At 37.3% G+C, this 121,896-nt stretch overlaps 2 protein-coding genes and 1 pseudogene across 6 annotated transcripts; 2 read left to right on the top strand and 1 right to left on the bottom strand.

Annotated features, from left to right (window-relative positions):
- The first annotated feature begins 8,978 nt into the window (after positions 1 to 8,978).
- Positions 8,979 to 56,401, top strand: RAP1B (RAP1B, member of RAS oncogene family). Of its 4 annotated transcripts, XM_068560286.1 has the most exons (9): positions 8,979 to 9,146; positions 16,738 to 16,906; positions 46,294 to 46,375; positions 47,456 to 47,524; positions 49,000 to 49,056; positions 49,989 to 50,129; positions 51,956 to 52,099; positions 52,791 to 52,907; positions 55,159 to 56,401. In XM_068560286.1, exons 3-8 carry the CDS (start codon positions 46,319 to 46,321, stop codon positions 52,875 to 52,877), a joined length of 555 nt encoding a protein of 184 aa, XP_068416387.1. In that variant the 5' UTR covers positions 8,979 to 9,146; positions 16,738 to 16,906; positions 46,294 to 46,318; the 3' UTR covers positions 52,878 to 52,907; positions 55,159 to 56,401. The 4 variants fall into 4 exon arrangements, with proteins under 4 accessions (XP_068416387.1, XP_068416388.1, XP_068416389.1 ...); XM_068560287.1 differs by lacking the exon at positions 16,738 to 16,906 and having other exon boundaries at positions 8,979 to 9,155; XM_068560288.1 differs by lacking the exons at positions 16,738 to 16,906; positions 55,159 to 56,401 and adding an exon at positions 54,881 to 55,149.
- Positions 42,759 to 43,142, bottom strand: LOC137775363 (small ribosomal subunit protein uS8-like; annotated as a pseudogene).
- A 21,864-nt stretch (positions 56,402 to 78,265) lies between the features above and the next one.
- On the top strand, positions 78,266 to 120,878 carry NUP107 (nucleoporin 107). Of its 2 annotated transcripts, none has more exons than XM_068561597.1 (28): positions 78,266 to 78,356; positions 80,095 to 80,186; positions 80,708 to 80,794; positions 81,457 to 81,575; positions 84,739 to 84,883; positions 89,071 to 89,174; positions 91,567 to 91,694; positions 92,393 to 92,441; positions 95,089 to 95,160; positions 95,561 to 95,649; positions 97,701 to 97,779; positions 99,535 to 99,648; positions 103,212 to 103,302; positions 103,451 to 103,527; positions 105,418 to 105,477; positions 106,531 to 106,676; positions 106,804 to 106,852; positions 109,469 to 109,538; positions 109,859 to 109,977; positions 110,691 to 110,729; positions 111,032 to 111,182; positions 111,941 to 112,053; positions 112,970 to 113,072; positions 113,531 to 113,691; positions 114,351 to 114,476; positions 114,864 to 114,977; positions 120,047 to 120,214; positions 120,583 to 120,878. In XM_068561597.1, the coding sequence occupies exons 1-28, from the start codon at positions 78,349 to 78,351 to the stop codon at positions 120,688 to 120,690; spliced, it is 2,781 nt and encodes a 926-aa protein (XP_068417698.1). In that variant the 5' UTR covers positions 78,266 to 78,348; the 3' UTR covers positions 120,691 to 120,878. The 2 variants fall into 2 exon arrangements, with proteins under 2 accessions (XP_068417698.1, XP_068417699.1); XM_068561598.1 differs by having other exon boundaries at positions 81,460 to 81,575.
- The last annotated feature ends 1,018 nt before the right edge of the window (positions 120,879 to 121,896 follow it).

Here is a 121,896-nt window from a genome sequence, read left to right on the forward strand (position 1 = left end):
ATGTGGAAATAGTGTGGATTCTCACAGCTAAGAAGTGATGGAGTCAGAATTTGAACCCAGGCTTTCTTACACAGAGCCCAGGTTCTTAACCAATTTTTTAAATTGTGGTAAAATATAGGTAACCTAAAATCTACCAATTTAACCATCTTTACGTGTACAGTTTTGTGGCATTAAGTACATTTACGTTGTTCTGCAACCATCACCACCATCCATCTCCAGAATATTTTCACCTTCCCAAACTGAAACTCTGTACCCATTATACACTAACTCCCCATTCTCCCCAGTCCCTGACAACCACCATGCTACTTTCTGTCTCTATGAATTTGACTACTCTAGGGACCTCATATAAGTGGAATCATGCAAATTTGTCTTGTGGTGGCTGGTTTATTTCACTTAGCATAATAATGTCTTCAGGGTTCATCTATGTTGTAGCATTGATCAGAATTTCCTTCCTTTTTAAGGCTGAATAATATTCCATTGTATGTATACACCACATTTTGTTTCTCCATTTATCCATCAGTGGACACTTGGGTTGCTTCTACCTTTTGCCTATTGTGAGCAATGCTGCTATGAACAAAGTAATCTACTCTCCCTGACATTTCAATTTTGGGGGGAATATATCCATTAACCAAGACATTTAAAATACTTTCCTTCTCTTTGCTATTGGTCAGTTACTCTTTGCTTTTTGTTTGTTGTTTGTGGATGTCTCCATGTATGAATCAGTTATAAACATGTAATTAGCTAGGGAGATTCTTGTGTTATCTTAACCTAGTAGCATGAAGAACAGCAGGAGGAGGCTGGGCTAACTCACAGCTGGGGTAGATGTAGGCACATGCAGGCAGACTGGTGAAACAGAACTTTTCAGGCCAACTATATCTTAAAAATAATTTCTCTCCCTTGGCTAACATGGTCTTTTGACAAGCTTTTTTAGGCATTAAGGACATGACAAGCCACTGAAGAATTTAGATATAGTTAGGAGAGGAAAGGGATCCTAGTGAAAAGAAGTTGTGGTTCTGAGGCCTACAGCGAAGCAGGAAGGAAATGTATAAGCACATTAGTGATGTTAAAGTCCGTCTTAAAAAGGCAAAAGCATGTAATTTAAAAAGAAAAAAGAAATGGACAGAATCAGATAGAGCAGGAGGGCACTCAGAGATAAATGCCCTTAGAAGGCTGCTTCTGCCACTGTTCAACTTTCATCAGACTTTTACCAATTTTTATCAGAATCCCACTGAGTAATTATTTTCTCAAATATATTATTATCTCAAATATATTCACCTTACACCAAAATAATCTACTCCCCCTGACATAGACTCGGGTTTTTTGGTTTTTTGTTTTTTTTTAATTTTTATCTCGGTAAAGCATCTACCAGAATTGTCTTTTGGTAGTTTTCCCCCTATTTAAACCATCCTTCATTACTTCATTACTTTATTACTACAGCAGCATGACTGGATGAAGAGACCATGAGTCCCTGGGAAAAAGAGTCCAGGGCTTCAATTCTGGCCTGGCCCTGTCTCAGACTGACACCATAGCCCCGTATTTTTTACTTAGCCTCTCTCAATGTGTTTCTTAACCTGAAGACAGGGATAAAAAACTCAAAGGATTTTTTAAAGGATCAAGTGAGGTAAGTTCTTAGTATGTAGTATATGCACTTCTTATCTGGATTTTGATATGAATAAATAGTTTTCAATCCATCTTCCATATTTTCTTCACATAACATAAATATATGAAAGGGAGGTCCTTACTTACTCAATCTAGCATTTGTAGATAAAGATGTGTAATGTCAAGGCTATAGGATTTTTGCCACAGATATCCACCAAAAGTGATATCATTTATAGAGAAGCTGAAAGATAAGGAAAGGCACATCACAAAAGCAGAATACAAATGGTCATCCACTCAGCAAATGGAGGAGGGGCTATTAGAGATTGAAAGGGATTTAAGAGGCATAACAATTAAATATCATGTTTGGACTTTTTTGGATGACAAACTGAACAAACCAGCAGTAAGGAGCCATCTTTGATACAATCAGGAAATTTTAAATTTGGACCGGGTATTATATTTCGTTAAGGAAACTTTAAAAATTTTGTTAGGTATGATAACGGCATTGTGGTTATATTTTTTAAATGTTCGTATCTGTGGGAAATGCATACTAAATTATTTACAGGATTTTCTTTAAACTATTCCAACTAGGAAAAAAAAGGGAGGGGACAGATGAAACAAGAGTAGCAAAAATTAGGATAAATGTTGAGACTGAGAGATGTGTACATAGGGGCTCCTCTATGTGTAACTGAAATTTTCCATTATAAAAAGCTTCTTTAAAAAATTAAGACCACTTTTAGACAACGGATGGGAAGAAGGGCAAAAGTACATAAACCAATCAGACAATGAAAATGGAGAAAAGTGGTCATATTTTAGTGATTTGGGAAGTACAGTTGACCCTTGAACAACATGAGTTTGAGCTGCACGGAGCCACTTATTATGAGGATATTTTTCCAATAGTAAATACTACAGTTCTACACTATCTGAGGTTGGGTGAATCTGCCGATGAGGAACTGAGGATCTGGAGGACCCCCCTCATAAGGAGGTCCAACTACAAATTATACTCAGATTTTCGACTGGGTGGAGGGTCAGTGGCCCTAACCCCCCGTATTGTTCAAGGGTCAACTGTAGAATCAACAGGATTTGGTGAAGAATTTGATATGTGGAATAAGGCAGAGGGAAGTGATAGTTCTCTGTCTTAGGGAGCTGGTCCCATTTATTGAATGGAGGATTCCTGGAGGAAGAGCATATTTGGAGAGGTCAACCAAGGAAAGCTTTCCAGGAGGCAATTGGCCCTATGCAACTGGAGCTTGGCAAAGAAGTCTGAACTGCAGATATAGATCTATGAGCCACTGGCATTTAAATGGCATATAAAGCCATGGGAAAGACTAGAAATGCCTAGAAGAAAGTATCCAAGAAGAAAAGGACCCAGAATCAAGCTCTGGGGACTCCGACCCTTAAAAGTCAGGAGGAAGAAGGGATAGCGTAAAGAGGGGGAGATGAAAAAGCTAGAGAGAAAAGAACAAAACCTCAAGAATAAGGTGCCATGAAAACTAAGGGAACAGTGTTATAAATGCTGATTAGTAGCAGTTGAAATAGTACCTTTGGAACTGTGTTTTTAGTGTCAATGGATTAAAACAGGTTTTTTTCAGCTTTCTTAATAATCAGGTAATATTTTAAGGTACCCACACCATAAACTTTATAGCATTGTTTCCATTGCATAAGTATTTTCAAGTTACAAACTACTGACATAAAGAAACTTTAGAACACAACCAATCCTTCACTGAGGACTGTCATAAGCAAAGCAAAAGGAAAGTTTAACAAGCATCTGTTGAACTCTTACCATGTTTGTACAAAGTTTTATTGTGCCAGAGGATGTAGTAGGAACCAATATTTATTGAGAATCTTTTCATGATGACGTACCTAACATTTACAGAGTGCTTACTTTGTGGTGGGCACTATTCTATTTGTATTGTTAACTCTTTTAATCCTCCCAATAATACCATAATGTAGGTTCTATTGTTGTATTCATTTTACAAATGAGAAAACAGGCACCAGAAGTAAATTCCCTAAGATGAATGGAGCCTCCATTTGAATTTGCAATCTGACTCCAGAGCCAATCCACTTAACTGTTACCCTGTATTACTTCCGTTTTTATACCTGGTCCCTTATTTTTAAAAAAATTAAAACCCTACACTTTAGATACTTTTATGTACATTTTTAAAGATTACTAATAAGAAACTCTGAAAGGTTAAATAACTGCCAGAGGTCACAAATCCACTATGATCAGCTTGGAGAATCAAACCAAGATTAGCAAGACCCCCCAGACTACATTTTATTTATAATATGTGATGCCAGGCAGTATGGTAAATACAAAGAAGTGTAAGATATGCTTTTGGTTCTCAAGGATCTCAGGATAGAGAGAAGACAAAAGCAATTTAAGTAAGGCAATGTCTGATAAGTACCAAATGAGTGGTACAAACAATAATTATTAGGGAGATTCAGAGAAGCAAGAAACCACTAGATCTAGAACAATGACTAAGATTTAGATAAATACAAAAGAGACAGGAGAGATTTTCTGGCTGAAAGAACAGCATTAACAAAGGAATAATAGCACAGCATGGTGCCAAAGGAAGGCAGGCAAACTATAAGATATAAATTTCAACTCTGCCCACATATTTATATATAGCCTTGGTCACTTAGCCTTCCTAAGCTTTAGGCTTCTCATCTGTATAATGGATCATTCAAACCAACCTCCTGAAATTTGGTCCTCATTATTGAGGTATGTGATTCATACACAAGACTTGGGAGTGACTGGGAGTAGAAGCCAGGACTATCATGATGGTAAGTTCTAAGGGGATGCCTAACTCTTGAGCATCTTTGGCATGATTTTATTAGCTGTTTGATTTGGAGACAGCCCAGATTCTGAAAGTATTTATATGCGGTTTTTGAAGATTTTCTTAATTTAAATTTCTTTTGAAAATTTCATGACAGGGGGAATTTCATGAGGCTGGTTCTTCCAGTGGTTTTCTACTTCAACATTCATTTACATGATGGCTCTGGGAATGTCATTTTCATTTGTATGGTTTTTCTCAGCTACAGCTTAAGAAAGGGGGAAATTTTAAGTATAATCTGTTCCTTACACCATAGACATTATCAATGACAAAATTACAGAACTGTTAGAGTTATTTAATGTGGTGTAGGCAGGTTTGGTGGTCAAGCCTACAACTGCTGAAAGAGAGTACAGACAGAATTTAAAATATGTCTTGAGACAAATAAGCAGTTATTATAGCTATTACACAGAGTAGAAAACATGCCAAACTGCCTCATTTTTCTTATATATAAGTACATGGTTTCCCCAAAACAGAAATCTTAGAGAAACACTAACTACCCTAGGAGAGTATGAGTCCTGAGTTGTTTTCCTATAATAGCAATGATCTAATATGCTCTTACCTGGTCTCTCACGTGATTAAGTGCTAGAATTTCTAAAATGACTGCATAGTGTTTGAAACAATCTTGGACCAAGAAAACAGAACAAAACTAACTTGGGATTTAAGTCATTGTTTTTCCTCTTTTGTATCAACAAGCAGCCCTCTTATCCTTCTCAACCTCCAACCCCAGCTATGCAAGGTGTTGCAAAGAAATAGAACTACATTTATATAATCATATACTATACACATACACACACACACACACACACACACTTACACAACAGAGGGAAAAACCGGTACCAAAGTGCCTTGAAGGATCAAATTTCAATATTGTTCATTTGTGAATGAAATAACATAATAATATTTAGGGTTAATGACTCTCAATGCTACTGATAACCATGCTTAATTGGAAGTTAAACAGCATGACTCTTGTTAATGCAAATAATCATTAACTGTTAATTAGGAAAATTGTAAATGTGAAGGTTTTTTAAAATCTAATTTTGCATTTGCAATAAGACCTTTACTTATGTGGACTTTTTAAATGAAACTAATGAGATATAAATGGTATTTGAAGTAAAACTTCTAAGGAGGCAAATACATGGAAAATCAGATATACCATATCAGGTTAAATACAGCAAGAGTTATGGGTGAGCACACTATTAATTCACTTCCCCTAAAAACTAATTTTGAGCTTCTTCTAGTCTCAGGGACTAAGACATGGCTATGTTCTCTACTTTCTCTTACAACAGTTCTGTAAGGCAGAGGTTATATATCCCCATGTTGCAGATGAGAAAACTATGCCTCGACACGATTAAGGAATTTGTGCAAGACTATGCAGCTAATAAGCAGTGGAGCTGAACTCTGACTCTCGTGTTCTCCACTATTCCACAGTACCTTAGGAACAGAAAATTCAACAATGCCTATTATATGAAAACCACCATACCAAACATGAGAAATATATATCCTTATCTTATGGACTTTATCTCCTAGTACCAGTAGGACCCGCTACATAATTTGAGGGACCTAGGGCAAAATGAAAATGCAGACCTCTTGTTCAAAAATCATTAAAAATTTCAAGATGGGACTTCCCTGGTGGCGCAGTGGTTGGGAATCCGCCTACCAATTCAGGAGACGTGGGTTCGAGCCCTGGTCCTGGAGGATCCCACATGCTGCGGAGCAACTGAGCCCGTGAGCCGCAACCACTGAGCCTGCGCTCTAGAGCCCGCGAGAGGGAGCCCGTGTGCAGCAACGAAGACCAAACGCGGCCAAAAATAAATAAATTAAAACAAACAAACAAACAAAAAATTCAAGATGGTGCCACCAGAGCATTAAAAGGATCATGGGGACTTTCTAAGCACAGGTCCCTGTCACATGCCCACGAAGCTGGCCCTGAGTACAAAAGGGCACACAATGACAGCCCACTGCCTGTTTTTGTTACAGACATGAGCTAGGATAGTTTTCACATGTTTAATGATTTCTTTAAAAAGAAGATTTGTGACACATGAAAATTACATGAAATTCAAATTAGTGTCAATAAATAAAGTTTTATTAGAATACAGCCACACTCATTCTTTATGTATCCTGTGGTTGTTTTTGCACAACAAAGGATTGAGTAGTTGTACCAAAGACCATCTGGCCCACAAAGCCTTAAATATTTACTATCTGGCTTTACAGAAAAAGTTTGCAAGCCCTTGTTCTAGTAGGAAGGTAGAAAACAAGTGACAAAAAAAGAGCAATAGTGTTATGGGGATTCAATAGAGGAGAGACCACATTAAATTGGAAATATCAGAAAAGGTGCTCTTTCTTGGAGAAAGTAAATGGACCTTGAATAACGGGCAGAGGTGGGAAAGGGCATTCCAGGCAGAGGAAATCACGTCTGCACACCAGAGAAGTGGGAAAGCACTATGTCTGGGCAAGATGAGAAGTCTGCCTGACCGTAAGGCATTTTTTAAGTGAAGGAAAAATAAGATACAAGCATTTTTAACTTCAGTAGGGCAGGGGAGTAACTGAATGCTCTTTGACGAAGAGAGTGACTTGCTCAGTATGCTTTAAGATAATTCATCTGGCAACAATGTGTGAGTGGATCACAGCAGGAACGGACAGGAGGCCACAGGCAAGGTAGGAAGGTGCACCTGAAGTCCAGGAGTTGAGAAGTAATGCCAACCCAAACAAGTGTGGTCTCAATAGAAATGAATTGCTATCTAATAGATGTGCCAGTTGACTGATGGTTTCAGGAAAGGCAGAAAAAGGAGTATCAGGATTGAAGACTGGGTAATTTAAAAGATGGCGATATGATTAACAAAAGGAGAAGAAACTGGTTTGGTGACAAAGGAGATGAGTTCAGTTTGCACACATGACCTGTTCAAGTTGCCAGTGGAATATCCTGGTGAAGTTTTCAAGGGGATAGGAACGAGGAGCTCAAACCCAAAAGTGAGTTCAGTGCTTAAGAGATGTACAGTCTGGCATTCTCTGCATAGAGATAATAGCTTAATACTAGTGAAACGATTTCCAGTGTAATAGAAGAAAACAAATGTATTTTTAATTTAACTATTTTACATATTCTCTCAAATTCTAAATAATCCTAGCTCCAATCTTCTGAAACTGACTCTTTCTGGGGAAAAAAGAAAATCAATTGCACAAAGGTCAAAGAGTTAAAAAGAGAGAGAGAAAAGAAAAAACAGTATACCCAGGTAACATTTTCTCCCATGAACTCAGTTTCAGGCTTTCAGACTTCTCAAAGTTTCATGCAATAAATGAAAAGTTAGTAATGTCAAATTTATTTGAAATTCATTCATTCGGAATTTACAGTATTTCCTACAGACTGCTCTGACACTTGCCTTTGAAATTCCCATCAAAAAATGGTTTTTCTAAGGAAACAGAAATTACCAAAATATTCAACATATTCAGTTAACCTAAATCGTGAAACACCTAGAAAGCACTTATACAGAAAACTTAGGATAATTATAGTTCATTCTTATCTATTCCTTTAGTTTTCAATTACTAGTATTCTTAACAGGAGTGAAATTAATCATATTTTTTGCTAATCTTCCAAATTTATAAAAGTTCATAAAAATTTATTTCAAGAATGCCTTATAACACAGGGCCTAGTTAAACTCTGAACTAAGCAAAAATTAGCCTTTAATGACCCCCCAACCCCTACTTTTCCTTGCATATTTGCCCATCTTTGAATATTTCTGCTCTCTTTGAATATTTTTGCCCATCAAAACCCAGTTTTCATTAAAAAGCTAATATCTTGTATAAAGGGTAGTCGTATTTTAGTCTTTTCTCTAATAATGGTAAATTCCACTGTTAAGTTCCCACCCTTTTTGAAACAAGGCATTTTGGAACAGAAAGTCCTTTCTGTTGCCCAGCAGTCACATCATAAACCACCTATGGGTAACCCTTTAAAGTACTCGAGTCACGCATTTAAACGTGCAATTTATTTTACTCATATAAATAGTTGATTTAGGTAAAAAGTTGTTTGGAATCTTGGATTAATTAACTGAGTTTGACAGGATAATTTGCAAAGAGTTGTCCTGGGTGAAGACGCTTGACAATTCAAGAGAAACCACTTCAAGAATGAAAAAGACTGTGCCCTAGCCAAGGCACCCTCACGGGAGCTCTACGTGTGGAAATTGAGCGCTGTTACTTCTCCAGCCACTTTCCCCAGCACAAAGGAGTACGGGAGCACCAAATGTTTGGTGGCGTTGGTGACTGAATTACAGTTTGCATGAAAGGCACGTTTTTAATTCGTACGGTTTTTAAGCTCTTCGCACCGTTGTAACCCGCTAGGATCTGGGAAGCCGAGGGGAGGCCGAAGAGGCAGTAAAAGAGAGAGAAAAACACCGCGCAGGAAACGCCGCGAAGGGCGCCGCGCGCTCCCGGTTTGCGCTGCGGGGACGCGGAAGGCCCCGCCCCTCGGCTCCCTTCGCCCCTCCCCTCGGCCCCGCCCCTTCCCGGGCCGCGCACCCGCGCGCCCCGCCCGCGGGCGGAAGCGAGAGCGAGGCTGAACGCTTGACGTCAAGGCGACACCGCCAAACCTCGCCCAGAGTCAGGCGTGTAAGCCAGCCGGAGCGGCGGCGGCGGCGGTAGCGGCAGGACAGCCGTGGCGCCGGTAGCAGCGACCCGGAGGGAGCGCGAGGCGACGCTGGCTGCGGGGACCCGGTGACAGCGCGAGAGGTTCGCAGAGTGCGTGCGTGGCCGCTGAGGGGAGCGGCGGCGGTGGCCGCACGGGGCGGGGGCCGGGCGCCGGCAGAGGGGAGCGGGTGGGGTGCGGCGCGGGCCGGGCGAGGCGCGCGCGCGGCGGTCAGGGGGCCGGGGAGGCGGCGGCGGCGGCGACGGCGGCCTCGGAGCGCGGCAGGTGGTGCGAGGGCCCGGGCCCGGCTGGCCAGTGCGCTGCCTCCCAGGCCGGCGGGCATGAGCCGCCGCCGCCGCGGGGGAACAGCGCGCTTTGCGGAAGGGGTCAAATGTCTGAAATATGGCGGAGGAAGTGAGAGCCCGAGGACCCCCCCCCCCCACCCTCCTGCTCGCGGCCGCCGCAGCCTCTCCCGCTGCCCGCGGTCCCCCGCCGGCTCCCCGTAAGACTCGTCCCCTCGCCCCAGACCCCCCTCGCCGGCCGCCTCTGTTCCTCCCGGGTGTGAGTGGAAGTTAGAACGGAAACCAGAAAGTTATCCTTTGCGTAGACCCAGCTTCCCCCAGTCCCGAGGTGGGGCGAGGAGCGTTCGGGGGAAACCACTCCCCGGCGCCCTGCGGGCTCGAGCCTGACAGGGAAAAAGTTTGCCTGAAACGGGGCTGGTTTGCTCCATTTGTTGCGGGAAGTGGCAGGAGGAAGGCAGCGGAGGGAGCCCCACCTAGTCTGGCAGCGGCCACCGCGTAGAGAAAAACTGTTAAAGGGGCCTTTCCCTTCGTCAGCAAGAGAAAATCTCTTTCTCTTACAGAGGGAGAGAAAATCCAGGAAGTTTGTCTTCTCTTTTTCGCCATCTCGATGTGTGTAATCCTAACATTGACTGTCAGCGCCGTGAATCTTATTTAAAACTACCCCCAGTGAATCGGCCCATCCGAATATTTCTTGTGAAAAAAAAGACAAACAAACTGATGGCTTTTGGAGAAAAGATCATCCTTGCTGAGTTTAAGCAGACGATTTTCTTCCCCTTCTCCTGATCCCCCACCCCCTTTTATTAGTTCAGAACAACATTTTTGCCCTGCAGCTCTTGTGTGAGCATAAGCAGTTCTGTGTTGCAAAAACGGGGAATCACATTTTAACGGGTTAGAAAGTTAACGCTAAATGAAGATTGTGATTTTAATATTTTAAAATTAATTCAGACTGATTGGATTTTTGTTTTGCTAGTAGCATAGCATCTAATATATAAATATCTAAAATATAATTTATCATGCTTATAAAACTTAAAGCTTCCAACTCGTAAATTCATTTTTTAATCCTCTTTTTTTGTAATTAGAATGCTATTTGGACTTGTTCAACAAAACCTTAGCTTAGCAAGAAGTAACATAAAAAGGGTAGACGTTCATTTAACTTAAAGCTGGTATCACTCCTAAAAGCTGATCCTTGAATTGTGTTTGAGTCATAATGGAGTCATGGGACTTTTTAAGGGCCGGAAAGGGCTATTTAGATCATCCAGTCCCACCCTCTGATTTCACGGAGGAGGAAACTGAGGCCTGGAAAAGATAAGATAACTAGTCAGTGGTCCTGCTGACTTGTAGGACAGTAACCTATCCATAATAGAGAACCTGGAGGAAAATATACGACATTTTTATAGTGAATTACATTTTACAGAGGATAGTCGTCCCATCATACCCCACAAAAGGTGAGTACGTTAGTCAAACAGTGTAGAACCATTTGGGTAGTTTCATTACCAGGTTTTAAGAGAGGAAGTTGATACTCAGAATGGTGAATTAACTTTAAGGACACAGAGCCCTGAATGATAGTCTTATCTGAGCCCATCCATGCTTTTGATCTCTGCACTACAGGAAAGTGGTTTCACTTGCATTTTCTTTTTGTCATTCATAATAAATTGTGAAGCTCCCTTATCTGAAGAAGCCGGAAAGTAAGTCTTTGAAACACGTGTATCCAGTTTGGTTTTAATATGCCAAGTATGGGAATACAACTGAAGAACCCAGTAATAAACAGGCTTAATTTTAAACTGTGGTATGGGTTCATGAAAATGATTGCTCTTTCTGTCCCCTGCCACCCTCCCCCACCCTATGAAAGTCATCTCTCTTCCTTTCTGTGACAAGTATCACTTCCTACCTCCTGTTATCGTTGTATGTGTTTTTCGTTATCCCACTAAATTATAAACTCCATGGACAGGATGTGTTCTTTGCGCAGAGACAATACCAGTTTGTTAAATGTAAACACCATGAGGGTAGGGACTTGGTCCATTTTATTCTCTACTGTATCTTAGTTACTAGAACCTTGCCTGTGCACACAGTAAGTGTTTTAGCACTTAGATTTAGGGATTAATTGTAATAAACATTTAAAGAGATGATATTTGAAGAGAACTTTGTATTCCTTCAAAAAGAAGCATTTCCACATTGGTTTTGGAATCATTTTAACTTTACAAATTGATTTTTATTTTATCCTCAAAACAGTCCTTTACTGTGGAATTTCAGTATTTTCTCTTAGCTGTATAAAGGGGAAGTGAGCCCCCATGGTTAGGAGCCACCATGTAAGGAGGGTCTAGCGGGGTGTAATAGGGAATTCATCATAAAAAACTTTGACCCATGTACAGTTGGATCTTACAAGTGTATCTTCCAGTATAATTCAAGATTGGTAGAAGACCTGTGCAGAGATTGATAACATAGTTAACTAATTATACATGTTGTTTTAAATATAAAGTCTAAGATTTGAATGAGAAACTGTCCATGTTCAATTTTCTTTGACTTCTGTTGTAGGTATTTGATCAATATTTATTAAGGCAGTGAAATTAAATAGGGAAACTGGATCTCATACAAATAGGATTTGACTGATTTTGCAAAGGTGTCGTTTATTTTTCTTCCAAAAGTGTAAGTAGGCAGTTTTATCATTGAATATCAAGGTCTTAACTGCTATGCATGTGTCGTCATTTTCCCAAAGGCTTAAAATAATGTGTTTCTGTGTTATGTATTGGTAAAGAAGGGGTGGGTATTGATCTGTAGTTTTAGATTTGATTGGCACCAGGAAGAGTTTAGTATTTATGAACTGAATATTCAAAAGCTGTCTTTTCTATTATGGCAATAATGTCACATGTTCAGTCTATAGAAAATCTTGATGAAGATTGATCTTAAACTTTGTAAGACCATATAGGGTTTTGACTAAATTTATGCCTTGATTTTTCTTCCCCCTCCTATCATTTTTTTTTTTAATCTATTTATTTATTTTTGGCTGTGTTGGGTCTTTGTCGCTGTACGCGGGCTTTCTCTAGTTGCGGCGAGCAGGGGCTACTCTTTATTGCGTTGCGCGGGCTTCTCATTGCGGTGGCTTCTTTTGTTGCAGAGCACGGGCTTCAGTAGTTGTGGCTCGTGGGCTCTAGAGCGCAGGCTCAGTAGTTGTGGTGCACGGGCTTAGTTGCTCCTGGGCATGTGGGATCTTCCTGGACCAGGGCTCGAACCCGTGTTCCCTGCCTTGGCAGGCGGATTCTTAACCACTGGCCACCAGGGAAGTCCCCCCCTCCTATCATTTTTGAGACCCTTAGAGTCAGAGATTAGGCTGAAGTTTTTACAGTTACCCTTTTCAAATTGGATTTCTTTTAGAAAAAGTTAAGAAACAGATATTTTGGCTGATGCAATGATTCATTGTTAACACTGGACAGATTTTTCAGCACACAGGAGGTCTGTACCGTGGCTTACCCTTGTGCTGAAAGCCTGATGTTTTTCAGTGTTAAGATATTTTGCAATAGTACTTAAAGGTACTAATTACCATTTGAGAACTTAAGTCTTTTCATTTATTAGTCCTTTGGAAATGTTATGAACGCAATGGAAACATTAGGTGCAAGGAATAGGATGAATTTATCTATTTGCAGTAACGACTGGCTTGCTGTATAATCTCTTGTACTTTGTTTGAACCTAGTTGATCACTGGATTCTAAGACCAATCCCTTTAGTCATAGAATTTGTATTTTAGAGAAGAAAGGTTATCAGGAACTTTTGTGCTGCCTTTAAAAAATTAAAATCACTTCTTAAAATACACCACTAACAAAAAGAAATACCACTTCTCCATACTTCCTAACACTGGTGTGTTTATTCCCAATGTTAGTCAAATTAAGGCTACAACATCAACTGATTATTATTTCAGTAGTGATTTATGAAGAATTTTTCTTTGCATCAATAGTGGATCAAAATTTTTAAACAGTTTCCAAGGAACCTTAAAACTTATAAAAGAAAGAAATGAATATTTGGAGAATTCCCTGGTGGTGCAGTGGTTAGGACTCCACACTTTCACCGCAGAGGGCCCGGGGTTCAACCCCTGGTCAGAAAACTAAGATCCCACAAGCCACGCGGCGGCCAAAAAAAAAAAAAAAAAAAAAAAAAATTACAACATAAATTGCAGAATTTCCATTTGGTTTTTACTATACAGAACAATATTCTGGAGTATTACCGCACTTAAAATTATATATGAGGTGCTCGAGTACTAGAAATGTGTTCACTTTTAAATTAATAATCTTAGTCTAACTATACAGAATAATTATCTAACGTTCTGATTTTGAATTTTATATTGGGCTGGTTCCTAACGCTTAACTTTTGTAGTTATGCTGTTTTGTAGTTGTACGTGCATGCGTATTTATTTATTTATTTATTTATTTCAGTGAGACCTTTTAAATGTAAACTGGATTCTGATCCCATGAGATAACTTGCTAGGTAATCTTTTCCAGTGGTGGGGATAGAACGTTTTTAACTGTTGTACAGGCAGACTAAAGATGTTAAAGGAAGAGAGCACCCATTAAAAGCAGTTACACGTAATTTTGAACACTTTCAATTATTGACTTCTTGGAATCGTCACTTTTGCTACATCACGGAGCTTCTTGCTGAGTGTTTCAGTAGTTGCCTTGAATATTTATTTCAGTAAATATGTACTTTTAATAAAATAGTTTTCTCTCTTCTATTTAAAACTTAGCATTTTGTTAAGTAACTTTATTCTGAAAATATACAGTGAACTAATTGCCCCATTGGTGGATCACCTTTACCTGTTGCTTTCCTCTTCTTTGCCTTGTGGGAAGGGCACAAAGATGAAAGAAAATCTGTTTGTCCATTTTTTTTTTAACCTTTTTTTAAAAAAATTAATTAATTTATTTATTTTTGGCTGTGTTGGGTCTTCGTTTCTGTGCGAGGGCTTTCTCTAGTTGCGGCAAGTGGGGGCCACTCTTCATCGCGGTGCGCGGGCCTCTCACTTTCGCGGCCTCTCTTGTTGTGGAGCACAGGCTACAGACGCGCAGGCTCAGTAGTTGTGGCTCACGGGCCCAGCTGCTCCGCGGCACGTGGGATCTTCCCAGACCAGGGCTCGAACACGTGTCCCCTGCATTGGCAGGCAGATTCTTAACCACTGCGCCACCAGGGAAGCCCTGTTTGTCCATTTAATAGCAGTTTTTGGCAAAAGCTTCTAGAAAGGAAATCGAAAATGTTATGCAAAATTCTAATTATCTGAGTTTTCTATAATTTATCCTTCTTACTAGAATATATTTTTCAAGTCACTGTACTCTAAAAAAGGGGGTGGGAGTTTCTAAAAGTTCTTAGTTACTGGGAATGAAGACTATGAATATAAGCTCTTTTTGTTTAATTAATAGTTTGTAGGTGTCAAAGTGGTGTGCATATCGCATCCAACTGTTACCTACGTCTTGTAAGATTGCAGTGAGACTACATTATGCTAACATAGTTATAGCTGCTGCTTCTCAGATTTATAAGTTATCATTAAGCTCCTCAGTAACTATAGCAAAACTTGGGAATCCCTCAGGAATCTTGAATTCTGTACTGTACAGATAATAACAAGGGATAGTAATGAGGTATATAAACATGTGCATCTGTTATTCTGCTGCTCTTGAAATTGTTGAACTTGAGATTTTGCACTAAAGTGTTTTGAATACAGAAAAGTATAATGAAGAAAATTAGTATTGCTTGTAATCATACCAGTGCAATGAGTTTTTAGGCAGAGTTTGTAAGCTTTCCGAACCTCTTTGCTTCCTCAGTGGGAAAGATGACATATAAAGCTTCTGTTTACCTGTAGCATCGCTAGTGCCAATTGAAGTTGATTAGATTGCTTAATTTTTAAGATTCCTATTAAGGTATGAATGAGAAGTAAGGAAGAATAATTGTGATTGTGAACAAATAAATTGTGTAGCTCAGTGGTTTTTAAAGTATGGTCCAAGGAATCCTGGGGATTGCCTAGACCTTTTGAGGGAGTCTACAAGTACAAAACTGTTTACAATAATACTGAGATGTCCTTTGCCTTTTCACTGTGTTGACATCTTGTACCAATGTACAAAAGCAAAGGTGGGTAAAACTTTTGACATCTGAGAACAAATCAGGTGAGAGTACCTCCCTGTATTAGAAGTCATGGTACATATCCTTCAGTGCCATGCACTCACAGTTTAAAAAAAAAAAGAAAGTCTAAATGCACTTGATGAAGAAGTAAAAAATTATCAGATCTCAACTTTGTACATATCATTTTAATGTACTGTGACAAAATAGGAAGTATGCTTAAAACACTTTTTCTGCTGTCATACTGAAATATGGTTGCCTCTAGGGAAAGCATTTGTGTGATTTTTGAGTTGCAAGCTGAATTAGCCACTTTTTTCATGAACACCATTTTTACTTGAAAAAATGCTTGACAAACTGAAGAAATTTTTCAGAATTGGGTATTAGACTGACATTTTCTCAAAAAGCGAACCTGGATCTTTAAAAGGAAAAGATTGACAGTATTTACGGGCAATGATAAAGTTCTAGTTTTCAAGTGAAAATTAGAATTTTGGAAGATTTTTCCGATGATATTAGTGATGTTGATGGACATGGTTTTTAAAATGATGTATAATGAAATATGTCAATATTTGAAGATCTACATGACTCTGTAAGCCAATGTTTTCCAAGTCACCAGTGCATGATATTATAAGATCATGCAAGGATAAGAAACAAAATTCTAGCTAGACCAATGGGTCATTTTTTTTTTTTAATTTTATTTTTGGCTGTGTTGGGTCTCCGTTGCTGCGCACGGGCTTCCTTTAGTTGCAGCGAGTGGGGGCTACTCTTCATTGCGGTATGTGAGCTTCCCATTGCGGTGGCTTCTCTCTTGTTGCAGAGCAGAGGCTCTAGGCGCGTGGGCTTCAGTAGTTGTGGCACACGGGCTTAGTTGCTCCGCGGCATGTGGGATCTTCCCGGACCAGGACTCGAACTTGTGTCGCCTGCATTGGCAGGTGGATTCTTAACCACTTCACCACCAAGGAAGCCCCCAAGACCAATGGGTCTTAATATTATAGAGAACATAAAGTTTATTGATAAGGTTACCGATTCCAATATATTTCAGCCAATTGAGTTTTGGTATAGTATCAAAGGAGAATAGCCACATTTATCTGAAAGGCCATTAAAATATTCCCAAATGTCCGTTTGGTTATTGTTTACTTTTTTTGTGTGTATTACTCATTTTTCCATGCTTTGCAATATATTGAACATATTTTTGTTGGAGGAGTAGAGAAGAATAGGAACCATAGATAAATATGAGGCAGTGTTTTCATGTGCTTTATCTTGGAATCTCTTATTAATATATAATCATTTTAAGTTTAATTTCTTTGCAGTTTTTTCAATTGAGCAGTCCATTCAACTTGCCGCGCTGCGTGGCTTGTGGGATCTCAGTTCCCCAACCAGGGATTGAACCCAGGCCCTGGCAGTGAAAGCACCAAGTTCTAACCGCTGGACCGCCAGGGAATTCCCCCCATTCAACTTTGGATTGCAGTAGGAAATTAGGTAATTGTTATTTTTTAAGTCAATTTTTGGTTTTAATACTTGTTTTGTACATCTGATTACTCAACCATAGATAGGTTGCATATATGGTCAAGTTTTGATATAACCCTAAACAGATTTTTAATAGTTAACTTTCACAATCTTAGGAGATGTAGTGGCTTTCATGTAGTAAAGCTATGTACTTTCTCCCACTTCTAGTTTTAATAATGTGTCCTTGACCTGAGAATTTGATGTGTTGTCTAGATACTTTTCCAAAACAAATGAGAATGTTTTTACCTTCTGGGAGAAAGTTGTTTCTTTTTCATGTTTATTTAAGAATAATTGTAGCAATCCTTGTTAAACAACTATTTTCATAAAAGTCATGGCTTAGGACCATTCCAAATTTTAAAGGATTTTTAGGACAACCTGCATTTGGTTCAAGTAACGAGTTTCAGGTTATGAAAGAAGTAGTAAGATACATAAGTTGTAGTTTGTACTGCACCCAGTTTCTTGGAAATTTAGTGCCAGTTATTTCCCTAGAAATAATATAAAATGGGTGTGAATACGGAGAGTATTGAGTCTGAACACCACTGTTTGAAAGAACAGGGTTGGCATCAGAGAAAGAAAGAGATTCCGAGTGGTTTAGAGAAGAAATAAGTGTAAAAAACTAGCTTCAGGATAGCTTCAGGGAGTAAGCACTATAGAATTCCTGCCCCCATGAGCTAATCCCACAGTAGGGGGCGTTCATTTAATAGGAAGCTTTAGTTCTCCCTATATTAAATAATTAGCTGGTCAGCTGTTCTGAATTAGGGAACATACTGAGATCATATTTTATGTCCTTGACATCCAAATTAGTCACAAAGTTGCCACTCACTATTGCTTATATAGTTTAAGTTGCTAGCTGAAAAATGTTTGAAATTCCCTGTATTTTAGGTTTTTTATACTTAAGCTTTTTTTTCCTCCAAGAGCCCTGTCATCTTACTTGATCTTTGTTGAACAAAGAGAACATAGGATTTGCAAGCTTTTAAGGGCGGAAGAACATTTATAAAAGTTTTCTATTGTTTACATGAAAGTGATGATGGTGATAATAGTCAGTGAAGAGGTGGAACGGCAGGAAGTAGAACAGAAAGGAGAGTGAAGATGGTGATTAAGAGGTTCTCTTTCTAATGAGCAGGGCTGCTGTTACTGCTATTCACTTTAGAGTTCTGGTTGAGCAAAAATGATAAAGTCTACTTTGAAAAGCACTTGTGGTGCTTTAGTGATTGATACGTCTTGTCCACCAGTGGGTCCTATGTAGAGGATAAATCGATATTATCTGTCAGAGATGATGGTATTAGAGTAGAAGTTTCATAATTATGCAGTGTGAGTTGAGAGTACTTTTGCTGTTTTTACTCCCAACAGCCCTTATGCACTTTTCTCTGAACCTTCAGGTGCTCGGATTGGACACTTACTTATTTCACTTTTTCTCATAAGTTTTAACTGATTCCATTGAGCATGAGGGCTAACTCTGAGAAATAATGTGCTAGTTTTGCATTTTTTGTTTGGTTTTTTTTTTTTAGAATATGCTTTATTTATTTTTTGATGTGGACCACTTTTAAAGTCTTTATTGAATTTGTTATAATATTGCTTCTGTTTTATGTTTTGGTTTTTTGGCCCCGAGGCATGTGGGATCTTAGCTCCCCCACCAGGGATCGAACCCGCACCCCCTGCATTGGAAGGCAAAGTCTTAACCACTGGACCGCCAGGGAAGTCCTGATGTGCTAGTTTTGAGTAGTTTGATTCTATGCTATTTAAGTAGCATGGTTTAATAGTGGTAACTTTGACCTGGGTGATCTAGGCTTCAGTTCCCTCTGGCACTGGCCATGAAGCCTAGAACAAATTAACTCCTCTCTTAGAACTTACCTTTATGTAGACAAAGTTTGATTAATTGTTGTTAAGGTATTTTTGAGCTCTAAAATCCTGCGTTGCTGTGATATCACCCTTGTTTAAAGCCGCAGTCATCTCTTGCCTGGACTGCTACAGGAACTTCCTAACTTGTTGCCATTCCTCAGTCTTCACCCAGAAGACAAAGTCATCTTTTAAAAATGTAAACCAGATCATGTAATACTCTCCAGTCCCAATTTCCTACCCCAGTGGCTTAAAATAAAAACCAGTCTGTCTGTCATGCTCTTTCTTCAGTTGTCTGCAGTTCTGCCTTAGTCTGAACCTTACATCTCAGTTCAGATGTCTCATCTGCAGAGAAGTTTTTCCTGATCACCTTATATAAAGGTTTATTACCTTCACAGTTCTTACCAAATAATTATATTTATTTATTCATCTATCCTCTCTTCCCCTCTAAAATGTTTGTTTCAAGAGGGAAGGAACACCATGTCACTTTTCCAACACAGTCTCAAATGGTAATTGGCACACATAGTAAGTGCTCAAATTTGTTTTATTTTAATTGAAAGAATACATGAAAACTTCAGTGCTTTGTCCTTATCAATTCCCATCATAGGCTACTTCTTACACTAATTTTTTTAAGTGTTACATTTATTTCCAACTATAATCTCTCATTACTTAGGGCATCTGTCTCGAGGAGTCGTTCATCTGACTGCCTATAATTGGAGCTGGTTGATCTCAGTTGCTGTATGTTATGGTTAAATTGAGTAGTTATGCACAAAAGGTTCTTAGCAAAGACATGAAAATTTAATCATCATGAAATGTAAATAGTTCAAAATAATAGTAATACCCAAATGAGTGATATAGATGAGTGCTTATAGAATCAAAGGAAGAAGTGAAAACCTTTAGGCTTTTGTAGTCCAAGAAGACATTAAAAATGAGGTGGGATCTGTACATGATATTAAAAGGGTACGTAAGTTTTAGACTAACAGTGAATCAGAGTAGACAGTTTAGAAATTGAAAAGTGCAGAGTATGTTTAAGGGAGTATTTTACTCTAGTAGATGTTTGTGAAATGGATTATAGGTCCGTAATACCTTACCTATAACCCTTGGTGCCAGGTATTTTGGAATTCAGAACTTTTTGGAAAGATTTATTTTGAATTTTAGTAAGAGTAATCAAGCACTTAATATTTCTAAAGTGAAATGTGAATAGTTACACTTAATGGGATAAATAAAAACTATAAATAGCCGCACATCAGTGCTTGGGTGAAGTTTTGCTGTGTAAAAAATTTATGTTAGGTCAGGTTTTGCCGCTAAATTAAAATTGCAGATTTCAGAGATTTTCTGATTTCAGAATTTCTGTGAGAAATGGGTCTGAAATAGTTGGAAAGGCTTTACTCTTTATTATTTTGTGTCTTTGGGGAGGATATCAGGGTCTGAAAATGTTAGTTTGAGGCAATTAGCTTAGAAACAGTTTCTGCCAAGGAATTCTTTTTGACAGACTCAGGGTGGAAGGCACTACTGAGGGCGATGAGTCTTTACAGGTATGGGAGAACCACCTAATTCCTTAGAGTCCAGTTAAATGTTTGGAAGTAGTGGAGATTCATCAGTGTATATAGGTGCCTGGAAAATAGTAAATGTTAAAAAAAAGTGTAATGCTTGAGAGCTCATATTTTAGATGCGATTTCTTCTTTAAAGTCTTAAACCCTGCAGTTTGTCTCCCAATTGATAGATTTGTAAGAATTATATAATACATTTAATTGTGAGGTAAGAGCGCAAGAGAAGGTTAGAATAGGAATATTGTAGGATTAATGTAATCTGTTTTAACATCCTTGATGGAATCACTTGGTATTGACAAGGAAAGAAGTAACTATCTGAAGATGCTACTTTGAAACTCAGGATTGATTATAAGAAGTGCCTGCTCACTTTCTGTGTTTTCCCCATGTGCTCTCCTTATTCTTGCAACCTAATTAACACCCAGATTGAGTCCTCATTGTCTTTATCCATTCATTTGGTGTATATTAATGTCCAAGAATGAAGACATGTGTGTGCTATTTTTGTATATTGACTTGTATCTTATCGAATTGCCAAGATAGGCATGTTTCAAAGCTACTTTATAAAAAATAAAAGTGCTTACTGACCTAATAATTATGCAAGTAAGTGGAATAATGTATGGAAAAGCCAAATGTAAGCATTATTTATGGCTTACAAAGTGTAGCGTGCCTTTTATTTTTCTAAGTGGTCTTTATTATACTGGGTACTAAGTGCCTCTTTGAATAAACTGAAGAGGCTAGAGTATAAAAGGAAGAACTGTTACATTAGTCTAAAACAACTTTATAAGACAACTAGCTGCACAAGCCAGTGTGGGCATTAGCTAACATAAACTGCTGCTTAGATTAAGACGTTAAAATTATTAGAGAAAACTATGGGAAGTACCTGTGCTTCCACTGTTTTTTGTTAGTTGGTTAATTTTTCTCCTCTGAACTTGTGGCACATTTACTAGGGGATTTTCCATTAGGAATGTCCTGGTCTTGAAATTTCATTTAGAATGTCATGCAGATTATAAACCCACAATCTGAAATTATGGCATTCTTATTATGGTTTCAAATGCATTTGGGGGCAGTCATATTAAGCTTTGTCTTAATCTTAGGAAGGTAACAGTAAAATGAAATTAAAAAATTTTTGTAGTCATTTGTTCCTTCTCTCATGAAAGACTAATTCTGTTTATTTCTGAATTCAACCTTGTGTTGAAATAGACTGTAAAATTGTTTTAAAAATGTTCCCCCATCCTTGTGGAGGGTGGTGTATTATAAAATCTGAGTATCTATATTAAAAGAAATATTTGTGGCATTCTTCCAGTCATAAAAGTGGGTGTGGTTTGTTCTGGAGTCCTTACCCTTAACTTGAATTCTGGTCTGTCTGCTGGTAGTAAAGAGCCTCACTTCTGATTTCTTAAAATGCATGAAAGCACATATTTTCCCTAACTAATGGGGATATCTCTGTGGTTGATGTAATCATCTCATTCTGCAACCTATTCAGCAAACATTATTGAGCACCTTCGGTGTAAGTGTTAAATTCTGGAATCACAAATTCAGGAGACTTGGAGAAAATGTGGCTTCACTAGGAACATAGTAAAACATCTGGTTAACCTTCTTATCCGTATGCAGTGGTGGTGTCTCTTTTTTTCTGTGACATGTGGGAGCTAAGATGTTAAGAGTGGATTATTTAAATGACTGAGGATTATTTAAAATACTGATTTCTGGAGACCTGAGGAACACAGAGACCTTCCTTTTCTGTGCTAAATTAGGGGACACTTACTTGGAATCAAAGAAGACAAATAATATGGGCTCTGATAGACCCTGATCTTTCTTTGCTAGGGATATAGGTCTTAGGGTCTTAAGGAGGAAGGGAGGTGTTAAGAGTCTTCCAGAGGTGCTTTTTAAAACTTACACACACACACACACACACACACACACACACACACACACACACACACACACACACACACACACACACACTCCCTATGATAATCAGAGAAACCACTGCTCTAATGTCACTTAATTTCTCCCAGGCTTCTGGGTCTTCAGATTTAAATTTGATCTGACCTTGAGACGTCCCCTCCCACCATTCCCATCAGTGACTTTGTTTTGCCACCTCCTCAAATACCCTATGCATGGCTCTATAACTTCCTAGCATGCCAGGGTGTGACCCACATGGGCCAGGCTACATCTAACAGAAACATAATATCTGATGAAAAATGTCTTATAATATGGACATACATATGTGTGTGTTTACATTTATCTTTAGAGAGACTCATCAGTGTCTGAAAAGACACAGACCTAAATGAGTCTTGGTGTATAACCTTGCTTTATAGAAAATGAAAATGGTAGGTTTTTCAGCTCCCTTGGTAGCTAGGGTGCAAGTACTTGACATAGGACCAAGAAACAAAGGATTTTTCTAAAACAAATCTGAAAGGAAACTTTGCAGAGCCCTAGTGGCATGAATGCTTTAATGTTAAGCTGTTTATTATGTTAACTACTTCCAAAATCAAAGTGAGCAGATTTAATAGATCAGATTTAGCTCCAAATGTAAAAATGTGCTTTACCCAAGATGCCCTTTTCAGTTTTATCTGTAAAACTTGATGGAGTTTTGGGATATGTTGGGGTCTTACATTAGGTTCCCCTAATAACACTGTTTTATCATCCTCACAAATGGCCTTGACAGCTGAATCTGTTGACTAAGTGTATAAGGCGCCTGTTGAATGTTGTAAAATAGAGCAACATCAACTATGCCAGAACCAAAATTGTTTTTGATACAGTCTTAAGCATTCAGGTGGACCATCCTCAGTGATTCCTTTCAAGGTTTTTGTTGTTGTTGTTGAAGTTTTTGCATATTATTTTGCAGCTAACTAATTCATCTTTGTAAAACTATCAGACAACATGCTAGCTATGTGAAATATTCTACAGCAGAAATTTTCAAATGTTTTTTAGTTACAGTCCTGTTTCTCCTTTCCCTAAACCATAGTAGACATTGATAATTGAGAACTGTACTCTTTCCCTTTGAGTCCAGAATCGTTATTAACACTGCACTCCAGGTAGCCATTAATATTTTGAGTTGCTGTTTGAGCTAAAACCCATTTGCCACCAGTGAATTAATGGACAAGATCTATCCTTATCTCTTCCAGGGCATATCAGCAAACTTTCTGTAAAGGGCCAGTTAATAAATATTTTAGGCTTTGTGGACCACGTATTCTCTGTCACAACCACTCAACTCTGCTGTGTTCGTAGGAGTAACCATAGACAGTATGCAGTTGTATGGCTGTGTTCCAACAAAACATTATTTACAAAAAACAGACATGGTGAAGTTTAGCCTGTGGGCTGGAATTAGCCAACCCCTGCTCTAGGGCAAGAAACTGGTTTTGATTCATTCAACAAATAATTGCCTTCTGTATTCCAGGCACTGTGTTAAGTGTTGGTTATGCAGCAATTAACATTGTACATAGATCTCTGGCCATGAAATATTTAAGCCTTAACGGAGTATTTTTTATGCTTTAGGCATATCCAAAGCAGCTTTTTGAGGAAAAATATGGCCTGGCCCATACATCTGCCTCATTTGTCAGTACAAGTGAGATCTTAGGCAAATACCCTAAGTGCCATGTTCTGTGGTAGTGGTGTTAAGTAAAAGTAATCTCAGTATGCTTTAGATATCAGATGCTGTGGTATCAAAGTTAACGTCCTGTTATTAAAAGGGGGGGGCTTAAGATGTGTGGATCTAGTATCTGTACTGCCTGCACATAGTAGGTACTTAGTGTTCATATGGCGTTGTGGGATAAAACAAATTACCAGTTGTCTTAACTATCTTCTGCCAGTCTCTTGCAACTTCTTTCCTCTATGCAGCATATTGTTTCTGACCTCTTAATTTTGGTTTTCATTTTGTTATAGGTTTTTCTTGCAAATCAATCCATGCATTTTAAAAGTAGGCCACATATTAATCATATTTAATAAAAATGCTTAACTTTTCTAGATGTATTGTCCAGATTTCTGTTAGAACTCCTTTTATTTAAAAAGTAGCTTTAGTTTTTCTCAATATTGGTATGTTTTTCTTCAAAATATCCAGTACTGTTGATTACAAAATGAGTCAAATCTCTTGCCTAATACTCAGAGATCTTCATTATCTTAACTGTAGACTCTCTTGCTATTTTTTTTTTCCTGTCCCTTTGTACCTTGAGGTCCACTCAGACCATGCTTTCTATTGTAGTCTAATCATATTCCTATATTTCGCTGCCTTCTGTGCCTTTACTCTCACTTCTCTTTTCCCTGGTATGTTTTCTTTCATGCTGTAACTTTTAGTCATTTGCCATCTTCTTCATAAATCTGTTCCTGACCTTTTTCTGAATTTCCATAGTATTTTTGTTTTTCTCATGATATTTTCCATGATTTTTGTCTCACCTTTCTTACAAAATTGTAAGCTTCTTGAGAGCAAGTATGTTTTGTTCATCTTTGTAACCCTTGTGATCACTTGTATTTAATGCATATTCAGATACTAATACTATGAAAGCTATACTTTTCTAATTAAGCAAGGGACGGTGTTCCTTCATGACAGATTCCTTGGATTTTTATCCAAATGAGAAAAGTTGTGTCAAAATACATTGTAAATTGTAAAGGCTATACAAATATTGTTTGTTACCATACACACTCAAACTTTGCTCTTATACTAAGTGATGTACACAGTTTGGTTTTTAATGTCCATGTTTTATTTCAGAGAAGAGTATGATCACGTTGTGAAAAAAGATAAGCTTGTAGTACATTTGCAAGATGTTTTCTTTTTTTTTTTTTTTAATTGATTGCTGGGAAGATTATTTATTTATTTGGTTGTGCTGGGTCTTAGTTGAGGCAGGCAGGCTCCTTAGTTGAGGCTCGCTGGCTCCTTAGTTGTGGCAGGCGGGCTCCTTAGGTGTGGCATGTGAACTCTTAGTTGCGGCATGCATGTGGGATCTAGTTCCCTGGGCAGGGATCGAACCCCAGGCCCCCCACACTGGGAGCGTGGAGTCTTAACTGCTGCACCACCAGGGAAGTCCCTGCAAGATGTTTTCTAAGCCTTCACAGTTCCACATCATTAAAATTATGAAACATGAGAGGAAGCAAATTCCTATCAATATGTATTCCACAAAAGACGACCAGCCACCTTGTTTTTCTCAGGACTGAGGATTTCTTGGGACATAAGACTGAATGCTAAAATCAGGACTGTTGGTCACCCTGATTTCACTTTGATGTGGCTATCTTTTTTGCTTATCACTGTGTTAGCACAGTTTAATAAATGCCTGGTAACTAGACAGTTGGCTTAGTGGCAGAGGGGTGGTGGGACACTTGGGCTTTTATTTCTTAAGTTTCTGAATATTATTTATTTTGGATAGACGTTCTTTAATATTCAAATGAAAATACAAAAGTGCATTTGATTAATTAGGAATATATTTGTGTGTGACATCATGGTGTCCTTATCAGAAGGTGGTGCTACTAAATTTCTTAATTAAAAATTGTATCATCTGTCAGATGATTAATGCTTTATTTAAATGTACTTTATTAGATATAGCAAAGTCCTAGGCAGCTTGAAATTTTCCTCTTAACGCGGTTTAAGCTTTGATCACAGATTAACAGAGACGGTGTTTGTAAGGAAACATCTAGGGTAGTGTGTGCCTAGTCATTCCTGTGCTGCAGTTAGCTTTTGTACGTGTTTGTGTTACGTAAATCAGAGAACACCATGGCTGAGATCTCTCTAATAGCAGGTATATAACTTAAAGTGGCTACTAAAAATCCTTACAAATTTGGTCTGCAGTTGAGCCATTGTGGGACATAAACTATTCTGAGACATGCACTGTGCCTGGTAGTATTGATGAAAAGCAGCCATTAAAAATATTGATACTTATACCAAAAAGATGTCCTTAATTTGATTAATCTGTTGGCTAAAATAGGCTCTTCTGGGATGGTTTGCTTGGTTGTTATCCTTTCATTATTTTTCTTTTTTTTTTTCTTTTTTTAAGTTAATTAATTAATTTATTTATGGCTGTGTTGGGTCTTCATTTCTGTGCGAGGGCTTTCTCTAGTTGCGGCGAGTGGGGGCCACTCTTCATTGCGGTGTGCGGGCCTCTCACTGTCGTGGCCTCTCTTGTTGCGGAGCACAGGCTCCAGACGCGCAGGCTCAGTAGTTGTGGCTCACGGGCCTAGTTGCTCCGCGGCATGTGGGATCTTCCCAGACCAGGGCTCGAACCCGTGTCCCCTGCATTGGCAGGCAGATTCTCAACCAGTGCGCCACCAGGGAAACCCTCATTATTTTTCTTGTTTTAAGAATGTGAATAGAGTCCTTTTGTTATTTTAGCTTTTTATGGTTCTTTTTGCCACCTTGTGAGACTTGCCAGCTTATATCGTGGACCACATTGTTGTAGAAAAATTACTTGAGCCTTTAAAGCAAATGTATCCAACATTATATTCCTGTATAGAAATGTAAAGGTCAGATTTGGGTTATGAAAAGACTTGAGAACACAAGAAAATGGGAACATTTAGATTGAAGTCGAAAAAGAATGGTGTCCTTTTCACAAGAGAAGGAGGAAATCTGCATTTCTTTGCTTGTAGTAGTTTTTGTTGATTTTTAATAGATACGTTTTATTTTTAGACTAGACCTTAAAAGAATGTTGAGTAAACACTGGCAGTGGTGTCACCATAGCCGTAGTACCTACTTACTCCTAGAGAAATCAGAAATAGGATGTAAGGTGCTTACTTCTGCCCTGTTTACAGAAGGCTTAAGATAAAGCGGAAAAGGACCAAGGACCAAGTCCAAAGACACAGTCTAGCCAAGTGATTTTTATATGTTATGGTTTATTGTACATACAATACAAGCTAGTCACTGAATATTTTACACTGAGAAGCTCATTAAGCCTAGAAAGATTTTTGGTTTTGTACAGTGCTCATTTTTTCTGTTCATGTTTCTTTTTCTCATAAACTGGCAAAAGACTCCATCAAAGTTCATTTGATAAAAGCTTACAACTAAAATTATAAAACCTTAAATTGAGATTTGTAATCGTCTAAATAAATTGTATATTTCAAATTAATACACCAGAAATATTGAGTGAAACAAATTACACATGGTGCATTTATAATCTTCCTAAACAAATCAGTGTCCGTTCTGTACCTGAAGCCTTTTGAACACAGGCATTGAGCATCTTCTTTCTAATCGCTTTAAGAATAAAAGATGCTACTGCCGTGTCCATACTATTGTCAGTTTTTCCTCCACTGTCTTTGAGAACTATTCCAAAAGATAAAAGATACCTACTAAACCAAGTGTGTTCCTCTTAGGTTCCCTATCTGGTTTAATGGTGTCACTATCCATCTGTTTGATCATGCTGCATCTCATCTTCTTTTCCTCACCCAGTGTTGTCTGTCCCCATGTTCTCTTGATTCTGACTTAGAAATTTCTCAACTATCCTTTCTCTTTATTCCTTCTGCCACTACCCTGACTTAGGTCACCATCTCTTACCTGTGGTAAACTCCTACTGAATTCCCAGAGTTCAGGAAACTAATACTCTGCTTCTGTATTCTTTCTAAAACACAGATATGTTCATATCATTTCCCAACTTGCAAACTTTGTTTCTCAGTTTCTTATAGAATGCAGGTCAAGGCTCCCCTTCCTCTTGTACCTAACCCCCTTCCCCATGCACTCATGATGTAATGAATTCTCTCATGCTAGTCCTTTTTCCCGGAATGCCCTTACCTCTCAGTGAACCTCCCTATTCCCTTAAAATATCCACTGGTCTGGCTTAAATATCCACTTAGTGAAACCTTGCCTGATATATCCTTACAGGCAGACAGTTCTCTTCTCTGCACCCATAGCATTTTGTTGTGTAAACTTGTCTTGATTGCGAGCTAACACAGTACAAACACTATAAACATTTTAAAGTTCCATACTTACAAAGCATCTTCTGGGATGTAAAAGCCACTGAAATATAGCTGTCATATTTGTTTTTTTCTCAAATTTCTGGAATGCCCTACCTCTTTGTCTTCACAGTTAAAACTAACATCTCTAATCTGTTCATGGATATTCAAGTGTATAATAAATTAACATTTTCCCTTCATATTTGCATCCTGTATCCCCCTTTTTTCCACATGAAAAATGAGAGCTCTTATGAGGTAATGGAGTGGAGAGAATGGAATTGATTTCAGGGTAGAATGTATCAGACTTGGTAATGGGGTGGAGAAGAGAGACAAATGACAACTCAGGGTATACAGTTTTCTGTAGTATAGTATAGTATAGTATGCTTTTGAAGTCTTTTAGGTGCTTCAAGTTTTAAGCACTGTAGACAGCTAGATAGGATAAAAAAAATTTTCAAGTACCATTTACTGACTGCTTATTATGTGTTACTCATTGTGTTAAGCATTTTGCATGGAATAATTTATTTTATTTGAAATTTTTTTAATTTTAAGAAGTACTGTTTTTTCCCATTTTCAAATGAGGAAATGAGGCACAGAGAGGTTAAAATAACATGACCAAGGTCACTAAGCTAATATGTGTTAGAACCGGCATTCTGATCCAGGAAATCAGATCTAAAGACTATGCTCTTTTTTTCTTTTTAATGTATTTATTTTTGGCTGCGTTGGGTCTTTGTTGCTGCGTGCTGGCTTTCTCTAGTTGCAGCGAGCGGGGGCTACTCTTCATTGCACTGCGCAGGCTTCTCATTGTGGTGGCTTCTCGTTGAGGAGCATGGGCTCTAGGCGCGCGGGCTTCAGTAGTTGTGGCATGTGGGCTCAGTAGTTGTGGCACACGGGCGTAGTTGCTCTGTGGCATGTGGGATCTTCCCAGACCAGGGCTCGAACCCGTGTCCCCTGCGTTGGCAGGTGGATTCTTAACCACTGCGCCACCAGGGAAGTCCTGTGCTCTTAACTGTTGTTATATTTTCCTATTTTACCATTTGTTTGTTTGTTTTTTCAATTTAAAATACAGTTAACTAAGGCCTCCGTGTGAGTGAGTGTGTGTGTGTGTGTGTGTGTATCAGATTCTAAGATATATAGCAAACAATAAAGTTAATGTCCATACTTGGGTTACCTAAATTCAGTTCAGAAGATACAGCAGATTTTGAGTTATTATGTATGCCTATAGAATTTACAGCTAGATCTGACAAGAGGAGAAAAACTGACAGGTTAATTTTTAGGACATGTCCAAAGAGCTGGGGAGCAGGGGAGAGGAATCTGTCAGATCCCTCCAAATCCACCCTGTTTGCAGGGATCTGGTAGAAACTAATATGGTGATCTTGAGCCCCCATTATTTCTTCTTGCCTGATTTTGAAACATTTTTGGGATCTCCATTTTTTTGTCACTTAACTACCTTGCTCATGTATTGTTGACAGAGAAATCTATTAAGATTTCTTTATATGGTTCTTCTGCAGTTGTCAGATTACTGATAAATTTTTATACTGTAGTTAATATATTCTCTCAGAGGTGTGATCAAGTACTGAACTTTGAAAGGTAACTACAGTGAAAAGTCCAATAATAAAACTGGAAACATGACTTTAAATTGCATGTCATAGTATATGTTGGAATAAGCTTCATTTACTGGCAATATTAGTCCATGAAAAGGGCAAAGGAAGAATTTTTTTCCTCCATGAGGTGTTATAAATATGGTCAGAATAGAGAAAATGCTGTAAAACAGTTTGACAGTCTACAAATTCTATGCTCAACTAGATTTAGAAATCTAGTTCACAGAGAAGACCTTTCTTGGCAGAATTTAAATTAGTAAGATTGGAAACATTTTTAAAAGAGGGTGTGAGGTAATGTTTGGACCTCTTAATTTTTCCTCCAAAAAATAATTTTTTAATCTGCTCAGAAGTTTTGAACACTGTCATTGTGTCCAAAAGATTAGTCCAGTTTCTTTTAACATTTGAATTAGTTAATTTTATTTAGGAGTGAGAAGAGAGCACAGTAATCCTCTTTAGCTGCTAAAATACTACTTCGGGAGTTGGAGGCGGAAAGGAGAAATCAAGGATCATCTCCTCAGAAAGTGTTCAGTGGGAGAAGTAGTGTCACTTGACTTCAGGAACCAGTAGTTAAGTGTTTTTACTTAGCCCTTTATTTATAATTTAAGATCACAGAATTTCAAACTGGGGGGGATGAAAGGGGGGTCGTAGCTAAACAACTTGAGGATAGGAAAATTGCTAGAGTTACCAATGTTTTGGGAGAATCTTAATTTGTAGCTATTTAGAGAATTTTAATGGAAAGGAATTATGAAATGTCGCTGATCACTTTTTTTAAGTATTGATTCTTATTATCTATTTTTTACATTTATTAATGAGACTGATTTAAAGAATAAGTTAGATTAAAAATAATAATAAAGAATAAGTCGGATTATGGGGTTGAGAGTAGGTGTCTCTGGAACCCAAAAGTTGTTGGTTTTAATACTATTCCTGCTGTAGAGCCTTTTTTTTTTTTTTTTTTTTTTTTAAATTCCTGGCTGCTTTGGGTCTTCGTTGCTGCGCACGGGCTCTCCCTAGCTGCGGCGAGCGGGGGCCACTCTTTGATTGCGATACGCAGGCCTCTCATCGCGGTGGCCTCTCCTGTTGCGGAGCACGGGCTGTAGGCCCCGGGCTTCAGCTGCTCCGCGTCATGTGGGATCCTCCCGGACCAGGGCTCGAACCCGTGTCCCCCCGCACTGGCAGGCAGACTCCCAACCACTGCACCACCAGGGAAGCCCAGAGCATTTTCTTTTCTACTGAAATTACAATTCCTACAGGGCAAATATAAGAAACTAACATTAAAAAAGAAATTTTTTTTATATGCCCAAAGCATCTCATATATTCTTTCTTCTCCTCCCCTCCTCTCTTTTCCTTTTCTTTTTTTCTTTATTTATTTTTTTGGCCAAGTTGCACTGCATGCGGGATCTTCGTTCCCCAACCAGGGATCAAACCCATGCCCCCTGCAGTGGAAGTGTGGAGTCTTAACCACTGGAACTCCAGGGAAGTCCCCTCATTTTTTTTTTTTTTTAAGTCTTCTCTTTTTTATTATTATTTATTTATTTATTTTATTATTTGTGTCTGCATCGGGTCTTCGTTGCTACACTCAGGCTTTCTCTAGTTGTGGCTAACGGGGGCTACTCTTTGTTGCAGAGCGCGGGCTTCTCATTGTGGTGGCTTCTCTTGTTGCAGAGCACGGGCTCTAGGCGCGTGGACTTTGGTAGTGGTGGCTCGGGGGCTCAGTAGTTGTGGCTCGCGGGCTCTGGAGCGCAGGCTCAGCAGTGGTGGCACACGGGCTTAGTTGCTCTGCAGCATGTGGGATCTTCCTGGACCAGGGCTCAAACCCGTGTCCCCTGCATTAGCAGGCGGATTCTTAACCACTGTGCCTCGAGTGAAGTCCCCCTCATTTTTTTTTTTTTTAATTTTTTTTAATTTTATTTATTTATTTATTTTTGGCTGCGTTGGGTCTTCGTTTCTGTGCGAGAGCTTTCTCTAGTTGCGGCAAGCAGGGGCCACTCTTCATCGCAGTGCGCGGGCCTCTCACTATCGTGGCCTCTCTTGTTGCGGAGCACGGGCTCCAGACGCGCAGGCTCAGTAATTGTGGCTCACGGGCCCAGTTGCTCCGCGGCATGTGGGATCTTCCCAGACCAGGGCTCGAACCCGTGTCCCCTGCATTAGCAGGCAGATTCTCAACCACTGCGCCACCAGGGAAGCCCCCCTCATTTTTTTTTAATGTCAAGAATTCCATTGGAATTCATGACATCTGTCAATAACTGATGAACTTAAATGGCAATTTACCTAAAAAAGTAACTTGTTAGTGGTCTTTTAAAAATCTAAGTAGTTCTTTCCTTTGCTGGAAATGAATTATTAGTCTTTAGATAGTCATTCTTTTATTCAACAAACATTTCTAGACCAAGTAGGGAACACCAAAATAAATAAATAATGGCCACTCTGCATCTAGTTGATGATGGTAATGACTAACACTTAAGGCTTTTATAGATAATATATGTTCTTATTTAATCTGCCCATCAACTCTGTGAAATTGGTATTATCATTGTCCATATTTTACACATAAAAACACAAGCCTAGAAATAAGTGACAGGTCACTTGTAAATTGCATAGGTGGCCAGTTCTAGGTCTTCTTATTTCTAGAATCCATGTTTTACCACCCTGGACTACAAAGGTAGTATAATTTTTACTTTTATGGTATAAGGAAAAACTAAGTTTGGTCCTTAAACTTAGCCAAATGGCTTCTTTATTTATTGATAATGAATTAGCCACACTTGGTTAAGGAACGTCTCTAAAAATATCAGTTGATTATTTGTTTTGCTTAAAATATAGGATTGCTTTGTGTTGTTGAAACATAGGTCCATCATTTAAAAAAAAAAGAATCATTGTATTTGCTTTTCAAGATAATCTTGATTTCAAGCATTTTCAAGGTAACCTTGTGGATACAAATTTTGTTACTGGATTAATATAACCAAAGTTTCCTTAATTCCTTTGGTTTGATGGTGTATTATATTTTGTCCTGGATAGAATTAAAGCAGTCTTTAATTAGAATCTATTATTCAGTGTTTTATGGGTCAGCCTTGTGACATTTGGTCCCCACTCCACATTTTTTGCATATTTTGTATATAGACTTTTCCTTTACAACCACTTTTTACTTTTTATATTTTACTTCCCAGTCTTAATCCCCATAATCAATATGTATAATCCCCTATACAACCAATCTCTTCATTTGGGGTGATAGTTGAAGAGAAGTATATTTCCTGAGGGAGAATCTCATGCCCATGCCCTAATCTTAAATTACTTTGAAAGAAAGCTTAACTGCACAAAGCATCTTGGACTAGCATGCCAGAAGGAAGAAGAAAATGTAGAAGGCGTTTTATCTTGCCTTGGTTGAATGCCCAGTAGTTGTTGACGGATTTTCCCATAGGACAGCCTATGAGTAGGGAGATCGTCCTTATTGTTTCCAGTCTTTTTATTTAGTTTTATCTATATTATATTTGAAAGATGATAATTCTAAAATGTCTATATAATATTAAACCTGCATTATGAAGTTAGGAAAAGAATAGTTACATTATCATTAAATTTTATTACAAACATAGAATTTTACAGTTGACCCTTGAACAACACGAGGGTTAGGTGGACCGATCCACATGCAGTCGAAAATTCAGGTATAACTTTACAGTCAGCCCTGAGCATCCAAGGAGTCAACCAACCTCCAATTGTGTAGCACGTATTTATTTTTAAAAATTCATGTATAAGTGGATCCCACATGGTTCAAACCCATGTTGTTCGAGGGTCAACTGTGTATCGTTTTTTATATTAAGAAGAGGGAATATAACATTAGGATACTTCAAAAATTATATCTGTGTATAATTCTTCAAAACTTGATGTAACAATACATTTTGGAATTGAAAGGGACCTTAGAGTTCATCCAGTCCAGAAGTAAAAAACTGGTGTCCAAATCTCCGTAACTCAAATAGATTTGTTGGTTTTCACAATATTCACAGTTTTTAGAATTTGAAAGACTTTAGCTGTATAAGCATTCACTCTATTTGGCTGCAATCCACACCATCCCCTAATATTAACACCTTGCTGCTTGAGGCATTTACATGCCTACCGGGCTGAGTAAGGCACCTCTGCTCAATACTTCACTTTCCCTTATTTTCTCATTTTACAGACAAAGGAACCTGGAAATTGAGAATAAAGTTATTTATCTCAAATTATTTAACTTCTAAAATAGAGCCAAGCCTCTTAAATAACAAGATAATGTTGCTTTCTACAGCTTTTTTTCTCCTCTTAGAAGACAAGATAGTGTATAATTAAGTCCTAAAGTATTTGGTGCAGCCTGTCAGAAAGAGGAATGATCACTGTGGGCTGAGATAGTGCGAGGAATACTTCAAAGATGTTTCCTTGACACTACCCTCCTAAGGACTGCATCCTGAGTATTTGTGAGTCAGGAGCATTCTATTCTATCCTGATCTATGTGTTATTCTTTCTACACAATGGGGGGAATCATGAATATCCTCCTGTCCAGAGCTGGCAAAGGAAATCACCGAGGGGCATTGTGTACATGTTGAATAATGGTACCTCATGAGACCAGCTAATGTTTAGATTCCTCCAGAAATCCCATTTATACCCCTATTAGCAAAAGAAGAAGGGGCATTGAAGCCATGAGCTCTCTCGTGGATCCTAGACAAATCTCTGTGACTCTCCCAAATCAGAATTTAACTTCAGCCACAAATTAGTTGGAACATTACCCCACCAAAAATATTGATTTAAAAATACTGAACAGAACAAAGCCTAATGGTAGAGTGTTTTGTTAAAAATAGGATTTAATATCAATTTGTTGAAATGACTGGGTACTGAGCTATATAATCTCTCCATTCCCACACTATCTCCCTTAACTTGTTTTATACGTTTTTCTCCATAGTGCTTGTCAAATTAACATATTTTATATTGATTTTATTTGTTTCCCCCCCGGGGCAGTAAATTACTGGGGCAGTGTCTTTTATTCACTGCTTTATTCCCTTTGCCTGGAACAGAGCCTAACATACAGAAGGCACTCACATATGAATGTTGAATATTGAATGGTATAATACAGTAATCTTGATTAGAAGGTGTCATGTCTTAGATTTTCTTTTTTAATCCTGAGGTTCTAGCACAATTCTGGGTTCAGAGTAGGTCTTCAGTAAATGTCAACATGAAGTAAATAGCCAAGAGGTTTTTTTAGTACATCTGTTTATCATTTTGTAATGCTTTTTAAAATTCCCCCGATGATATTTAGATTTACTCTTATAGTTTTTAATTGGGGACAGTAATATCTGAACTTGGGTGTGCCCTAGGTCTTGTTAATGAAAAATATGCAATATAGAATGGTAGATAATTGAATCAGTTGTTTGCTTTTTGATACGTACTTTTATATAGTGAATACATTTAGACTAAAACTTTACTGAATTTTTATTTTCTTTGACTCATAAATGTCTTCAGAATTTTCTGCTCAGAATCTTTATAGCATCCATTATTGTTTTGTATTTTTGTAAAAATGCCAGTCATTTCTGATTGATGAAATATTATCTTAGATAAACTTAACTGAACTTTATGTAGAATATGATTGTGTCGTCTTTTCTCAACTTTCATTTCAAGCAATTACAAAGCAGCCACTGAAACTTGACTTGAGAAGGAACCCTAGGGGTTTTATTTTCTTGTCATTACATGTCTTTGCTATGATTTTCTCTGAGACTAGAATTAAACACTTGCTTAAACTGATAAAAAGAACCAATGAAAGCAAAGATAAGTCTCTAATGTATCACTTACTTCGATTCATCCAGGAGTTGGTTGTAGTCATACAGATTTTAGGGGATCTATATAAGTAACTAAAATAAGGAATCTTTAAATGCAAATGACATATAATACCAAAAATTACCCCCCAAATTTTTTTATTCAAAGATAAGTAGCAGAAATATTCACACATTTGAAAAATTAGTGTAGAAAATGCTTCCAGTTGTAACCATAGTGGAATTTTCCGTGTTTTGATAGTTCTTTACAAATTTAATTGATTTTCTTCATCTGGAATGTTAGATGGTTGGAGAAGCTGTGTGAATCATGCTTCATATTTATAACTGGATAAATGTCTACTTGTATATATGCACTTTCTCGCTGATGAAGAAGTATAAATGAGAAATGGCACTATTGATAAATTCATTTTGCACGTATTCTATGTTCTTGCCTGTTTAGCCACCCCCAAAAAAATGGGGATTTGAGATTCCCTCATTAACTAATGAGTTAATATAATTGGTGAGTTCATAGATTAAAGCTTGATTCAAATAATTCTGGAATTTCAGATTAACATATAAACAGGTTATTGTTAATTTATAATTCATTACAGATAACTTCCAAACCTGCATTCAGATTTTTTGGATAAATGCCATTACGTACAAGAAATGCCATAAAAGGGAGCGTATATAAACCAACAAAATCAAATCCCATCGCCTACAATGGAAATCAAACTAGAATGTTTTACAGTTGACCAATAGCACCATAATTCTTGGCAAAATGTTTAGCCGAGATATCCACCATTGCTGACATCTTCATCTAACACTTTTTGATGGTGTTGCCCTTAACTTGAAGGTTGTTAAAGTCTCTTTCAGGGTCAGTTTTTCTGTTGATTATAAAATAGTTTTAATTGTTCTTCCCATCTCTTTAAATGGCAGTCCACTGCAATAATACATAATAGTCAAAACTCTGTTAATTTTTTTTACTGAAGTGTAACTCACAATGTTATATTAGTTTCAAGTGATTCAACGTTTATATACATTATGAAAGTTAGGAGATGATCACCATGATGTCTGGTTACCATCTGTCAGTAATTTCTAATATACTTCTAATAATTTCTAAGATACTTTGTATCTCTTTGTGTGTCTTAATCCTTATTTCCTACTTATGTACAAGAAGACACAACAGATCAGCAGGCTTCTCAGAATACAATCCAAGTACTTAGAACTTAAATCCTTTGCTACCCTATTTATCTTTTCTTTCTAGATTTTTTAGCATGATAATTAATAAAAAAGACAAATACTGCTTCGACATAAGAGAGGAAAATGTTTAAAATGTCAATATTTACGTTGTATAGAGTATTTCTTTTTCTATAAAGCACTTAAAATAATAAGTTTAATTTTGTAATGTTTAATAGTCAACTCTTAGCCCTTTTTGAGAAGAGGCATACTAGTTATTAAGGTTTAAAAATAGAATTGAAAGAATTTTAATTGGTTCTTCTTTTAAGCTTGTCTGTTTTCTTTAAACATACGTCACAATCAGCATGTTATTTATCTGAAAAATCCTTTTTTTGCCAACGTCAGTATTTTATAATTATAATTCATTGTGAGTTGATTGACAGGCTAAACTTGGCATTTTTGATTTTCTAATGGCCACTTTGTTTTCGTGGTTTTATTGAGATAAAATTGACGTACAAGCGCTGTATAAGCTTAACGTGTACAGCATAATGAATTGACTTAGTTACATCATGAAATGATACCACAATAAGTTAGTGAACATCTATCATCTCGTATAGATACAAAATTAAAGAAATAGAAAATAATATTTCCCTTGTAATGAGAACTCCTAAGATTTATTACTCTATTAGCAACTTTTGTATAACATAAGCAGTGTTATATGTATCATGTACATTACATCCCTAGTATGCACTTATAACTGGAAGTTTATACCTTTTGACTGCCTTCATCCAGTCCCCCCCTTTTTTTAAATACCAATAGTTACCAATATTTTTAAGTTACAATTAAAATGGAGTAATTACAAGACAACTCCACAATTCCTCTTTCACCTTTCAGTTTTAATTTTCATTTGTGTATTTTAAAATTTTACTGTTTATTGGTAATAAAACTGTCAGAAAAAACATAAGCAAAAGAAGAAAGACAATCCACCACCATATATTTACATAAATAAAGTTCAAGGAATTAAAATTCATTTTACATTACAAGCTCAAGATTTTCTCACTACTCCTAAAGTAGTAATACTGAAATTCTTCCCAGGTCGTCAGAATTACAGTCTGCATAACTTGAAGTACAATAAAGTATATTGACTCATGTAATTAATATTAAGGGTCAGGGAAAACACCAATAGTAAAGGATTTTTGCATAGTAATGTTTTTTAAAGACTTACAGGAGAGTAATTTCCCAGTCTTTCTCCCTAAACTACATTTTAAAATGATTCAAAATACTGATATATAATTAGCTTTTTGTATTGACACGGGAGTTTGCTATAAGTTACATTCAAGTTTCATAGATGTTAAAATGTATTCTAAAAGTGCCTCTTAGATGATACTTAAATAGTAAGTATAGCTAAAGAATTATAATATAGTTCAGTTGATTTTAACATGTTCCAAACTGGTTGTAGTGACAGGAGGACTAAATTAAGGATAGAAACCCACATATGATTGGAAAATAGTTTTAGGCTATGCGTTGTATCTCTTTGCCTAACTAGAGGAAACTTTCTAAATTAGACAAAAGCTGGATAGCAGCCCTCCTCCTGCATTCTTAATGTTATTAAGCTAGTAGGTAAAAGGGGAGAGCAGTGATTCTCAACTGAGGGAACATCAGTTCTACACTGTACTGAGCAGTAGCCCAGACCATTGCTGTTATAATTATTTTAAAAGCTATCTTTTATTGATTATTACTATGTGTACGTGGTCTTGAGAGAAATCACTATATTTCATTCTCGAATTAGTTGAGCAAATACTATATGTCAGTCACTGTTTGAGGTTCGGGGATGTTATAAAACAGACAAAAATTGTTGTTTTTGTGGAGTTTATGCTCTTGTGTATCCATCTCACAACTTTACCATGTAGGCATTACTGTCTCCATTTTCCCTGTAAGGAAAGTGAAGCTCTGAAAGGTTTCATGACTTGCCCAAGGTTATACAGAACGAGGATTTAAAACTTAGGTGCTGTGAACCACTATGCTATGCTGTCAGAGTTGTCCCTCTTTTGGAGTTCAGTGAAAGAGAACAATTGTTCTCAATGTCTCAAACAGCAGTTATCACAAATCCCTTTGAAATTCTGATATAACTCTACCCATCTTAAAATTGTGCATGAAATTTTAAAAACAGAAGTAATGGTCATTGCCAGCCAATCAGAGTTGGCATTCATAATGAAATCCACTTTTTATCCCAGGCTTAGAATATGTAAACAGTTTTTCAAAGCTGGTGTAGTAGAAGGCACAGATTTGAAAAACAGGTATTAGTTCAAATCTTGGCTTTCATACTGCTAGACTTTTTTTTTTTTTTTTAAGGAAAATAATATCCGTAGTATTGGTATTTATTAGGATTTAAATAAAAATATTTTGGTTGTTTGTCCATATAAGGAAATATTGGCCAAAAAATTAATGAAAGAGAATGACTGTTCATTTGTGGTTCTTACTTATCAGTGTTCCTTGTTAGAAAGCTGCTTATTGGTAAGTTAGATGTGTTTTGTCACTATGTTTTTAAATTTGAAAGTCTATTGATGACTTTCGTATTTCCTACTTCAAAATTCGAAATGTTTTCAATTTTCTGTGATCTTAGAGATCTGCAGTAAAAATTCTTGGTTGAGTTACTAAAATTAAAACAAATTGATAAGCGTTATTTATAATATCCACAAGCTGGAAACAAACCAAATGTCCATGAGCAGGTGAATGGATAAAGAAAATGTTATCTATATCCATACAGTGGATCTGCTTTTTATCAATAATAAGAGATAGAAGGAACAAATTACTGATAGAAGCAATAATATGGATGAACCTGACTCATTCTAGCAACAAGTAATACTCATTTATGGATAAATGAAGCAACTGGGAAGTAGGACCCCAGGCATTGCATTAAGAAATGCAGTTCCTCATAGGCAGAACACTCTATGACATACATCACAGCAAGATTCTTTTTGACCCAGCTCCCAGAGAAATGGAAATAAGAACACAAATAAACAAATGGGACCTAATGAAACTTAAAAGCTTTTGCACAGCAAAGGAAACCATAAACAAGACCAAAAGACAACCATCAGAATGGGAGAAAATATTTGCAAATGAAGCAACTGACAAAGGATTAATCTCCAAGATTTACAAGCAGCTCATGCAGCTCAATAACAAAAAAACGAACAACCCAATCCAAAAATGGGCAGAAGACCTAAATAGACATTTCTCCAAAGAAGATATACAGATTGCCAACAGACACATGAAAGAATGCTCAACATCATTAATCATTAGAGAAATGCAAATCAAAACTACAATGAGATATCATCTCACACCGGTCAGAATGGCCATCATCAAAAAATCTACAAACAATAAATGCTGGAGAGGGTGTGGAGGAAAGGGAACACTCTTGCACTGTTGGTGGGAATGTAAATTGATACAGCCACTATGGAGAACAGTATGGAGGTTCCTTAAAAAACTACAAATAGAACTACCATACGACCCAGCAATCCCACTACTGGGCATATACCCTGAGAAAACCATAGTTCAAAAAGAGTCATGTACCAAAATGTTCATTGCAGCTCTATTTACAATAGCCAGGACATGGAAGCAACCTAAATGTCCATCGACAGATGAATGGATAAAGAAGATGTGGCACATATATACAATGGAATATTACTCAGCCATAAAAAGAAATGAAATGGAGGTATTTGTAATGAGGTGGATGGAGTTAAGAGTCTGTCATACAGAGTGAAGTAAGAAAGAGAAAAACAAATACAGTATGCTAACACATATATACGGAATCTAAGGAAAAAAAAAAAAAAGGCCATGAAGAACCTAGTGGCAAGACGGGAATAAAGACACAGACCTACTAGAGAATGGACTTGAGGATATGGGGAGGGGGTGGGGTGAGATGTGACAGGGTGAGAGAGTGTCATGGACATATATACACTACCAAATGTAAAATAGATAGCTAGTGGGAAGCAGCCGCATAGCACAGGGAGATCAGCTCAGTGCTTTGTGACCACCTAGAGGGGTGGGATGGGGAGGGTGGGAGGGAGGGAGATGCAAGAGGGAAGAGATATGGGAACATATTGTATATGTATAACTGATTAACATTGTTATAAAGCAGAAGCTAACACACCATTGTAAGGCAATTATACTTCAATAAAGATGTTTAAAAAAAAAAAAAAGAAATGCAGTTCCCATAAATGTTTACTTTTTATAGTCAGTATGCACAAGTTTCCTCACCCATAGGCCCCCATTTCTTAGAAAACAAAGACCTTTTGGTTTAATTTTTCTTTCTAGCTTGTTTACTTTGTGAGGATCTCTGAAAATGCTCAACTATTGCAGATTTTCTAATTTTCCATTTTCAGTTTCCTATTCAGGTCTGAGCCCATTTACAGAAAGAAGGGACATGTCTCCCTTTAAAATTTCCTGAAGTCAATTTTTATTTTGTTTCCTATCAAGTAGTGTTCATTTTGTTTACAATATTAAATGTTGACCAATCTACCCCTTAAATAGTGTATTTCCTAAATAGGTTCTTGTTCTCTCAAGGCCAATTTTTTTTTAACAGGCTGGGCTGTTTGAATCTGGTCTTTACTATCCTGCTGCTTTTAACCTTTTTCCTCTATGATGAAATTAAGTAATTACTAAGTAAGTTGGGATTCTGCAACAAATTTCTGTCAGTCTACCTGAGATTTAGAAAAATCTTTAAACATAACTCCCAACTAAATTCTAGACCAGTCTTTAAATTCAGTTTCTATAGCTCTGACTTCTACTCCAGCAATTTAGAGAGGCTGTTGTATAGTATAATTTTTCCTTTGCTGAGAAACCCTCAGGAAAGGTAGTTCATTTCAGAGGTATGGGTAAGGAGCAGATGGAATAGAAGGGTATTGTGCATAGTATAAGGAGACAATGATTCGGGGAGGGTAGGTTTCCAAAGGTTTGAGCAGGGGAGTAAAGAGAGACAATCTTAGTCATTTTATTTTGAGGCTTCAGAATACCAATTAGAGAAGTTGATTATTGAATGTTATTTTTGTCTCATAATTTTTCTATATTTATAATTCCTCTTAAAGTATTAATTTTGACATTGTAAAAGTTGGCCGTAAGTCCTGTTGTTATGTTGCAGTTGTCAAAGTCACCATTTTTGTAATTTACCAATGTAAGTGCAAGAGTCAAGATTATATTGGAAGTTTATAAAAGACACAGAAGTTTTCCCTAGAAAAGGTATGGCCTTGGCAAGTAAGAGATCACTAGAGTGAAGAAAACGGTGTTGGGGTAATTAAGTGGGAAGAGGCACATTGGGAAACTGGGTAATGGAAGTGTTTTAAATCTTTTTCTAATATAAATTTTCAAATATTTATTTATTTATTTATTTATTTATTTTGCTGTGTCGGGTCTTAGTTGCGGCACACGGGATCCTTCGTTACAGCGTGCAGGCTTCTCTCTAGTTGTGGCGCGCGGTCTCAGTAGTTGCGGCGCACAGGCTCAGTTGCCCCATGGCATGTGGGATCTTAGTTCCCCGACCAGGGATGGAACCCGCATCCCCTGCATTGGAAGGCAGATTCTTAACCGGTGGACCACCAGGGAAGTCCCTGGAAGTGTTTTAAATCTGAATGAGGGCTGTGTTTGTGGTTGTGAGGGTATTAGCATATGCCAAAACTCATTTAACTGTATGCTTAAGATCTGCTTGTTTTACTGGATGTAAATTATTCCTAAATAAAAATGACTTAAAGAGTGCTTTAAATTTTTTTTTCCATTGGGGCTTTTTTTTTTTTTTTTTTTCCGGCTGTGTCAGGTCTTAGTTGAGGCACGTGGGATCTTTGTTGCCGTGCGCAGGCTTCTCTCTAGTTGTGGCGCATGGGCTCCAGAGGGTGGGCTCCAGAGGATGCGGGCTTAGTTGCACTGGGGCATGTGGGATCTTAGTACACCAACCAGGGATCGAATCTGCATCCCCTGCGTTGGAAGGCGGATTCTTAACCACTGGACCACCAGGGAAGTCCCCATTGAGGCATTTTATTTGCATGTTTGTATTACAGCCCTAGAAAAAGAATCCCAGGATTTTCTCTCCTGTGTTTTATCTTGCTTCTTCATGGTCCGTGATGCCATCTGAAGTTGTCAGCTCAGTGAAACCAAACTGATAGGACAGTAGCAGGTTTTTCTGCCATTTTTCTAGGTCTTTGAGTTGCACATCAAATCTAGGGACTGATCACTTCACACTTGTTTGACCTGCCTGTGAGGTTCACAGTAGTTTTCCCAGCCCTGTGACCATTGATTTCAAATTCGCTAATGTAACCATGCTTCATTATCACAGAAACTGGATGATGACTTGGGAGCACAGCCTAATAAGAACCTGGCACTTGCCTCTCCTTTCAGCATTCTTGATGCTCTTGAGAGCATCAGCTAGGACTTTCATGTGCACCATTATATCAGCACAGAAAGATGGCAGAAAGTTAAAAATTTTTTTTAACAAATGTGTCCTTACAAACAGATTCTCAGGTTCCCTGATTAGGCAGAAGTTAGGAAGGTGCCACATAATAAACCCCTTGGTTATTGACCTTGTAATGCTGTCATGAAAGTTTAAGTGACCCGAGGTGAAGTTTGGCCCATCACTCAACTTTGCCTGAATTGCTCACTGTTTTTACTCATCTTCAGTGCTTGGGGCCAGTTTGAATTGCATTGGAGGCTATCAGGCTTATGCGTCCATCCATTCCACACGGAGCACTCCCTTATTCAGTGAATGGAAACAAGACAGTACAGGACAAAACAAAACATGTGAGACAAAATTTTGAGCAAGTAGATGAACAAAAGCAAAGCAAGTAGCTGAAGAATTGTAAACTAATGGCAAAAATATTTATCAAATAATACACTCCAAGCCAAAGCCAAAAGGCCTAATTGCCTTATACAAAAACCTACTTGGTACAAATCCTAGGGTAACAAAGTTAGCAGTGTGAGCTCAAGACACTGATTGGAGCACCCGTCATTGTTGAGATTGACTCATCTGATAGGAAAATCAAAGAACAAACAAGTTGGACACAGGCAGCCCATTCAGTACACTTGTTTGTCTAAGAGCGTCATTTGGAATGATGCCAAATGAGGGTCTTAGGTTGACTGTCAAAGAATGAGAGACACCATTCAATATCTAAACAAAAACACAAAGCTGAAATCATTGATTACTTAAGGAAAAGCTATCCTGGTCTGATACTGCCTCCCCTGAGCAGAGCAGGCCGCTAGTCTTACAGGGTTTTTAGGGAACTTCAGAGTCCAAAGATTCACAGACTTTCAAAGGCAGGAGTGAGTTAATGTCAACAGTAAGAGCAGTGTCACTCAAGTGAGGCAATTGCTGATTGGTTGGCATTTTGCTGCGTGTTCACTGAAGTGAGTCTTTTTTTCTTTTTTTTTTTTTAAGTTAATGATAAACAATGACAAAGAAGGCATCAAAAAGTGACACAGCCCAGCTACCTAAAGGATAAAAGATGCAGGGAGATGAGTCTAATTTTATTTGTGTTAAAGTTAGTTGGTTTGCTCTTTGGGATGTTTAGGAAATTCTTGTCCCCAAAGTTACCATATTCCCTCTAGATGGGTTCAGAAACAGAAATTTATTTGAAGGCGTCTTTCATGAGAATCCTAAGTTTATTTTTAAATATTTCTCAAATATTAGTGTAGGTCCATGTGGTTGGCTAATGTGTGCATGGAACTGAATAGAATTATCACCTAAGTAATCCTATTTTTAAAGGATTTTTTACATTAAAAGAAATAAACCTGACTTGAGTTACATGTTTACAAAGGAAGATTTATTTGTCCCAAATTAAATGCACACTACCATGTGGAATATTCTTAAAGCTGGAAGTTGATTCAACTTTTATTTCATATCCTTTTTCCTAAAATCATACCTGGTAAGAACCATGCAGTTCACAAAAGTTATGGAGACAGTGTTCCGGAACTGGAGAAAAGTCTATGGAAATAATGAGTTCAGTAAGTTTCGAAATAAAATGTAGGGACTAGTAAGTGGGAATGTCAGCAGCCGACTTCTTTGGTGGTTTTTATATTTGGTTCCCTGCCCCCCCTCACCCCACCCCCCCCATTAAGGAATGAAGAAAGCACAGGAAATAATCCATGTATTTAAAGGTGGAAGTGAAGGAGAAATTTTTGAAAAGAAGTCCTTGGTATTAGACATGGCGTCCTGAGGAGAAATAAAGGGATGGCATATAGAGATAGGTAAAACAAATGCTGTCTTCTAAGAGCATGGACTGGAAGGAAAGAACATATAAAGAGATTTAACACAAAGAAATATTACGCCAAAGTGAGTCCATTCTTAACTGACTGACTTTCAGAAATAAGGGGCTATCAATAATAGGCTGGTTTGCAGAAGCATATTCACTGAAGCAAATGGTTATTGGTTGGTTAAATGTGTTTAAACCAGTCCTGGTATTGTGTTACTATGACTAAAGAACTGTCATTTCTTGATTAAGAAGGTTTAAAACCTGTTCTGGTGGCTACTTTTGCACCATGGCCACTGGCCAATTATTTTTCTCTAAGAATGTGGGAGCTTTGTATTCTCATGTTATTCCCTGCCCTGAAACTTTCGGGATCTTCTTTCTTTCTCCTTAGTGTACTGAAATTTTCTAATGATGAGCCTTGGTATGGATTGTTTCTTTTTGGTTTTGTTTTGATTTCCACCATTTCAGCATACTGAACACTCAGTAGACTTTTTCAGGCTGGGCTTTCATGTTCTTGAGATCTGCTTCTGATTCCTGACCATTTCAGTTTCTTTGTACCACCCCATCCATCCCCCAACCCCACACCCCACACCCCACACCCCACACACACTTCAGGAATAGATATTTGGTCTGCTTTCTCTGCTAACTCACTTACCATTTATGTATCTCAGAGGCCAGCTAGTTTTTTCTATAAATGCCACATAGTAAATATTTTAGGCTTTGTGAACCAGATGGCCTCTGTTGTAATGACTTAGCTCTGCCATTACAAGATAGCAGCCATGGGCAATACACAAAAGAATGGGTGTGGCTGTATTTCAATAAAACTTTATGTACAAAAACAGGTAGTGAATTGGATTTGTTTGCAGACCCCTCCCCTATCATGTTCATCTTTACCAGAATGTTAGCTCAGTTGAGGGCAGGAATTTTTTTGTTGTTCATTGGGTATATCCTTGTACTTAGTAGGCACTTAACTACTTGTGACTCAGGGTTGCAGATGGTTCAGAAAAGGGGGATAGCATGTCTATCACTGCCATCTTATAGCTAACAGAATGCCCCTTAATGCTGTTTTTCAGCCTTCCTCCATTTTTTTCTTGATGGAGTAAATATTTTATTGTAATTGAATTTAGGATAGGGCTAAAAGTCACATCTATAATTCTGCAGTTATCTTTCTTCCTCTGATGTTTTATAAAGGGCACTACCAGTAGCATCCTTTAGTAAGTCTGTTTATGAAATGCTCCATATTAATATGGTATAGTAGTCATTTTAAGTACATGCTTGAATGTCTTGTTTATATAAGAAGGACATGAATACAAAGATAGTACTTAAGAATTCTTTTTTTTTTTTTTCTTTTATAAGGTACTAGATTTTACAAGTTTGCACCATGCGTGAGTATAAGCTAGTCGTTCTTGGCTCCGGAGGAGTTGGAAAATCTGCTCTGGTAAGACATTCTCACTGTACCCAAGCTATTTACTCCAAGACATGTTCTTTTTCTGTTGAGTTTTAGGTTTTGCTTATTTGTCTTTATTTATTTGTTAGGGTGAAATCTCATAATGATTTTAGAAGTAATATAATATTTTTCTTGTAATTTAGTCAGCTTTTAGTTGTATCTGGGTAGATCATATTCTCTCTGGAACATGGGTCCCAGACCAGAATACAGTTTGGACTAAGCACAGAAGGGAAAGAACATATAAAGAGATTTAGCACAAAGAAATATTATGCCAAAGTGAGTCCATTCTTAACTGACTGACTTTCAGCGCATATAAATGGGTGTCTGCATTTCAGAGCCAGACAGGAATAAATTTTGGTCCATCTCATTGTGAGTTGGCTTACAATACAAATTTTATGTTACAAAAATTAAATACACCTTATTTTAAAAACTTTTTCAAAGATTACCTTTGACTGTCCCACCATGTTTTCTGTATCAAGAAATAGTAAAGCAAGAAAGAAGACACAACTTGACAGTGGTGGGTGGGGAAGGGGAGAGACTTAGGGGAAATAACTTGGTGAACAGTTCAGAGTTTAGCAAAGCCCCACAGTAAGATAGATTGACCATTACTTCGCCACTTAAAATAAACACCTAGCACAGAATTTGACATGCTTGGATCAAACTGAGAAGTGTGTACAATGGGGCATGAACTGCTTTTTCATTTGTAAATATATCCAAAGTGATGGGGAGGTGTTGTGAGTGTGCACATAGGTGTGTACACAGATAATTAGCCACTTTCTAACTAAAAGTCAAATTTAAGCCCTTAGGACTGAAACAGGAGCCATTTAACAATTTTTCAATATATGATCTCTAAATTTAGACTTACCCAATAAGGAGCTTGGTGATTATTAATTTTTTTAAAAAAAGCTTTCTAAGGTAATTTTCCCACCAAATGCATATGTTCAAATGTAGTTGTGGTTATGTTTTTTTAATCAATGGTATAACTACCTATATGAAATCAATACTTTAAAATGTGCAGATTTGAATGTGTTCTTTCTGGGGGGAGTATAATGGTATGTTAATTTTTTTCAGACTGTACAATTTGTTCAAGGAATTTTTGTTGAAAAATATGATCCTACGATAGAAGATTCTTATAGAAAGGTATGTTACTTTAGAAGGCCTTTTGCTTTTGACTTTACTATAAATATAAATTCTTGTTTTTAGCTTAATAATTATTAAATGTTGTTTACAGAGTAGGATGAAGAAGCAGAGTTAATTTATAAAATTAGTGGGGGACTTCCCTGGTGGCGCAGTGGTTAAGAATCTGCCTGCCAATGTGGGGGACACGGGTTCGAGCCCTGGCCTGGGAAGATCCCACATGCTGCGGAGCAGCTAAGCCCCTGCGCCATAACTGCTGAGCAACCCCTGCTCGCCACAACTAGAGAAAGCCCGCACACAGCAACGAAGACCCAATGCAGTCAAAAATAAATAAAAATAAATTTTAAAAATTAGTGGGGAAAGATCACACCTGATTATTTCCTGGCATTGTGTGTTTACCAGCTTATGAGAATCTTAAACAGTCACTCTCGTTCTCTGTCTTATCTCTCTCTCTCTCAAAGAATTTTAAGTTTATACTGACCCCAAAATTGTAATTTGACACACTAACTTTAGAGCTGGGCCATGCATTTCAAATGGTAGCTCCATGTTTCTCTCCCCTTCCTGCCCCCCAAAGACTGAATACTCTCAGGCTCCCTTCTTTAAAGATGTAAGTACAAAAGTCTCCCTAACCTTCCTACTTACAACTCCTTGAGAAAGTTCCACTGCTCATAATAGTAGAAAGGTTTATTTCTGTCAATATGTTCACTTACACAGCATGTGACAATAAAACTAAATGTGCAGAGATTTTTTATTTAGCAGGGAGAGAGTTATCCCCCACCTTAACATAGCGGCCAGCCTGGCCCCTGCTGCTGTGCAGACATTGTGTTTCCGTTCCTCCCTCTGTGTCCACAGTCTACCAAAGCAAACTGGAAACCCCTTTCTGCACCCCAGCAGTGAGGCAATATTACTCTTCTTTCCACGTATATAACTTTGTTCCCTAGGAAATGTTAGGTAAAAAGGGTAGCAGGGATATATAATTTATTTGATAGCTCTCCTCTGCTTCCTTGCTCCCAGAAATTTTGTTGTTCCAATATGGTGAAGGGGATGTGGTTATCTAGAGAAATGAAGGTATATCTAAAGTATGGAAGAATTGAGATAGACAGTTACTTTTGATATTATTGGAACTATTACTGGTTTAAAAAAATTTTTTTGAGCTATTTTGAAATCATTTCCTCTCCAGATTTAAGTGCTGAGTGATTCCTACTGAGGTTGGATCTTGTGTATCTTGTATCAATAGATGTCCTTGTGTTAAATTGAGAACATATGATTTTTGCACCTAATGCAGTTTGGGGGTCAGTAGAACTATTTTCTAGCTATTTTTTTCTCCTGTTTTGTTAAAGTAAGTATTGCTTGAAATTAGTTGTAAAGTTGCTATAATCTGTGTCTCTGTTTTAAATATCATATTAGCTGTTGGGTATATTAAAGTAGTCTTGTATACATTTAAAAAAATGAAGTATCTATTTTAATTTTTCCCCAAGCAAGTTGAAGTAGATGCACAACAGTGTATGCTTGAAATCTTGGATACTGCAGGAACGGTATGTAAAACAGAGTACCAAAGTATATTCACAGCTTGTGCAGTATTGACCTTTAGATGCTAGTATTCTGTAGACAAACATTAGTTAAGCTTATTTAAAAGTACTGCTTACGTTAAATCTTAAAGCTGTTTTCCTTATCCTCTTGAATTCTCCTTTTCTTGTGTGTGTGCTTTGCCATTGCAGTGGGTCATTTACTGAAGAAATAAGTAGAAACTTTGTATGAAAGTTTTCATAGTCCCACTAGTACTTTTAAAACAAGTTAAACTATATTACCATTTATTAAATAATGTGGAAAATAATATTAGAGTATACATTTATTCCTCGGTGGCTGTGTGAAGTATTTTGTATGTTATCTTTCCTCCTTCAGTATATTTACAGACCAACTAGATTTGTTGGTATCTGAAGGTGAAGGGAAAATTTATTCTGGATATGTGGTATTCATTCAACTAATGTTTGAGTACCTGATATGTGCCATGGATTGTATTCTTACACTCAAAGGCTCACAGTCTAGTGAAGGAGGAAAAGTGTGGGAAAATGGCAAGATACAGGTAATGTGCTGGTGGACTCCATAGAACTAGAGCATTGTGAGCTAGCTGTGGGTAACTTGGTGATTTGATTTGGGTGCCTTACATATTATGATATATTAAAAAGCTGCCTTTAAGTAGCATTTGGAGACAGGACATTTCTGTTCCACTTGAGTATATTTACTGCACATAAATCTGCTCTGGTGTATTATTTTTAAGTAAAACACTTATTTCTTGAAATACTGATTTTTTCAAATAGCCACAGACTGTAATTTTAAGAGATGTTACATAACACTACTACATTCTTCTTTGAGCTCTAATTATAGACTTTGAAAATTGTCAAGTTATCTGTCAAAACATTTTTTTTTAACATTATTGTTCTTTAATGATTCTTTCTTTCTACTGTAGGAGCAATTTACAGCAATGAGGGATTTGTACATGAAAAACGGACAAGGCTTTGCCTTAGTTTATTCCATCACAGCACAGTCCACATTTAATGATTTACAAGATCTGAGAGAACAGATTCTTCGAGTTAAAGACACTGATGATGTAAGCTGGCTTCGTAATAAATAAATATATTTTGTTTCAAACCCTTATTACAGTGATATCCAGCTTAAAAGTTTGAATTTAAATCCAGTTTAAAGTTAATGTATTTTGGGGGCTTTGTTTGTTTTTCAAAAGCTTTTTCCTTGAAGGGGAAAAACATATCTTTAACACTATATGTAACGTAAAAAGTGAGAAATACCCTCTTCTCCCCTGTGTAAAATAAATTTTATACCCTTCCTGTTTTTAAATCATGCATTTCGTGGAGAAGAAGGAGAGGGTTGGTGGCAAATATTACTAATAGAGCATATGATGTTCTGGCCACATTTCTGGCAGATTTAAGAGCCTTTTTAACAAGAATCAAAACAACATATGAACAGATCTCAAGCAACTATGACAGAAGGAGCATAATGATAATAATAATTTTTAAAGAAAGCCAACAAATGTATTCGATTCTAATGTAAATTTACATGCCCCTTCAGAATACACCATAATGGAGTTTAATCCCTTTAGGAAACTTCAAATGGATTATTTTAATTCCTCCTCACACTATGTATAAATTCATCTTGCATCGAATTGATCTTGCATCAGAATCACCTGTAAAGCTGGTTAAAACAGATTGCCAGGCCCCACTCTCAGAGTTTCTGATCCAGTAGGTCTGGGATAGGGCTTGAGAATTTGCATTTCTAACAGATTTCCAAATGGTGTTGATGCTGCTGGTCTGGGCACTTCACTTTTAAGAACCACCGTACTATGTATAGTTTAATTATAGCAAATATTTCGAGAGCTTGAGGGCACCTATGGGAAATGCTGCCATTTCCTGGACTTTTAAAGCAGGAGAACTTTGGGGGACCCTGACATACTTACAGCAACCTCGGTAAAGCTGTTTACCAGTGTCTCTGGTAACTACTATAGTTTTCTATCAGTTGCATTATTGTATATTAATAAATACAATACTATATATCTGTTCCTTAAAAAGCCAAAATTCTTGATTTTCTAGTTTGGATTTTTTCCAAAACTTCTTTAGAAAGACAATCTCTAAATGATTCATAGAAGTTTTACAGCATAAGTATTATTTTTCCCTGTAGTGTCCTTCTCAAATTACAAACATCACATGTATCCAAACACGTGATAAATATGGTCTAGATTTTTAGTAAATTAAGATGATTTTACTTTTTGGCTTTTTAATATAGACTGTATGAGAAGCTAAAAATTCTGCTTTGGGGGCTTTCCAGATTTCTCCTTTTTGTGTTATGAAATTGGGAATGAGTATTTGATAAATACATGTTAGGAAACCAGAAAGTTTTAAGTTGATTTATGTCCCTTGGAGAAACATTTTAAAATTGTGGAATATATTGGCTTTTCTTGGTATACCCTTTTGCACTTCCTTTTAAAAAGGTTTTTGTTTTGCTTACTATAATTAGTTAAAAGTCCACTGTGAGGGACTTCCCTGGAGGTCCATCGGTTAAGACTCTGAGCTTCCACTGCAGGGGGCCCGGGTTCAATCCCTGGTTGGGGAACTAAGATCCTGCATGCCATGCAGTGTGGCCGAAATAAAATAAAAGTCCATTGTGTTATAGTTTTAAGGGGTTTTCACCCTCTTTTATAAGTAGATCATAGCTTGTTTTCTAAAAAAATTTCATGTGAAAAGTTCTTAAATTAACATTGTCAAGACTTTCATATTTCACTGTAAATTTTACTACACATTATTAACTTAGCATTTTTCTGTGGCATAATATAAAAAGTAATCCTTAGGAGAAACATTTTAATTTGAATTTTGATTTGAATTTATATTGCGTATTTGTTTACTTATTTGTTTTTACCCTTTTTAGGTTCCAATGATTCTGGTTGGTAATAAGTGTGACTTGGAAGATGAAAGAGTTGTAGGAAAGGAACAAGGTCAAAATTTAGCAAGACAATGGAACAACTGTGCATTCTTAGAATCCTCTGCAAAATCAAAAATAAATGTTAATGAGGTATGGTGAAATAGAACTCTTGATTTGGAATTTAGCATTCAAAATTAATGGAAAATAATGAGTCTGTATTAACACAACCCTAGGTTAATTTGTACTCAGGGTGCTTTGTTGATCATATAGGCAAAAGTCTTGTGTTAAGTACATGCATGTTAGTAAGCAATAATGCTCTTTGAGCCTCTTTATTAAATACTGGTACAGTGGAACTTACCATAAAATGCAGGAAGACTGGACAGAAAATGATAGGGGTGGGGAAGACAGATTAAGTCTTCAGGTATATGAAGGATGTTATGTAAAAGGCAAAGACAAATTCAAAAAGGCATGAACGGTTGTTGCCTTGAAGGGACTTAAAATAATGTTGTAGAGTAAGGATACATAGAGTTGAAGAAGACTACAGAATTGTTCTCTTTGGATGGTGGTGAATGTTCTGTCTGAACTAAGATCCCTGCAGCTCCTTCAACTCAGTATTTATTTTAAGGAGAATGATTTTTAGCCCTCCCAAAAAATAAACAGAAAAGAACTTGGCGATTATAAGAATACCTGGCTTTACTCTCATTCCTTAACTGAACAGAATATTTGCTTTCTGGGGAAAAGTTCATGGAAAGTTCAATTTTTTCATTTTACTCTTTCACTTTTAGTTTTTTGGGAGCTTTTTTTCCCTGTAAATTTTTTTAAAAATTTAATATGTTTGCAGATCTTTTATGACCTAGTGCGGCAAATTAACAGAAAAACTCCAGTGCCTGGGAAGGCCCGCAAAAAGTCGTCATGTCAGCTGCTTTAATATACTAAATGCATTGTAGCTCTGAGCCAGGTATGTTAATTTATCTTTTCCTCTGTTTTCTTTCTTTGTTTGTTTCCTCTAATTTTTAACCTCAACTTTATTAAGGGTTAAGAAAGCAAATACAGAATTTTCTTTTCTAAAAAAGAAATGGTTACTTCCTTTTTAAGATATGAGTTAATATGATATCCTAGTAATTAAAATAATTATTTCATTTATATATCATCATCGGAAGTAAGGTATTCCACATAAGTGAGAATTCTAGATGAGTTTATCTAGTATATACTCATGCCTCAGTGGGTCAGTGGTTTGTGTTGACAATACAGTGGTGATGAAAACCAGTCTTCTCTGCTTGCTTCTTTGTTGCCTTAAGCTAACTAAGGTCTAGTTGGAGAATTAGACAAACAATTGCAAAATATGATAAATGCTATTGCAGAATAAGTCCAGCATGGTACTGATAATAAAAAACCCCTGATATATTATGTGCCAGGCACTCTTAAGTACTGCCTATATATGTTAATTGCACTCTCACAACAATCCTGTGAGGCAGAATTATTATAATTCCTATATTACAGATGAGTGAACTGAGGCACAGAAAGATTGTTACTTGTTCAAGCCCTGCAGTTAGTGAATAGCAGAGTCAGAATTGAATCTAGTGATCAGAGTACATTGCTCAGAATTTGAACTCTGGTCTGGCTCCCAAGTCCATAATTGGTCACTATTATGGGTGCTATTGGAGCATTTAACTGGGGCACCAGACCAGTCAGATGTGCACTGTGGCTTCAGGGAAAGTCTGTCAGAATGAGATACATCTAAGTCGAAATCTGATGGATAAGTAGAAATTGTGTAGGGCATGAAGAGTTCCCAGGAAGAGAGAACCACAAATACAACCCTCAGATGAGACAGCAAAGGAAAACTGAGCATACAACACTGTAACATAGTTTTTGAAAACAGTCATATTGAATGAGTTAATACTTGTAAAGCAGTTAGTTCAGTGCCTGGCACATGGTAAACCCTTACCTATTAGCTGCTGTTTGCCAGGTATTGTTAAACCATATCTTACTGTACTCTTATCCTTGGGAACTTTGAATGTTTGTAGCTCTGCTTCTTCCTGTGTTAAATGGCCCTATACTACCATAGAACTCTGATTCTGTATCTCTCTAGAGTTTTTGTCCCTACTCTCCATTTAAGGCTTTCTGTTTAGAGATACAACCTCTCATTTTTTATATCCTTTCATTTCCAACCACGTGCCCATTCTTAGCAGCACACATGTGCCTGAGCTCACACACTCCCATCTGTCCTTTCCAATTTGCTACATTCAACCTGCTAAGATTTAGAAAACTTAGAAAACTCATTCAGACTCCAAACGAGGGCTTAAAGTTCAAAGCATTTGTGGAAATTATTTCATCAGCTACATCTATATTAACAACCTTTCTGGAGCTTGCAACAAATCTGATTCCCAGAAAACCAGTTAAAAAGAAAAAAAAAAAGGAAACATGTTTTTAGCTCAGGCATGTGTGCAGAAAATCATCCAAAGTTAAATAAATAAATGACAGACCCGTGAATTCTGATTTTACCTTCTTTACATCACTCAAATTTTTTTAAGTTTAATTAGGTATGATTTTAGTGTAATAACAGCCTTTTCTGACATCTGTCTTCAGAGTTGGTAGAATCTGTTTATGTAGAATTAAAAAGTATATAGCTGTCAACTGCAGAGAGCCTTCGTGAAATAAATTCTATTTTGTTCACTTCTCTGCACCAGCTTTTTAGCCACTCTTATGGGAAGAGTATGGAAGAAAAGTCTTGATTTTCTAAAATAGAAAGCCTGGTTAGATGTGCATTCTGTATTCGTCATGTAATTCTAGGGTTGTAAACACTTATACATCAGCCATTTTGTTAATATTGCTGTCTGTTTTATAATCCTAATTCTAGTAAAGGTGACCTAATGTAAAATTTTAATGTGGTGTTTTTGTTTTTGTTTTTCCCTTGCTTTTAATCTTTGGAAGGTAATACAGAGAAATTTGCATTAAGGTACACTCAACTTACATTTGACTGACTTTGAAGAAGGCAGCAGAATAGATGAAGTCATTCCAAAAAAAGATGAAAATGTCTACCCATGCTTTGCTATGAATCGTGGTACATGGTCATAATGTAATGACGAGGATAAGAACCTATATTATATTTATTTCTGACACTTTAGCACTGTTGTCTTAATATGTCGGGATCTTTACTGTGCTGTTTACACCCCATGTTTTCAATTAATTTAATTTTCTCATTTTGACAGGTCTGAAGAACTGTTGCCCAATTCAACAGTGCCAGCATTCCAACTTTGTTAAACCTACCAACATCTTAAATGGACTTTCTGTGGTGGTACCCTTTAAGAGGCGGATGAAAGCTACTACATCAGTTTGCACATTCTAATCATTTTCCAGTATCACAAGAGAGATTTTTACTTATATAATAGTCCTAGAGTATGCAGCTGGTAAAACCAGAGGCTACAATCCAGTATTACTGCTAAGAGACATTTTTCATCCACCAATGTTGTACATGTATGAAAATGGTGTACTGTATACTTTAACACGCCCCATACTTTGTATTGGAGAGTACAATAATGTAAATCCTAAAAGCACCACTATTTTAGCATAATAAAAGAAAGTCCAAAGAGCTCCTATATAGACTACTCCAGATAACTTCGCTTCTTTGATACTTGTAGCTTATTGTAATTTTTTTTAAGAAATTCAAGGTCATTATCATTATATTGTACAAATAAGCGCTTTGATTAACACAGCTATATAGTTTTTTTAATTTTTAAAAACCTGTGGAGACAGTGATCTTGTCTTTAAAATATAGTCCTTTCAGTATAATGTCTTAGATTAAAGACGTTGCCTTTAATATCTGTTGGGAAGGAAATGTCCAGACTTTTCAAATCTTTTATTATATGTTTCCTTTTTTGTTTACATAGGGAACAATGTTTATAGTTGTGTGTACAGTGGGGGTCTACAACAAGAAGTGTATATTTTCAAACAATTTTTTAATGATTTAACAATTTTTGTAAATCATTTTCAGGCTTCTGCAGCTGTAGATTCTCACTGTGAATCCCCTGCTTGCTCATGCATAAGTGTATTTGCAATACCAAATATACAGGTTTAGTATTTTTGCCTGTTAGTGATTGTTTCACATGTGTAACGTTTTGGTTGAGATGTTAAATGGTGGACGAGTACTGTGGATGTGAATGTGGGAAGTAATTTTAATCATGTGTAATTGGTCACAAGGCCTAAGTTGCAGTAACTATTGCTGTTTTATTTAACAATGCCTTGTTGCTTTGTATGCATTAATGTTTGGGTGTAAAGATTGTGTGTCTATCCAACAGGGAGCCACAGTATTTAAATTGACCAACCTAATGTTACAACTACTTTTGAGGTGGCCAAATGTAAACTAAAAGCCTTAATTAAAGTGGTGCAATTTTGTATAACTTAGCATCAGTAGTTCAATAAATTTGGATTGCCATGCAAGGGCTTGCATTATAATTACTTGCCACTTGAATGTGTTTTGTGTAATGTTTAACAGTGCTAGTAAATAAATATGGGTTTAACTTCTTTTTAAATGTAATGGGTGCATTTTGCATAGCGTGGTTTCATAATTTAACATTTGGGCAGACTCATTAATTACAGAAATGATGAGAGAAAGATGTCAGATATTGTTCTTAGTATTGTTTGAATATCCACATAACCATGTTTTGAATTTTTCCTTTGGAAAGAATTTTGTAAATCAAGCAATATTACTTATGAACGTATGCCTTCTGGGCAATGTTCAGTAGCTCTTTGAGGTATAGGAGGAAGAATTGAAAGTACTTTGGCAGGTGTTAAACTTAGATTTTTTTAAAACTATAGGGCTCAGTTATACTTGTGGTCATAAAAATCTTTTAATGAAGTGGACTCAAGTACTACTTTCTTTTTATATAATGAGTGTTTGTCTTAGATGTGCTGTAATTCAGTTCTTTTTTGAAATCTGTAAATGAATCTTAACTCAAACTTTATCAAAATATTTTCCAGCCACTGAGCGTATTAGCAATTAACTAGTGATACCATCTAATTCAGGGATGTCTGCTAATCCCCTAAATACTTGGTATTTGAATGGGACATTTAAAAGCTTTCATTTTAAAAAGAAAAAAGTCTTATTCATTACATATTTCACTCACAGAGTTCCATGTATTGAAAGGTTCCATGTTATCTATAGAAAAAAATGCTCTCTCAGAAACCCCACTTAACTAAGACTTGTTTTGGCAGAACTGGTTTTATTTATAGTCACTGGGAGAAAATTAAATCCGCCAGAAGTGGAATTATGGAGCACTAAAATCACTTCAATTTATTATGTCCTGTTGTTACATCCATTTGGCCCTCTTTGAGGGCACCACCCATTAATTCAGTTACCTTCATAAATGTTTGTTACCTACCAGCTATGTGCCAGGCTGCGTTCTAGGCTCTTTAAAACAGATAAATATCCAACAGATAAATTTAGTAATTTCTTGTCAGCCATTTATTGTTGGGGGCTTCCTGTACATTATAGGGTTTTTAGCAGCATCTCTGGACTCTACCCACTAGATGTCAGTAATCCCACCCCCGCCCCCAAGTTGAGACAAGCAGAATTGTCTCCACACATTGCCAAGTGTCCTCCAGTTAGATTCAGGGAAAGGGGAGAGGGGTGTTGAAGGGCAGAATTGCCCCAGTTGAGAACTGTTGATCTGGTGGGAAACAACACATTAATTACAGATGAGTGTTAGGGGTACAAAGCAGACAGTTTACTATAGTGAATAAGAATGGGCTCTGGAACCACGTTTCCTGGGTTTCTAATCCCAGCTCTGCCACCTCCTAGCATGTGACCCTGGTTAGTTTCCTCAGTTGCTTTATCTGTAAAATGGGAATGATAGTAGCATGTACTTCACAGGAGTTAAAGAGAGTGGAGTACATGGCCAGTGTCATCCTCCAGGTCAATATTTTTGTTGCTTTTTATTTTGTATTTTGCTAACAGAAATGGGGCTGTGGTTTGGCAGAAAGCACCATTGCCTCCCATACAAAATAGTAACTGCAGCTTAGGAATGCAAATCATATGTAGATTGACTTTTCTGGTACTTAAATGGACAAAAATATTAAGTCAGAAAACTAATGAGTCCCCTTTTATGTCCCCAAGGATACTTGGAGAAAAGCAAATTTTTGGAGAAAAACAGTGGTATTTCATGTAATTTTTCTAAAAAGTGTAAAAACCCTGTTTTAACTTTCATGTTGATTCAGTTCTTTTTCTTAAATATATAATCTTTACCATACGTGGATATTATGAGTAGGAAGTTTTAAAACCTCTGTTTATGAAAATAAGTTTGCTTTGCTTTTTTTTAAATCATCGTCTCTAGATATGGGGCAGAAAGCTTAGAATCAAAACTCATTACTGCAACATTTTTTCTTCTGGTTTATCTGTCTGTGTCTTCATTGAATTTAATCCCCATCTATTATTCTGCCGCTCTTTAAATCATGGAAATGTAGAGTTACAGTATTTTATAATTAATACTCCTACGACCTTATCTTAGAAATAATCATAGTGTTTGCAGTCTTTTTTTTTTTAATGTTATTTTTTTGGCTGCATTGGGTCTTTGTTGCTGCACGCGGGCTTTCTCTAGTTGCGGTGAGCGGGGGCTACTCTTCATTGCGGTGCGTGGGCTTCTCATCGCGGTGGCTTCTCTTGTGGAGCACGGACTCTAGGCACGCGGGCTTCAGTAGTTGCGGCACTCAGGCTCAGTAGTTGTGCGCGGGCTCTAGAGTGCAGGCTCAGTAGTTGTGACGCATGGGCTTAGTTTTAGTTGCTCTGCAGCATGTGGGATCCTCCTGGACCAGGGATCAAACCCTTGTCCCCTGCATTGGCAGGCGGATTCTTATCCACTGCACCACCACCATGGAAGTCCCCGTGTTTGCAGTCTTTATCTCTCAAACTAGCAGTGAGCCTTAACAAACTGTGACTTGTAAGACTCAAAAATTTTTTTAATCTGTTCAATAATTTGTTACAGTGCATCAGTACATCTGGTATTTTATGAATGTATGAGAGAAGTGAAATAGAAAATAGAACTAAACTTCTGTTCCCTTAACTGACCATTGAAAGAACGTATGAGTTCTTTTTATGATATTGATGATACTTGTCAAAATTCTAAACCTATTAATGGAGCAACTAAGTTTGTAGGCTTGACATTAATTTATCTTTGAAAGGTAGGAATAAAATACTTATTGTTGAATAGGTCAGTTTTCGAAATGCTGCAGAAGTAATCCATATGTTGCACATACTTTGAACTTGTTCCCTTAAAACACCCTTTGTGTGGCCTATAGATTACTGACCTTAAAAATTAAAGACTTTTTGCAAAATTAGGGATATCCACCTGATTTTTGTATCTCAAGAATCAACAAACACATTCGGTATTGCATATTTACCATGGTTCAAGCACTGTTCACTATGCTAGCATGGATGCAGCAGGGATGTTCTGCTCATGTGGAGCTTACGTTCTATTGGTGGGAGGGGGGAGTCAACAAATGAGCAAAACTCAATTGGTAAAACAGTCAAACTGCCTCAGAACTTTCTATTTGGGACAACTTGATTTTAGAAAAGCATGGTATCGTTTTTAATATGTATAAAGATGTTATCATTTGTAGGCAGTTAATTTATTCTGATTTCTTTGAAAGGGTGTGGAGAGAATTTTTACTGTTTTGTTATATTACAAACCTAGTTTAACCTGATTTTCCTCATACAGTGACTTAAATGAAATAATTATCCATATTCAGCATTTGGGTCAAAATGCAGGTTTTTTCCTGAAGACTAAACAAGGCAGATCATACAAGATTTTAATGTGAATAGAGTATTCACTTACATCAAAAGGGTACAGCAGTTTTTTAAATAGGCAGACATCAAAGCCTTCGGTGTTTTTGTCATCTACCATTATTACCCATTGAACTTTCTATTTATAGTGTGGTAGTTTATGCCCCCTGGGAGCACTAAGTTCAGAACAGGAAACTCTGTTTCTGTCAGACTGTTGAATGTGAAATGTGCTGTGCTTGGAGGAGAGGGGAGTAGCAAAAAGTAAATGAGAGAATAAACCCAGTCCCTGCTGGCAAGGTGCTTAATGTATCAGTGGTGGGGAAGGCCAGTCAAAGTATCAAATAAGCAAACATCTAGTACTTCATATCTAACCACAGAGAGTTCATGCTCCATTATCCATACTAATCCAAGTGACTAGGAGTAAAAATTGTATTTTGCTTGTATGGACTATTTGATTTATATTTCTATTCGTTTTACTCAGGTCAGTGTTAATTGGATTCTCTGAGCAAATCAACCAGTGATGGAAAACTACATGGCTGGCAGAAAAAAATGAGTGTCTTTCCATACTGGAAGTGGAGCAAGGTCAGATGGGTACAACATAGAGTGGGAGTAATATGACTAATCAACAGGTTTTGACAGTTGTGTGAAAGATAGCTCAGGAGGTATAATGGTCGAGCTGGAGGTAACCCAGCCAGTTTGTAGGCTGCTTGGGTTTGTAAGCATGAAGTGATAGCGTTGGAGCTGTGGTGAGAAGGGGAGCCCACAAAGTTTTAAAAAGGAATAACTGGAGAATTGTTTAATGGCTTAGATGTGGGAGCTGAAGGAAAGAGTGAAATACCGGGTTATATGAGCCAAACCAGAGGGATTGAAACCAATGATGATAAAATACAGAAGCCAACAAGGAATCGTGGTTTTTAGTGCATGAGCGGAACAACTTTTTGGTATGATGAAGTTTATTTTAAGTGAAATGTTTTAAAGGGTATCTTCTGAGGAGAGGTGGATTTTAACAGTTAGACTTTGAAGTCATTGACATACAGGAGGCAACCGAAACCATGAGTGTGAATGAAATTATTTTCATAAGGATTAAGTATAGAGAAAGAAATATAAGAAAGCCTGGCCTCAGTGGGATGGGGAGGAGAAAGGTTGGAGTACAAAGGATTGCTGTTACAAAGACAAGGGCGTAGAAGGCAGCAAATAGCCTTCTATAGTCAGAGAATACAGCATTCTTTTTTTTTTTTTTTAATTATTTATTTTATTATTTATTTTTGGCTGTGTTGGGTCTTCGTTTCCGTGCGAGGGCTTTCTCTAGTTGCGGCAAGCAGGGGCCACTCTTCATCGTGGTGCGCGGGCCTCTCACTGTCGCGGCCTCTCTTGTTGCGGGGCACAGGCTCCAGATGCGCAGGCTCAGCAGTTGTGGCTCACGGGCTCAGTTGCTCCACGGCATGTGGGATCTTCCCAGACCAGGGCTCGAACCCGTATCCCCTGCATTGGCAGGCAGATTCTCAACCACTGCGCCACCAGGGAAGCCCCCGAATACAGCATTCTTAATGGGAAGACAGTGTCCCCCCTCTACTTGGTTTACACTGGTAAGGCCAGCAGTAATTCATTCTCTCGTTGCATCATAATTTATATCTGTCTCTTCATATACTTCTTGGTGGGGAATTAGCTACTAATCTAAGGAGATGATAGGATAGTTTTGGAAGTACCATCCTCTGATTAGTACCAGGTCTGTGGATGTCTGTTCAGCAACTACAGGCACACCTCAGAGATATGGCAGGTTTAGTTCCAGACCACCGCAATAAAGTGAATATTGCAATAATGCAAGTCACAAATTTTTTAGTTTCCCAATGCATATAAAAGTTATACTATACTGTAGTCTATTAAGCGTGCAGTAGCATTATGTCTTAAAAAAACTACAAACCTTAGTTTAAGAGTATTTTATTGCTTAAAAAAATGCTAATCATCATCTGAGCCTTTGGCAAGGTGTAATCTTTTTGCTGGTGGAGGGTCTTGCCTCAGTGGTGATGGCTGCTGACTGATCATGTGGTGGTTGCTGAAGGGTGGGGTGGCTGTGGACATTTCTTAACAGAAGACAGCAATGACGTTTGCCACATGGATCAACTCTTCCCTTCATGAACGATTTCTCTGTGGCATCTATGCTGTTTGATAGCATTTTACCCACAGTAGAACTTCTTTGAAACTTCAAGTCAATTTTCTCAAACCCTGCCGCTGTATTATCAGCTAAGTTTATGTAATATTTAAAATCCTTTGTTGTCATTTTGACAGTCTTCACAGCATCTTCACCAGGAGTAGATTCCATCTCAAGAAACTACTCTTTGTTGATCCACAAGAAGCAAATTATCATCCGTTGTGATTTTATCATGAGATTGCAGCAATTCAGTCACATCTTTGGGCTCCACATCTAGTTCTAGTTCTTTTGCTGTTTCCACCACATTTGCAGTTACTTCATCTACTGAAATCTTGAACCCCGCGGAGTCATCCATGAGAGCTGGAATCAACTTCTTCCAGATTCCTGTTAATGTTGATATTTTGACCTCTTTCCCTGAGTCAGAAATGTTTCTTTTTTCTTTTCCATTATGGTTTATAATTCCCTTTGGTATACAGTGGGACCTTGTTGTTTATCCATTCTGTATATAATAACTTGCATCTGCTAATCCCAAACTCCCAATCCAATGCTCCCCCCCCGCCCCCGCCAGCAACCACAAGTCTGTTCTCTATGTCTGTGAGTCTGTTTCGTAAGTAAGTTCATTTGTGTCATATTTTAGATTCCACATATAAGTGATACATGGTATTTGTCTTTCTCTTTCTGACTTCACTTAGTATAATAATCTCTGGGTGAATCCATGTTGCTGCAAATGGCATTATTTCTTTTTTATGGCTGAATAGTATTCCATCGTATTATATGTGCCACATCTTTATCCATTCATCTGTCAGTGGACATTTAGGTTGCTTCTGTGTCTTCTGGGTATTGTAAATAGTGCTGCTGTGAACATAGGGGTGCATGTGTCTTTTCCAGTTACAGTTTTTTGGTTTTTTTTTTTAATTAATTAATTAATTTACTTATTTTTGGCTGTGTTGGGTCTTCGTTTCTGTGCGAGGGCTTTCTCTAGTTGTGGCAAGCGGGGGCCACTCTTCATCACGGTGCGCGGGCCTCTCACTATTGCGGCCTCTCTTGTTGCAGAGCACAGGCTCCAGACGCGCAGGCTCAGTAGTTGTGGCTCACGGGCCCAGTTGCTCCGCGGCATGTGGGATCTTCCCAGACCAGGGCTCAAACCCGTGTCCCCTGCATTGGCAGGCAGATTCTCAACCACTGCGCCACCAGGGAAGCCCCAGTTATAGTTTTGTCCAGGTATATACCCATTAGTGGGATTGCTGGATCATATGGCAACTCTATTTTTAGTTTTTTAAGGAACCTCCATACTGTTTTCCACAGTGGCTGCACCAATTTACGTTCCCACCAACAGTGTAGGAGCGTTCCCCTTTCTCCACACCCTTGCCAGCATTTGTTATTCGCGTAGACTTTTTAATGATAGCCATTCGAATCAGGAATGTTCTTAATAGCATCTAGAATGGTGAATTCTTTCCAGAAGATTTTCAAATTACCCAGATCCATCAGAGGAATCACTATGGCAGCTATAGCCTTACGAAATATATTTCTTAAATAATAAGACTTGAAAGTCAAAATTACCTCTTGATCCATGGGCTGCAGAATAGATGTTGTGTTAGCGGGCATGAAAACAACATGAATCACCTTGTACCTCTCTGTCAGAGCTCCTGGGTGACCAGGTGCATTGTCAATGAGCAGTACTAGTTTGAAAGGAATATTTTTTTTTTTTTGAGCAGTAGGTCTCAACAGTGGGCTGAAAATACTCAGTGAACCGCGTTGTAAACAGATGTGCTGTCATCCAGGCTTTACTGTTCTATTTATAGAGCACAGAGTAGATGTAGCATAATTCTTAAGGGCCCTAGAATTTTCAGAATGGTAAATGAGCATTGGTTTCAACTTCAAGTCACCAGCTGCATTAGCTCCTAACGAGAGAGTCGGCCTGTCCTTTAAAGCTTTGAAGCCAAGCATTGACTTCTCTCTAGCTATGAAAGTCCTAGATGGCATCTTCCAATAGAAGACTGTTCTGTCTACATTGAAAATGTAGCATTTTTTACAATGCTTGGTGTCAGTCTGTTTATCCCTTGTAAAAATAAAGTACAGTGTGTGTGTGTGGAAAAAAAGTGTTGTTCAGTGTAGCCACCTTCATTAATTATCTTAGCTAGATCTTCTAGATAATTTGCTGCAGGTTCTACAATAGCACTTGCTGCTTCACCTTGCACTTTTATGTTATGCAGATGGCATCTTAAATCTCAAGAACCAACCTCTGCCAGCTTCAAACTTTTCTTCTGCAGTTTCTTCACCTCTCTCAGCCTTCTTAGAATTGAAGAGAGTTAGAGCTTTGCTCTGGATTAGGTTTTGGTTCAAGGGCATGTTGTGGCTGGTTTAATCTTGTATCCAGACCATTGCAACTTTCTCCGTATCAGCAATAAGGCTGTTTAATTTTCTAATCATTTGTGTGTTCGTTGGAGTAGCACTTTTAATTTCCTTAGCACTCACAATTTGGCTATCTGGTACAAGAGGCTTTGGACATGCCTTCCTCACTAAGCTTAATCATTTCTGGCTTTTGATTTAAAGTGAGAGACATGCAACACATTCTTTCAGTTGAGCACTTAGAGGCCATTGTAGGGTTATTAATTGGCCTAATTTCAATACTGTTGTGTCTCAGGGAATAGGAAGGCCTGAGCAAAGGGCAAGACAGGAATGGCCAATCAGTGGAACAGTCAGAACACACACAACATTTATTAAGTTCGAGGCCTTATATGGGCATGATTTGTGGCACCCCAAACAAAATAGTAACATCAAAGATCACTGATCACAGATGGCCATAACAAATATAATAATAATGAAAAAGTTTGAAATATTGCAAGAACTACCAAAATGTGACACCGAGACACGAAGTGAGCAAATGCTGTAGGAAAAATGGTTCCAATAAGCTTGCTTGCTGCAGGGTTGCCACAAACCTTCAGTTTGTAAAAAACAATAATCTGCTAATTGTAATTAAGTGAGGTATGCCTGTATAAAGTCTGTTTCAGAGCCAGTATTGACAAACTTCAAATTCAGCTGTACCACATCCACAAGGCATCTTTCAAATACATGTCATTGAAATATTTCTCCACCTACATTTCCAATGATATAAACATGTTTGTTCCTCTTGTCTTTCTTAAATGGCACTTTGGTGTTTTACCCACAAAAATGCATTAGGGTGGTAAATTATTTATTAACTGGGTTCTCATATGTTGTCGACTTGTTTCTGTTATTTTCTAAAAAGACATTGGTGTCCTAGCTAAGCAGTATGTGTTAGTTCCTAGGGCTACTATAACAAATTACCATAAATTTGGTGACTTAAAGCAACAAACTTTCTGTGACAGTTCTGGAGGCCCAAAGTCCAAAATCAAAGTGTTGGCGAAGCCTCGCTCCCTCTAGCGGTTCCAAGAGAGAAGTCATTCCTTGCTGCCAGCATTCGTGGGCATTAGGCCGCAATCACTCCAAACTGCTTCCATCTTCATATCACCTTTGTGTCTCATCTGTCTTTTAAGGACATTTATGTTGGCATTTAGGGCACAGCCGGATAATCCAGGATAATCTCAAGATCCTTAATCACACCTGCAAAGACCCTTTTTTCAAATGAAGGTAGCATTCACAGGTTTGGGGATTAGGATGGCAACATATCTTTGGAAGCCATTATCAGCCTACTACACAGCATTTTACTAATTTTGCAGTAACAAAGACCAGCATGGGTCAACTCTAGGATAATCCGAAACATGCCAAATTGAATCAGCAGACCTAAGGGTCTCCCTAGAGAGATCCCACCTAGGAAAGCCCCAGAATTAAGCTACTCTGCAGAGATCCTTCTAAGGGAAACCTAAAGTCAGAGGAGACCTTCATGAATCAATAAGAGGTCCGGTCTGGGCTAGTTCCACAATTCCAGAACCAATATAGTGTCCATGAAATGCTGTTAACCATTATCCCACTGAATTACCTTCCACTTGGGTTAGCACACATCCAGTCTACCCGACATTTTATATTATTCAGTGATGACAGAAACTTCCGCCTTCTACTGACTTAGTTTTAGGAGTGATATAAATAGTAAACTTTATTTTCTCTGCTTTTCATTTCTAGACACAAAAAGCGTTTTGCCTCCACCTCACCCCCTCACCTTCAATCAGACATAAATGATTCGTATTAGAAGAAAATGAGTGCTTCTGAAACCAGTGTCATGATTTAGATTTTATTCAACCTCTGCACTGAATTGCATGTTTCATTTACTGCCTTTCTTGCTTCCTTTGTTTTTAGAAATGGGAGCAATGGACGGGCACAAGAATTAAATGATAAAAATTCATTTGGTTGGAATAAAGTACATTGAACATTCAAGCAAATAAGGGATTAATTCAACCCAGTGGGATTTGGGGGTTTTATATTTGTTAGTACATCCTGCATTAGGTTTCTGTGAGGTTTCTCAAAAATGACTTTGAACCTTCTCCAGATAGGCCTTATCTGTTCATTATTTCTGGTAACTATTTGAAGTAATGGTAAAAGGAGACAGTAACCATCTGTGGGGTTTACGTGTTTAAGATACAAACTTATAGTTTCCAGAAGTTGATTCAGTCATTCTCTACCAGAACTATTCTGGAAAAAGTTCTCACTTTGTTCATTTATTCCGTTGGGTTTTCTGACTTCACTAAAGCATGACTTGGATTGTGCAAGATTTTAACTGGAGACATAGAGTCTATTTTATTAGACTAAAAGACAGTTATGATTCCTGAAATGCATCTTGGGCTCCTGCAGAAGCTAGACCAGCTGGTAATTACTATGTCAAACACTTAACAGCTAGCTCTTAACTTGTTCAGAAACAAAGAGATGATATTGGCTACCACCATGCCGTTAATTTCATTCCACCAGTGCTGTCATAGAGGATGGCACTAAAGAAGGAAGAGGCACCCATCACCCCTCCCTTCATCCTTCCACTCTGAACCAGTACAGGATATTCTGATGGTCAGGGCATCCTCTCCTTAGCAGGATGTGGCTAACGCCGGATACAGAGTTAATGATTTTGTTGCCCTGGGCCCCCTGCCAAGGTTCTTGTTCAGGGAGGGTAAAGAGGACAGGTCTCGGGATGTCATCCAAATAAGATAGAAGTAAAATGTCAAACCATGTCAGCCCTGGAAATTGAAGACAATTTACAGTGCCACCTCCCCGCCCCACTGTCTGCCGGAAGAGAGCTATAGCTACCCTAGAGTTCATCTCCCCAAGGCTATTACATCGTAAGGAAGGACTTTTTTCTTGGCTCAGTTGCTTGTGAAACTCACTGAGAGGAGCAGTAGAATTAGTCACAATTGGCTCAACTGCTTTATCTCACTTCGAGGAAGAAAGGTAACAAATTCTAGGAAGCAAAAGATTTTGTGACAGGTCTCCTTGACCTGCACACAAATTCAAAAACACCCCATGAGTTAAACCAAAACATATTCAGTATCTAGCCTTAAACCTAGTTTGACTATAACGTCTCTTTTCCAAAGGAAGGTAATCTGTGGAATAATAATGATTCCAGAGATTGTTATAAAATAATAACATTATTATGTAATCATTTTTATTTTTTTTGTTAATCTGTTATTATTACATAATAATCTATGGAATCATCCCCAAACATAGACTATTTCTCTGCTCTCCTGTCATCCTATCAAGGTGAGAGAATCACAAATAAAAGCTTAAGAAACCTGTTACCCATGCTCCCCAAAACCAATTTAAATGGAGAATGATGAAAGAATAAGAAAAACCATCAAGTGATAGCTGAATTCTTGTTCTTTGGCATGATGTTCTGGTGAGAAACTTGGGATTCAAGAACTCATAAACTGATAGTTTAGAAGTAATAACAATATTAGTTATTTCTTGGACCCCTACCATGTGCCACCCACTGCTCTAAGCACTTTACAGGTTTTTATTTAGCCTTCAAAACGATGCTATGAAATAGGGGATATTAGTGTCCCCTATTAGTGCTAATGGATGCCTTAAATCAATAGAATAAAACATAAACACTAGAAAATGAAGTTATTATAAATAAATACTTGAAAAGCTCAAAAAGTCAATTAGAATTATTCAGGAACTTAGGTAGCTGGATACAAAATAAATATGCCAAAAATCAATAGCTTTTTTTTTCTATATTCACAATAAGCACTTAGAAGTTGATATGAGGGTAAATATTATAACAGACAAAAATTATAAATGTCTCAAGGAATAAAGCAAACAAGAAAGAGCTATTATAAAGTCATTAAAGAACATAAATCAAGATCTGAACAAACTATATTCTTGAATAGGAAGACAATATCATAAAATATCAATTCCCCCAAATTAACATTTTAATGTAATATGATTCCAATTTGAATTTCAACTGGTGAAGTTTTGAAATTGAACTAAATGATCTTAAAGTTCAAGTGAAAGAAGAAATAACATTAAGGGACTTCCCTGGCCCTCCAGTGGTAAAGAATCCGCCTTCCAATGCAGCAGACGTGGGTTCAATCCCGGGTCGGGGAACTGAGCTCCCACATACCGCGGGACTACTGAGCCCGCACACAGCTATAGAAGCCCGCGCGCCTCAACTAAGAGCCTGCCTGCCGTGACTAAGACCCAACACAGCCAAAAATAAATATTTTTTAAAAAGAAATAACATTAATTAGTAGAGTAGAACTGAGTCCAGAAGTAGATTCTAGTATATAACATTAATATATGACAAAATTGTATTTCAGTAAGAAGGAATTTCTTAGTAAATGCTGGCACAACTAGCTATCCATTTGAAGCAAATGAAAGTGCAACCCCTATATCGCACAAAAAGCAAATTCCAGATATATTAAATTTTTTTAATATAAAGTAAAACAAAGAAATCTAAGAGACTGGAAGTGTAGTCTAGAGATAGGGGAGACTTTCTTAGCCAATTTAAGAAACTCAAAAGCTATTTTTAAATTAAAATATTTTATATATTTATGGGACTTCCCTGGTGGCCGGTCCAGTGGTTAAGAATCCGTCTTGCAATGCAGGGGACGCCGGTTCGATCCCTGTTTGGGGAACTAAGATCCCACGTGCCACGGGGCAACTAAGCCCACGCATCACAACGAAAGATCCTGCATGCCGCAACTAAGACCTGAAGCAGTCAATAAATAAATAAATATTTTTAAAATATTTTATATATTTAAGATAATGAAATTAAGGAATTTATAGATTTAAAATTTGACAAAATATATTACAAAGTCAGTTCATTTGGGAAAATATAACAAAATATATAGGGTTAATATCTATAAAATACAAAAGGTTCTTAAGAATTGAGATGAAACAATCCAAAAGAAAAATGGGCGAAAGATATTTCTAGGCAGTTCAGAGGAGAGCAAATTCAAATGGCCCATAAACATTAAAAAAAAAAATGCTCAAACTAACTTGTAGACAGAGAGATGCAAAACAATGTACCAAAGAACCCAACACACGGGGAAAATTTGCAAAAAGATAACACCACAAGCCCAGAAGAGAGGTTAGAGGGCAAGAAAGGAGTCATATATTGCTGATGGAAATGTGCCTTGTAGAGCCTTTGGTAAGCAAAAATTTTAATTTGCTATCTGCCATTACCTATTGAAAGTCAAAGTAGGCTTATTTGACCCAGCTATCCTACTCCTGATAGCTACACCAAAGAAATAAAAGTATATATATATGTACTTTACTGCTACAGTGTAGTAGAAAAACAGAAATAGGGTGAATGACCATCAAAAGAATGATTAAATTAATTATGATGCATTCATAACAGAGAATATTATGCAGCCATTAAAAATGAGTTTGAGGGGATTCCCTGGCAGTCCAGTGGTTGACTCGCCGCTCTCACTGCAGAAGGCCAGAGTTCAATCCCTGGTCGGGGAACTAAGACCCTACAAGCCAAAAAAAAAAAAAAAAAGAGTTTGATTTTTTTTTAAAAATTAATATATTTATTTATTTATTTTTGGCTGCGTTGGGTCTTTGTTGCTGCAAGCAGGGGCTACTCTTTGTTGCAATGCAAGGGCTTCTCATTGCAGTGGCTTCTCTTGTTGTGGAGCACGGGCTCTAGTCACGTGGGCTTCAGTAGTTGTGGCACACGGGCTCAGTAGTTGTGTCTCACAGGCTCTAGAGTGCAGGCTCAGCAGTTGTGACGCACGAGCTTAGTTGCTCTGCGGCATGTGGGATCTTCCCGGACCAGGGCTTGAACACGTGTCCCCTGCATTGGCAGGCGGATTGTTAACCACTGCGCCACCAGGGCAGTCCAAGTTTGATTTTTTTTTTTATAAATTTTATTTTATTTTATTTGTTTATTATTTTTGGCTGCATTGGGTCTTCGTTGCTATACTCAGGCTTTCTCTAGTTGCAGTGAGCAGGGGCTACTCTTCGTTGGGGTGCGTGGGCTTCTCATTGCGGTGGCTTCTCGTGGAGCACGGGCTCTAGGGACGTGGGCTTCAGTAGTTGCGGTGTGTGGGCTCAGTAGTTGTGGCTCACAGGCTCTAGAGCGCAGGCTCAGCAGTTGTGGCGCACGGGCTTAGTTGCTCCGTGGCATGTGGGATCTTCGCGGACCAGGGCTTGAACCTGTGTTCCCTGCATTGGCAGGCAGATTCTTAACCACTGCGCCACCAGTGAAGTCCCCAAGTTTGATTTTTAATGGTTGATTTAGGGGGCTTTCTATGAGGTATTTAAAGTGAACAAAGCGAAGTACATGGAAGGATTGTGTTACGTGTGTGTGTGTTACATGAGCCTGGAAAAGGTACTGAAAAATACATTCCAGGTTGTTAACATGGTTTTAGAGGAGGGGAGGGTTGAGGAAGTTAGAGTTAGGGGGATCTGAGTAGGTAAGGGAAGAAAAGCAAAAATACAGCTGTGGGAAAACAAAACAGGATCACAAAGGCATAGAGAATTCCTCATTGTCAGTGTCAAGTAAATAACAGTTTCTGGAATATAAATTTTAAAAGCTATATGAATCTCATTGCTATATGTAAAATATGAATGTCAACATATGGGGGATAATGTGCAATAATAAAAATAATTGTCCTAGCCATAGTAATATGGATGACTTTTGAATTATTTCTTTTTCCCTAACATTCTTATGCTATCTTTAAGTAAAAATAATTTTTTAAAAAATTAAGTAATTAAGTCATAACTTCATAGCTAAATCAGAAAAAAATAAGTCATCATTCAAAAAGCAAAAGGAGTTTAACTTTCTTCTGTTACCTGAAATTCAGTCTTCTTACACAGCTGAAGAACTTCAGTTGATCTTGTGAAGGACAAAGAAGCAGAAGGACTCCCCAAGGATGGCAGGCAGTTTCCTGAAGATTAAACTCAATCTTTTAAAAATTGCAAATAGGAAGCCAGGACAGATTTCTAAGCACAGACGTACCTAATGCCCTTTTGCGGCACACACTCCAGCTTCCTAACAAGTTTCAAGGGCAGTGTTCAAGACAGACCCAGGTTTTCTTGGCATTATAGTGCACTGCCAATACTTACATTTTATCATTTTATGCTTTTAAATGCTCTTCTATTTATAGAACCTGCATAGTTGGCTCTTATATGTCAATATGTTTGTAGCTCAAAATATCCTCAAAGTATTTTGAAAGTCCATGCCTGCTCTTGATTTACAAACTAAATATACTACATTTTCAATCATTAAAATAACCCCTTGGGACTTCCCTGGTGGTCCAGTGGTTAAGACTCTGCACTCCCAATGCAGGGGACACGGGTTCAATCCCTGGTTGGGGAACTAAGATTCCGCATGCCACACAGCATGGCCAATAAATAAATAACCTCTTGAAAATTGTGTTGTTGTTAAAGAATAGATTCATAGCATACATTTTCATAGATCATCTAATTAGAGGATATTTACTTATAGAAAAAGATAACTGTACATATATGGGATCCATTCAAGTTTTTAAATTACTTGTTACATTGTTTCTCAAAAGGTTTTCATTTAGATAATGATGTGTTAGTTTTCGCTGTGTTCTTTTAACCCCTCCCTACCCTCTTCCACCTCGCTGGGTATGCAGCATGTGCCTCCCATCTTTCTGACTGTCAGACACAGAGATCTGGACAATGACCTGCATTTGGTAAAGTGGACTGAAGGCTGAATGCCATTATCTGTGTTCTTAGCACCATAGAAGCCACCGCATGGATTCTTATGCAAACCCTAGAGAAGAGGAAAGAACCCCTGTGATGTGTGAGGTTGAATTTCCTGCCTTCAACCCACCAAACCAGGGAGGATGAGGGCTCAGTCAGAAGTAAGACCATTATAAGAAAAAAAATTTTTAATGTGACTTTTCTTAGCCAGTCGAATTTATGGGGTAAGGTTCATGCTAGCTACCTTCTTTTCATATTAAAAGCTAAATAGAGTATAAATCATGCTATTTAGAGAAAGCAGAACAAAGCAATGCTGTCTCAAAGGCCCTAAGAAATCATACATCAGGAATGTGAGTGCGTATTTGATTTACAGAATTTCTATGCCAAGCAGAGAAGTATGCGAAAACAGCAAAGCAAAATGCAGAAGCTGCAATAATAGTTTCGTAGTTTAGCTGGAGCATGTCCTGTATCAACAGGGATTAAAGATTTTAGTTTTTTGATCGCCCCCAATATCATGTTCACTATTGATGACGCCTGAGATGTCTGTAAGGAGTCACTGCAATTGATTTATTTGTCTGGCAAACTTTTTGTCAGCAAATTCACTACCACCTTAAAAATGTCACTGACTGCTCTATGCTTTCAACAGTAGAAGCACAAGCTGCAGTGAAACCTGTACTGAGCTCACCCTTACTGTCAGAATTCTAAGAAGCAATAACATATTTATGATTTCATGTTAAAAATCTCCCAGACATCACTGTTTAAATCACAATTTAGCAATAACAGAGTAACTTGAAATTATGAAGTTTTACATTTCACCATTCTGTTTTCCTCTTCACATTGAACACAATTTGAAAGGATTAAGAGGAGAAGCTATAACACATAAATTATTCAAGAGTTCTTCCTGTTTTTAAACTCCACAAGACTGAGATGACAAAGAACTCTTTTGAACTGGTAGAGAGTACTGTGAGGTATCTATATATGATAGAATATAATATAAATGAAAATAAATTCAGTCTGATTATATAAATGTAGATATTAGAATATTTGTTGAGGAATTGAATGCAGTTGTATTGATTGGAAATGACCCACTCATTCAAAAAAATTTGAGCACCTACAAAGTGACAAAAGGTAGAGATGAATAAAACAGATACGGTCCCTGCCTTCTTGGAGCCGAACAAAAGAGCAAACACATACTAAATATTTACTATACGTGGTGCATTATAATATTAGTCTATGTTTATTGATTATTATAGACCAAACGCTGTTCTAAGTGATTTGTCTGTGTAAACTCATTTAATCCTCACGATAAATTTCTCAGGTAAGTACTATCATTTATGTTATACAGAAGCAGAGATGTAGTTTGTTCAAGGCTCCACTGAGTAAGTGGGGGAGCCAGGATTCAACCCAAGGAGGCTTTGTGTTCTTGCCACCTCTCAAATTGCTACATAAATAATATTTAATCACGCGTACAAACTTCTGAGGACAATACTCTTATCTCAGTTTTGCAGAAGAGGAAACAAGTGTAAAGAGGTGAAATAACTCATCAAATATGAACTGACAAGACCCTACCCACTACACTACACTACACTCTCTGCTTTACAGGCAAGATAGACACACAAGGGTCAACTAGGCTCCGTATTTAAACTTTGACCCCATTTGACCTTAAGGTAAAGCATTTTCCTTCAAACCAGATACTACCCCCACCCCACCCCCGGCAAAAAATGTCATATCGGAAAAGACATAATGTACTCAATCAATAGCTTCCTGCTATCACCACCACGACCACAACCTTTCCTAGACTCCTATCAGTGTTTCAGGGAGTCCTTCCATTAGCGTTTCTCCTATATGTGAGGTTCCGATAACACATCTGTATCTTCGAGGGCACACACGGTTTACGCTCCACACTTAAATATTTTTTTACTCCCCTGATTCATGAGCTTCTTCTTGAAATTTAACATTTTTTCTATTTTTGCTCCCTGTTCTCTCCGGACCAAACTCATATCTTGCAGATTCCCCCTAAAATCCATTCAAAGCTCTGTTTTCCTTCCCATCACTGATGTATAACTGCTTTACAATATCACTGCTACTTGTGCATGAAATGTGTGTCAGCATTTTATTCTGACTACCAAGATCTGATGCATCTTGAGCAGGAAGCCAAATTAAATAAAAAATAATTTTGGATTTATTTTGGTTTATAATTTGGTTTCTATGTTTAAGACTAAAATATTTCCTTGCACAATAATGTGAAATGTATTTAATGCCACTGAACTGCACACGTGGAAATGGCTAAAATGGTAAATTTTATGTGATATATATGTCATCACAATTTTTTAAAATAAATAAATAAAAGAGCTAAAAGAGCTGGTCGACATCAAAAAGGAAAAAAAAAGAATAAAACATTGCCAATCAAGCCCTAATATCAATTTACGAGATCTAACAGTTTTACCTCATAACAGGTTTTAAGTAAGAATATTTTAAGAAAATAATGGCCAGGGAATTCCCTGGCAGTCCATTGGTTAGGACTCCACAGGGAATTAAGATCTCACAAGCCACAGCACGACCAAAGGGGAAAAAAAAAAATGCCAAATTTTATTTGGTGACTATAATGGTGATCCAAAATATTTATGTATTCCAAGTTTATGATCAATTATGTATATTTGAATAGGTAAGTTTACATGATTTTTTTTTTTTTTTAAATCAGCAAATGTCCTTTTCCCCAGTCAATATCTTCCAGCTGCACGCACAGTGCCTGGTACATAATTGACACTTGATAATTATTTGTGAATGGTTGAATAAAGGATTCTTCAGGATTATAACCACTGGACTGCTTTATATGGAGAACAAAAGGAGACTTTGCAATTATATTTATATTTATCAATATAAAGTATTAGTTATTTTGAGATCTTTATATAAACAGGGAAAAATGCTTCTGCATCAGAGGCGAAAAAAAAGGATTGGAATTAGTTCAGTTCAATCTATGTTACTAATGTCTCTTTCTCTATGTCTTAAGTTTGATGTTGCAAAATGAACTGATAATTATTGTAAGAATAAGAATAACAATTTTTGAACATGTATAATATGCCACACATATAATGCCTGGTACTATTCTAAGGCTTTACACATATTAACTCACTAAATCCTCCTAACAACTTTATGATTTCATACTATTATTACACCCAAAAAGAATAAACTGAGGCACACACTTGCACCCAAGGTCATGTAGCTGGTATGCGGTGGTGGAGCTAGGATGTAACCCAAGTCAATCCAACTCTCAAGTCTGAGCTTTTGACCACTTTGCTCTATTGCTATTTTTTTTTTTTTTTTTTTGCTCTATTGCTATTTTTGTATTTAGTCCTCACAATTACCCTAAGAGAATATTTTCATTTATATAGAGGTGAGGTTTAGAATAGTTAAATAGCTGATAAACTGCAGAACTGAGATTTAAACCTGGGAAACCTGATTTCCAAGACTGCTCTTAACCGCCAGGCAATATCGTCTCCTGAGCCAAGCTAGGTCTTAAAACCTACATGTGGTTTTGGTTCAGCCAAAAACTGGTATTTGTATTTAATTCATGATTCATGTTATTTACTATCCTTTTGGCTTGTGATTCAATTTAGTTCAAGCCCGTGACCTGAAGTAAATTACTTAATCTTACTGTAATTCTACTTCTTTAGATAAAAAGAATATTATGAAATTTTAATAGCATGTTTGCAATGTTTTGAGCTCAAAGAAGAAAACTGCTGTTTTAGAATTAGAACATGTTAAATTTCAGATACTCTGTATCCTCAAAGTGAACATGCCCAGTAAGCAATTGGACGTATGAGTCTGGAATACAAAAGCAAGATATGGGCTAGAACTATAGATTGGGAATCTGGGAGGAAAGAGTTGGTAGTTTAAAGCCTGAGGATAGTGCAGAGTTGAAGAAAAGAGAGCTTAGGTCAGAATTCTGGAGAAAATGAATTAACATTTAAGGGAAAGGCAGATTTCAAAAGCCCACATAGGAGACTAGTCAAGAGAAGCCAGAGAAGACTTAAAAAAGCTCATGAGGAAAGTCATGAGACCTAGGGACAGGACTGTGGCAGAGAAGAGAGGGGTCTGCAGTGTCAAATGCACCCAAGATGATGAGAGATGAAAAACAAACTTTTATTGACAAAGAGAGCATTGGTGACCTTGTTTGGAGCAGTTTTCTTTTAGCAGTGAGGGTTGAAGTCACACTGTGTTAAGTTGCATTGTCAGTGTAAATAGAGACAAATTTTCCTCTTTCAAAATATTTGGCTAAATTAACAATGATGCAGATGAAAAATATTTGATATGATTAAAAGGTTCATACTGTTAAGTGAAAAAGCAGATTATAAAACAGTGTTATAGTCTGATCCCACTTGTTCCAGTTATCTATTGCTACATAACAAGCCACCCCAAAATGTAGTGGTGTAAAACTGAAACAAAAGGGTAGGGGGCAGGGCACATTAAAAGAATGCCTAACCATTGAGGACAAGACATAAACTGGTTAGAACCAACTAGGTCCAAGATGGCAGAAGATTCAACTTCCAGTAGACCCGAGTCTCATTATACACTCATTGTAATTGTAATACATTAGCATCTAAATGACACACCCACAGATGCCATGACAGTTTCCAGGACGACCATAAAAGGCCAAAAAGTGGGCTGTGGCCCAGTTCCTGGAAATCCCCATCCCTTCACCAAAATAGTTGGAATAATCCTCCCACTTGTTAGTCTATGACATTACCCAGTCATAAACTAACCACCGCATATTTCGGGGCTCACTCTCGCCTTTTGAGATGGACTGCATTCTGTCTGTGGAATGTGTATCTCTCTAAATAAATCCACTTCTTACCTATCACTTTGTCTCTCACTGAATTCTTTCTGTAATGAGACATAAAGACCCTGAGCTTCATTAAGTCCTGAGACCAGGTGTGGGATTTCAATTAAAAGTGGGTTCAAGTCCAAGTCTGAGTTTTGGCTGGGTTCGAATCCCATCCGAGTTGTGCAGTTTCAGTATGGTGTTTATGCCTACTAATCGATTGTTTCAAAAGTGAACCCCAGTGCACTTTTTAACAAGTGTTCCCTCTTTGCATGTGAACTGAACACCGAGCTAATCCTTTGCCCAAAGCTGCTCTTCACTTTTATTGTGTGCCTTATGGTCAATCACTTCAAGTACATTACATGAATAAAACGCATTGGCATTCACTTGCCTGGGGACACATGGCAAGAACCTGAAACACTGGCTCATACTTTGAATAAACCTGCCTCTGGCACTGACAAAAACCATTAAGACCACATTTCATTTTCCATAAGAGAAAAGCGTTCTTTTGCACAAGAAAATTAGGATATGGGAAAAATGAGAGAGCACTGGGGTGAGACCCAAGTAGTTATTGGAGGAGAAGAAAATTAACATTTCGATGACTACCATGTGCAATGCACATTTGACTTCTCGTTTTAATCCTCCCAACAACTCTGCGATAAAGGCGTTACCTCTGTTCTACAGATGAGGAATCTGCAGCGCAGAGGTTTCGAGCCTAGATGGAGCCCAAAGCCACGTTTCTTCAAAACCCCACGTCGTCTCAGCGGGAATTAGGTATGAAGAAGCCTTCCTAGAACGGCATTTCCCAGGATTAGAGTGGAATGTAAATGCCTAAGGCAAAACTTCGACTGATTCCTTCAGGGCCAGAATATACTTTTTGCCTATCCTGCACTTTGAAATAGAGGGCAATACCAACATCTTTTATGCTTTTTTAAGACAGGTGATCCTTTTCTCCTTAATAGGGAAAAATACCAAGTAAAGAACAAATAGCCATTATGGAAAACAATTTCAAAAACTGTAGGGGGTTTACACTACAGTTCAAACAAGGTGAGTACAGTAAGAGAGAGACAGGGACCCCCGAGGTGTAGCGCAGAGATTTCACGTCAGAATTCCAGGTCCAGGCTGTTTCTGACAGAGAATACCAGGAAATGACTTCACATTTTTCTAGACTATCTATATACGTCAAGTATCCCAGCAGGATAACCCCGGCGCCTGGACCACGCCCATAAATGCCAGTCAAGCAAAGTGGCGGCCGCACAGCGAGGCGAAACGGTAAGGCCCCGCCCCCTTCCCCGCCCCGGTCCTGCCCCGCCCCGCCCAGCGACGTCAACCGCTGGCACACCTTTGCGCCTGCGCAGACCGGACAAGCGCCGCAGGCGAAAGAAGTTGCGCATGCGCCGAATGGGAACGTTGTTCCTTCACCCCTCCCGCTCCTCGCCTCTTTTTTCTACAGCGTCTTAGCAAGGACGTGCTTCCGGGTCAAAGGGTTTAATTCCGGAGGGCGGGAAGGCTGAAACGCGGCGGCTAAGCTGGGACTGAGTTTGCAAGGTTCTCGGTGGGAGAAGGCTATAGCCATGGACAGGTCAGTTTTGGTGGTGACGGCCGAACCCGGACACTTGTCCCTCCAGGGTGCTGGAGGAACGAAACAGGTGAAACCCGACTTCCAGAGGAAGCCGACGAGGGCCCGGGTGCTGACCCTAGGACTCCTTTTCCGGGCTGGGAGACTGCAGCTGATGGAAGAAAGGCCGCTTGGGTCGGGAAGGGATACGGCTAATGATGATCTCCTGGTTCCCACGGCGGCTCTGCCACCTGCTCACTTTCGCGCAACATTTTTCGCTCCTGGGGTGGGCGAGGTAGGAGGTGGCCCGGCATTCGAGATGCTGAGTGACCTGCCCGAGATCACAGAGCCAGTCAGTGATGGAACAGGGATCTCAGCCCAGACTTTCTGATTACAGGTTCCAGCACCAGATAGTTACTGAATTCTTTCTATGACCCTGGCAGTATGCCAGGCACCTGCGTAAAAGATGAGTTATTCAAGGTTCTTGGCCTCGGGGGAATGTGTAGTGGAGGAGACAGCCGAGCAGTACGGAGTGATAAGTGTTTTGTACTGCTCTGTGGGAAAAGAAATGGGGAGCAATGAAGTCTCCCTGTCATGGGAGGTATCAGGAAGACCTCTCAAAGGAGAATACTTTCTAGTTGGTGTTTGAATAGTAGCAGTAGCCTACACTGGTAACTGAAACGCTCTAAATATATTATTAGCTAATTTAATTTTTCTAACAGTCCTGTCAGGATAGCTACTATGATCCTCTTTTTACACCTAACATTGGGGCTAAAAAAGGTTAAGGAACTTGGTCAGTTAGGAAGCTAACAAATAGAAGAACCAAGTTGCCAACCTGGATCTGTGTGTCTCTAGACTCCAGGAGGCTGTTTGATGAGTAAGTATTCACCAGGTAGACCAAGGGGGCAAATGTAGGCCTCTGTAAAAGAAGCAACATGTACAAAGGTGTAAGGATATGAAAGCGTAGCTGAATGGTCACATGCAGTGTATGTTTGTATGGAGTGATGTTTGTGGCTGAATATAAGGCTGAACTGGTAAGCTGGGGTCAGATTGTAAAAACCATGCTAGGAAATTTGGACTTGATTCTGTAGGCTAGAGATAGATATCTGAAGATTTTCAAGTAGAGGAAATGAATATTAGATTCTTGTCTTAAGATACAGGCCTCTTAATTCACACAATTTATTTTCTAGACTTTGGGCAGAGAATGACAAGGGCATGGTGACTACAGTAGTACTGAGACAGGAGACACCCTTAGTGTAGTCTGGGGAGAAAAAACTTGAAGGATCATTTCTCTCCAATTTACTAGATTTCTTTTTTACTTAGCCTCCCAAGTCACCAGCTTAAATAGTAGTATCCATGGTTTGAAGTATTTTGGAAACTACAGAAGATCCTTTTAAGAGTTCCTGCAATTTTAGGGACCTCAATCCAAAGAGAAAAGGTTTACCTTCATGAAGCAGTTATCTAAAACAGTGTTATAATATAGATTTAGATTCCACGTGTTAAAGTAATTCCATAGGAGAAAATAACAAGTATTAGAAAGTCAAAGAAATCTTTGTGCAGGTAAAATTTGAGCAGGACTTTGAGGGATAAGCAGGATTTGGAGCCAGAGGGGCATTATCAACAAAAATATCAAAGACTTGGCTACTGGGATGATCTGCATCTTGGCTGACTTAGGATCCCTTGGTCCAATCATGATGATAAAGTTTTTTTGCAAATGCTACATTCTCATTTCATTCACATGAGCTTGATTATGCCATTTTAGGAGTGACTTTAGAGAGATGTCATCTCCTGTGATCCGGGAGGCAGAGGTGACTCGGACTGCACGAAAACAGAGCGCTCAGAAAAGAGTTTTAAGTATCCTTTGCATTTTAAGCATGATTATAAAAATTGCAACATGTTTGGAATCAGGATTATAGACTTTTCTTTTTATGAGAGATATTAAACACTAGCTATAATAATAAAATGCTATGGACATTAGTTTTAGTTAGTTGTTTTTTTTTTTTTAACTTCCCACATGTGTTCTTTTGTAAGTATAATGCTGAAATTCAGTGAGATTCATGTTTCCCTGAAAATAAGGATGTTCCATTTTACTGCTAACCATCATACTGTGGTTAGCTTCTGCTGAGATTAGATTTTTTTTATTATTTGAAATCTGACTAACAACTTTTAGTTCAATGTGTAGCAACCTAAGACTGATAACTGAGAATTTAAAGGGGAGAGGGAATTATTTACTCTTTGCATAGAAAATATGGTAGCCATAAAATACCTTGCCCTTGAAAAATGTATTCACATATTTTGAATAGTGTAAATATGGTTCATTCTAACTTTGATGGTGTCTTTTCTACTTGAAAAACTTTTCTTAACTTTTCCTGTAGTTCGGGCATCCCAAGATGAAATTTTTGCTAATACTACACCAAGAGACCAGGTTATCCCCCGAACTCCCAGCTCATTTCGACAACCTTGTAAGATTTTTTTTTCTTGCTTTTAAAGCATTTAATAATGATAACAATAATAGCAACTAATACCGTAATATATATTATATTTTATAAATTATCTTTAATTAAAAACAAATAATAATGATTGCAGTTACTATTTGTTGAACTCTTACCATGTGTAAGTCACTGTTCTTTACATAAATGCATACTAACTATGACATAGGTATTATCTCTATTTTGCCAAGACCATTTGAATGTGAGACTTAGAGAAGTTGATTAACGCAGATAACATAGCTAGGTAAGTATGTAAGTAATGGAACCAAAATTCGAACCATAATCTGCTTACTCCAGGGCCCATGTCCTCTATACTATAGTATGCTTTATAAAATTAGAATTTGGCAAATTCATGGACTCATTAGTGTCCCTTTTTTTTATGCTCAATTATGCTATAATGAAAGCATCTCTGTTTGCAGTAAAGTTTTTCTTGGTGGGCTCAGTAGTACTAAAAGTTCATATTTAGAAAAATAAGTTGACTCTTCATATGATGGAAATGTTAATATTGAAAGTATTTATTTGGTTAGAATCTAAATAATTGAAATGTGAAAATTATTCTTTATTGTTTGTTTGCTTGTTTTCTTCCATGATCAAGGCTCACGCATTTCGAATTCTTTTTACTAACCTCTTCCTAGTAGTTACTCCAACAAACCGAAGCTTACTAAGGCAGCCAGATGTTTTCTGCATTCTTGGAACTGGAGGGAGGTCTCCTCGGCTTACACAGTCTTCGGGGTTCTTGGGAAATCTGTCTATGGTATGTAGAAAGGTGGGGCTGAAATTTTCTTCCTTTTTATTAACGTAAGATATTTAGCTAAAAAGCTTTTAATGAGAATTGAAGTCTTATTTGTCATAAAGTAATCCGGTTATGTTAATTGAAATCAGTTTTTGATTGGAAAGACTTTCAGAAAACTGAGACCCTTAAACATACTCATGTCATAGGTGGAAGCTGTGGCACCAGTGGCAGTTAGTTGCCGACAAAATGTGTTAATCTGACAGTTTGCTGATCAGAACAAATCAATTCCGATTGGTTGCTATTGGTATAAAAGCTGAGCCCAAGAAGCATAGAAGAGAAGGAAGCCAGGAGTAATCAATGAAGACTGTCATAAGGAAGAAGGACAAAGCATTAAAGGAAAGACAAGAGAAAATTTTGGGAGAAGTAGATGAGACACTTTAGGAATCACTGTGATACAGTAGTTAAAGTAGCAAAAGAAATGTCTTATAAACTGTGATACAGAATGACTTGACGTAGGTGCTTAAAATACCCTATAGAAAAAGAAAGAATTGTATCTAACTGAGAAGAAGAAAACGGAAGACTTTTGTTGGAGTAGTAGAGTATTATGGCCCATTTAGTTCCAAAAACAAGATAAAAATGGCTCTTTATTTGGCTCTGTGCTTATTAAAAAGAGGTTTTGCATGTTAAACCTCTCCTTGTCTTAGAACGTTAAATCGATCTTAGAAATATTTATTACAGTCTTATGAATTTTTAGAGTGTTAATATCTAACAGTGATCTAGTCATTGAACAGTTTTACTTTGCTTATGAAACTGGTTTATTTTGGCAATGTTTATTCTTATTCTTCTTAAAAACATGAGTGAATTGACTGCTTCTGGGTTTAAGCAAAAGAAGATGAGTTTTATTATTTACTGCTTCAGAACTGCAAGATTAATAGTAAAATTGTTACTCTTTTAAAGGCTAGGATAGAGTAAATATGTACTGATTATTACAAAATGTTTGGAAATTACTTTGTAGTCAAAGATACTGTCTTGATTTGTTTTGCCTATTTTATTTTATTTTGTAATATTTATTTTCCTTATTGTTTTGGCTGTTTCGGGTCTTAATTGGGGCGCACGGGATTTTCGTTGAGGCATGCGGGATCTTTTCTTTACGGCGCGTGGTCTCTTTGTTACGGCGCGCGGGTTTTCTCTCTCTAGTTATGGTGCGTGGGCTCCAGGGTGCGTGGGCTCTGTAGTGGTGGCGTACGGGCTCTCTAGTTGAGGTGCGAGAGCTCAATAGTTGTGGTGCATGGGCTTAGTTGCCCTGTGGCACGTGGGATCTTAGTTCCCTGACCAGGGATCAAACCCGCATCCCCTGCATTGGAAGGCAGATTCTTTACCACTAGACCACCAGGGAAGTCCCTGTTTTGCCAATTTTGATATCAGCTGTGAGAAGTGGTCTTAGATATACAGATTGCCCTGAAGGAAGTACAGTATTTGCTATGTTGATTTTACCATGTGTCTACCTGCCAAGATTTGGTTATGGACCAAAGTATTTTTCTGAATGCAAGATATCACTGCTGTGTAAGGTTTTCAGTTTGATCTTTATAATAATGATGATGAGTATCCAGAAGGGAGTAAACTATCAATCAGTCTTCGGTAGCTGAAGCTAAGCTCTCCTCAGCCCATAGTTACTACCTCACTAATATATAGGGCCCCAGCACCCATCTTTAGCATTTTTCCTTGGGGAGACTGATTTAAAGGTACATTTTTATTGTTGCTCATGCCTGGATTTTAAGTAAAGGTAAATTTAAAAAAGATTTTTATTACTATTTTTTAATATGTCCAAAAATACAATAGTAGAGTAAGCCTCCATGTATTTATTGCCCACTTTCAACAGTTATCAGCATATGGCTGATCTTGTTTCATCTACACCCACAAGCATTTCCCGCACATTATAGTTCCCAGATTTCATACCATTTTATCCATAAATACTTCAGTAGGTATCTCTGAGACATAAGGATGCTTTCTTTAACGTAAGTACAATATTGTTAACACGTCTTACCCCTCCCTACACACACAGAGTAAGTCCTTTATCATTTCAAATAGCCATTTTTTATGTGTACTTTTTTCATTACAATACGTATTTCATTAAGTGTTCATACTTCTTCAGTTGTGTCAGACTTTTTAAGTTGGTTTGTTCAAATCAGAATCCAAACAAGCTCAACACATTGCATTTACTTGGTATGTCTCTTAAGTATTTTAATCTATAAGTTCCTCCATCATTCTTTTTTTCTTTACCATTTATTTGTTGTAGAAACTGGGTCATTCATCCTGTACTATTTCCCAAAATTAAAAAATTGATTTGAACTAGTCCTAGAGCAATAGGACTAAAGCTGATATTAGTTTACTTATTAATATCAGCTTAAATATTACAAAATGGAATCTTTATTGGCTTTTTTTTTTAAAGTATGGGGTAGTGCAAAGAAGAAAACAAAAAAGCTGGGACTGGAACTTCCCTGGTGGCGCAGTGGTTAAGAATCCGCCTGCCAGTACAGGGGACATGGGTTCGATCCCTGGTCCCAGAAGATCCCACATGCTGTGGAGCAACTAAGCCTGTGCGCCACAACTACTGAGCTTGCGCTCTAGAGCCTGCGAGCCACAACTACTGAGCCCGCGAGCCACAACTACTGAGCCCGCATGCCACAACTACTGAAGCCCGTGCGCCTAGAGCCTGTGCTCTGCAGCAAAAGAAGCCACCACAATGAGAAGCCCACGCACCACAATGAAGAGTAGCCCCCGCTCGCCGCAACTAGAGAAAGCCTGTGCACAGCAAGGAAGACCCAGCGCAGCCAAAAATAAATAAATAAATAAATAGATATTAAAAAAAAGAAGGAATATACTGCCTTTTTTTAAAAAAAAACCCACCAGGACTTCCTTGGCGGTCCAATGGTTAAGACTCCGAGCTCCCAACGCAGGGGGCACAGGTTCAATCCCTGGTTGGGGAACTAAGATCCCACATGCCTCATGGCATGGCCAAAAAAAAAAAGCCATGATTTCCTTAATAAAATGGCCTCATGGCTCTCTTTTAAAAGTGAAAAACACATACCTATGGTCTTTAAAAAATTTTAATAGTATTAAAGTCTTTATTCACTCAGCAGCAATAACCGCGTTACTTTTCTGTATCTTCCTTTTATTTTTTCAGGTAACTAATCTGGATGACAGTAATTGGGCTGCTGCATTCTCATCACAGCGTGCAGGGCTCTTCACAAACACAGAGCCCCACAGTGTAACAGAGGATGTAACTCTCAGTGCTGTTATGTTACGGGAGGACGATCCTGGAGAAGCTGGTAAAACTTCGTTTGTAACACAGTAGCTTGTCCTTTTACTAAGATCAAGGAAATTATCTCCTATTCCTGAACATCATTAAAAAATATTTTTTGTTAAGCCAACTAGTTATGGTAATGGCTATGACATTTGATGTAGTAGCTCTAGAAGGTTGAGAACCTCACATTAGTTCTCAGCTGGAGCGGCATTTTGCCGTTTAATCTTTCAGTATAAGTAGTAGCGTGTTAGGTTATTAGACTAGTCTCTAATATTTTTATTCTTTCCATATTTGTGCTGTTGAAAGAGCTTCTCTTTTTCTTTTGGTTTAATTTTTATCTGACATTGTTGACGTGTTTTATTTGGCCTGGATGCTAGTGCTGTTTCTTCAGATAGTACTGTGACTATTCTAACTTTACATTGGCTATTACCATTCCCTTTTGGAAAAAAAATTTGCTTTTAGTGTCTCTGTACCTGCACATTATGACATAGGTTCTTCTTCATTTTATCATTATAAGCTAACATATATGAGTGCTAGTCAGTATGCTAACCACTGTGTGAACACTAACTCCTTTCATGGTCCATTGAATAGATACAGTAACTGTTTCCATTTTCAGGGAAATGAAACTGCGGCTCAAAAAGATTAAGTAACCTGCTTGCGCTCACCTGGCTAGGAAGTGATGGCACCAGGATTTGAAACTAAGCAGTTTGATTCCAGAGCCCTTCTCTCTCTCTCTTTTTTTCCTGATAAATTTATTTATTTATTTATTTATTTTTGGCTGTGTTGGGTCTTCGTTGCTGCGTGCAGGTTTCTCTGGTCAGTTCGAGCAGGGGCTACTCTTTGTTGCAGCACGCGGGCTTCTCATTGCGGTGGCTTCTCGTCGTGGAGCACGGGCTTTAGGCGCGCAGGCTTCAGTAGTTGCAGCACGTGGGCTCAGTAGTTGTGGCTTGCGGGCTCTAGAGTGCAGGCTCAGTCGTTGTGGCGCATGGGCTTAGTTGCTCCGCGGCATGTGGGATCTTCCCGGACCAGGGCTCGAACCTGTGTCCCCTGCACTGGCAGGTGGATTCTTAACCACTGCATCACCAGGGAAGTCCCAGAGCCCTTCTCTTAACACTGTGGTGACCACTGCTTCTTTGTAGTATTTGCCAGTTGTAAGTACTCAGATATTGAATGACTCAAAAGTACTTTGTACTTAATCTATAAAATATTTCATTTTTCGTATGAACCATGGCTGAGGCCTTAAATATTATACAGTATTGTAGTAGAGTGTATGTATTTTCCCTGAGTAAAACATGTCATTTTAGTATCTATTATAACTTTCTCAGCTACTTTGTTATGGTGTACTTAAAATACAATTCAGATGTTTCAAAATTTGGCTCATGGTTTTGTAGTAATGGTCAACAGACTACTGAATAATACATTTTGGAATCTTAAAAGACTTGTAGGTAACAAAAGACAAAATAAATTGGACTACATCAAAATATGTGTCAAAAGAACAATAGAGTGAAAAGGAAACCCACAGAGTGGGAGAATATATTTGCAAATCATATATCTCATAAGAGATTAATATTCAGTATGTAGAAAGAACTCCTACAACTCAACAATAACAGAAAACAAAACAACTCAACTGAAAATGGACAGAGGACTTTTAGACATTTCTCCAAAGAAGATATAAAAGTAGCCAATAAGCACATGAAAATTTGCTCAACATCAGTAATGTTGCATTATTAAGTAATAATTTGCATTAAGGAAAAGCAAATCAAAACCACGAGACACCACCTGAACCCATTAGGATGGCTACTGTCAAAAAAACCCACAAAAACAGAAAAACCCCAAACAAACAGAAAATAACAAATGTTGGCACGGATGTGGAGAAATTGGAGCTCTTGTACATTGTTGGTGGGAATGTGAAATGGTAAACAGTGGTGGTTCCTCAAAAAATTAAAAATAGAGTTACCATATGATTTAGCAATTCTACCTCTGGGTGTATACCCAAAAGAAGTGAAAACAGGATTTTAAAGAGATTTGTGTTCCCTCGTTTATAGCCCCATTATTCATAATGGCTAAAAGGTAGAAGCAACCCAAATGTCCATTGATGGATGAAGGTTAAACAAAATGTGGTATATACTTACAGTGGCATATAATTCAGACACATGCTACAACATGAATGTACTTTGAGGACATTATGCTAAATGAAATAAACCAGTGGCATAGGGACAAATACTGTATGATTCCACATATGTGAGGCACCTAGAGTAGTCAAACTCATAGACATAGAAAGTAGAATAATGGTTGCCAGGGTCTAAGGAAAGGGGAGAATGGGTTATAGTTTTAGGATTTTTTTTTTCTTTTTTTTTTTTGAGGTATAATTGACGTAACATTCTGTAAGTTTAAGGTGTACAACATATTGCTTTGATACACTTGCATATTATTAGTGTTAGCTAACACCTCCATCATACTTTCACATCACATAATTATCATTTCTGTGGTGAGAATATTTAAGATCTAGTCTCCTAGCAACTTTCAACTATGTGATACAGATTTATTGATTATAGTCAATGCTGTGCATTAGATTTCCAGAATTTACTCATCTTCTAACTGCAAATTTGTACCCTTTAACCAACATCTCTCAATTCCCCCACCCTCTAGCCCCTGGAAACCACCATTCCACTCTCTGTTTCTATGAGTTTGGCTTTTTTAGATTCCTCATGAGTGATATAGTACAGTATTTGTCTCTGTCAGATTTATCTTACTTAATGCCTTCAGGGTCTATCCAGGGTCTATCCTGTCACAAATAGCAGGATTGCTTTCTTTCTCATGGCTGAATAATATTCTGTTGTATATATATACCACTTCTTTATCCATTTATCCGGTGATGGACACTTGGGTTTTTTCCCTGTCTTCGCTATTATGAATAATGCTGCAGTAAGTGTGGAAGTACAGATACCTTTTTGAAAGCCTGTTTTCATTTCCTTTGAATATATACCCGGAAGTGGTATTGCTGGATCATATGGTAGTTCTATTTTTAATTTTTTGAGGAACCTCCATACTGTTTTCCATAGTGGCTGAACCAGTTTACATTATCATCAATAGTGCACAAAGGTTCCCTTTTCTCCACATCTTCACCAACACTTGTTATTTCTTGTGTTATTGATGATAGCCATTCTAACAGATGTGAGGTGATATCTCATTGTAGTTTTGATTTGTATTTCCCTGATGATTAGCGATGTAGAGCATCTTTTCAGGTACCTGTTGGCCATTTATATGTCTTTGGAGGAATGTCTGTTCAGTTCCTCTGCCCATTTTTAAATCAGATTGTTTGTTTTTGAATTTTATGAATTCTTTATATATTTTGGAGGTTAACTTCTTATCAGATATATAGTTTGCAAATATTTTCTCTCATTCCATAGGTTGCCATTTCATTTTGTTGATTGTTTGTTTAGTTGTATAGAGCCTTTTAGTTTGATATAGTCCCACTTGTTGATTTTTTGCTTTTATTGCTTGTGCTTTTGGTGTCATATCCAAAAAGTATTGCCAAGACCAGTGTCAAGGAACTTTTTCCCTACATTTTTTTTCTAGGAATTTTACAGTTTCAGGTCTTACTTAAGTTTTTAATTCATTTCAAGTTCATGTTTGTGAGTGGTCTAAGATAGGGGTCTGAGTTTGTTTTTCTGCATGCAGTTATCCAGTTTTTCCAGCACCATTTATTAAAGAAACTATCCTTTCCCCATTCAGCATTCTTGGCTCCCTTGTCAAATATTAATTGACCATATATGTGGGAGTTTATTTCTGGACTCTCCATTCTTTTCCATTGGTTTATGTGTCTATTTTTATGCCAGTACTGTTTTGAATACTATAGCTTTGTAGTGTAGTTTGAAATCAGGAAGTGTGATGCCTTCTGCTTTGTTTTTTCTCAGGATTGCCTTGGCTATCCTGAGTTTAGTTTTGCAAAATGCAGAGTTCTGTGGTCCCATGGTGGTGATGGTAACACAGCACTGTGTATGTACTTACTGCTACTGAACTGTACGCTTAAAAATGGTTAAAATGGTAAATTTTGTTATCTGTATTTTACCACAATTATATATTTTAAAAAATACAGCAGTTAAAAAAAAAGGATCTGTAGCTATGTTTTTAAGTTTTTAAAACAAACAGAATTACCTAGAAGTATGTCATTTAACTCTTTCTGTTTCTTTTCTTTTTATTGTGTTCTAGCATCCATGAGTATGTTTTCTGATTTCCTGCAGTCTTTTTTGAAGCACTCTTCAACTACAGTTTTTGACCTTGTGGAAGAATATGAAAACATTTGTATTAGTCAGGTAAGTTAATTTCACTGCATTGCTGGTCAGACTTCAGTACTCTTAAGTTTTTTTTGAACAGCATCAACTTGTGAATTTCTATGCCAAATTTAAGGAGGATGTCTTGGGGTGTAGTGACAAGTGTGGCATGGCTAGGAGGTCAGCCAGAGCAGCTCTGCTTTTTACGCTTTGAGAGTCCGTATAATATTTCTTTTAAGGACAAAAGGATTCTGCATCTTTGAAAAAGGAAGACCCAAAATATACAAAGAACTTAAAACTCAACAGTAAGAAAATAAACAATCTAACTGAGAAATGGACAAAACATGTAAACAGACACATTACCAGAGAAGATCTACAGCTGGCAAATAAGTATGGGAAAAGATGCTTAACATCATATGTCAACACAGCATTGTAAATCAACTATACTCCAATATAAAATAAAAATTTAAAAAAACACATCATGTATCATTAGGGAATAGCAAATTAAAACAACAAGATGCCACTATACACCTGTTAGAATGACCAAAATCCAAAACACTAACAAAACCAAATGCTGGCCAGGGTGTAGAACAAGAATTCTCATTCATTGCTGGTGGGAATGGAAAATGGTACAGCCACTTTGAAAGACAGTGTCTCAGTTTCTTACAAAACTAAACATACTCTTACCATATAATCTAACATTCATACTCTTTGGTATTTACCCAAAAGAGTTTAAAATATATGTCCACACAAAAGCCTGCACATAGATGTTTATAGCAGCTTTATTCATAATAGCCTAAATTTGGAAGCAATCAAGATGCCTTCAGTAAGTGAATGGGTAAATCAACTGTGGTTCATCCAGACAGTGGAATATTATACAGCCCTTAAAAGTAATGGGCTATCAAGCCATAAAGAGATGAGGATTAACCCGAAATGCATATCACTAAGTGAAAGAAGCCAATATGCAAAGGCTACATATGGTGTGATTGCAACTATACGATACTCTGGAAAAGGGAAAACTTAAAGAGAATAAAAAGATTAGCAGTTGCCAGGGTTCAAAGGGCGGTAAGGATGGAAAGTGGAGCACAGTGGATTTTTAGGGGAGTGACATTATTCTGTGTGATATTATTATGAGGGATACATGTCATTATACATTTGTCAAAACCCATAGAATGTACAACACCAAGAGTGAACCCTTGTGTAAACTATGGACTTTCAGTAGTAATGACATGTCAATGTAGCTTCAGTGACTGTAACAAACGTACCACTCTGGTACTGGATATTGATAGTGGGGGGTTAGGTTGTGTGTATTTGGGGGCAGAAAGTAATGGGAACTCGCTGTACTTCCTACTTAGTTTTGCTGTGAACCTAAAACTGCTCAAAAAATTAAGTCTCTTTTAAAGGAAAGGAAAGGACTTCAAGAAAGTATTGCATTCAAGAATAATTGAAATAATAGTAATAGCCAACATTTTTTGAGCATTTAATATTAGTTCAATAACCAATTTCTGAATTGTTCCATTATAAAAGCAGTAGCTTCATTAAATAACAAAAGCGATAATAATCATCTAGTGAATCACTGGAGTTAGGATTCCAATAGAGAATTTATTAAAGGAATGAGAAATACAGATAATACTTTTATTAAACACTGGCCTTAAGACAGAAGTAACATTACTTTGTGAATACTTTTTAAAGGGTGGGGAAACCTGTTGTTTTGGTAGTGATTCTTCATTTTCTGAATGAGACCAATCCTGTCTCTTAATTGCCCTTGATAAGGAGGTAATATTCATAACCTTTGAGAAAGGTTTCTTTTACCCTGGGTCCTTAAACCTCCTATTAAATAATTTGGTGTGTGTTTCTGTGAGGAACATCCATATCTTTCATTAGACTTCCACAAAAAGTCCTCAAATGGTTAAGAACTACTGTTTTACAGCAAGGAGGGATTTTGGTTAAGGTTTGGTTAGAAACGACAATGTTTTGGTACCAGTCTTAGGAAAATATTTTTCTTGATTTTTTTATATGGTATAAATTTTTCAGATAAAATTTGAAGATACCTTACTTTTAATTTTCATTGCTGCTCTGTTGGTTCATGTTATGATTTTGTTGGGTGTAGGTTAGATTTAGCTTATCTGCTGGGTTGATGTACAAGGAGAAAAACGTACTCATGGCTGTTATTGTTGAATCTGAACTCTAGAGTCTGTTAAACTTTTACATATATACCCACATAAACACACCTTACTTCAAATTAAGGCCATTTCTAGTGGGACTGTTATATTAACACTCAATTTAAAAAAGACAATAGACAGGAAAAATTTATAATATAAATAGGTACATATATAAAATATATATAACTAGTTTTAGCACTATGTACTTGAAGAATACAAAGTTGTGACTCAAAATTATAGAAAACCGTATTACATTTGTATTTTTAATTCAGGTGAATATACTGAGTAAAATAGTGAGCCGAGCAACACCTGGACTTCAAAAGTTTTCAAAAACAGCCAGTATGCTCTGGCTTCTTCAACAGGAGATGGTCACGTGGAGGCTGCTGGCTTCTTTGTATAGGTAAAGTTGTATAGGACTTCAAAGAGAAATAAACTGGCAGATTAACTTGGAAGTTAGAGTAAGATGTGTTTGGAAATAGGTTCTGCCATTTTGTGATACCTACCATTTCTAATGCCTTAGTTGTCAGAAGTGAGTTAACGAGGAAAGGGGAATATTAATCATAAAGCCGGTAGCTACCAAAAATTGGATACGTGTAAAGATTTAAGGAAAGTGCTAAAAATATGGCAATATTTAGAAGAGGATAGATTAAGAAAAAGAACTGACAGATACACTTTATGTAATGTGGAAGTTTGAGAGAAGTTAACCAAATTTTTCTTCTCTCAGATGCTCCTTGGTTTTGGCTCTCATTCTGTTACTTTCTCATCTTAATGAGAAAATCTTGAGAGAAAATTATATTTTTTCATTTTGGCCCTGTGAAAACATATTGAAAAGTTAAGTGTATGCTTTAGCGGGTAGCCATTAAAGACTTTGCAGTTTGTATCTTCAGTAAATATCATTTTTGTTCAGATGTCAGTATTAGATTCAGAAGGCATTTACTACTTGATTTTTGCTTTTAAAAACATGTTGGCTAAGTTAATTGGAAACTCATTTGTTTACAGTGGATGGAATGCAGGTTTCTGCATGTATCTAGCTTAAAAAGGTGATTTCATTTACTCATGTGAAATAAGGCTTTTTCATTTTGTGTTATTTTTCCCCAGAGACAGAATACAGTCTGCATTAGAAGACGAAAGTATGTTTGTAATTACTGTAAGTTTTATATTAAATTTTTTCCTTTATAAATGCTTAAAAATTCAAATATTTTTAGTAGTAGAATTTGATTTTTGACCCTCCATCTAGAGTTTCTTCATTTTAAAAATTTTACAAGTAAATAAAAGATACAATAATCAAAATTGATCTACATTATAGAGTAAAAGTTTAAAGTTCTCTTTTATCCCTCTCACTGTTCTAACAATTTAGTACGTATTCTACCAGACATTTTTCTCTGCATCTTTATACATATATACACACACAGTTTTGTGGAGGTTTTTTTGAAGATCAAGTTGAGAATGTCATTTTGAAATGTTTAGTTGAACCTTGGGAAGGTCAACCACAGTGTTCTAGAGATGCCTTCCTTCAGACAAAGGATCCTCCAAGACAATGAAGGCTATGCCTCATTATCCTCGAAATCAAACATTGACCTCCTAGGAAATTTGAGGGAGTTATCCCTCAGGCCATTCAGCAGAAGCCTTTTTTTAATGCAGTCTGGGTGAAGTGTTGCAGGATTCAGTGACTTGGGTCCTAGTAAAGGTATTAGTCAAGTTGTTAAATTGTGCAAACTTCTCTGCAGCGCTAGAATGTATTTTGTTCTCTCCTAGAGACTCCAAGCAGAGAGAAGATATAGCCTGAAGGGAATGAGTCCCCAGGCTCTGTCTCATTCTGTAAACGGTCTTTCCATATTTTTCTTTTCCTCCCAGCAGACCCAGGGGAACTCAGCCACGTTGCCCCCCTTCAAAAGTCAGCACCTTCTACAGTTAACGTTTGAACAACACGGGTTTGAACTGTGTGGGTCCACTTAACACACAGATTTTTTTCACTAAATACATACTGCAGTACTACATGATCTGCAGTTGGTTGAATCCTCAGGTACAGAACCTCAGTTACAGAGGAATGAGCAGTACAGAGAGCCAACTGTAAAGTTACATTTGGATTTTTGACTAAGGAGGATCGGTGCCCTAACCCTTGCATTGTTCAAGGGTCAACTGTATTTCTTTCTTTTAAAGCAAAATAATTTTCAAGCACTGTAACTCCAACCTGTCAAAAGTCAAACCCACTTTGGTCCTTCAGTGGATGGCACCATAGCCAACTTTCCAAGGAACCCAAGTGTTCCCTAAGCCAGCACTTCTCAAACTTTACTGTGCACATGAGTCACCTGGGGCTCTTGTTAAAATGCAGATTGTGGTTCAGTAGGTCTGGGGAGGGGCCTAAGGTTCTGCATTTTTAAGAGGCTCGCAGGTGGTGCTGATGCTGTTGGTCTGTAAACCACACTCTGAGTAGCCAGGGTTTAGACCCTGCTCTCTGCCTCATCTCAAAATTTAGTCCATCATCAGATCTTGCTCACTCTAGCTCTTCTGTTCCGACTCTGACCTCTCATCTCTGTTCCTGTTGCCACCACTTAAGCCAAAGCCTTCATCATTTTTTGCAGGAATTATGGCAATAGCTTCATCTAGTCTCCCTGCTCTATACATACACGTAGTTTTTGGGGGAGGGGGGTTGGTTTGGTGTTTTTTTCTTTTTTACCATATAGTATGATTTCATTTATACCTTATACTGAGAATTTTTTATTATTCATCAATATTTCTTAGTTTTTTTCATGTCAATTTGTATACGTTTACCTTATTTTTTCATAGTATGCCAAAGTATAAATGTGCCATAATTTTTTTCAGACATTCTGCTGGACATATTTGTTTCCAGTATTTTTGCTATAGTTATCAATAATGCAATGAACATTCTTCACACTTACCTACATATTTGAGTATTTCCTATATTTCTGGAAGTGAATTGTTGGGACAAAGTTTGATAGAGTTTGTCATGTTGCCTTCCTAATGAAATGTACTAGTTTACACTCTCACAGTGTGTGAAGATGTTTACTCTGCCATCAATCATTTGATTTTGCCAGTTGGAAGGAATTTACCTTGTTTTTGGTTTTTCTAATTAATTAATTAATTTATTTTTGGTTGCGTTGGGTCTTCGTTGCTGCGTGCAGTCTTTCTCTAGTTGCGACGAGTGGGGGCCACTCTTCATTGCCGTGCGCGGGCTCCTCATTGCGGTGGCTTCTTTTGTTGTGGAGCACGGGCTCTAGGCGTGTGGGCTTCAGTAGTCGTGGCACGTGGGCTCAGTAGTTGTGGCTTGCGGGTTCTAGAGCACAGGCTCAATAGTTGTGGCACACGAGCTTAGTTGCTCTGCGGCATGTGGGATCTTCCCAGACCAGGGTTTGAACCCATGTCCACTGCGTTGGCAGGCGGATTCTTAACCACTGCGCCACCAGGGAAGTCCTAAAGTTTTTAAATGTTAGTTTCCTAATATGCCCCATGACTGCATCCTACCCTTTATTATGATTTGCTTCATTTTGTTTTGTGTTTTATTTTTCCCGAAAACAACATCTCTGGGGAAATAGAACTTAAAAATGTTAAGCATAACCAAGAATTAAAATATCAAGTAAGAGCAGCTGCACATTGATCTAGCAGTTTGAAACTTACTTATAAAATTTTTTCAAAGGTGAATGTACAGATTTGCTATGTTAAAATGGTTATGGGTGGTTAAATATACTTATTTCAGATTCTCTTACCTTTCTGTTGAAATAATGTTCTTGAGGATCTTCTTTTCTTTCTTTCCACCATTTTTTTTTTTTTAATAGGTTCTTAATGCCAGTGAAAAAGCAGTTGTGGAAGCATTATTTCAGAGAGATTCACTTGTCCGACAAAGTCAGGTATGACTAGAATTTTTACATTTTTTTTGGTGAAATATGGAGAAAGGTAAATGACATAAAAGAAATGAAGTTTTTTAAGTCAAACTTTTTTCTTAATTTTTTTCTTTTTGATCTTTTAATTTATAATTAAAAAGAAGTAAGAACCTTGTTTTTTGTTTTCAAATAATAGCCCCACCATTTCCAGGAATAGCCTGTTAAAAACTATTATTCCTATAGAAAATATCTTTTACCATAATATTTATACATCTTTAAAAAGTAAAAACAGTGATAGAAAAAATTGTTACTTGGTATTTTTGAATTAGAAACCCTTTTTTAAAAAATTAATGGTAGGAGTAATACTACTTCAAATAAAATACTTACAGATTTTATAGTTAATACTCCTTTTCCCCCCCTTTCCTAGCTGGTGGTAGATTGGTTGGAGAGCATTGCCAAAGATGAGATTGGAGATTTTTCGGATAATATTGAGTTTTATGCAAAGTCAGTATATTGGTAAGTCACTAAACTTTTATTGTTGAAGTCATTTAATGTTGGTTTTGTTTATTCATCTTTCAACAAATATTTATTCAGTTCTTACTGAACTCAGTCTGTGAGCAAAACAGATAAAAACCCTGCCTTTGTGGAATTTATAATTGTATAGGAGAGTTAGACAGCAAATAAATATATATCCTATTGGGTGCTAAGAGCTTTGAAAGAAAAAAAAGAATCAGAGTTGATGGATAGACAATGGTAATGGGAGTTACTTTAAGTAGAAGAGGTGACCAGGGAAGGCCTCTCTAAGGAAGTAACAGGTAATAAGAATAAGAGGTTTTTAAGAAATAAAGGAGGCCAGACATGCAAAAATTTGAGGGACAAGTGTTCAGGGCAAGAACAGGAACTACAGAGACTCTAAGAAGGTAAAGCATTTGCACAAGGAGGCCAGTGTGAACACAGCAAAGAAAAGAATGGTAGGAAATGAGATTGAAGAGAGCCAGCTTATATAGGACTTTTACAGGTAGCCAAGGTAAGGGTTTGGGACTTTATTCTAAGTGTGATGGGAAGCCTTGAGAATAAAAGAATGACATGGTCTGATTCAAGTTTTCAAACAATCACTTTGCCATATTTTCTTAATAATCATAATTTGATTATCAAGAAGACAATTCTCCCATGTTTCTAGCTACTTGTATGTGGTTTTGTTTTTGTTTTTTAATTTCTTTTCCCTGCATCCTTCAGTGCTTCTAAATTATTGTAAGACCTTGAAACCAGAAAGCAAGCACCCCTAGGTTAAAGGGACAGTTTATTTCAAGACTTAAAGAAAAAGTTCAGTTTGCCTTTGAATTCAGTAACATTATATATGTATCAAGTCTATAAATCAATTTTTTTTCCTCTGCTTAACAAGGAAATTAGTGCTACCAAATTTTTTTTTTAATTAATTAATTTATTTATTTATTTATTTTTGGCTGTGTTGGGTCTTCGTTTCTGTGCGAGGGCTTTCTCCAGTTGCGGTGAGCGGGGGCCACTCTTCATCGCGGTGCGGGGTCCTCTCACTGTCGCGGCCTCTCTTGTTGGGAGCACAGGCTCCAGACGCGCAGGCTCAGTAGTTGTGGCTCACGGGCTTAGTTGCTCCGCGGCATGTGGGATCTTCCCAGACCAGGGCTCGAACCCGTGTCCCCTGCATTGGCAGGCAAATTCTTAACCACTGCGCCACCATGGAAGCCCAATTTTTTTTTTTTAAATCTTAAATCTTGGTTAGTTGTGGTTTTTCTGAGAGAAAGAGAAATTTTCATTTTCAGAAAAAAAAAATTTTTAAGTTAATATGTCCTGTTAAGGTTTTTACAAGTTTTTTATGAGTTAGTCTCCTTTTCTTGCCAATCAATAGAAGAGAATAGAGAATCCTAAAACAGAGCCACACTTCTGTGGTCATTTGGTTTTTAATGAGGCATCAAAGCAATCCAGTGGGGAAAGGAATGTCTTTTGAACAAACCATGCAGGAAAAAACTGCATATCTATGTGAACAAAGATTAACCTTGATACCTCCCTCACACTGTACCCAACAGTTAATTCAAGATGGATCATAATCCCCAATGTAAAAGCTAAAACTGTAAAGCTCTTAGAGGAAAACATAAGAGGACATTTTTGTGACTTGGAGCATAAGCGATTGTCACAGAAAGCAGTAATCAGGAGAAAGAGATTGATTTGACTTCATCGAAATTAAAACCTCATTAAAAGACATCATTGAGAAAAGGAATTGGTGGCAATCCGCGGACTGGAAGAAACATAAAGAACCTGTAGTTCATAAAGAACTACAACTCAGTAGCAAGAAGACAGCTGGATAAAAAGGACAAAGATTTGAGCAGATTCCTCACAAAAGCAGATAGGTGAATGGCCAATAAGGCATGAAAAAGTGCTCAACATCATTAGTCATCTGAGCTAAAATGCCCTTTTATATTAGCGTTTTGCATGTTTTTTCTGAGTTTGTGCTCTCTTTCTTTCCTTGACTTGACTTTTTTAAGTAGACCTATTAAAATTCCTCGTTTAAAAAAAAGTTGTACTTATTCTTTCAGGGAAAATACTCTGCATACCTTGAAACAGCGGCAACTCTCTTCTTACATAGGAAGTGTCCGTCCTCTTGTCACTGAATTGGTAAGTGTTCTTTGAAATGGAAGTTGCCTTCAAAGTTAAGTGATTTTTATTCCTAAAGGCTGAGAATTTTTATTTTCTTGGATCATTGTTTTAGTTTCCTGAAGGGCTGCATATACTATTTAACTCTAAAAAGTACTAAGTTGCGTTTGAATTTGATGGCATATATTTGAACCCATCTGTGGCCTATAGATTGTAAATTGTAAAAGAAAGTATAGAAAGTGTTCTTGATTTGCCAGCATTAAAACAAATTAATTTTGACTTTATAGCAAGGTTTGACTCTGCAGCTGTAAGGTGGTGACCTATGAAAGCTCTTTTATATAGAAAGCAGGGGAAAAAAATAAAGCTTTGTGAATTAGCTTGAGGTTAGAAGGGTCATTCTAGGATATGAGTTATAGGAGTAACAGTGGATTTGAAAAGAACGGGAGTCTAATTATTGTAGAAATGAAGGAACAGAGCTTTGTGATAGGTGGAGGCATGTGAATTAAATGTTTATAGTGAAGAGTGAGAGAAGTAAGTAGCAGTCGAAAAAATAGGTAAAATTCCATTTGGTAACAAAAGTGTGTTTTGATGAAAATTATTTGGAAACTACTGAAAGTTCTTGTAATAAATTGTAGCAAAATTACCCCTGTAGCAAGCAACTAAAAATCATTTACCCTTAACATCTGGAAAGTGGTGATTTCCTTTTGCCAGAAAGAAACCATGTTCCATAATTGAATGATTATATCTGTCTGCAAAATATTTGTGAAACTAGCCAATTGACCTATTATGCCTTCCAGTTTTTGAATTGATAATGATATTACTCAGTAACATTTGGAATAAGAATTACTCCTCTTTTAAAGTCACATTAAGGTAGCTTTTCATCTCAAATTCATCATGTAGATCAGGGGTCCCCAACCCCCGGTCCGCAGCCTGTTAGGAAGCGGGCCACACAACAGGAGGTGAGCGGCAGGCGAGTAAGCGAAGTTACATCTGCCGCTCCCCATCGCTCCCATTACTGCCTGAACCAGCTCCCCTCCCCACCCCCCCTGCCGTCTGTGGAAAAATTGTCTTCCACGAAACCGGTCCCTGGTGCCAAAAAGGTTGGGGACCGCTGACGTAGATCATGTGTGCTCTTTGCCGCAAAAGTGAGGACACTATGTTATCCCCAGTGTTCAAAGGCACATTTCTTTTTATTTGTGAAAGGTAGTTGGTAGGAATAACTGAGGGTGGAGGTATTTATTAGAAATCTGTTTTAAAATTTCTTTTGTTGGGTGTTGGTGTGCTTTGTGTAGCATTAGTCCCATACTGGGCTCTCTTGTCATATGTTCTCAGAAAGAACCAGCTAAGCACCTTCTAGTCACAGAATGCATTGTGATTCCTGCAGTTTCTCCTCTGCTCATTCTCCATCTAGGCCTCATTCTGTTTAGGATTAACTGGGCCATGTAGTTGCTACAACAGGGTAAAGCTCCAGTCAGCTTGAATTATGAGTAGAATTTCTGGAGCTGCTGGGCTGGACTAGGGCTGTTTCCAGCTTGCGTGACTGAAGTATGCACCTTTGTGGGCCAACAGAGTCTGTTTTGAATGGGCAGCAGACAGCTATGTGGCTATTTGGGACACTTGTGACACTTTCATTCCCTTTGTTACTTAACTAAATTCAGTGAATTTATTTCAGTATGTAATTCAGGAGACATTTATCATCTCTTGATGATGTTTAAATTGTATGTGCATATAAAGAATTTATAGTTGATGATTTAATTAATTAATTAATTTTTGTAGGACCCTGATGCTCCCATAAGACAGAAGATGCCCCTTGATGATCTGGATAGAGAAGATGAAGTCAGATTACTTAAATATCTTTTCACTCTGATTCGTGCTGGAATGACAGAAGAGGTAAATGATGTATACCCTGCTTGTCCAATATCAAAAAGTCACAGACTGTAAGTTGGAAAGGATCTTTGTGACCACTGAGAGTGCCTCCTCAATGCAGTAATCTTTTTCACAGTATTTCTGGATCTAACTCCCGTTCCAACATTTCTGGTGATAAAGAACACATTACTTCAGAAAGCAGTACACTTCATTTTACACAACTCTGGTAGAAAATTCTTTGTAAGAAGTCAAACTTTGCCTTCCCATTAGTGTACTGCATACCCTAGGCATAGCCCCATTATTTCTAGTTTGGATTTTTTTTTTTTTAACAAATTCAGTGAAGACTTTTTTTTTTTTTTTTTTAGTACATTTATTTATGGCTGCGTTGGGTCTTCATTGCTGCACGTGGGCTTTCTCTAGTTGCGGTGAGTGGGGGCTACTCTTCATTGCGGTGCGCGGGCTTCTCATTACGGTGGCTTCTCTTGTTGTGGAGCACGGGCTCTAGGCGCACGGGCTCAGTAGTTGTGGTGTATGGGCTTAGTTGCTCTGTGGCATGGGGGATCTTCCTGGACCAGGGCTCGAACCTGTGTCGCCTTCATTGGTTGGCAGATTCCTAACCACTGCGCCACTAGGGAAGCCCCTATTTCTAGTTTGGATTTTTAAGAGTTAAGAATAAGTCTGACCCTAATTGCTCTTCTAGTTGACACTGTCTAGCATTTGAAGACTATGATCCCCTCAAATTTCTTCCTTTTAACACCTCTTTAAAATGTAACCTCCTGGGCTTCCCTGGTGGTGCAGTGGGTGGGAATCTGCCTGCCAATGCAGGGGACATGGGTTCGATCCCTGGCCCGGGAAGATTCCCACATGCCACGGAGCAACTAAGCCCGTGTGCCACAACTACTGAGCCTGCGCTCTAGAGCCCGTGCTCTGCAACAAGAGAAGCCACGACAGTGAGAAGCCTGCGCACCACTCGCTGCAACTAGAGAAAGCCCGCGCACAGAACAAAGACCCAACACAGCCAAAAATAAAAACAAATAAATAAATACATTTAAAAAAAAAAAGTAACCTCCTTTGTGATAGTTAAGGTCTTGTGTGTAAGATGTGAAGTATGTGATTAGACAGCTTACTGGATGGCTTTGTGGACTTTTTAGATGAGGTAGTCTGATGCATAGGAGCTTCATGCTTCAGATATTATGTTGTACCTGTTTTGCTGTACTCTTGGCGATGTTCTTTAGATAGAAATATGTTAGCTCAAAGAGTTGTTTGTTCTTCTGTGTTACAAACCACTAGCATATATTAAGTAATTTTTATAGTAGTAAGTGTTGGATTATTAAACATCATTCTTATTTTTTAATTAAGGAAAGAAGGGGAATTCCCTGGCGGTCCAGTGGTTAGGACTCCGAGCTTTCACTGCCGAGGGTTTGGGTTCAGTCTCTGACTGGGGAACTAAGATCCTGCAAGCCACGTGGGTGGCGCGGCCCAAAAAAAAAAAGGAAAGAAAGAAAGAAAAGAAGTAACACGTACTCATTTGTTCAGAAAATATTTGAGTCCCAGCCACTCTGCCAGGTGATGTGCAGGATACTAGGAATCACAATGGCAAACAAGGATGTATTTTTAAAAACAAAAATAAAATCACATTATTGAAAGCCTTGAAAAATAAAAACTCTCAAGGTCCCACTACCTTTACATAATCACAGATAGTGGGGTTGTAAAATTTACTTACAAACCTTTTTCTTTCGTACATCTTTTTAATGTAATTGTAAACGTAGTATACTTCCAGAGTTTTTTTTTTTTGACATCTTTATTGAGATACAACTCAAACACCATACAATTGACCCATTTAAAGTGAATAAGTCAATAGTTTTGGTATCTTACAGTATTGATTTTTTCATTGTGATAAAAGATATATAACAAAATTTGTCATTTTAACCAGTTTCAAGTGTAAATTTCAGTGACGTTAATTACATTCACAGTGTTGCGAAACCATCACCACTATGTTTCTAAAACTTTTTCATCACCCCAAGCAGAAACTCCCTAACCATTATGCAGTAATTCCCCATTTCCCCTTTCTCTCAGCATTTGGTAACCTAATCTACTTTCTGTCTCTATGCATTTGCCTATTCTAGTTATTTCATGTAAGTGGAATCATACAATATTTGTTCTTTTGTGTCTGGCTAATTTCACTTAGAAAAATGTTTTTAAGGTTTTGCATTCAGATTTTGTCCTGCCTTTTTTAGATAGCATATCAAATATTTTAAAAATATTTTTCCATGTTGCTACATAGCTTTCATAATTTTTAAAAGTCATAAATCCAAAATGATGTTTTGGGTATGATACTTTTTAACTGGTTCAATTTTTTTTTAAATATTTATTTATTTATTTTTATTTATTTGGCTGTGCCGGGTCTTAGTCACGGCATGCGGGATCTTCGTCGTGGCGTGTGAGATCTTTTAGTCGCGGCATGTGGGCTCTTAGTTGCAGCATGTGGGATCTAGTTCCCTAACCAGGGATCAAACCTGGGCCCCCTGCATTGTGAGTGTGGAGTCTTCACCATTGGACCACTAGGGAAGTCCCTTAACTGGTTGTATTAATCAGATTCTGTAGGTTCAAATGACAGAAGCCCAACTCAAATTACTTACAGGTGGGGGATTGATTGTCTCATGGAACAGAGAAGTATAGAAGGTTATATCTGGTTGTAAAAGCAAGATTCAGGGACTTAGAAGATGTCATTAGGATACTGTATCTCCCAGGCTCTTGACACTCCTCTCTGTGGCTTCATTCTCAAGAAGCCATTTGTGTCAGTGATGGCCACCAGCAGCTCCAGCCTTACATCCTCCTGCAAGCTAGCAACCCCAGCAAAAGGAGTGTCTCTCTTTCCCAACATCTCCGGCAAGAGTCCTGGGAGTGATTCTTGTTAGATCACATGCCTAATCCTTGAGTTCAGAGATGGAATCATATGACCTACTCAAACCATATGAACTAAATGGGGAGAGATGGTTCCTAAAGAGATGATGGACCAACAAACATGTTTCTGTCTCACTGGTATGTCAAGCTCATCTGATTGGTCACATTTAACATGAAGAAATATCATCTTTATGGGCTGAATGAGCAATAGCACCCTGTCATTATAGAGACTAACAGTGTTTTTGTAATACTTTTAAATAAATCAGGGGTCATCAGCCTCTTTAGCCCATTTGTCTCTAGCAGAATTACATGCCTGTGGGCACCATGGACACCTAGTGGTAAGCCCAGAATCAAAGAGCAAAGGGACTATTAGGGAAAGAAAGAAAGGAAGGAAGGAAGGAAGGAAGGGATGGAGGGAGGGACGGAGGGACCACATGGAGGGAGGGAGGGAGAGAGGGAGGAAGGAAGGAAGGAAGGCAGGCAGGCAGGCGGGCAGAGACCACAGAAAGACATGCATATGGCTAAAGTGAAACGCCATTACTGATTGTCTACACCATTCTTTGTGACATCTATGCCATAAGTTATCTAATCCTCATAAATTGCTTGTACTTTTCTCTAAGGCACAAGTCCTTCTTCAGTACTGCATTGGTTATATGACCAACCGCTCTTTCTTGTTTCTGAAGGCACAACGACTCTGCAAACGCTGTGGTCAGGCATGGAGAGCTGCAACACTTGAAGGCTGGAAGCTCTATCATGACCCCAATGTTAACGGAGGTATTTTAATTGATTTTATTCTGAGAGTTGGGGATATATTTAGCTCTAAATGGCAATTTTGTGAAGTATAGCTTTTGTTTTTAGAAATTGTTGAAATTAGGAGATCTCATTTTAAACTATAAACTTTATTTCTTTTACTGTTTTATAGGAACAGAATTAGAACATGTTGAAGGGAATCCATATAGATGCATTTGGAAAATAAGTTGTTGGAGAATGGCAGAAGATGTAAGATATAATAAAATATTTACTGATACTGATTTTTACTCTTAATTCACTGAAGGCCTGCTGAAGATGCTATGAAATGTTGAGAGTAGTTTAAGACTAAAGTTCCTGTTTTCGAAGAACTTCCAATCAAATTGAAGAACAGGGCAGGCTTTACGAATCAGAGTTATTCAGACACACTGAGTACTAAGAATTAAGCACTGAAATAAGGCAAAAATACAAAAAAATGTAGCAAATGAAGTCACAGATTAAGCACTGGGCTGGCTTCCAAAGAGAGAGAATTGAATCGATCTTTTAAAAATTACTAGGATTTGAGTTGTTGGGCATGAAAAGCAGAGGAAGGAATTCTAAGTAGGATGCCTAGGTTGGGAAAACTCAAGGGAAGGTAGGTTTAGCAGGTTGGAGCAGAAGGCTCACAAGAGGAAATACAGTCAGTTCTGTCATGACACCACCTACGCATTCCTGAAAATCACTACCGCATGACAAATTGTGCAGAAAATCCACAGGGCTTTTAGGGAAAATGGAATTAAGAGCACAGTACTCAAAAACCACCAGTGACACATAAAAAGTTAAAAACTTAATAAAAACAGCACAGTGTCACACTGTTAAATAAACACATAAATGCTGCAATAAATATGGCAGTTTACCTTGAAAAAGAACTGGAGTTTGCTTGTGGAATGATGTGTCAGAGGGTTGCAGCTTGTGAGTTATTGAGAAGTGATAGAAGGAGGTTATCTGAAATGAAACAAAATTGTAACAGTTGATGTGGATGGATTTAGCTTATCATACACCTGGAGAGCTCAGGGAGCTGGTAGATGTTTGAGGAGTGTCAGTTTTGTGTATTTCCAAGTGGCTTGGTTCAGTTAGGTGTTATTTTCTGTATTCAGCTAATGTTTCTTGTGCACAAAATTGTGCATAAGGAAATGGGAAGTTTATATTACGTTCAAATCGTTCCTTGATATATCAGTTGCATTGGAACAAATTCACATTTTCAAAACAAGCATTGTAGCAGAACTGACTGTAATGGGAAGATGATTGAAAAAGGTAAATTAGGAGCCAGCAGTGGTGGTCCTCAAGTGCTGCTCTAAGGAATGGGAACTTTGTACCATAGATAGTGGTGAGCCATCAAAACCTTGAGGGCACATGACAGCAGTGCTTTAAGAAGATTAGCATGGCAGTGGAAAATAGGCTTAAAATTGAACGAATTAAAGACTGAGAAACTAGTTAGGAGCCTGTCAGAGTTATTCAGACACTAAGTAATAAGGGCCTGCCCTGGGTTAATATGGAGAGTAGAAAAGAAGGGAACAAAAATGGTCAGGACCAGAAACTGGAAATAACGCAGAGGAGGACTCAGTTGTATAGTGAGAGTCTGTGAAGTCTCTTGTTTGGATGATGAGAAAACAGGAAATGTCATTAATAGAATCCAGAAGTAAAATGGGATAATTTGATGAATATAATTAATTCTACTTAGGAATTTGATGCAAACGGATGCGTGACAGGCTCCAAGTGTGCCTTGTTTGGATGTTGTTCTTAGGTCAGTATCAGGTAGTATTAGGTATTTAGAAACTTAATAGGGGAAAACACCTATACAGATTCTATCTGGAATAAAATTTGACTGTAATAAATAATCAAAGCATCCATTAGATTTGAATTTGCTTTCACTCTGTATTTGAAATTTAGATATTTGACTTTCCAGGAAGATTTCAGCATTGGCTATATCAAACTAAGGGGTCCTTCCTTCTTATTCCCCAACTAGATCTTTTACTAAAGTTTAGAAACTGTCAGGTGAGTAAATAAGTTAATTTTAGAAGACACTACAGATTTCCAGATTATGAAAAAAGTTGACATACTAAGAAAAACAGTTCAATTTTATTTATATTCATTGTATTTCAGGAGCTTTTTAATAGATATGAGAGAGCAATTTATGCAGCTTTAAGTGGGAATCTGAAGCAGGTATGCAATTTATTTTAATAATTTTTTTTCTATGGAATGAAATCATATATATATGTCATATATATAACCATATATAATAATCGTATAAGCTTAAGCTACTAATAATAGCAGTGATAGAGATAATCATGAAATAGAATAGTAACTTGAGGTACTTAATGTGATGTATCTCATACACCAAATGATGTTTTATTTATTTATTTATTTATTTTAATCTTACTTTTTTTTTTTAAATTAATTTATTTATTTGGCTGCGCTGGGTCTTAGTTGTGGCACGTGGGATCTTCTTTGCCACATATGGGATCTTTAGTTGCGGCATGCAAACTCTAAGTTGCAGCTTGTGGGATCTATAGAGTTCCCTGACCAGGGATCAAACCTGGGGCCCCTGCATTGGGAGCGTGGAGTCTTAGCCACTGGACCACTAGGGAAGTCCCCCAAATGATGTTTTAATACATGAAATCAGATTTCAGTTTCTAAGAATTGTAAATTTAATTCCAATACACATTTATTGATGACTTATGGTTCCCATAGCTTTATCCAGAAGTATTCCACAAAGGCACAATGACTGTTTGAATTGTCTCACATGTGTGTGCGCTTCTCACAACTCCTACTACCCCCTACATTTTACAGCTGTTTTGAGGAATGTTACCATAATTAGTTGAAACACCATCTTATATCAGCATGGAAAATTGAGGCTATTGTGTACTCATCATGGAAAAAATCATAATAGTTCAGACTTCTTAGAAGATGTGGTTTGAGGGACTTCCCTGACGGTCCATTGGTTAAGACTCAGCTTCCACTGCAGGGGGCATGGGTTCAATCCCTGGTTGGGGAACTAAGACCCCTCACCTCATGCTGTGCAGTGCGGCCAAAAAAAAAAAAAGGAGATGTGGTTTGAGGGGTGGAGGGAGGAGGTTATTTTGGTATGATATTTTACAATCCACAATGTCCTATGTCATTATAGTGACTTTATAGTCCATATAAGTGGGTGTAACTGCTTTTCCTTTCTTTTTTGTTGACTATGTCTGCATGTTTCTGTTTTGGAATGGGGTAAAGCTGCTTCCTGTCTGTGACACCTGGGAAGACACAGTGTGGGCCTACTTTCGGGTGATGGTGGACAGTCTGGTAGAACAGGAGATCCGGACATCGGTAATAACTCTGGATGAAACTGAAGAACTCCCTAGAGAATATTTGGAAGCAAAGTGAGTGAGTTGGTTTGTTTTTCATCATGAGGATTTGTAGTATTCTCTGTGCAGTTTTATTTTGTAGTCTTTGTTCATATTATTTATTAGCGTTATTTTATCCCTTTCCTTGTTCTTTCTTTCAAAGTTGGACCTTAGAAAAGGTTTTTGAAGAACTTCAAGCTACTGATAAAAAGGTAAATATTAATATTTTAGGATAACTGGAATACGAAACTAAATGTTACATTGTTGTGCACTGTAGCTGAAAGGCACAAAAGTATGTCAAATCTTGTTATATTTTCCTTTCCTTACCTCTTATTCTTATAAGAGATATTCTTTAAAAAGAAAAAACTTAACTGCATATTTAAATGATACATCATTTCTGTTTATTTGGTTTAGGATTGGTTTCATCTAAATATATGTTATGCATGTAAGCTAATTTATCCCTTTCTTTTTGAAAAATTAAAATATATAATGGAAAATTAACAAGATTTTCTTTTCCTAGATCTCAAAATAATCTAGTATTTTTTAAAGTAATATTCTTAAAAATTTTTTTAAATAACCAAAGTATGTACTTGAAACAAAATAATCTAAAGGTGTGTAAGTAAGGCCTTTATAAAACTTCCTCCCAACCTCTTTATGGTTATTCTCATTCACTGAGATGACAAAACACTGATATGTATCCTACATATCCTTCTCCATAATCTTACAAATATATGTAGATAATGTAGATATTCCAGTATAGGATTTTGGTTTTTGAGGTTGTTTTTCACATCATTCTACCTACATTAGTCTACGGCACTTTTTTTCCCCCCATTTAATGATACTGTCTTTGAGTTAGTGGATATAGATTTAACTTAACCTAACTTATTATTTTTAATAGGTATATAATGTTCTATAGAATGACGTATCCTTTTTTTTAATCATTCCCCTTTTGGTGATATTTCGGTTGCTTCTAGCACTGCAGTGAACATTCTTGTTTATTTATTCTTATTTTTTTATGCTTGTCTACTAGTCCTGTTTCTTACAAGTTTCCTGAAAGCAGCAGGAATGTTGGGTTAAAGGGTATATGTATATTAAGTTAATTCCCTTGTTGTAGCAATTAATTCATACTCCTACAAGTAATTATTTAATGTGGCCATTTCCCTGCATTCTCACTAGTCCCAGATATCACAGTTTTTTTATTTTTTGCCAATCCATCAGATTAGGTGGGAAATAGAAACTCACTGTGCTTCTCGTATTTCTCTGTCTATTCATAAGGCTGAGCAAATTTTCCTATGTTTATTGACCATTTTTGAATTTCCTATTTAGAGCTTTCACCTATTTTTCTGTTGGATTTTATCTTTTCTTTATTATTGTATAAGAGCTCTTTGTATAGTAAAAAAAAAATGTAGTGCTTTCTCTATCAAGTGTTTTTTTTACCAGTCTGTTGTTTTGGAGGTTCCAATGAATGAAAATAAAACAAGAAAGTCAAGGAATAGATACACATTTAGAAACGGGGGAGCATTTACATATGATGAGAGTGTAAATCTAGAAACTCAAGATGCAGTAAGTTACTAGAATTAATAAGAGAATTTTTAAAGTATCTAAATTCAAGACAAAGTTATGAAAAAAATCATATCCTTTTTGTAATTGTTACAGCTAGTTAGAAAAGGATTTAGCTCCCTGCAAAAGTCCCATTTAAATTACTGACCAAAACTATAAGATACCCAGGAATAAAATTAACCAAGGGTTTGAGGACCTTCATAAAAAAAACTATAGAATCCTATTGAAAGACACAAATAAATAGATATACCACATTCCTGGATGAGGTGATTTGATATAAATATCAGTCATTCCAAAATTAACATTGAAACCTAATGCTTTGGGGCATTATTTCTGAACAGAAAATTTCCAAGTAGAAGAATAAGTGAGTATGGCGAGAAAAGAACAATAGTTAATAGGGTATTTGCCTTCCTCAATAATAAAACAATATAAAGATACAATAAAACAGTATAGAATTATCACAGGAATAAATAGATCATCGGAATATGAAAATCCATATTAGATTCAAATATATATGAGAACTTAATAGATGTAGATGACAGAGATGACGTTTCCTTTCAGAGGAAGAGGGATGGTTTATTTACATACATGGTATGGACATAATTGACTTTCCATCTGGAAGAAAACAAAGCTAGATCTCTGCTTCATGCCATGTATTAAAATCAGTTCCAGAGGGAGCAAACATTTGAATGTAAAAAAGAAAAAATGCTGGAAGAAAATCTAGACAAATAAAAATCAAAATATATTTGACCAAAAATATATGAATTATTTGCTTCAGAAAAAAATCCAACAGCAGGTTACTTGTAAATTTTTTCTGCTCAGCGCGTAATCGCTATTTTGATGGGTTTTGTTACTTTTGGTGCCATTTGCAGAAGAGAATACCCAAAGAATGCTTTCAAGAACCACTGTTTATGTTGAAGGAAATCTTACAGTTTATTTGATTTGGTCTCATGTGCCCTTCTTTTCTGGTTCACCATGGACTGCCAAGGAAAACTGTAGTAAAATATAAAAAAAGTTTCATAACATTCACAGAGATTAAATTGTTTTATTGCAATTCTCTGCTTTCAGAGATAATGTTCAGCCTTGAGTATATATTCCAAGGGCAGTATCTTTCTCATATTTTACTTTATTTTGGTCTCCTAAGACCCTTCATTTCCAGCTTTTTCTTTGTATATGTTCCTTCAAAAGTTGACATTTTTAGCTTACCAATGAGTACATACTGCAGAATGACCATAGTAGATTTATGGAAAATGTAAAAATTTTTTCAGAGAGTTCTGGAAGAGAATCAAGAACATTATCATATAGTTCAAAAATTCCTTATCCTGGGAGACATTGATGGTAAGATATATTTTATTTCACTTTGTATGAGTTCTTTGTTTTCTTTAGTAATTTTGTAAAAAGTTATCAAAACAGTGCATATGACTTACCACATTTTATCATCTCTATAAATATCAACCTATCTGAATACAACTATTTACTTAATTTTTAGAAAATAAAGTTTGAATTTAATCCAGAGTCTGTTTTATATGATGGTTCTTAACAATGAGATAGTGAACTGGTAGTGGTATAGGAATACAATAAATGTCCTTGGATAGTGTTTATATCTCTTCTTTTGATTTTTATCCCTATTGTTGCATCTTTGCTTTGATGGCTTATAGGTCTGATGGAGGAATTTAGCAAATGGCTTTCCAAAAGCAGAAGCAATCTACCTGGACACCTCCTTCGCTTCATGACTCACCTCATTTTGTTTTTCCGCACTCTGGGACTACAGACCAAAGTAAATAAAAATGAGCTGTTTACCGTTCTCTTCAAGACTGATGCTTTATACACCTATTGTCAGGAAAACATGCTACTTTTTGGTTGTTGTTTTCTGGAAATGATGACCACAGTCTCATATGGTCACTCGATGATAATTCACTGCAGGTTACTTGTTAGGGTTCTAATCTGTGGCTGCAGAATGCTGGTGGTTACCTGGTTTTTGGACAGTTTATAACTTTAATCCTCATCAGTACCCAACTCTAAATCAACCAACTAAGCTAACTGAACCAGACTAAGTTCTCTGAGATCTTAAACCTTTGTTTTCTTTTTTCTTTTTCTTCTGTCCTAAATGATTGGTAACATTTTGGTCAGAATACGTGTAGAAGGCAGAATGATACAGTAGTTGAAATCTTGGGTTTTGGAGTAAGAATCCTGGATTCACATTCTTACTCAGCAGCTTCTAGCTGTGTAATTCTGGGTAAATAAAACCTCCTTAGGTCTTAGTTTCTTCCTCTGTAAAATGTGAACAATAATAGTAACTACCCACAAAGAGTTAGGGTAAGGTAATACATGAACTTTGCTAAGCACTTAGTTATTGCATGTAGTTATTGCTCGGTGGTAAATATTAAAAGTCATTAAATCATTATAGCGGAATTTTTATTAGATATATTGCTGGTACACATAAGCAGTCGTATTTATAATTTAATAATTATATCTTTTTTTCCTATGAAGGAAGAAGTTTCCATTGAGGTTTTAAAGACATACATACAGGTAAACTTTGAGAAACCACAATTATATTCTTTTTTTTTTTTACCATTTTAATGAAAACAAAAATCAGAATGATAATATTTTAATATCTAGTGGCAGGAGAGTCATCAAAACCATAAAGGTCTTTTAATTGTCATAAATACTTTCTTTTGGAATTTAAAATTCTGTTTAGCAGCACAGATCTATATCTGTATGAGTCTCTCCTAAATATATTTGAAATTTTGAAGTGAACTTTTTAAAAAGCACTGTTGATCCTAGAACTTGTTTTATTATTGACATACTTTGATCCTTTTTTTGTTTTTTAGCTTTTAATAAATGAGAAACATACAAATCTCATAGCATTTTATGCCTGTCATTTGCCTCAAGACCTCGCTGTTGCCCAGTATGCATTATTTTTGGAAGGTGTTACAGAATTTGAACAGCGCCACCATTGCCTGGAGCTGGCTAAAGAAGCAGGTAAAAATGGTTGAGAACTTCATCTACTGGGCTTTGTAGGCAGATTATCATTTTGGCTTTAGTAACATTTAGCCTTCTAGTTTCTTTTTTTTTGTTTTGTTTTTTTTTTACATATTGAATAATATGTTTAAGTAGCTAAACTTTGCAAGTTCAAAGAGGAGCCTTCAAACACATTCTCTAGTTAGAGTCTTTTTTTTTTTTAATTTTATTTATTTATTTATTTATTTATGGCTGTGTTGGATCCTCATTTCTGTGCGAGGGCTCTCTCCAGTTGCGGCAAGCGGGGGCCACTCTTCATCACGGTGCGCGGGCCTCTCACTATCGTGGCCTCTCTTGTTGCGGAGCACAGGCTCCAGACACGCAGGCTCAGTAATTGTGGCTCACGGGCCCAGTTGCTCCGCGGCATGTGGGATCTTCCCAGACCAGGGCTTGAACCTGTGTCCCCTGCATTGGCAGGCAGCTTCTCAACCACTGCGCCACCAGGGAAGCCCTAGCCTTCTAGTTTTAAATCCTATTTCTCTTACGAGGTAAAAAAGGAATGAGGTTTTCAGTGAAATTCTGTTTTAGGAATGAAATAACCTATACTGTAACTTGTGTAAAATATCTTTTAATTTTGGCATTTTCTTTTATAATGTCTTTCATACTTTATATATTTTTAAAGAATTGTTATCCCAAATTTACCAAATCATTGTGACTGTTTAGAGGATATTAGTGTGAACGATTAATTCTTGTTTTTGTTTCTTCAAAAAATTCTTTAGATTTGGATATTGCAACTATAACAAAAACCGTAGTTGAGAATATTCGAAAGAAAGATAATGGTGAATTCAGTCATCATGACCTGGCCCCAGCCCTAGATACTGGCACTACTGAGGTAACATGAGGGGAAGAGAGAGGTGTGTTATGTAACTCATGATAATCCCTCATGTTATGCTTTTGTGAACTTCTACCTTAAAATACTCTGGCTTCTTTCTTTTTTTAAGAATTTTTCTTTGTCAGCCAAGTTTATAAAAATTGCCAGCAAACTTAAGGTCTTGTGTAAGGAATTGCTTAATAGTATTATGTTAAGGGAAGTTACTTTAATAGAAAAAACCTGAGCATTGGATTTTTGCTCATCAGATTATTCTAGATACTTGATCAGTCACTAACTTTTTTTTTTTTTTTTGGCTGAGTCGGGTCCTAGTTGCGGCACTCGGGATCTTTTCATTGTGGCGGGTGGGCCCGTCGTTTCGGCACGTGACCTCCTCTCTAGTTGTGACATGTGGGTTTTTTCTCTCTGTTTATGCCGTGTGGGCTCCAGAGCGCATGGGCTCTGTAGTTTGTGGCACACGGGCTCCCTCATTGAGGCACGTGGGCTTAGTTGCTCCGCGGCATGTGGGATCTTAGTTTCCTGCATTGGAAGGTGGATTCTTCACCACTGGACCACCAGGGAAGTCCCGATCAATCACCAACTTTTATGTAGCTTACTTATTCCTGTTTTCAGAAAAGAATAGAAAGTTTTATCTAGGAAAGAAAAAAATTTTAGAGTAGCACTTAAAGGAATACGTAATTAAGTTGGTGGGACATCACATATATAATTCCAGATTCACAGTCCAGTAAGTTTTTTCTATAATTTAATAGAGACCTATTAAATGTGAAAATAAACTAAGAAAAGCTATTTTCTTTCATTATTTTGTATAACCTGAGGGAAAATATTCACTAGAAGTACAGGCATAAGCTGGTTCTACTAATTTGCAGAATATCTTAGAAAAAACACAATTGACATTTCTTTTTTCCAATTAAATGAATAGGAGGACCGTTTAAAAATCGATGTAATTGACTGGTTGGTATTTGACCCATCACAGAGGGCGGAAGCACTAAAACAAGGCAATGCCATAATGAGGAAATTCTTGGGTATGCTGTATTTTTATATTCTTTTTTTTTTTAAGTTTTTGTTCTGTTTTAGAACTTTGTTGTTTGTTTTTCCAACCCTTCCAGTAGGGTAAGGTACAAAACAGCCACTGTTATGGCTGGTATTATGAAACAAAACATATTTAATAGTGACTTTTCATGTCCTACTCAATTTTGCATATAATCTCAAGGCTTTGAAAAAATTGAATTGCTTTTTTTTAAGACACAGAAAAGTATGTAAAAGTAACTGCATTTTAATGAATCCTTTTGTGACTGTTACATTGAAATAAGGAAAAGCCCAGCCATTAAGTAGAGAGATCACTCAGACCTTTAACAGAAGTACCTTGAGACCTGAAATGGTTACAGGTAGCTGTGAAAGTTGCAAACCAATAATTTGATTCCTTTAGAAACCATGACACAGAAATCCATATGTATTGAAAAACTGTATATCTTTTTCACAGCATCAAAGAAGCACGAAGCTGCAAAAGAAGTATTTGTGAAAATTCCTCAGGATTCAATAGCAGAAATCTATAACCAGTGGGAGGAACAAGGAATGGAGAGCCCACTTCCTGCTGAAGATGATAACGCTATCCGAGAACATTTGTGCATTAGAGCTTACTTGGTGAGATTGTAAAAACCACAAAACCTTTCTTTATGATGACTTTCCTGATTCACTCTCAGACCTTGAACTGTTTTTCCAGAAGTGGTGATTGACTTATTATCTTAGCTCCCTTGCGACTGTGGGACTGACTGATCCATAAGAACTTTGAAGACAAGACCTGATCTTCATTTGCATGAGCCTCTAATCAGTGCTAACCAACTAAGAACATTTCACATGGTAGATAGTGTGTGTGATGTCTGAAACGTATGTTTTCTTAAGATTCTTTGAATGCTTCTCTCAACTTTAACATTTCTGCTTTTGGCAATAACTGAAAAAAGCAAGATATTCTGTATTGTGACTAAAATAACAACATACTCATTCAAAATTCATTCAACAAATAATGAAGTGATTGGCTAGGTTCTAGGACTAATTCTGGATGTCTTTCTATCCTTGCCCTCTAGAAGCTAATAGGCTCGTCAAGAAGACAGACAAGTAAACATGTGAACATCACAAACAAAACACTTACCGTGATTTTTTTTTTTTGTATAAAAAAGAAATATTAAACGATTTTATTTCTTGCTACTGAAAAATTATTTCTAAGAACCAAATTTTCAAAAACTTTGTTGAACATATGTGAACAGTTTTTTTTTTGTATTTCTCTATTTTATTTTGCATTTTAGGAAGCCCATGAAACCTTTAATGAGTGGTTTAAGCATATGAATTCAGCTCCACAAAAACCTACTTTGACACCTCAAGCAACTTTTACTGAGAAAGTGGCTCATGAACACAAAGAAAAGAAATATGAAGTAAGTTGAATGTAGATGAGACATGTCTTTTGCATCTCAAAAATACATGTCATATATTTAAAGAGATCATTTTTTCAGCAGTTATATTCCTATTATAACAAGTGATCTTCCTTATTACTGTTCTACTTTGAAAAAAAGCCATCCTTTTAGTTACTTTTCTGTAGATAATTAACCAAACATGAAACATACCTTCAGGTGACAATAGTGCTCATTTACATGGTTAACATTTTAGTGTTTTATTGAACTGCAGTCCATCGATGTTTGTTTTTATATTTGGCTTACTGAATGTCAACTATTTAGAATGATGTTCCATATATGTATATTCCTGTCTGTACTTTACAGATACATTATAGTCTGTTATATATCTACCTTATGTTTGTTTTGCAGATGGATTATGGTATTTGGAAAGGGCATTTGGATGCTCTAACTGCTGATGTGAAGGAGAAAATGTACAATGTCTTGTTGTTTGTTGATGGAGGGTGGATGGTGGATGTTAGAGAGGTAAGCTGTGTGCATTGTTTATAGCTACAAGCAAAAACAATGTCTTTTTTTAAAAGTTTTTTGAATAGGAGCAGCTACAGATCTTATATAACCTTTGTACTTATAACTAAACATCCCATAATTTAACCTGAAATACTAGTTAGGGAATATAGGAATGTTTGACTCTTGGGTAAACTATTTTTCCATATTTAATATGTTCACTCAGGATAGTAAAATCTAATTTTTAAAAAAATATTTATTTATGTATTTATTTGATTGTGCTGGGTCTTAGTTGCAGCAGGTGGGCTCCTTAGTTGCAGCATGTGAACTCCTAGTTGCAGCATGCATGGGGGATCTAGTTCCCTGACCAGGAATCGAACCTAGGCCCCCTGTATTGGGAGCGTGGAGTCTTAACCACTGTGCCACCAGGGAAGTCCCAAATCTAATTTTTTAAAGTTCTGGACCTAAAAATTAATTATATATGTATTCAACTCAATTTATGGATATGAAGATAAGTCTAGTAGAATGAGTAAGACATATATAAAGCAGTGGTTTTCACCTCTGAGCTGTCTATTTAAATGATCTGGAAAACTTTTAAAAAATACTGGTTTGGTTCCACTAGTGGTTACCACTAGTGGGGAGCGGGGAGGGAGGGGCAACATAGGGGTTGCGGGGTGGGGGAGGTAGGAACTATTGGGTGTAAGATAGTCTACAAGGACATATTGTACAGTATGGGGAATATAGCCAGTATTTTGTAATATCTGTAAATGGAATGTTGCCTTTAAAAATTGTATTTAAAAAAATTTTTTTTAAAGAGTCCTGAAAAGACATAACAATTAAATGTAGTACGTGATCCTAAACTGGCTCCTGCATTGGAGGAAGAAAGATGCTATAAAGGAGAGTGTTGAGTCAGTGATGTTAAGGTATTACGTCACTGTTAAATTTCCTGACGTCGTTAACTGCATTGTGATTATATTAGAAAAACTTCTCTTTATTAGGAAGTAAACACTGAAGTATTTAGAGGTAAGGGAACATGATTATGCAGCTTGCCCTCAAAGGGTTAAAAAAATGTGTATTTATAGATACACATACAGATGCAAATCATAAAGCAAACAGGGCAAAGACTGAACAAAGGGTGAGGGTATTGAGATATTCTTTGTACTATTGTTGTAATTTAGTTTGTTTGAAATGATTTTCAAATAAAATATATTTTTAAATACTAAAAAAAAATACCGGGTTCCACTTCCAGAGATTCTGGGTTAATTGGTCTCAGATAGGGCTGGCTGGCTTTTTCTTTTTTTTTAATTACCTGGAGAGCTTTAATGTGTAGCCTGGGTTGAGAAACCAGTTACAGAAGTACTAAGTGCCATAAGAAAAGCACAGATGAAGCATTTTGTGAGTTTAGGAAAAGAAAAGGTTCCTGCTACCTGGAAGAGATCTGGACAGAATGCTTGAAAGGTGTAGCATTTGACTGAACCTTGAACAAATTGGGTAAATTTGGATGAGCTGAGGTGGGAGAAAGGAAGGATGCTGCAGGTAATAATGGTGTGAGGGAAAGGCATTGAGGCTTGCTCATGGGGCATGACAGAAACAGGGAGTAACTCAGTTTTACCTCTGCAGACCTGATGATCTGTCCAAGGATTGTAAATGCTGGATTCTTGGATATTAGGTATATTATTTTGAACAGAAAAATCACAGGAGTATGTTTGGTATCTTTCCTTCTGCATTCCCTGAATCTTAGTATAGTCACTCCTTTTTTACACTTGATCTTAGCCAAAAGGCTGAGAAGCGATCATCACTCCTTTTTTATTGTTTGTTTTTGTTTGGTTTTTGCTACTACATTTTTCTAGTTCCTCTGGCTTCCCTTTTTTGACCAGAAGCAAAAACATTAGGGACAGGAGGCTAGATTTGAGCCCCTATTTGCTACTATTCCTGATAGAGTAACTCTGCTGGCTTCATAAATAGTTTTGAACCTTTAGCAGGTTCCTTGGGTTTTCTCTTCTATTTCATGCTGCTGCTCACGAAGATAAAATTTTAGTGTTGCAAAATGCTAATTAAATGGTATTTAAGGTTTGAAAGGACTTGATGCCTTATTTATACATAAATCTTTGTTATTCTAATAATTAATCTTAGATTAGGGACTTCCCTGGTGGTGCAGTGGTTGAGACTCCGCGCTTCCAATGCAGGGGGCCCAGGTTCGATCCCTGGTCAGGGAACTAGATCCCACATGCATGCCACAACGAAGAGTTCACATGCCACAACTAAGGAGCCTGCCTGCTGCAACTAAGACCCGGAGCAACCAAATAAATAAATTAAAAAAAAAGATAGTGAAAGTCACAAAACAGGCACTCTGGAGTGTTTTAAAAATAGAGTAGGAGTGGAAGGCTATGAATGATACCATTTTGTTTTACCAAACATTTAAAAATCAATATTCAGTCTCATTCACTTCTTCAAATCTAGTCCAAACAAGAAGAGGTTTCTTGAACAATCAAATGATAAATAATGATATTTTGAGTTGAGTTTAGCTTAATACTCTTACATACTCAGCAAAGCAGGAAATTATTCAGGGCTCCTGATAGCACTTATATCACTTGTATAAAAATTAGGAAATGGTATCCATTGTCTTACACAGATAGATTCCATGCCAAGTGCACATGACCTGTAGACTGGAGCATGGATTAGATTTCAGCCCCCACTCACTCACCTGGCTAGCACCACGTGCAAGGCACAGCTGTTCAACAAAGCCCCGGCCTTATATGCTGACTCTTACATCTGTACCTCACTTTTTACATAACTGCAGAACGGGCCCATTCGTGTTGGAGGCTGGTGGCACACAGGGATGGCAGGGGGAATGGAGGAGGCAGCTCATCTTTACCTACTTTTCGCCACCTCTGCCTCAACCACATTCTAGTTGAAGCCTCAACTGTCTTTCCCTTGCTTCCACTCTTCCTTACGCAGTCCCTTCCTCATATAGATCAGCTAGTAATCCTTTTAAAATCAAAGAGGTATGACTCTCCTACTCAGACCCTTCTGATGGCTTCTCATTACACTTTGAATAAAACCCAGAGTTCTTTTCTTGACCTACAAGATTACACATCCGCTGGGCCTTGACTGCCTCCCCAGTCTTGCATCCTACTGCTCTCCCCTCACTTTGTTCTGGCCTTCTGGCCTCTTTGCCGTTCTTCTGCCTAGAGTGCTCTTTCCCCCAGATATCTGCATGGATGGCTTCCTTACGTCCTTCAGCAGTCTGCTCCAGCGTCATCTCTCTTTAGAGACCCTGCCCCACCCCCAAACCCCCTATCCTAAATAGGACATATACATATATGCACATATATGTACATCAACACATATCAGTTAATGAGCTTTTCTCACATATAAAGCACTACACGTCCCTGATGGAAAGAATCTTTTTGTTTTATATATTTACAGGATTTTTCAAATTTTTCAAATTTACAGGATTTTTTATTCAGATGAGAAAAATATCATAGGTTGTAGCAGAGCAATTTATTCCCTTTTCCTTGTGGCAAATTGGTGGGCCCATCAGGCATGATTCTGGTTGGTTGATGGTTGATAGCAGCCAACCCACCTGTAGTCAGCAGAAGAGAAATCGCCTGTAGTCAGCAGAAGAGATCACACCCTAATATTTGGCAGCAACAGGATTTCGGAGAGGCAGGTGCCAGAATCCATCCTATGAAACGAGGTTATCAGTAAGCAGGTGGAAAGGAGTCTAGGGGCCAGGGGTACTTTGCTTCTTTAGCATAAGGGGAAAGAGTACATTGGAGTACAAATGGAGTGACCCAGAAAGAAGCAGTCTTCTTATTCTTACTAGGCCCCTAGTAGGATTCACTAATATGAATTATGAGTAAGACCTTGAGGTGTTTTAAATCCACCTCTGAAGGTAGTAAGTTCCTATTTGAGAAAATAAATGAAGGTGCTTTCCCTTTTAAAGCTAAGAAAATACAAAGCATGCGTTTTAATATTTGCTTCTATGTATCTATATCTCAAAACAGGACAAAAAGATTGACACTAATTTTTCATATGTGTGGAAACCTGACCTATGTCAGATTTAGTACAATTTTTCCTTGGTATAATTTCCAGATTACATTCTGTTGCTTCACACCTCCACTTACATCTACCTTTGAAAATGTTTTAGCAATTTAATATTATAGTCTCTCACATGAAGAGATTTTTAGTGGTTAATATAATTGTCATAAGGAAAAAATTTTTAATTAATTAGGTGTCTTATTAGGCTTTTCAAAGGACCAGTTGGTATTTTTGCTTGTCCTGTTTTCTGTTTTGTTTTACACTATGAGTCCTATAGATTTCCTTCTAATTTTTAAGATTATTTCAGAAATTCTATTGTGGTTGGGTACCTTTTTATTATTTTAATTATTTTAGTTTTCAATTTTTTATAAGAAAATGTAGTGGGCATAAAAGATCTGTTCTTTTTTCTGCACTCTTAGTACCCACAAAATTTTTTAGAAAGATCCCTGTATAGTTATAAAGAAATGCTCACTGTTTTCTCTACAGTGTTTTCCTCATGTATCTGTTAGTTCTGTCCCATGCAAATCTTCAGATTCTTTAAATTTTTCTATTTTTAATAAATTATACAAAGACATCATAAATTCATTCTCTGTTTAAAGAAACAAAATATGTGCAATGAAGTTGTCCTCCCTGTGCCCCTCTCCCCTCATCCTGATCCTTCTTCCCAGCAGGAGTCACTGCTGTTGGTATGAAAAGCCCTCTCAGTCCTCCTGGTATCTGTCTGTACTTCCTTCTGTATATATCCAGGGGAACGGTTGTTATTTTCTGTTCTGATTTTTGCTCTAGTTTCTAACTTTTTCCTTTTATGCATGTTTTTTTTAAGACATAGTACAAATTCAGAAGCATTCTGTTTTCATTATCAGACTTCTGACTTCTCTGAAGATACCATGATAGAAACCCTGCCTTGTTTTATTTTTAATTAGCATGATAAGCTTTACAGAAACACTTTAGCTTTTACCTGTTGCTTTTTGGTTTGATTCATTGACTTTTTTGTAAGGGTATTTAGCTTAAAGTTGTTAGAATGACTACTTGATGTCTGTCTGTAGGATGCTGAGGAAGACCATGAAAGAACATATCAAATGGTTTTACTGAGAAAGCTTTGTCTGCCAATGTTGTGTTTTCTGCTTCACACCATATTGCATAGTACTGGTCAGTATCAGGAATGCCTGCAGTTAGCGGATATGGTATCCTCTGAGCGCCACAAGCTGTATCTGGTAAGTTCTAGAGCATTTGCACTTTTAAATTTTAGTGATTTGATAACCTCTGTAATAATATTTAAGTTTGTGAGATGTGTTTATATTCTTTAGATGTTCTTAGATTTTCTTAAAGTAGGGATCCAGTTTTAATGTTTGTGCTTTTTTATCCAAAATATGTATACATTTCTAAGCAGTTAGAAGTATATAGACTGGTCCAGAGAAGTAGCTTTGAAGTCCTGGGCTATCCTAATATACTGGCCTCTGGCTACATAAATCTTAAAGAGGAATTTCTTCTTGCATTAAGCTAATCAGGTTGATTAGGTGACTGTAAATTCACACTCTTTTTTGTTCTCATTCTTAACATTTTTCTCTTTTTTAAAAATCAGGTGTTTTCTAAGGAAGAACTAAGGAAATTGCTACAGAAGTTAAGAGAATCCTCTCTAATGCTCCTAGACCAGGGACTTGATCCATTAGGATATGAAATTCAGTCATAATTCGTCTGCTCTTTGTAATCTCAATAATTTCCATGATAAATGGAAGTTTTTCTGTAAAATATATATATTTGTAATTACTGGGTTTTTTCTTTTGCCTTATGGGGAAAATGTTTATGAAATTTAGGCATTGAATTTTGTACTTTTAAGAATATTATGGTGACACTTTGAAAATTTAATGTATTATATAATTCCCTGTGTTTATTAATAAAACTATATAAAAACTAAAATTTTCTGTTTGTATGAATTCCAGGAACGTCCCTCTATTATGTAATAAGAAATTAAATTTCCTGTTATCCTACTTTTTCCCTGTGATCATAAGTACTCTGAAATCTTAAAATAAAGAGGATGGAAACTAGATACATTTTTAAGCCAGGTATATAAGTCCTCATCATAAAATTTGGTGTTTTTTAAATATTACAGTTAATTAGATGGACATAGCAAGAATGTTTTCTAAAATAATATTATGCTATTGTTTCTTTTATTTTGAAGACATTTCTCATTTATTAACTCATTCAGCAAACCTGCTCTAAAATAAGTTGGAGCATGTAAAGACTTAGAATAGTATCTGGCACACAGCAAGCAGTGAATAAATTGGGGAATACACAGTGAGTAAGATCTCATCTAGCCCTTCCAGTAGGGGAAATACAATAAATATATTTTTAAATGCCATTTTAAAATACAAGTAATCCAAGCAGGAAGAAACTATTTCCAGCTAAGAGGTTTCTGAGGAAGTAGCATTTGAGCTGGGGTCTGGGCAATGCACTGAATTTGCAAAGACAGAGATAAAAGCACAAGAAGGGTGGGGCACTACAGATTAGGAAATCAGTATGAGCAAGGCCTACAAATGGTAAATGCATGTTTATGAATCAGCATTTATGTTGAATTGACTAGAGTGTAGGACTTATAAATGGGAGATGACCAAAAGAGAGAATGTGACTCTAAGAGAAAACATGATGTAAATGGATTATAAACCTGAATATAAACGCTACAACCATAAAACCTTTAAGAAAAATAGAGAAAATCTTTGGGACCCAAGGGTAGGTAAAGATTTCCTGTACAAGAGACAGAAAGCAATTACCATAAAGGAAAAAACTGATTACTTAGACCATCAAAATATAAAACTCTGCTCTTCAAATACATTAAGAAAATAAGTAAGCCACAGACTGGGAGAAAATATTTGCAGAAGGATAACTGACCAGAAAAACT

Source organism: Eschrichtius robustus, chromosome 13 (genome assembly GCF_028021215.1).
Source record: "Eschrichtius robustus isolate mEscRob2 chromosome 13, mEscRob2.pri, whole genome shotgun sequence".
NCBI classification, from domain to species: Eukaryota; Metazoa; Chordata; class Mammalia; order Artiodactyla; family Eschrichtiidae; genus Eschrichtius; species Eschrichtius robustus.

Coding starts and splice junctions, on each gene's coding strand:
- NUP107 (XM_068561597.1), top strand. Junction 80,795..81,456: donor CAGCTCATTTCGACAACCTT/GTAAGATTTTTT, acceptor ACCTCTTCCTAG/TAGTTACTCCAACAAACCGA. Junction 103,303..103,450: donor TGACCCCAATGTTAACGGAG/GTATTTTAATTG, acceptor ACTGTTTTATAG/GAACAGAATTAGAACATGTT.
- RAP1B (XM_068560287.1), top strand. CDS start 46,319: ATGCGTGAGTATAAGCTAGTCGTTCTTGGCTCCGGAGGAGTTGGAAAA. Junction 46,376..47,455: donor GAGTTGGAAAATCTGCTCTG/GTAAGACATTCT, acceptor AATTTTTTTCAG/ACTGTACAATTTGTTCAAGG. Junction 50,130..51,955: donor GAGTTAAAGACACTGATGAT/GTAAGCTGGCTT, acceptor TACCCTTTTTAG/GTTCCAATGATTCTGGTTGG.